The sequence below is a fragment of the Tiliqua scincoides genome, chromosome 5 (genome assembly GCF_035046505.1).
Source record: "Tiliqua scincoides isolate rTilSci1 chromosome 5, rTilSci1.hap2, whole genome shotgun sequence".
Lineage (NCBI taxonomy): Eukaryota > Metazoa > Chordata > Lepidosauria > Squamata > Scincidae > Tiliqua > Tiliqua scincoides.
The window spans coordinates 100,683,575-100,826,506 of record NC_089825.1 but is presented as its reverse complement, the minus strand read 5'-3'; the positions used below and the strand labels follow the sequence as shown (position 1 = coordinate 100,826,506).

The window sequence follows — 142,932 nt, the reverse complement described above, 5'->3', positions numbered from 1 at the left end:
GGCCTCACTGCTGCCCAGGAAGTAGAAGAAGTGCAGCTGAGTCATGCACCCAATGAAGGAAATGACATTCTGCTCTGTGAGGAAGCCACTGAGCATTTTTGGTACTATAACTGTAGAGAGGCAAATGTCCAGACAAGAGAGGTTGCCTAGGAAAAAGTACATGGGGGTCTGGAGCCGTGGCTCTGCTATGACTATTGTCAAAATGGTCCCATTTCCCAACAAACAGGCCATGTAGAGCAGCAGGAAAGGCGTGAAGAGAATGTGCTGCAGTTTACGATCATTGGTCAGACCCAGAAGGATGAACTCTTTAACCTCTGTTCCGTTCTCCATTTTGCTATGCAAAGAGAAAACAAAATCAATGCATGGCTGTTGTTTCCATAATTAAAACAAAATTGTTTTTAAAGTAATGAATTATGTTGAGGAATATGACGTCCGTTCCTACAAGATCTTATGCACTCTAGTGTGAATTCATGAGAAAGGAAAGCATCATATCTGAATCATGCTTCCTTATGATATTAATCCCTGTTCTTTGTTCCATTGAAATAACAAGAATAATAACAATGATATTCAAAGAGTTGCAGCCCAATCCTATGCATGTCTACTCAGAGTAAGTCCCATTGCGTTCAATGACTCCCAAGAAAGTATGGATAGGATTGCAGAGTTACATGACAGTCATTTTACATGTCACTGAGGTATCCTGTGCTTTGTTCTTCTCAGAAGAGTAAAAGAGGGCTAGTAGGAAACAGCTTTGAGAGTGAAGCCCTTTGTGATAGTGATGGATTAGGACAAAGAAAACAGCTATCAAAAGAAAGAAACAAATCCCTGTTTTATTCAAAAGTGATCAGTAAAGTAATTGATGGAATTTTTGTGTCTGGAAATATCAGAGATGAATTAGCAGATACTACCTTATCCTGGTGATCTGTTAAACTGCAAGAGACTACAGGATTAATGTACAGGGTTACATTACAACATGGAAAGATGAGAATGTATTTTCAGAATTGGTGGTTCATTCACATGTTCTCCTCTCCAGGAATGCATGCACAGGCTGTTTCTTAAATAAATCAGTTCTTTCCCTCTCTAGTGCTCCAGCTTTCCCAAACCTCTCTGTACTCAGACACAATTGCCAGCTTGCCAAGTTTCTCTCAGAGCTTCTGACATGCTGCCGTCTACTCCAGTGGTTCTCAAACTTTTAGCACTGGGACCCACTTTTTAGAATGAGAATCTGTCAGGACCCACCGGAAGTGAGGTCATGACCAGAAATGACATCATCAAGCAGGAAGAATTTTGACAATCCTAGGATGCAATCTTACCTACACTTAACCAAGAGTAAGCCCCATCGACCATCATCGTTAGAAGCATATGCATAGTAGCCTGTTAAAAGTATAGATCTGTAAAATTTCCCCAAATGCAGTCACATACCATGGTAGCATCAGGTCTAACATATTAAAATAAAATATTGAAATAGATGGGGACCCACCAGAAATTGTTTTGCAACCCACCTAGTGAGACCCAACCCACAGTTTGAGAAACACTGATCTACTGTACTCCCAGACTAGCCTTTCAATTTCCGTCTCCTTGATCTGACCTCTCTCTCTCTCTCTCTCTCTCTCTCTCTCTCTTTCTTTCTTTCTCTCCCCCCATACCTCACCCCTATTTAGTCACTGTATCTTTCACACATGCAGTATATGTATTTTGCACTCACCTTGAGAATCATATGCTGGTGTTCCACAGTAGGGTGCTGAAAAGGAACTGACTAATGCACAGAGATGCCTTTCCAGGAATCCAGGCTCTTTCCCTTAAACCCTTAGAATAACTCCCCCCAGGAAGAGAATGGAATTCACACAGTAATGGAGCAGAAAGTGCCATGCATGTTTAGTCACTCAGTTTCACTGGGGGGGGGGGGTATTTTATCCCTTTGAGGGATATTAATTTTTTAATAGCCAAAGATCTGCAAACCTCAAGAATACAGTGGATACAGAAAATGATCACATAATGATAGGCAAGTTAGCCATGAGTTCACTATTAGAGGAAATAATTCTGCCTATTTATGGCTCAAATTCACACTTTCTGCAATGCAGGCAGGCAAGAGAGGGCATTTCACTGGATATAGGGGCAATACGACTGGCAGAAGACAAGCTGAACTTCATGGAGCAAGCAAATAATCTTAAGAACATAAGAACAGCCCCACTGGATCAGGCCATAGGCCCATCTAGTCTAACTTGCTGTATCTCACAGCGGCCCACCAAATGCCCCAGGGAGCATACCAGATAACAAGAGACCTCATCCCGGTGCTCTCCCTTGCATCTGGCATTCTGACATTCTGATTCGAATTCTGATCAATTAGAAAAGTATTTGCCCCTTCAGTTCATACTTAGGTAGAATGTGTTCTTCATTTCGTTGAGATCTCACTTGTTAGGCAAAACCCATGGGGCCCGTCTTCCACAACTCACACAATGTACAAGAGACAGGTGTAGCTTCTCTGTCTAAGTTGACAACACTCATCTGTAATTTCTACTTTTAAAATATACAGCAACTCATTAAGGTGTTTTTTTTTTTCTTTTGCCATGGGACACATGTAGCCTATAAGGTCACACACACACACACACACACACACACAGAGAGAGAGAGAGAGAGAGGGAGAGAGGGAGAGAGAATAATTGGTTGTGATGAGAGGAAATATTGATTAGGTTTCTGGGGAGAACACAATTATTACATCTTTGAAAATGAAAACAAAAACTGCCCTGCTCCTGAGCCTTTAGCAACATATGTAAATTAAGCCTGTGAGCTTTCCTCCCTTGGTATGAGTGCTGTGTATTTCTGTGTGTGTGTTTTGTTTCAGTCCAGCTGGAGGTCTCCTTGGAGTAAGGGGACATTTATCTCCTTGCCTGGGTAAAGCTTCAGCTTCTGCAATGGGGATACTCATATCATCACTGGCAAAATTGCAGGTGCAAGTCTAAGAAGACCCATGTCGGGCTTTCAAGCCCAGGAGGGGGAATAGGATTAGATGTGCACTGGCATCGCCAATCCCACCCTCTCCTGGGCCCGATCTGCTCATTCTTCATCCTCCCTGCCCCGTTACTCTCCGCCCTCCCCCTCCCCTTGCACTGCCCGGCAGGAACGTACCTGCCCTGTCAGGCACTGGCCCTGGATTCAGTTCCAGCAGAATGACACAGGCCTTCCCATTGGCACTGCTTACTCTCTGGCTGCCACAAACATGCTTTACGGCTGGTGCATCTCATCTACATCTTATTGTCCACCACACCCCCTCTTCCTTTTCTAAAGTGGGAAAAGTAGAAATTGGCACAACATTTGGTATGCTGCCTCAGAGACCACAGAATCTTGAACCAACCCTGCCTAGACTCTACATTATAGAACACTATTATCTGTCCCATTCATATTTTCTCATTTCCAGGAAGTCATAGGGAACAACCAGGATAAGAAACATGGTGTCAGGGCAGAGGAGAGTTACCCTTTTCCCTCTGCATGGAAGTCTCAAATAAAATAATGTCCTAGCTGCTACAGGCCCCCAGTTGTCACTGCCAATGACAGGTTCCCCCCTGGGACAAAGGGCAGTTTTATAGGGGCATGATTTTTGTTGGGACTGTGGTCCCAGGACAAGGATGAAATCCCACTTCCCCCGCACCATTGCTCCAGTTCTGATCACCCTCTATGGCTGCTATTTGCACATGGAAATATTAAAAGTAGAAAAGTAAGGTCAAACTGCTAGTTTAACACAACTCAGTTTAGTTCTAATTACTACCAACTCAGAGGCAAACTGGCAATTTATGTGTGGAAGGTATGGCAAACCCTATTTCTTTTCTCTACCCCCCCCCCCAAAACGGGCTCAGTCTTGGTTGGGACCAGTAACAGTTACCTTTGCCGGGTTCAACTTGCTATAATCCCCTCATACAGAAGTTATCTACCAGACAAGCCAGGCAAAACTTTTCAGATTAGTGTAGTGGTTCCCAAACTATGTGCTGAGGCACCCTTGGGTGTCATGATGAAATCAAAGGGCACCGCTGGATATCCCCAGGGGTCTTATCTTACTAGCTCTCCTGGGTGCCACCACCTTGAATCATATGAAATCTCATGAAATTCAAGATGGCGGCACCCAGGACAACCTGGTGATGGTGCCGCTATGATAGGGCACTGCTGGGCACTGTGACTACAGTTAACTTTGAGAACTGCTGAATTAGTGGGTTCCCAAGTATTTCTATGCATTCCCAATGAATCCATGCTATATAACTATACAAGTTGCAGACCATCCTCACCTCTACTTGTTGAACACTAAATTTCAACAAGTAGGCACATTCAAACATAATGTGCCTCATGCAGTAGCTTCTTGGGCATCTCTCCCCTAACCAATGAACGTTCTCCCAGTTCCCTGCAATAGCACAGTTTCTTTGGGGAGAAAGCTGTTAGCTGGAGGGAGAAGAAGAGAAGGAATTAAGTGCTGTGGATGCACTTGGTGCTGAGATAAGCATTGGGAGGGAGTCCCCCCAAAATATGACAGTATGGAGAGGTCTTGGGCCTGTGTGCCATGAGGCGGCTTCTCTCATCCATATCTCAGGGCCCAGAAGAACCTGATGTTGGTTCAGGGATCATTAATTGGTTGCAATAATTGGTTGCTTTCTCAAACTACAAAAGCACTCCATAGGCACATACATTTTATCCCATCATGAGCAATCAAACCAATGGGTTATGTGCGCTTGTTTTCCCCAATGGCAGCCAGCAACATTTCATAAACTGAGCAGACGTGGCCAAGATTTCTGGCATGCAAAGTCATTCGAGGTTTGCCCAAGAATAATGGCATCCTCCTTGAGTCTCATGTAAATGAATCAAGATTACACCTCTCAAAGGGCTCTTTTCTTCACTGGTGTTCCAGTCTCAGCTTACTGGACAAATGGACTCATCACGGTACAAGCTCTCAGAACATTTAATCTAAACAGATGCCTGGCTATTTGGATTTGCCCTATTCTCTTTTCCCATTATGAAAGTTTATCTGTGATTTCCTTCTGAGGTAAGTGAGATCTAATAAGCCTAAGTGAACACATGACAGCAGTGCAAATTTTTTGATGATAAAATGTAGGCTTTCCTCCTTTTGTCTGATTTTAGACTCCACACAAGGGTTGCTAACAGGGCTCTGTACACCTTCCTGTCAGGGCTCTTAACAAAGGCCTGCAGCAGAGTGATAGAACCATTGTGTCCTGGACAACTATCAAATGTATCCCAGTATTGGACATTTGCTCCCACTTTTTTTTTTTTTTTTTTTTTTTTTGCATCCTGGATATTTATTTTTACATTGAATTTTTAAAAATGCAAAGGTTAGGGTTAGGGCTGGGCACTGGCGTCGCTAGGAGGGCGCGGGGGGGTGCGGGCTGCACCAGGTGACATGCCAGGGTGGTGATGCGCTAAAACTGTGGCATTAGGAGCTACCCCATCATGCCATACGCTGTTAGATGTGCAATGGCCAGTGGAATGCAATGAAAAAAACGGAATTGAAATCGCTCCTTTCATTGAAAGTTATGGCCAAAAAAGCGGAAGGAAAAAATGCATGGAGCCCTATGGAAAGTGAAAGTGAACCTTATTGTGTGTCTACTCGCAAGTAGGCACACTTGCCATAGTCTGTCGGAAAGATCAGGCAGAGAGGACTCCAAGGACGTCAGAATGGTCCTGATCCAATGAATGCAGCCCCCAAAACACCTGAGAAGGAAGTTCCTCCCTCTCTCCTGCAGTCTATTGAGCTCTATGGAAAGCAAACTCAACCAGGCTGAGAGGACTCCAAGAACACCAGTATGGTCCTGATCCAATGAATGCAGCCCCCAAAACACCTGAGAAGGAAGTGCCTCCCTCTCTCCTGCAGTCTATTGAGCTCTATGGAAAGCAAACTTAGCCAGGCTGAGAGGACTCCAAGAACACCAGAATGGTCCTGATCCAATGAATGCAGCCCCCAAAAACACGGAGCAGGGGGTCCCCCTTCCCAGCTGCGAGTCTATTAGCCCTATGGAAAGCGAAGCAGCCTCACATCACGTTTACTCGCGAGTAGGCAGACATACCTTGGCTGGTGGTCAGGCCAGGCAAAGGGGAATGTGAGGACACCAGAATGGTCCCGACCCGATGGAACTAGAGCAACATATGCCTCCCTGCCCCCCTCTAAAAAGGACAAAAAGGAGGCTTCAACTGGTAAAGGGAAAGTTTTCTGTTTTGCACTTGTGAAGCCAGGAGGGTTTACCTTGATATGCCTGAAAGAGAAGAACTTTAAACTGGGTACTGGCAGGGTGGAAAATCTCACTGATTCTTTTTGGGGGGGTTGTTATTGCAGGCAGACTACAGAGTAAGCTCCATTGACCACTATGGGACTTACTTCAGAGTAGATATGCATAGGATTGGGTTCACAGGCTGCAATCCTACCCACACTTTCCTGAGAGTAAGCCCCATTGACCACTATGGGGCTTACTTCAGAGTAGACATGCATAGGATTGGGTTCACAGGCTGCAATCCTACCCACACTTTCCTGAGAGTAAGCCTCATTTACCGCAATAAGACTTACTTCAGAGTAGATTCACTTGGTGGAACAGGACTGACTCCCCCTTATTTAATTATCTTATTTTAATTATTTATAATTATTCATTTTAATTTGCTTGATGATGTCACTTCTGGCCATGACATCACTTCCAATGGGTCTTGGACAGATCGTCATTCTAAAAAGTGGGTCCCAGTGCTAAAAGTGTATGAGACTCTACAAGTTTTCAAAATCACTAAAATCAGAATTTGGAGGAATACCATCATGTTATATATCAATCAATGTATAATTTCATGCAGAATGCAATGAAACAAAACACATTGAAATATCTGTGTTATAACAAAAGGTATAGGCAAAAAACCAGTGGGGGCGGGGCGATGGTACATCACCACAACCACCTGGGGCATTACCCCACCCACTACATGGGGTGACACGCAGGGCTCCCGCACTGGGTGCTGCGAATCCTAGTGACGCCACTGAGGCTGGGATAAGAGGTTTAGGATATATAACATTGGGTTTATTGCCCAGTTAAAGGGGGGATGTAAATGATCGGGACACACACACACACACTAAAATGTGAATGTCCAGAGATGCCAATGACCGGGATGCACTTGACCATTACACAATCATCCAGGGCACAAATCCCCTAGTATCCTGCAGCAGGGAATGTCAAGTTAAAATACGTTAGCAAACCCTGCCTCCTGTTATGACTTTCTGCTATCTTTTACAGTGATGAGGAACCAAACAGAGGTAACTGAGTTCATCTTGATGGGCTTGAGCAATATCTGGGAGCTTCGGAGTGTACTCTTCGCTATCTTCCTGGTCTTGTACCTGATAAGCTTAGCGGGTAATGGAGCCATTGTGGCTGTAGCTGTCGCCGAACCACAGCTTCACACCCCCATGTACTTTTTCCTCGGGAACCTTTCCTGCCTTGACATTTTCTATTCTACAGTAACTGTTCCAAAGATGCTGGCTGGCTTTCTTTCAGACCTGCAAACCATTTCCTTCAGTGCTTGCATGACCCAGCTCCACTTTTTCCATTTCTTGGGCAGCAGTGAGGTCCTTCTCCTTGGTGTCATGGCATATGACCGGTACGTTGCCATATGCAACCCCTTGCGCTATACCATCATCATGAGAAAGCAGATCTGTGTTCTGCTGGCAGCAGCCACATGGGCCACTGGCTTTTTTCATGCCCTAATGCATGCAGTGGCAATGGCCCGTCTACCCTTCTGTGGACCCAACCACGTTGAGCACTTTTTCTGTGACATCAAACCGCTGCTGAAACTAGCCTGTGGCAACACCCACCTCAACCTCATGCTCCTAAATACGGTCACCAGCTGCATTGCTATGGGTCCCTTTATCATCACACTCCTCTCCTACTTCTACATTATCACTTTCCTATTCTTCAAAATGAAGTCACAAAGTAGTCGGCAGAAAGCCTTCTCCACCTGTGTATCCCACCTGCTGGTGGTGGCTTTGCTTTATGTGCCAGTGTTGTTCAATTACATGCTTCCTTCTGTGGGTAATGCCTCTCAGAGAGATATGATGGTCACTCTCATATACAGTGCGGTCACACCAGTTTTGAATCCCCTTATCTATACACTGAGAAACCAGGAGGTGAAAAATGCCTTGCAAAACAGCAAAAATGTCTTGCAAAAGAGCCTGGGGAGAAAGATTTTCACTGGGCACTAATGATCAAAGTCTGGTATGGTATCAAAGACTGGCATCCATGGCATGGCATTAGAATGGGTAGACCCCAGAAAGGTGATTTTCAACCTTTTTCATCTCATAGCACATTGACAAGGTACTAAAATTGTCAAGGCACACAATCAGGTTTTTGACAATTGACAAGGCACACTGCACTGTCGGTGGGGAGCTCACATCCTCCAATGGCACCCCTGCAGAGCATTTGCAACACTCCAATATCTCCCACCACAGTGGTTGAAAATCAGTGCATTAGAAGATCTGAAATTCTGGGTGCAGTGCTCCCTGGGGCATTTGGTGGTCCGCTGTGAGATACAGGAAGCTGGACTAGATGAGCCTATGGCCTGATCCAGTGGGGCTGTTCTTATGTTGGGCCAGCACAAGTCCCTTGCACCAGCCAAGGAGGGACGCAAACATGCACTTTGGGCACATGTGCACTTTCTCAAAAGTTGGCTTGTCAGGCGCAGGGATGCGCACTAGCCCACGGAGGTTGAATCCAGCCTCCTCACCGACTCAGGCAGGGAGGGTTGCTTCTGTGGAAGCAAGAGTCTGGAGAGGGTGGGGAGGAGGCAGAGAGGAGGCAGGACAGAGATGTTACAGGGTGGGGGAGGGCGGGCAGCTGGTGGACCTGGGGGCAGGAGGGTGAGGAGCGGGAGGCAGGACTGGGACCCAACAGTTATGCCAGATCCCAACCCTGTTCTCCAAGCAGTGCGGAGCAGCTGCAAGTCGCTCCGTTCTCCTTGGACTTATGCCATCTCCTGAGGTGACGCAAGTCCAAGTAGACCCATTGGGGTTGTGGTGGCTTACCTGACGGTAAGGGGAAAAGCTTCCCCTTGCCTCCGGCTAAGCCACTTTGGGCCCTTATCTTGCGCTGGATACAATGCAGGCATCCTGGCCTGCCTGTTCCAGCTCAAGGTAGGATTGCGCTGTCTGTGATATCATCAAATATGTTCTTTTTCTTGAGATGTATAAACCCAGCAGTTCTAGAAATTTGATGATGTTCACAATTATTGTAGGTTGCTTCATAATTCCTAGTTAAGTATTGTCTGAATCAGGAATGGCACCTGGAATCATCCAAGTGGGCATTGGCTGAGAGCCAGTGCCCAACAGATGGCTTTCTTGTCCAGGTTGTCAATGAAACCTGAGCGCTAGTTGCAATGGTCATGCACCATCAGAGATATCACTAAGGATTGCCATGGCTAAGGAGTGCCATGGGAAGTCCAGGGCAGTAGCCATGGGAAGTTCAGGGTCTCCATCAACTTGGTGGAGGCACTGGCCTGAATCCAATCACCACTTTTAGTTTCAATTATGTTTTACACAAAAATCAGAGATCATTGTGGTCAACATATTGCTAAACTAATACTACCCAAGAGCTGCAAACTATTTTTGAGAATTCCTCCAAAATGTTTTAGTTCATTGGTTATTTGAAGATATTCTACCAAAACATATTTCATGGACGTTAAAATTAATTTACACATGCTGTTTTCCCCATGGTGAACTCACGCTGAAAAGGGAGGTGAACCATTTGGATACTTAGGGCTCACTGGAGTATGTTTTAATGTCCAGTAAAGTAGTGGTCCATTTATAATCCAAAATCTTTGTCTAATTTTTTGGCATCTGGGCAATACTGTCACCCAAGGGGAATCGTTGGGTATCTTTGCCCTGTCCCTACAGGCTGAGACAAGGCAGGAGAATTTTACCTTCTCATTGGTGGAGGTGCCACAAGGAGGTGCATTATCATCATCACCATCATATGGTATTTCTATACTGCCTTTCTCACCAACTCTCACAATGAGTGAGAGTCTTACAGACCCAAAGTGGTTCACACAGGCAGGCTGTTACCAAAATCCATTTTTGTAAATGGAGTTTTCACAATTAATGTTCTATGAGAAACTTCTAGAACTCTTCACTTCCAGATGTTTTCCTTCCAGTGTGGTCATCATCCTCTTTCTGACACATGCCAGTCGACCTTCCAGCAGGAGCAGCCACAAAGCAGCCAGATGTTATTCGTTCTTGGCAGTTGACCTCCATACTCCTCAACCTCTCAGCAGCTTATCACAGTTGACTCCTTGCCCTCTCACAGCCCTGTGATCAACAGCCACAACAACTCCTTATCAGCTGTGACAGTCTCCCATCCAAATCACAGCTAGGTTTACTCCCACTTAGCTACTTTCAGGCAAAGCACAGGTTTAACCTCCAGACCAGACCTCTTGCCCAATGCAACAGGTGCATATGCAGCTGTTTGGGCTGCTCCTCTCACTCAGCATCTCAATGTGTGTTGGGCTGGAGGTGTGGTCCCATTCACCTGGCTGGGACCACAATCTGAAATGAGGCAGTTGTTTTTTGGGGATTGAGTAGGACGTTTTTGCTCCTTACTGAACTGACCTCAGGGTTGACATTTTTTTAAAAAATTGTTTATTTCTGACTTTTTCATATGCTTGACTACTGCGGATGGTTGAGTGGGCATGGTGCTGTAGATTAAGTTTGGTCACAACTGGCAGGTTCAGTATGAAAGAGGGATTTAAAAGCAGAAAAGCTGCTGAGCACCCTGAGGTCAATTGATTGGTCAAAAGGCATTGAAATGCCCATCTCCAGAGGTTGTTGGGATTGGGAATGTGACTCTACAGAGCAATGGATCAGTTGCGGACCTACCATTAGGTCTGATGGGACAAATGCCCGAGGCATGAGCCACTAGGACCCCATGGAAGCCTCTCTGAGGCTCCTGACAGGGTCGGAAACTGCTTCCAATTTCCTGGAAGCATGACTTATAGCGTCGGGGAACTTCAGAGAGGCTTTCCCAATGTGGGCTTAGGTCGCGCAAGGCTCCCTGAGCCTCAGGTGAGCAGGAGGGTGGATTTTTGTGCAGGGTGGGGTTGGCAACAGCTCACAGGGGGCGCCATCATGGACATTTGCCCCAGGCCCAGGGCTGGGAAGGTCTGCCGCTGCAATGGATGCAGAGACAACCTCAAAAACCGACTCGCTTCAGGAGCTGGCAGTGCGTGTTTAGTTTGTGCCTTATGGGGTTGGCAGTGATAATCTAACAGCCCAATCCTATTCTAGACTGGACAGTCACATGCAGCTATTTAGGACAGCAGAAGAGGCTTCTGCTGTTGTATAATGGCTACCAACGGAGTGCAAGCACTTTGGCAGTGGCCATTTTGGGAGTGCTGCCCCAAGAGATGGGAGTGCTCCCGGGATGTTGCTGGACATGCCTGGACCTCTGAAGCAGATAAGGCAGTGGCGGCGGCAGGAAGAGGTTGAAACAGGGTGAGAAGGGGGAGGAATGGGGATGGGGAGACTGTGGGAGGGGCAAATCTGGTGGCGATGGAGCATTCCATATCCTATTCTCCCTTTCGGCAGCCTTCCCATCCCACTTCTCTCTCTCAGACTGGCACCAGCTACAGAGCTCATGCAGGTCTGAGGAGACCCATTGTAGAGTGGGAGGCTTAGAAAGGGATAAGGGGATTTAAATCTCCTTCCCCCCCCCCCCGCCAAGCCTCTTTTAAGTCTCTTTTATGTCTCTTTTATTCAGTGGAAGAGTTCTATGCACTTTAAGCATACACTGGAAATCCTATGCAAATTTGATCAGAGGCCTTGAGTTCCATGGGACTTACTCCCAGGTAAGTACATTCAGGATTGGGGCTAGACTCACTGAAATCAATCAGCCTGCAATTCTATACACATTTCCTTGGAAGTAAGTCCTACTAAACCCAGGGTCACTTACTTCTGAGGAGACATGCCTAAGATTATGCTAAGTGCATAACATTGACTGGATCATGTCGCCTGGGAATGTCGCTCTTTGATGAGACAGCAGGCAGTGAGCAATTCACATATTCAAAAATCCTGAAAGCGCACAGGGAAAGGCTTTGCTTATTGTGGACGTCAGTACAATCTCAGCGTGAAATGGAATTAAAAAGGGTCTCTGCCTCATTTCATAATTCTTATTGCCTTTCTCTTCCTAATGTACTTCTGCACCCTCACGCAAACTATCACTAGTATCTCCTAAGTTAGGTCACATCATTTTGCTGCTGCATTTGGTGATAATTTTCTTTCTTTTTCCCCCTTTTCTGAGTGTTTTTTTAAAGTAGTTTTAACACTTTGCTAAGGGGAAGTTCATGCTTATGCTGCAGCTCCTACAGGGACATATTAAAAGATGCTACTAATTGTCAAGCAGAGAAAACCGCTCTGATGCATGAATACACAAGGGCCTTAATCATCTAACCTGACTGTTCTGAGCCCCTGGGTGTGGGCACTCTGTATCCTTTCTGCCTCGCTGACAATCGATACTCCCTTCAGTTCTTGCTTCAGAGATAAGCATCTGCTCAATATGTATTTTGAGAAGGTGATCAAAGCCTGTAATTTAATTATGCTTGAAAAATCACCATTGTCCTTTTATGAGCTACTTGTGTTTATCCCTCTTGAGATCTGAGAGTGGTTTGGTCATTCCTCTGCTTTCCCCCATTCTGTTTGCACATTGAAATCAAACCACTGAGAACAGGGATTCTTTGGAGAATAAGCTAGTAGTTTGAGGAGGAATTTTCCATAAAGATCAAGCCATAGTAGTTTGCACTAATTATATTTCCACAGGTACATCTGCATTCTGTAGGCACATACTTTATCATGCTGAAATAACTAGGCTAGCCAGGAAGGTGGGTTTGAGTAGGCACAAACTAACCCTGTACCATCATTTAGATATAAATATGGACATTTTAAAAGCAGGTGAGCACCTGTTCAAATCAAATGTTATAACAAACATTTCTGATGTGGTTCACGTTCTTATTTTTTTCATTTGCACGAAAATCTATCACAGCACATGGCCATTTAGAGAGGAACACAAGCATCAAGCCTTTCAGTGTCAGTAAGTGTGAGGTCATGCACATTGGGGCAAAAAATCAAAACTTTACATATAGGCTGATGGGTTCTGAGCTGTCTGTGACAGATCAGGAGAGAGATCTTGGGATGGTGGTGGACAGGTCGATGAAAGTGTCGACCCAATGTGCGGCGGCAGTGAAGAAGGCCAATTCTATGCTTGGGATCATTAGGAAAGGTATTGAGAACAAAACGGCTAATATTATAATGCCGTTGTACAAATCGATGGTAAGGCCACACCTGGAGTATTGTGTCCAGTTCTGGTCGCCGCATCTCAAAAAAGACATAGTGGAAATGGAAAAGGTGCAAAAGAGAGCGACTAGGATGATTACGGGGCTGGGGCACCTTCCTTACGAGGAAAGGCTACGGCATTTGGGCCTCTTCAGCCTAGAAAAGAGATGCCTGAGGGGGGACATGATTGAGACATACAAAATTATGCAGGGGATGGACAGAGTGGATAGAGAGATGCTCTTTATACTCTCACATAACACCAGAACCAGGGGACATCCACTAAAATTGAGTGTTGGGCAGGTTAGAACAGACAAAACAAAATATTTCTTTACTCAGTGTGTGGTTGGTCTGTGGAACTCCTTGCCACAGGATGTGGTGACAGCATCTGGCCTAGACGCCTTTAAAAGGGGATTGGACAAGTTTTTGGAGGAAAAATCCATTACGGGGTACAAGCCATGATGTGTATGCGCAACCTCCTGATTTTAGAAATGGGTTATGTCAGAAGGCCAGATGCAAGGGAGGGCACCAGGATGAGGTCTGGTGTGCTCCCTGGGGCATTTGGTGGGCCACTGTGAGATACAGGAAGCTGGACTAGATGGGCCTATGGCCTGATCCAGTGGGGCTGTTCTTATGTTCTTATGGCAATTGGTTGCTGGAGTCTTTGCTTCCCTGTAACTTATTTCCTGACTTTATTTCTTGCCTCCAATGCAGCTGTGTCCCTGGGCCCACTGGCACTGGGGATGGGAGTGATGTGATGAAGCCGCACTTCAAACCCCCCCCCCCCGCATCAGCTCATTGTGATGTCACCTCTAGAATGGTTTTGTTTTGGAGTCAAATGGAGGCAAGGGAGGGCAGGCGGGCCCCCTCCACATTGTACTCGCTGCTCCTAACACTTGGGTAGCAAGTACAGTGCACCTCCCTACACCTGCGGAGACCAAAACAAACTGCCAAACTGCTGCAGGGGAGGGTGGACTGCCCTCCTGCTTCATTCACACTACACCAATGCTCCAATGCTTGCAGGGAGGAGGGTGTCTTTGCTTGCAGGGAGGAGGGTGTCTTTGACTGGAGCAGAGCTCCAGTCACCTCTAATGTCTTTCTGAAGCCTCTGTAGGTGTCAGAAAGCCACCCAGACCCATTTAAGGGTGACTTCCATTTTCACTGAAAACTGGAAGGCCTCTGAACTTCATCCGAAGACCACAGAGGTTGTGGGCTGATGTGTGCAGCCTCTGCAGGCTTCAGAAAGCCTCCAAAGGTGACCAGAGCACAGCTCCAGTTGCCTTCAGAGGCTGCAGGTGAGCTCTTCCCTGTGGGTTTGGAACCTGCAGATGATGAAATCCTCGGGTTCTGAATCCGCTGATAACACGGGACACCTATATTTCTGAGTAAACATGTATAAAATTGTGCTGTCAATTCAGTATGGAAAACAAAGTATTCCTGCCCATCCACCTGCCAAACAAAACAGTATAGGATTAGTTGTTCACTTCTTGTGCCAAGTAGATATCTCTCATTCCCTGTCTGATGATTGATCATAGTTGTTTTGACTACACCATCCTATAGTTACATTTACTCCATACTGTTCTTGCTGCATTGGGTATTTTGTTAGTTAGCTTCGGTCTGGGTAGTTAAATTTAGAAAAAATTTGGTGAGCCCTAGAGGTATGTTTATCGGTCAAAGAGGTCCCAAGATGATACCCAGGGAGTGCTCAGCATAGAGATGTGGAATGGAATCCTACTAAATGAATGGGGCTATTGCACAGTCAGTCTCAAAGGATGAACAGTTTGTAGGGTGGGTGACAAGTTAAGATTTCACATGGATGATTGCTACTCAGAGCCAGGGTCAGGTTACTCAAAAGAAAGGGAAATAAACTGGTTTATACTTGCTCTTTGTCATAGACAGAAGTCCACACTGAAAGGGAAGGGTGGAGTCCTAGAAGAGTTAGGGCCTACTGCAGACCTTGTTTTATACTAAGAAAGCTGTGGTTCATTTGATTCTCCAAAAGTCTTGTCGTATGACTTGGAGTATGGGGCATTTTTTTCCAAGGATATAAACTCTTCTGTTTAACATTCAGAGTGTCTCACATGTGCCATAAGGCCTGTTTGCTGCTACACAAAAGTCGGTTGCACTGGCAGGACAAGCCCCTGGCTGCTGGTGGAGGTGAGTTTCACACTGAGCAGTGTAGTGGCTGAAAGGCGGTGGTGGGAGAGCATTTTGGAGTCAGGGAGGGGACATTCTTAGGCAGGGGAGGGCAGAACAGAATGTGGAACAGGCCCAGGTGGGGGTGGCAGGAATTGGGGAGGCCTTCTTCGCCATATCCTAACTCCAGTCCTGAGTTTGCCCACATTACATGGGGCCACTCAGACTTCCTCCAGCTTAATAGCTGGTGGAGATCCAAATAGCCCCATAGGGTAGGCTGGGGCAAAATCCTCTTACCCTGAGGAGACCTACAGCTGCCTCCTATCCTGTGCTCAGTATCGCACAGGCCATGTTGCCTGGCTGCACCAGCGCAGGTTAGGAGGTGCCTATCTGTCGCGTTTAGAGGCGGTTAGGCAGTTTGGGGCATTTAGGGGTAGTTAGGGCAATATATATGAGTTGACCCATTCACCACAAAATTGAGGATGTACTCATGTACATCCTGATCGCCTCAAGAACTGCACCCTTCAAATTCTATGAATTTGTGATTGTCAGAAATCAGAAATTCTATGAACTTGTGATTATCAGAAAGCAGAAGCTGCTGTAGTATGGAGATGGAGACACCTCTAATCTTGTGATGAGTGGGCTGGCTTGGACCCATTGTACTTCTCTAGTGACATCACTGGAGATATAGTAAACTGGGGAAATGTCTATCAAAAATAATAAGGGAAAGGGATGTCTTTTCCTTTCAGACCCCTGCTGGGTTCCTCTTCTGTTGATGATTCAGAGCAAGCACAAGCAAGGGCCAGGATGAAAGAACCAGGTTCTGTGGTCAAAACTAATGAGGTCTGCAGATTTCACCATTCTGCTGCTCTTCATCCAGATTGATCTAGCTCAGGGGTATCCAAAATATTTGGCAGGAGGGCCACATTGCCTCTCTGACACTGTCAGGGGCCGGGGAAGAAAATTATTAATTGACAGTTAAAATTTGAATAAATTTACATAAGTTTACATAAATGAATTTATTAAAGATGAACTTATATGAATGAATGGAGGTCTTACAATAGCTCCAGGCCTATAAAAGGCCTTGCATAAAGCAAGGCTGGCCTTTCCTTTGCTGCTGCTACTGCATCACGGACGTGAAACAGCAAGCAGTGGAGGCAGCCCTCATCTCACAACTCACACAAGAGGCCAAACAGTCGTCCTCACACTGAGAGCAGTTGCGTTGGGCCAGTGTGGGCTCCAACAAATCTCTGGAGGGCCAGAGGCTCATTGGAGAATGGGGGCTCCCTGAGGGCTGCATTGAGAGGCCTCGAGGGCCACAAGTGGCCCCAGGGCCGGGGTTTGGGCACCCCTGATCTAGTTGACCATCATGGTTGGCATCAGGATATGCTTGGTGAAGAGCCTGGTTTAAAGCCCTTGCACATACATAAGCATGCCCCCTGGAGCATCGTATCCAGGTTCATTTCCTCCCAAAGTCAAGACCCCAGCTTATCAGTAGGACAGCAGCAGTGCTGACAGTTCCTTCCCCCCCCCCCTTGGCTTGCTGTCCAGTGGTAGTTTGACTGCTGGGGAGCATAACTAGACTCAGTTATACTGACCACTGGGGCAGAGGAGGAAGGGGAAGTACCTTATCAGGGTCTTTTTCTTCCTCCCTTCCCCAGCATTCAATATGATCAGGCTTGGCAATGTTCCCTGGAGGTGAGTCAGGTCCAGAACAACATTAGCTAATGATGGGAAAAGTCCCCATGAGGCTGCAGTATCCCTGGAAGGTTATGGAACCTGGCATATTCCCAAACAGGCCCACCTTCTGAAGTTTCCTCTGGTCACTCCTTTCCACAATGTGAGAAAGAACCACAGACTGTGGCAAGAAGATCTCTGACAGCTTTCACCATCACTCAGACAACTGCTATGGAGGCAGACCATTTAGCTTAAGTATAGTTGTGTGTCACTTAATGAGGGGGATATGTTCCCCAATCCCATTGTTATGCAATTAGGTTGTTAAACTAAACATCCCACCCAATCTATTGCCTTTGATGTGTAAACAGATACTCCCTGCTAGAAACTAGCTGGCTGAACACTGCATAGGCTACTGGAGATGGGACTGCCTCTTCTTTGCATTAAGTGCCTCTCTGTTGTGTAAACAGATACTCTGCTGCAGGCTATGGAAGACTTGATTGCCTCATTAAGAACCTCTTTGTTGTGCTTTGCCCACTGTCATATATGCGGTCTGTTGTTAAGCGGCGCACACCTATACTGTGGAAATCAGACTGCATCCCTGAATCTAGAATAGGAGCAGGATTTTAAAGTTCAGTTACTGAAAATGGATGTTTCAGTGGAGAAGGTGAGGTAGGACTTGAATTTGTGGTGAATGTAAAAAAGTACTACTGTACTGAACAGGCAAGGATAGAAAGCTATGCCCAGAATCCAAATGCCACTCTCTCAGTTTCATAAGTACATAAGAACTCAGTCCAGTCATATCTCTCTCTCTCTCTCTCTCTCTCTCTCTCTCTCTCTCTCTCTCTCTGGGAAATATGTAGGAAATGTGTCCCACATTTCACTCTTCCCTCTATCCAGAGAGGTTCCAGCTTCAATCTTTACCTGATTTAAGATCTGGAGTATTTGTGGAATGGGAAGTAAATACAACACATATAGATACATTTTTATGTTTTAATTCTACACTGCCTGTACAAAGTAAAGGAGAAATAATAAGAAAGAGATACAATTTTTAAAAAAGTAAATTAATAAGTAAGGGCCTAATCCTATCCAACTTTCCAGCACGGGTGCAGCTGCAATGTAGCCCCAGGGTAAGGGAACAAATGTTCCCATACCTTGAGGAGGCCTCTGTGACTGCCTCCCCAACACAGGAAGCAGTGCATACCCCATTGGCACAACAGCACCAGCACTGGAAAATTGGATAGGATTTGGCCCTAAGTGAAAAAGAGCAGCACACCTTACTCACTTATTCTGACTTTTCTACCATGGCTGACAGTGTGAAAAGGATGGGAGATGGAAAGGGTGCTAATTAGGAGAATGAGATACGGGCCTGGAGGACTAGGCTTCTCCTGTCCAATATCTTGGTCACAAGGAAGCATGACGGACCAAGAGAAGTTGTCAGTTCATCGCATTCGTTCCATAGGCAAGCCACTATTAGCACTATTATAATATCTGCACTATGGGGTGATCATACTGTCCTACTATATATCTACAATAATAGTATGCACAATTACCTGGAATGAGCATTGGGAGAATTTATGTGGAACACGTCATAGAAACACTGTATAGCAGGATAATGATGATGAAAATTGCTTAATTCAGCCAAATTCGGAGTCATGAATTGGCACCTTTAATTTGCAAATAAATTCAGGCCACATTTCCCATCAGAACAATATAAATTTTTAGGTTCAGTAGCTTGCATCCCAAAAAAGCACCAATGAAGCAATGAGACGTTAGTCATGACTAACTTTGGCCCCATTCATTTCAATAGAACTTAACCAGGATTCACTTTCTTTAAACACAACCCATTGTCAGAATAAACAGTACATTACATTACTGAGGTCTATTGGCATCAGCAGGAGTACATGTAATCTAAATTACAATGACATTCAATATGGACCAGATGCCTCATCCCCTCACTTTGAAAACCCAGTCTCCAAGACTATCCAACTGGACATTTCTTGCTCACTTTTCTTCTCAGTGCTTCTTTCACTTCTTTATTTCTCAGGCAATAGATGAGAGGATTGAGAGCTGGCGTGATGACAGCATAGAAGATGGACACTATTTTGTTGAGATTAAAGGGATGGATCTTTCTAGGTCGAGCATACATGAAGACAGTTGTTGAGAAGAAGATGATGACCACAGTGAGGTGCGAAGCACAGGTTGAGAAAGCTTTTTTCTTTCCTTGGGTTGTGGGGATCCGAAAAATTGAAGTGATGATGAACAGGTAGGAAAGAATGGTGACAAAGAGTGGGATCAGGAGGATGACTAAGGCCAGGATGAAATCTACCAGCTCAGCCACAGACATGTCAGTGCAGGAGAGGTTCAGTACAGGGGAGATGTCACAGAAAAAGTGATTTATGACCCCAGGGCCACAGAAGCTAAGCCTAGAGATAAAGATGACCTTGACTAAGGAAATAGAGAAGCCACATGCCCAAGGAAGCACAGCTAGCTGGAAGCACAATCTGTGAGTCATGATGACTGGATAGCGAAGTGGGTTGCAGATGGCCACATAGCGGTCGTAGGCCATGACCGCTAGGAGGACGCACTCAGTGCACATAAGGGAGATGAAGAAGTAGAGCTGTGCCATACAGCTCTGGAAGGAGATAATTTTGCTCAGAGACCAGAAGTCTACCAGCAGTCTTGGGAGTGTGACACTGATATACCAGATTTCCAAGAAAGACAAATTGCTCAAAAAGAAGTACATGGGCTTGTGAAGGTTTCGGTTGCCTTTTACAACGGAAATAATGGTGAGGTTCTCCAGGACTGTTAGGAGGTAGGTGAGGGAAAAGAGTACAAAAAGGAAAAGTTGAATTTCTAGGCCAGCAGGAAACCCCAGGAGAATGAATTCTGAGATCGTAGTTTGGTTCTGCATCTCCAAAATAGATCCTCAGTCTTTATCCACATATGAAACAGATTTCATCTGTTTCATATGAATGAAAATGAATGAAATGTTTCATATGAATGGAAATCTGCTGAAATCCACAAAACTGGACCCAAAACCTGAGGGATACAAGTTAGTAAAGTTAAATTTCCTACTTTAAAAATATAGGAACAGAGATAGAAGGCACAATCCAGGCAAAGTCAGACATTTTAAAGTCCCATTTGTTACACTCAGTGTATTGCTGCTCTTCCATTGAAACTGATTGGTCCTTAAAAAATGCTTAACTTTTGTCTAAAAACAGAGAAAGAATGAAACACATTGGCATGTATTAACTTAGCACAGTAGTCTATATTTTATAAACAAGCACACATACAAAACACAGGTACAAATACCTATCAACAACAACATACAATCAATTATCAGCAAGGTGGTAATAGTTTTGGGGTGTTGTTTTTTTTTTACAAAAATGAGAAGTGCAGAAGGCGGTGTTATGTGTTTTTATTTCATTATCACCAAAAAGTCACACCTCTAATGATCAGGGGGAAAAAATGACAGATGTGCAGTGAATACCGTAATCCCAAATGATTGGCTAGATAGGCAGATATGATAGACAGGCCATTATAACAATTTGTGTGCATTCAGCAATAGTGTTGGTGGATGCAGCAAGTCCAACACACTCTCAACTCACTTTTAACTGATACCAGAATCAAAGAAGACGAAAAATACCTTTTGCTTCAGTGTAGTCACATTTCTAGCCTCAAATTCAAAGCCAAGTCTTTTATTATCATGCCATCTAATGACACTGCCTGTGGTGCAACTGTTAGCTTGCTTTTCATGTTCATCACTGATGGCACTTGGGTAGGTGTCTCTTCTTTTAGCAAAGTCCCTTGGCCTCCTGAGAAGAAACCCAGGAGTGCATGCATTACGGTAGAATTAATGAGGAACTCGGCAGTCTTCCTAATTCCAAATGATTCTGGCGGAGGTTAAAAACATAGCAAAAACCAAGCAATGCCCTAAGTGACATGGTCGTTGTGTTTGCTTTCTGTGGGGCTAGTTTATTCAGTTTAACTTGGGTAAGATTGAAAGATGTAATGGCAAACATGTTCCATTCTATAGGCACATTTCAGTGCAATGAACTTGCCCGTCACAGGGTGTATGGTGCTATTTTTAGTGTGGTCAACTCCACATAACAAAATTTTTGGCCACGACTGCAGAGGCCAGGGTTGTAGTGCCAAGATGCATCATGGGAAACGCAGGTAGCAGTGGCAAAGAAAGAGGTCTCATTTTCTGAACATTGTGTAAGTGGTTTGATGATTTGGATTCTGAGGGTGCAATCCTAACCCCTTATGTCAGTGCTTTCCAGCACTGACATAAGGGCAATACAGCTCTGAGGTAAGGAAACAAACATTCCTTTACTTTGAGGAGGCCTCCGTGAGTGACACCCAACTACAGGATGCAGCACTTGTCCCATTGGCACTGCTATGCCAGTGCTGGAAAGCACTGACATAAGGGGTTAGGATTGCGCCCTGAGACTTGAAATCTACATTTCTCACAGACAAAAGTATGTACTGGAACATATGGCAGGATCAGTGTGACTGTGGGCCCAATCCTATCCAATTTTCCAGTGCTGGTGCAACCGTGCCAATGGGGCGTGCACTGTATCCTGTGGTGGGGAGGCAGTCACAGGAGCCTCCTTAAAGCATGGGAACATTTGTTCCCTTACCTTGGAGCTGCATTGTGCGTTGTGGTTGCACTGGTGCTGGAAAGTTGGATCGGATTGGGCCCTCAGCCAGCAAATCCTGCCCCGGCTGCTGCAATTTCAAAGTTCCATTCCCCACTTTTCCTACACAGGCACACGCTGTCCATGGGAAGATCTTCCCCAGGATTGTAATTGCTGAATCACCAGTATCCACCATCATGTTGATCATCTTTCCTCATTGACAGCATTTGCTGGGCATACGCAAACATTATCTATGGGGAGAAGAGGGGCAGACCTGTGGGAATGTGGTAGAATTCCATTGAAATGCCTCCACTGAAATGTCCATATAGAAAAATGATCCCCTGATGGGGTTGCTTGTATTATTCTGTTGCAGCAAAAACAGCAGAGCATCTTGTAGCCCCATAAAGATGAACAAGTTTATCTGAGCATAAGCCAGGGCCAACCAGCCAATATGGTTAGTTGAAACATTTGTATGGAGTAATGGGTTGGTGAAGCACCAAAATCTTCTTCTGTGTTAACACTGCTCAACCGTATTCTTGTACCCAGCCTTGTTCCTTGTTTGGCAAGGCAAAGAAACTGCCCACCCCACCCACAGTTCTCATATTCCCTTTAAGGGGTCTGCTCAACTGCATAGATTGCTTAGGCTGCTGCACAAAGGCTTGCCACCACTTTCAGATGCACAGCGGTGATGCCACATGTCATTTCTGGACTTCTAGGAACTCTGAGCTCCAAGGTGATCAGAGCTCAGCTATCCAAGGCTTCGAGCTGTGCAACCACGCAGCTGCACAGTTTAAAGGGATCAGTGTCCACCGTTACAGCCAGAGCCTCCTTACTATGCTGGCTGAGCTCTGTGCAACCTCTGAACCTAGCTAAGCAGCGGAGCAGTGGCCACCTGCTGCTAGGAGGTTCTTATTGTGGGACCTCATCTGAATCCTTGTCCCTTTTTTCCCATGATTCAGGGAAGCGACTGAATTTCCAGCCAAAATGAACAGACTTTGATTCTCCAGCCCATGAGTGTCATTTGATTTTCAAAGCAAGTGGGCTGCTGGGTGGATGGTAATGTTGCTGTCTCTCTTTTTACCATATCACTTTCCTTCTTCTCTGCTGCTTCCTTCTTCTCCCCACACCCTTCCCTCTAGCATGGCCCTCCACACCCTCCCACCTTTCTCTCTTCTCTTCCCTGGCTTCCAGTGTTGTCTTCTTTCTTCTTCCCCTTTCACCTAGTGCTGTCTTCAGTTTTGTCCCCACTTCCCCTCTTGTCAGCCCATTTGCCTCCAACATGGCCCTCTGTCTACATTCACGCCAGCATTGCCCTCTCCCCACCCCTACCACTCTTGGTTTCCTTTCTTTCCCCTGATCTCTGCATTTTAAAGAACCTCTGTTTTTCAAGTCTGAACTGGAGCCCAGACAGACTATGCAATCCCAACCTCTCCTAGCTCCAGTGCAGCAATCAGTGCTCCAGTCTAGGATGTCACAAATGTGCTGTAAAGCACATTCTTGACACTTGGATAGTAAGTTGTGTGAGCAAAAAGGCTGTACTGTCCTGCTGGCACTGGATCCAGGCTGCACACCAAACAGAGCAGGTAAGCAGGTAAGCTCTCGAAGGGGCAGGGGAGGGAAGAGAGGGGGCCTAAGAGGGTGGGGCAGGATGGAGAGGGAAGTGGATCAGGCAGGAATGGTGGCTCATGGAAACCCATCTGCACTCCTTGACATGGGGCTGCCTGGACTTGCACCAGTGATTTTGCTAGTGCAGAGCTGAGTAGCCCCATTGTGCAGGCTGGAGCCTTACCTTACAAATGCCCCCTTACCTCGAGGAGACCTCCAGCTTGCTCTTAACCAGCGTAGGATATGGTGTGGGCTGCATGGCCCCTGCACTGGTTAGGATTGGGCTATCAGAACATGATCTAAACCAGGGGTGTCCAAAGTTTTTGGCAGGAGGGCCACATCATCTCTCTGACACTGTTCTGGGGGCCGGAGAAAAAAAATAAATTTACATTTAAAATTTGAATAAATTTACATAAGTTTACATAAATGAATATATTAAAGATGGACTTATATGAATGAATGAAGGTCTTGCAATAGCTCAGGGCCTATAAAAGGCCTTGCACAAAGCAAGGCTGGCCTTTCCTTCGCTGCTGCTACTACATCACAGACGTGAAACAGTAAGCAGTGGAGGGAGCCCTCATCTCACAGCTCTCACAAGAGGTGAAACAGTTGCACTGGGCCAGTGCGGGCTCTAGCAGGTCTCCGGAGGTCCAGAGGCTCATTGGAGAATGGGGGCTCCCTGAGGGCTGCATTGGGAGTCCTCGAGGGCCACAAGTGGCCCCAGGGCTGGGGTTTGGGCACCCCTGGTCTAAACCTATATTTTTTTGGAAACTATCTTGTGGTCACTGTTAGCCTAATTAGAACCTAAATTCTCCTCAATTAATTCTGCACCAGACAAATCCGGACCCAAGATAGCAGATTTGCACATACAGTAGCAGACATTTGTGTGTGTGGGAGCAGAATTTGCAAAAACTATTATTATATTGTTTCCTTGGTGATGTAGCTGTTTGCAGTTCTTTCATTTGACCATAGTTTGGGTATTGGAACACAAGGATGCCTGAAGTCCTTTAGATCAGTGGTTTTCACAACTTTTAGACCAGGACCCACTTTGCAGAATGACAATCTGTCCAGGACCCACCGGAAGTGATGTCATCAACCTGGAAGTTCTGTCATGGCTGGACGTGACATCATCAAGCAGGAAGTGACATCACTTTTCTCACCTAGTAGTTCATAAACTGCAAATGACAAGAAAAAATAGTCCAGCTCAGAAGCTTGTTTCAATTCTCATCACACACTCCCATTGTTACCAAGCATCCCACCTGTTCACTGTATTGAAGGGAGAGTATCTCATGGTTTTTTATTAGCTTGGGTTGGGTTATTTCTTAGCCATTTTCCAATAGCAAAGTACAAGGAGAAAAAAACCATTTAAATCTTGACACATATGTAAACCTATTTAAACCTCCCCCATTTCAGGGATCTGCTGAGGTTTAAGTGCCTGGAGGGGGGTGGGAAGGGCAGAGCTGGGCTGGATGCAAGTGGGGGAGAGGGGGCTGGATCACAGGGCAGAGCTTGAGCTGGAAGGAGGAGGTGAAAGAGAAAGCAAAACAAACAAACCTGCCCCCCATTTGCAGGGAGAGGCAGCAGCCCACTTAAAGACAATCCAGCAGGGCTCCCTTAGACACTCAGCAGCCACACTCACTCCTGTGCGCCTGTGCAAGCCGCCCTTTTGCTCCTGGGAGGAGCTTTGACTACACACAGGCAAGCTGAGGCAAAGGCAGTTCCAGCTTCCAAGGTGGCGCCGGCTGCCTAATTTGCCAGTTTCCAAGATGGCCGTCTGCATCTTTCGGTGACCCACCTGACCTCAGTTCATGACCCACCAAGTGGGTCCCAACCCACAGTTTAAGAAACCCTGCTTTAGATGCACATTTCAAAATGGGTTGCGGGCTTGAGTCTTGACATAGCCGCCTGAGAGAATTTGCTGGTTGAGCTGCTCAGTTTCATCCACAAAAAGAGGCAAGACTTTATGATGGTCCCCTTAATTGTCTAGACAGCGAATAAAACTAAAGCAACAAATCCAAAACTAAATGTCAAGACCAAAAACCATAGCGACAAAAGCCATTAGACAGTCAACAAAATCAAAACAATAAAACATATCTCCTATCCTTGGAGCGAAGTGAAAAATAGTAAAAAAAAATCTCTGAAGCTCATGAAAATGTGGTGTCAACCAATGTGAACCTTGGATCTTGAGTATAAGGCGGTTTGGAATGTGACTCTTAGCAAATGGAACTAAATGAAGTCCTTCATGCTATTATTCCCCATGAAGGTGAATATTGAATAAATGAGAATGGGGCTGATTCCCTGATGGATTTATGAAGAATGCCTATGAGAACTGATACTTTCTAGAGACAGAGGTTGCTCCCATATAGAAACTGAAACACAGCTTATGAAGACGCTAGATAAATTTATTTTTTCAGAGAAGTGATTCAACATGTTACTGAGATACATGAGGGCTCATCGTCTTCATGACTCTGGTAAGTATTCTTACAATTCAGATAAAATGATATGCCCCTGATAGTCATGATGGAACACAGTCATGGAGATGTATGTAGCCTTTGTATATATGTAAACTTTGTAGACAAATCCATTCAAGTTTTAAGATATTTTTGCAGAGTTAATTAGAACTGCTGGAGACCTACAGTCCATGAAGCTAAATTGCAACTAGCTCTTCTCAGTTAGTTCATTTGAAAAAAAAAGTCACATAGATATTTAAATTAATGATCAATATGGTACTGAGATTTGGGATTGGATGTGGGTGGAATGGATTCACACCCTTTCCAAGCATACATCTAAATGAGTGATCCTGGGCAAGTGATTATGATACAATCATAAATTTGAGGGCAGAACGAAAATGAGGCCATCATGTCCAGTACCCTGCAATGTTCCACACCAAGATCAGGCAACACAATCCTGATCTGAGTGTGCTATAAGAGGAGGAAGATTTACCACATAGTGCCAGAGAGCACGAGACAGCATCGATCAAGTGAGGCCGCAGTCCTAACCAACTTTCCAGAACTGACATAAGGGCAATGCAACTCCGAGGTAAGGGAACAAACATTGCCTTACCTTGAGGAGGCCTCCATGACTGCCCCCCAACTGCAGGATGCAGCACATGCCCCACTGCCACAGCTATGCCAGTGCTGGAAAGTTGGTTAGGATTGCCCCCTTAGTCTCTTTCAATTCCATTAGTGCAAGTGAGGAGTCTTTGCAGAGCTGCCCACTTTAAACCCTGAGGAATAAATGGTTGTGAAAGCTTTCAAATTGAGATAAAGTCATTATCCATTAGGTGGTAGTGGTTGGCAACCTTCAGTCTTGAAAGACTATGGTATAAGCCTACAGCATCTGGTATTCCCAGGCAGTCTCCCATCCAAATAATAACCAGGCCTGACCCTGCTTAGCTTCCAAGATCAGATAAGACTGGGCATTTAGATACTGTAGTTTTTCAAAACAGAACTCATAATCACCACTCAGATGGCTCATCCTCCTTGCAATGGGGCTTCATCAGAGATTGTCACACAAGGTGCTGGGCTAGGATCACCAATCATTCAGGATTGGCCTGGAGTCTCCAGAAATTTTTAATCATGGTTGGCTGTGTAAGAAACCATGTGCACAACCTCCTTTTGTATACTCACAATATATGTTCAGAAGCCCAATTCAATGCAAGTATGCGCCTATTTGAATTGGGGCAAATATTATAACCCAGGACTACTGGATCTTCCTGAAGATATTTGAGATAAAATGGTATCCCGCAGTCCATTAAAGGACTTGAATCAGTTAAAAACAACACCCACCTACTCATTGAATCATAGACTATGCCAGGCCTCCACAACTTGTAATCCACCAAACTGAATGTAGCATGCTAGCTGTTTATCACAGCCACCTAGACAAATCTCTTATTTTTTGAACCTTATCTGTAAACAAATACAGAGAGTGGTCAATTCACAATTGCTTGGTGGTGTTCAGCTTGGTGAGTTCCTGAGTCTCCTGTTTGGTTTAATCTTGGTTTCCATGTATTTTCAACACTAGTCCATAATAATATTTTCATTATTTCTCTCTAGGCAAATCGCTTGATAAATCAAACCACCATCACAGAATTCATCCTTCTGGGCTTTGGAGAGCACCCAGAAGTGCAGCCTCTCCTCTTCTTGCTGTTGCTATTCATCTACATCATAGCCATGACTGGGAACTTGGTCATTGTGGTCTTGGTGGTGAATGACAGGCGTCTTCACACACCCATGTATTTCTTCCTGGGGAACTTGTCCTGTCTGGAGATTTGCTACACCTCCGTTATCCTGCCGAGAATGCTGGCCAGTTTCCTCACAGGGAATAGAGCCATATCATTCTCTGGTTGTTTCGTTCAATTATATTTATTTGGTTTCCTGGTGACTGCAGAAACTTGTCTTTTATCAGTCATGTCTTACGATAGATATTTAGCTATTTGCCACCCATTGCAATATCAACTCCGTATGAACAGTAAGATCTGTGTTTCTTTAGCAGCCGGGTCTTGGGTAAGTGGTTGTTTCTCGGTCTCTGTGGTGGTGATATGGATGGCACAGTTGACCTACTGTGGCTTCAGTGGAATTGATCATTTCTTCTGCGATTTCATCCCACTGAGTAAACTGGCCTGCAGTGACACTTCACTGATGATGCAGGTGGCCTTGATGCTATGTTCGGTATTCACTTTTCCTCTATTTATGTTGAACATAACATCATACATTTGCATCATATCAGCCATTTTGAGAATTCCCACCACCTGTGGGAGGCACAAGGCCTTTTCCACATGCTCCTCCCACCTTATTGTAATCACCCTGTTCTATGGCACTTTAATGATTGTGTACCTCCTCCCAGAGGTTTCCATACTGAGGAACTTGGCCAAATTGTTCTCTGTTTTCTACACCATCCTGACTCCAGTGGTCAATCCTCTCATATACAGCTTGAGGAACAAAGAAGTGAAGAAAGCTCTGAAAACACTGATCCAGAAATTCAAGTCTCCTTAAGAATTTCAAAAAAGTGTATACAAGTTATATCGCCTTATCCACTGAAGCTCCGTTCCAGTGGATTTAAAAAAACAAAATCAGTGGATAACAAATCAGTGGAAAATGTATGTATGTATGTATGTATGTATGTATGTATGTATTGATTGATTGATTGATTGATTGATTGATTGATTGATTGATTGATTGATTTTTTATACTGTTTTTCTGATACCGAAAGCGGTAAATTAAGCTTTAAAAATAGTTTTAAAGACCCACTTTCAGATTTATTGCTCCTCTATTGTCACCCCAGAATGCACTGGTATATACACTAGATGATGTGAATAATGGAATCAAATGTAATGAAACTATAATTATTTAACTGCATGATAGGAAATTGGATTTTGCTGCTTTTCCCCCTTGTTACAAGGCATTTAAAGGTGGACCTCAGTATCACTCATGAGTCAAATCAGAAATCAGTGGTTACTGAGGTCCCACCTGTAGTTGCTCCACAAGTTTGACAAATGTAAACAAAGAAACTGAGAAAGGTGATTGACATTGTGCATGTGTATGTCTTACTACTAACAAGAAAGGTACTTTGATGTTTAAATAGTACAGAACTAGTTGTTACTAGTTACTAATTTATATAGTTAATGAATACTCATATTTGTGTTCCAACCTCTAACAACTAAGGCATGTTTTATGATGGCATGAGCAACTGATATGATGGTTGCATCAAGCTGTAAACAAGGCCGGTTTAACAATAAGGCTGATTGAAGTGGCTATTTCAAGTGGTGGGTTGTGGGGGAGCACTGAACAGTTTGCCTGCCAACCCCTCTGCCTTGTCTCCCATGGGGCTGCTTCAGTTGGCTCTGATCCGCTTCCCAATCACTGGGAGTGAGTAGGGAGGACATTGGAGCAGCAACAACTCACCTCTTCCTCCAGTGACACTGGGGGAAAAAAGAAAAAGAAAACCTTACTCTCTAGCCAACACAGAATCAGGACCTCTGAGTGCTGGCATTGGGTTGGCTGGCATAATACCTCATTGCTCCCTCCCCTTAGATTTTCCTACAAACCAGATGTCACTACATTTTTAATGTAGTGTTTAATGTATACCCATGCATCAGGTATACAAATTTTGCCATGCTTGCAAAATTGTTGAACATTTTGCAAGCACGTTGTACAGCTGGGCCCTTTTTTATCTGCAGGTTTGGAACCCACAGATTTTACTCACCATGGGTTCCGAACTGCTAGTTCGGAACCCAGATGGCCCCATCTGACCTTCTGGACATGACTAGAAGTGACTTCCAGTTGTGTCCAGGAGGCTTTCTGAGGGAGGCTGCATGTGGTTTTTCCAAAATCCATTGGTGCCTTTCCCACACTTTGGGGAGCTTTCGGAGGCCTGGAGAGGTGCCTCTGATCATGTCTGGAGGTCAAGTGATTATACATGAGCTTTGGCATCTGTGGGGTTTCCAGAAACAGAATTCCCATGGATGCTGAGGGCCATCTCTTCTCCTGTATGCGTGTCAAGCTGAGGAAAGTCTCACCAGGACCTGGGGTGGTGAGTGTCCAGTTTTCCATCTCTCCCCACTCCAACTTGTTTTCTTACTTTTGCCAAGGAGGACTCCATTCCTGTGATAAATTCCCTACTCTCTGTTGTTCAAAGACAGACTGTTCTAACAAGCTTTATGTAGTAGTAGTTTGCTTATAGCTACTGTTTTGATGAAGTGTTAAGATGGTTATGTTGAATGTAGTATACTGTTGTTTGTTAGAAGCTGAAGGATACAGTTAAAATAAATTAATCACTCATTTAAAAGTCTCTGTGGCTCCAAGCACATCTACTTTGCAGCTGGAATCAGATCAACACAGGGCTAAGTAAATATGAAAAAAATGTTCTGGCACTTTCACTTAAACATTGGGCAGCCCAGTGCAGGTTAGGAGAGTGTTGAGGTCATTTTGGGGTAAGGAGATTTTTTCCCCTTTTCTCAAACCCGAGACTGCCCTATCAAGCTACTCTGATCTCTGGCAGCTGTTTAGCTGACGCAAACCTGAGCAGCCGATGTAAGGCAGCCTGGCCCATGAGTATGGGTTAGGATTTGGTGCAAGCTGCTGCCACCAATCCCATCCAGGCCCTATCCTCCCCTGTTCCACCCTTCCCACACTCCTGGAACCCCCTCCTGCCACCCACTCCCACCCTGTGCCAGCTGGTACAAACTTTCGTCATCCAGCTGGCTCAGCTGCCCTGATGAGCTGGCGTGGGGCTCTGCACCAGCCCAGCCAACTCCTGAGCCAGCACAAACATGCCTTATGGCACACTTGGAAGCTGGCGCAGGGAGGGCTGCACCAACTCAAACCAATATTTGGATTGTGCCCTTACACGGAAATAAGCCCCTATTTTTCTAAAAGTGTGCATTGTCATGCAAATTAATATTAATCTCTGGCTGCAATCCTAGCCACACTTTCCTGAGAGTAAGCCCTGTTGAACAAAATAGGACTTACTTCTGAGTAGACCTGGTTAGGATTGTGCCCTCTGGGTGTGAACTTCTGTAAATGTCAGCACATTTCAGGTTAAACTTCCAAAGGAAGGGCAAGCAAATATTAAAATTGCACATCAGTCTTACTGTGCAACGAACACTTTGACAAAACTTTATTTAACACTTAATGCAGGAAAAAGGAAAATCCATCCAGACATCATAACACCTTGAAAAAAAATACAAATTCTGCCCTTCCTTATATAAAAGGTATATTTAGGAGAAGAACATAACCGATCCCATAAACATCATTCAGGATGAAAAGCACTTGTATTACTCACTGGTGTTAGGCGCATGTATTGATATTGGCGACTGTCATTAAAGTGTGTATGAACATGTTGTATTGAGCATGTAGTTTAGCTGTGAATGTGTGTGGGCTATTTTTAGCCTAAGTAGAAACCATGGGGAAGATCAGAATTGGGTACTTGGTGCATGGGGAGGAGTATTTAATCCTTGTCCCTTATGCCGTGATCCTGAGAAATGCAATCCTGAATTTGCTCTTTGCTTCAGAAGGGAAACTCCCATTGGTGCCAGTGGCACATTTCCACCTGACTCATCAGGATCACATGCCAAACAGAAAGGGTTAAATACCCCTTCCCTAAGCACTATGGTCCTGATCCTGATTGTCTGTCTCCTTCCCCCCCCCCCCATCTGAGATGTTTTCTTACAGGGTGAAACTAAACATTTCACATAACATGGTCCTGAGTGAGAGAACTTATCTCCATTGCAAAATTATTTCATGCTTACATCACTTAAATTGCCATGGCAAACTCCTGCTAATTGAGCAAATAGGTACTCTCCTTTTAAAATAGTTTCCTCTTATATTTAGCAGGGAGAGAGCAACAGTCCCTCTTCACCCCAGCATGGTGTCTTTTCTAGTGGCTGTTGCTTGTGTTAGTCCTGTGTTGTTGTTGTTTTTAGATTGGGAGCCCTTTGGGGATAGGGAACCGTTTATTGATTTCTTTTACTATGTAAACCACTTTGTGAACTACTCTTGTTGAAAAGTGGCATATAAGTATTTCTAATGATGATAATAATGACTTCTTCCAGTGAATCCTGGGAACTGCAGCTTGGTGAGGGTGATGAAAATTCTTTGTCAGAGTCCACTTGAGTTTGCCCCTCTCCAGAAATATACACACTATTCAGGGTTCCTTGGCATAAGGGGATGGCTGTTAAACCAGTTTAAGTCTTGTAGTGTAGATATCCCAGAAAGTGGCAGAGAGAGATATTTTGGCACATCGGAACCGAGGAGTCCATTTGCTTTTGCCCATACACTTCCTCTTCTACCAACAAACCATGATCAGGGTGCCAATATTTTTCATAGACACTCGGTTGATGCTCAACTGCTTCTTCAGAGCGTCCTTCACTTCTTTGTTCCTCAGGCTATAAATCATTGGGTTGAGCAGTGGCGTGACCACCGCATAAAAGACAGATGCCACTGTGTCCAGGTCAGAAGGAGAAGGAGAGATGGGCCGAACATATATGAAGATGACTGTGGCATAGTAAATCACTACCACAGTGAGGTGTGAGCCGCAAGTCGAGAAGGCCTTCTGCCTCCCACTTGCTGAGGGGATGCGGAGGATGGTGGAGATGATGAAGGTGTAGGAGATCATGGTGAGCAGGCAGGTGCTGAGGATCACAAGGGAGGCCAGCACTGTGACCAGGGTTGAGCTGAGAAAGGCATTGTCACATGAGCGCCTCAGCAGGGGCCCGGCGTCACAAAAGAAATGGTGGATCTCCTTAGGGCCACAGAATGAGAGCTGGGAGATGAGGAGAATGGGAACCAAAGGGGCCAGGAATCCACCCACCCAGGCTGCTGCCACCAGCCAGGTGGTTAGTTGCAGAGTCATGAGAGATGGATAGTGCAATGGGCGGCAGATGGCCAAGTAACGGTCGTAGGCCATGGTGGCCAGAAGGAAACACTCAGTGGAGCCCAAGGCAAAGAAAAGGTAGAGTTGAGTTATGCAACCGGTCACAGAGATGGTACTCCCACCAGCCAGGAAGCTCTCCAGCATCTTGGGCACAGTGGAGGTGGTGTACCAGATCTCCATGAAGGAGAAATTGCCAAGGAAGTAGTACATGGGGCGTTGCAGCTTGCGGTTTTCTTTGATGACAAAGATGATGACTACATTGGCAGTGACGGTGAGAACATACATGAAGAAGAACAGGATGAAGGACAGCAAACGGACCTGGGCAGAAGCAGGGAACCCCAGGATGATGAAGGCCTTTACCACACTCCTGTTGGTGGACTCCATGTCAGCATCCTCTGTTGGCAATGAAGGTGTGGAGGAAGGGGAGAAAGGAAAGAAACTGTAATTAGCACTGGTGGCACATTTGAGATATTGCAGTGGTTCGGATTTGTTAATGAGGGATGTGAGGTTTGGACATTGTCAATATTCCCATATGAATATTTATAAACCCAGAAGAAGGTAATGAAAGTCCACATTCATTGGTTATGTCCCTCCTTGTAGCACCTACATTAATGCATGCTGCCAAATCTCATTCAGAAGAATGTCAGCATTTGCTAGTGTATTCCTCAGACCTTATTTGCCCAAGTAGCAGAATAAAGTGGAAAATCCAGAGGTGGTAACTTGAACTATACATTGGCAACCCATCCTATCCTGCCCACAGCGGTGCAGAAACAGCCCCTGCTGTATCCCACACGGGCAGAGAGGCTGATGAAGGTCTCTTTGGGTAAGGGAACATCAGTTCCTTTAGGGGTGTCAAACATAAGGCCTGGGGGGCCGGATGCGGCCCTCGGGCTCTCAGCGGCTGAACAGTACTGAGGTGTTACTGCTGAAAAGGCAGCCCACGTGAAAATTGGGCTCTCCCATAACTTGAATTATGATCAAGATTTATATATACCCTGCTAATTGGGTAATTACATATACCCTGCTAATTATATATATACCCTGCCTAATTATATATACCCTGCTAATTGGGTAAGAGGCACTTTTTCAAGTGGGTGCTCCTTTTTTTAGCAGGGGGAGAGTAACTGGCCCACCTCACCCCAGCACTGTCTGTTCTAGTGGCTGTCTGCTGGTATTCATTTGCATCTTTTTAGATTGTGAGCCCTTTTGGGACAGGGAGCCATTCGTTGTTTGATTTTTCTCTGTAAACCGCTTTGTGAACTTTTAGTTGAAAAGCGGTATATTAATACTGTTGATAATATTTTCTCTTCTGTCATTTGCAGCTAATGAGCTCCTAAGTGAGAAAAAGTTCTTATTTTTTTGTTATGACCTGTTTACTGACATCACTTCCTGCCTAGCGACATCACTTCCAGCCCTCAGCAGGCATCATGAATGCTCTTCGGCCCTCCGTATGAAATGAGTTTGACACCCCTGATTTACCCCATGTTGGGCCTATGGGTAGATGGAATAGGGAGGAGAAGAACATGGTGGAAACCAGGGTGAGGAGGGGTGTGTTGAGGCAAAGATGGGGAATTCCCCTTCTTGCCCTTGATCCGCCTTCCTGGGTCCACTTGAACTTGTGCCAGCAAAATTGCTGCTACAAATCTGGATCAGCCTGTTTGGGCAGTGGAGGCTTACCCCTGGGCAAGAGAACAAGTGTTCCCTTATGCAGAGAAGACCTCAAGGAGCCCAATCCAATATAATACATCCCCCCCCCCCCACACACACACACACTGATGCAGCAGCACCACTACAGCATGCATTGTATCCTGGGTTAGATAGGATTGAGCTATTTAAATTGCATTGACTTCAATGGTGCTTAGACAGGATTCACTTTCATTGGGTGCTGCCCAGAAAAAGGGAATAGACATGATTAAGGGCCTGATCATATCCAACTTTCCAGCACTGATGCAACCACATTGCAACCCTGGGGAAAGGGAACAAATCTCCCCTTACCTTGAGGAGTGGGTTACCTCAGAATACCAGATGCAAGGGATGGCACTGGGATGTGGGTCTCTTGTTGTCTTGTGTGCTCCCTGAGGTATTTGGTGGGCTGCTGTGAGATATAGGAAGCTGAACTAGATGGGCCTATGGCCTGATCCAGCGGGGCTGTTCTTATGGTCTTAGAGTTCCGCGACTGCCCCTCCATCGCTGGAGGTAGCACATGCCCTGTTGGTATGGCTGCATCAGTGCTGGAAAGTTGGATAGGATTGGGCCCTAACACACACTCACGCCCCCCCCCCAAGCAGGAACAGGTGAGAGGGCTGATGAAAGCTGTTTCATACTTTACATGGCTAGCACACTGATGCACAATGTTACACCTGTGGATTGACATTGCTAAAATATGCTGGGATATGCACATTTCTAGATATTTGGAGGGGGCAACAAACTTTCCAGTATGTGTCCTTAATGTTTAGGATCCAGAACACTGATGAAGGAAACTCTGTTGTAACACAATTGCTGCTCTGAGATCATATTATGAGCACACAGTTTTCCCATACTCTTAGTTGAACTGCACCAGAAATGAAGGAAGGGTTCACTTGGGAAAACAGATGATTGTCCTTCTCAAGCTTTGTCCAGCACTTAGCTTATTCTGTCTACCATATGCCTTGCCAGGGAATAGCACAGGACAAAATGCAGGATGAACAACTCATCATTTTTAATCTGCATGTGTGTGATGGTGGTGGTAGTGAGCGGGTGTGGGTAAAGGCACATTTTCAACCCAACCACCATTCAGTTTCTCTTGCTTTGGGCTCATGGACTGACATCTTAGGGTAACCCAAAATGAGAAACTACAACCAAGGGGAACTTGACTGGAGATCAATCATCCACAGAACTATTGTAGAGACATGCATCCAGAAAAAGAACATGACAGAAAACTAGGACCTTCTTCGTAGCTATATCCAGTGAATATTATTTTATCGTTTCCACATAGACACATTCAGATGGCTGCTTTTAAAAGAAGTGCCATGTCCACAAACCATGATTTCAGAAAGACCACTTGGTTTTTCTCTGTCTCTCTCTCTCTCTCACACACACACACAGAGGAGTTAGTCACCCAGTCAATGCTTACTAAGACACGTTCTATGACACACACATAAAAACAAGAAATGCCTTCAAAAATTAAACTGAAGGGCCATTAACAAGGCAATCCTATGGATTTCTACTTAGCAGTAAGCCCCACTGAATTCATTGGGACTTAAGTATTATAGCCCTGGTTCAGCATTCTGCTTCCAGCAGTGGTCAACAAAATACACTCCCCTGGGGGGGATTTTGAAGATCTAATCAGGGTTTTAATTATTATGTCAGGAGAGCATTCCGAAGCATCCAACGTTTGCAAAGTAAATGAACATAAGAAGGGTTGTACTGGATCAGACCAAAGTTCCATCCTGTCTTAGAATTCCATTCCCCACAGTGCTCCGCAGCTGCCTTTCGGAAGCCCAAAAGCAGGAGATGAAGCAATATTCCTCTCTCACTCTCTCCTCTGCACCTGGTATTCAGAAACATACTGCCTCAATCTGGATGTAGGATACAACCTTCACGACTAGTAGCCATTGTCAGAGCTGTCTTTTACAGCATTAATACAAGCTAAATTTGTATTAGAGCAAGGAAAGAATGCAAGTCTTTGATTTTCATAAAGCTCTTTTTCAAGCAGAAAGATAAACTCAAAAACTGCTTTTTTCAGTTAGAACCAATGGATAGTGTTGAACATAAGAACATAAGAAGAGCCCTGCTGGATCAGGCCAAAGGCCCATCTAATCCTGTTTCCTGAATCTCACACTGGGTCACCAGAGGCCTCAAGGAGCACACAAGACATCAAGAGACCAACATCCTCATGCCACTCCCTTACTCCTGGCATTCTGAATGGCCTACTTCAAAACCAGGAGGTTGCACATATCCAACATGGCTTGTAACCTGTGATGGACTTTTATACTAGAAATGTGTCCAATCATTTTTTAAAGGGATCTAGGCAGATGCCATCATCACATCCTGTGGCAAGGAGTTCCATAGACGAATTGCACACTGGATAAAGAAATATTTCCTTTTGTCTGATCTAACCCTACACTAAATTTTATTGGATGTCCCCTGGTTCTGATGTTGTGTGAGAGAGAAAAGAATGTCTGTTTGAGAGGGAAAAGAACATCCCATATTATTGTTGGACTTATCCACACAGTACTGTGTCTCTATACGAACATAATGAGTAGCTTGAGAAGTTTATCCTTCTGATCCTGAATTAATACATCATTTAAATGAGTATATTAGGATGCAATCCTATAAGACTTTCCTGGGAACAGGTCCCAATGCATTCAGTGAGACTTTGGATTAAACATGTGTAAGTTTGAACTGTTAAGGATCTAGCATGTTTGAATAGGACAAGGATGGGAACATCTTTCACTTACAGCCAGAAACATCCACCAACGTCAACTAGTTCCATTCTACTGGACAGCATGCAAGCTCATGAATTGTAGCCATGAATATTCAGGGTTTTAATACTGAACCATCTCAGAAGTACAATTTCACTTTTACCTCCAGTTATGTATATGGGCTTACAAAGTTATTTTGAAGGATGCTGGAGAAAAGGAAAATAAACCCATTGCAGAACAACTGCATAAAGGCTGTTCAGAATTCAAAATGTATCCATTCATTTAAAATTCTTCACCATCACCAGCCTTCAAAACCTGCTGGTATCACATGGAGAGCTTGATGTGCTGGCTGATGCACAGGCTGGCACATGGAGTTGCCTCTATGCTTCCCATGCTTTCGCCAAATCCTGGTTTACATAAGTGAACTGGACTTTAGCAGGGGTAATTTAATTTGGTAATAAGGGAGGGCAAATATTTGGAAGGAAGGAATTGCTCACACAGCTGGGCTTCATTTCTTACTTTGAACAACATTAGACAACCCAATAAGTATTCAAAGCTGCCTTTGAATCACATACCCCAAAATGAATATTTGGGGACTGAGACAATATTTTGAGCATAAAAAGATCCCAACTTGATCAGATGAAAAGTCCATCTCATCCCAGCCATTGTCGCCAGTAGCAGCATGTCAGATGCTCCTGGGAAAATGAGAAGCAGGTATGGTGGCAACTGTCTTCCCCTACAGTTTGACCCCATTGCCTGTTATGCAGTCAGAGATAGCCTCTGAAGAGGGAGGTTCCATTATATGTCTACCCCCTCCCTTTTTTCAACCACCTAAACTAGTGCACATCACCACATTCTGTGACAGATAATTTTACACATTAACCATGTATTCAGTGAAGAACATCTCTGACTCAATATATATTCTGTTTGGATCATATGCTTCAGCCTTTCATTGTAAAGAAAAGTGTTCTAACTCCTTGATCATTTTGGTTTGGTTTCCCGTTTGTGTGCACTCTCTAGCTCTTCACATTCACTTGTCTATATAAGCAATGAATTCAAAACAATAAAACCAAAATTGCATGCAAACTTGACTTATTAATACAGTTTGTAAATGCTGTGTGTGTGTGAGAGAGAGAGAGAGGGAGGGAGGGAGGGAGAGAATCTATCAGTGGCCTCTCAATAGAGGGTGAACATCCATAGGACATACAAAAATTGCTGGCTATCCAGGTAGTAACAGTCCCATCTAAATTAATAGGAAAAATGAAATCCTATGAAAAGGGTGACCTGTTATAGAAGATTATCAAGTTAAACATCAATGTCAAACTACTTCATAAATGAATACCATTTTCAGTGAATTCCAAAGTCTGTCAGTCAGTTTGCCAGTCTGTCTGGTTCTCCCATATGGTAGCATCTTCTACTGTCCTCATACTTCCTGTCTTGTGTTGGTTTCTTTCCAACCTAAAGGAAGACTTATTTGTATTGCCTAAGACATAGAAAGCAGCAAATGTTTTCTGATGCTGGTATTTCAAATGATGCTTCACAGACACAGGAGACCTAATTCGCATCTCTAAGCAGATAACCGCAGGGATATGTTCACTAACAATCAATTATTGACATATTTTGTATGTTTTTTTTTTACCTATAGGACATAATTCCAGTTTTGTTTACATAGTTGTACAAAAATTACTCCCTGGATTACACCCAGGGATAGCAGTGCGAGATCAGGCACTGCCTAATGGCACAGAGCTATCTAAAGGCCCACCTGGTCAGACCAAGTCTTGAATCTTCAGTACTGGTGAAAGGGTAGTGCCCAGTGTGCCATCAGGAAAAAAAAAGCAGTATGTGCCATGGAGATTCCAGTGCAGAATTTTGCTCCAGCACCCCCAGCAACCGCGTTTAATCCAGTCATGACTGAGCAAGTCCTGTTGAAAGTCCTGTTGAAATTAACAGCATGTTAATTTCAACAGGTTCAGTTAATTTCAACAAGTCCTTTTGAAATTAGCAGAGGAAGATAGTTCCAATGCCTTTGTCCCATTGATTTCAATGGTGCTTTGTCGGGATTCACTTTCCTTGGACACACCCATGAAACTAAAGGAAAGGGAAGGAAGGATGATCAAGATCATAGCTAAAAGAGGTATGTAGGGGCCTGCCTGACTCTGGAAAATGTCGGGTCACTTGTTTAAGTATTCATTTTTCTTTTAAGACAGCAGTCTCCAAACTCAAGACCACTATGCACCAGAAAAGCCCTCCCTGTTTCGAGCAGCGCTTGCCGCACTGCCACTTATCTTTCAAATTCCCATTGAGTTTTGAGTTTTTCCAGGCGCAGGGATGCCTGTGTAAAGTGCTAACTCCCCCTGGCCTTCAGAGCCAGTCATGGCTGCAAAGCCTTTGCTTTCACAGCTGTGACTGACTCTGAAGAAAGGGGGCGGGCACGCTTTACACAGGCTGAAACCTCCCACTCTGCCCCCCACCCACTCAATATAGTGTTTGCCTTTTCAGCATGGCTGCCCTAGCGAGGGGACAAAGGAAAGGATTGGGTTGCTCAGTGCCTATCCCCATTATTTTGACAACTGCATAACATTGAAAGCGTTTTGGAGAAAAATTGAAAAAAGTGTGAGTGAACACTAGAAATCAGGTTACTACTACTACTACTACTACTACTACTACTACTACTACTATTACTATTATTATTAATTGAACTTGTAATCCACCTTTCTCCTCAAAGGGCTCCCAAGGCGGATAACAACAATCACTGGCATACTTGGGGGGGACAAGCGGGGTGATGATGACGTCACCACAATTACTTCCAGGTCACTTGCACGGGGGGGGGGGCAGAGAAGGAGGGCGAAATGCCGTGTGGGGGGCAGAATTCTGGGGGTTGCCCCAGGCATGGGGACCCCCAGGAACGCCACTGACAACAATTAAAAGCCATAGAATACATAAAAATATAAAATTATAAAATACAATTTAAAAATAAGTAATAAAACAGCAAGGCCAGCAGCAATAAAATGAGCAGTATAAAAGCAGTTATTAAAAAAGTTATTAAAAAGCAGCCATCATGTTCTCTATCAATCAAACGCTTTATGAAATAGGGAAGTCTTCAGGCCTGTGTTCAGGCCTGTGTTCAGGAAGGTGAACAAAGAAGGAGCTGTTCAAACCTCAAAGGGATCAGATTGAGATCAGATGTGTTTCTGGGTGGGGTAGGGAGTGGGGAGGGAGGTGGAATGGGGTTGGGATCAGTGACAGTTGCATGTGGTACTATTCAGATTCCTACAAAACTTTGTCCTCTTCCCCGAGGGAAAGCTTCATTCCAACTATGGGGATTCTCAAGTCTGACCTGGCTATTTTGCTGGCATATATTTGAGCAACTCTGTGCCATGCCTTCTGGCCTGACCTGGAGTTCAGAATCCCGCAGAGCAGTCCCACCATCCCCGCCCTGGTTCCTCCCCATCCCACTCACCCCCACCCTTGTTCCTCCCTCTCCCACAACCCAGAGGCTGCACCATCACTTGGCAGCTGCACTTACCCCCAGTCTCAGTATGTCCTTCTGCCAGTGTTGGCCCAGTGCTTCTGGCACAGGCCCAGTGCCAGTGCTCCCTACTCACCAAGTGCTATAAATGGCAACTTTATGGCACCCTGCACAGGCGCTAGGGCTCAGCGCCAACAGTGGGCCTCTTTAGGATTGGGCCCTCAAACCCCTTGTGGTGATGCAGTGGTGCCAGTCTGGGCTACAGTACACCACACAGGGGTTTTCAGTTGGTAGCTGTGCATATCAAATCTTAACCCCTTCTGCCCACCCCTCCCCATCTCCTCCCCATTCTGCTCTCCCCTCCACCTTGATAAACTCCTTCACACCCTTCTCCCATTCCAGTTGGGAAAACTTCCTGGTTGAAACTTTGAGAAATGACCGTTAGCGCCTTCAGCGCTAATGGTGGTTACCCCCACCTGGTGCAGACAGGCTGGGGCTTTGTCCCCCATTGGCCCGTCTGCTCTTGGGGGCAGGTCATATAGGCTGGAGTCAGGTGGCTGCCTGACCCAGCCTCAGTCCGGGAGCACTGCACAGTGCTGGTCTATATTCACCAATGATGAATATAAAGCCTAGACACCTTTAAAAGGGGATTGGACAAGTTTCTGGAGGAAAAATCCATTATGGGGTACAAGCCATGATGTGTATGCGCAACCTCCTGATTTTAGAAATGGGTTATGTCAGAATGCCAGATGCAAGGGAGGGCACCAGGATGAGGTCTCTTGTTATCTGGTGTGCAACCTGGGGCATTTGGTGGGCCGCTGTGAGATACAGGAAGCTGGACTAGATGGGCCTATGGCCTGATCCAGTGGGGCTGTTCTTATGTTCTTAATGATCTAAATCAGTATAAGCCAACCTCATATATTCAAGTCTGCAATCATATGCCCATTTACACTACAGTAAGTCCTATTAAATCCAATAGGACTTATTTCTGCAAAAGTATGCATATAATTCAATTGCAAATCATTAGCAGGTCAATCCTATCCCTTGTTTACATTGGTGAAACTCAGGTTCCACTGTTGTAAATGGCAAAGCACTGCCATAAATGGTCTGTTGCCGTCAAGCACAAAGGAGCCAGCAGTGGAAATGGCTGTTGGCTCCCCATGCAAGTCAATTACCCACCCATCCTGTACCAGAGCAGGTAAGGTGACAGCTTGGGGGAACCATGGGCAGTTTAAGACAGGGAGTGGGATGAATTGGGGGTTGATTTGAGGGCAGGAGAGGAAGAGGCAGGAGAGAGCAGTCATGTACTTAGGGCGCAATCCTACCCTGCGATGTGTTGCAAGGCCAATGGGCCACCCAAATAAGCAACTCAGTACACAGGGTGTAGGTTCACAGGCTTTATTGAATTGTATACAATTGGTCCACGGGACTCTGGTTGCAAAGCATGGACTCCGATTGACCATTGTGTTTTAACTTTTATATATTTTTTATAGTCCTTTGTTTGAACATCCAGACTTTTCATTCGCTGAAAGTCTGACATCATAAATGGGGTACAATTTTAATAGGGCACAGATAACATCATTTACATACAAGATGGGCAATAGGTGGGCAACAAGTAAGCAAAACCATTGATTGGCTCTCATTTACATACAGGTGGGGTTTCATTCCGAAATTTTGCCAAAATTACAAAATTTCTAACAATTTTCAAAACCAGTAGGGTTCACTGTTTACATACTTATCAATTTATTATGGACTTTTAGAAAAAACAAGTTTTCATACCATCTTTATTAGAGAACATACAAACACTTAAATATGAGTGTATAGGCCCTAATTTGGTAGAACTCTTAACCTATGTCTTTAAACTCTTTTAATTACATTATTTTGCTGAACTACCAATCTGCATCTTCTCTTCTGGGTTTAGCATATTTTCTAAGGGTCCTTTACTAACCTGTGTGAACTAATCTTTTAAACTTCTTTTAACACTCTTCTATATATTTTGTGACTTATTTTAGAGCTAAAATAAGGTTTTGTGACTTTCTACATTCTAATATTGTACTCTGCACATTCTCTTGGCAACTTATTGCTCTATTAACTTTTCATGAACCTACTACTTTACATCATACTAACTCCCTTCATAACACTAAACTGCTCTCTGTACCTGCTTATTAAACTCTTTCTTCTGTTCTTATCAAACACTATGGGGCTTTCTGCTAACTTCTGTTAAGCAAAGTCCTTTTGGACTTGCCTCTTCTCTGTTTTTAATCCTGTATGTGACCTGTCACCTTTGGACATCTTTAAGGGATGTACTCTTTTGAGAGATATATAGTTTTGTATTTTAATACAAAACGAATTAAACTTTATTGTAGAAAGGGTTCCTTTTAAGAAATCCTTTTCTTATTCACCTTTAACTTAATTTCAGCTCCCTCTGTCAGTTGCAGCCCAGACAGAGCCTTTTTTGGATATTTCGCCTTATCTGATTTTCTAACTGGTTTCTGCAGGTGTTTGCACGTTTGTCCTGCCAACAAATAACTCTGTCCTTGTAATATTGCAAAGCAGCATCTCTTGGTACTACTTTCTGCTGCTAAGACAAGAGTGTTATCTTTTGAAAAGTAACTTTATACCACATTCCAAAGTTTCCCTGTGAGACAGACTCATAATTAGAGCTGGAATGGCTTTTCACCTTTCTATGTATTTTATGCTTTGATTCACTTTTTAATGAAATCAGGCAATTAAATTTTACTCTAATAGCTACTATGCTTTAATATATGTTGATTACACTTTTAAAAATAAAGACTAAATATTTATATTGGTTTTCTTTCTTTTGAAACTTTGAAGAATAAACTAGTGTCTTCTCACACTTGGCATGGAAACTTGTACACTTGCCAATTTTGCCTGTCTCGCTCAGAAATGTATCATTTTGTGAGACTGGCCTCTCAGACTATCTCTTGTGATGTTTTCTGTGCTTTTAATAACCAGGCAGTTGGCAATTTGGTTTTTCCCTGCTATTTAAGCATTTTTAATTTTAGACATCAGACATCTACTGGACTATCCAAGTCCAGGTTCAAAGGTCACCTAGTGTCAGCTGGAACAGGCAAGCCAAGAGGCTTGCGCCGTATCCTGTACAGAATAGAGGCCCAAGGCGGCTCAGCCAGAGGCAAGGGGAAACTTTTCCTTTTACCTCTCGGTAAGGCGCCTTTGCCCCTATGGGTTTCCTGGGACTTGTGCCACCTCAGGAGGTGGCACAAGTCCGAGGAGAGCAGAGCAACTTCAAGCCGCTCCAAACTCCCCAGGAACTGGGGTTGGGATCCAGCATTAATGCTGAATCCCAGCCCCACATCCCGCTTCCCACCCATCTGGCCCTGGGGCCACCCATCTTCTCCCTGCCCAGGAATGCCTCCTCCCCGCCTCCTCCCTGCCCAGCCCAGAGACTTGCAAAGGCCCAGCTGGGCCGATGCAAGCCTCACCAAGGAAACCAGCACGGAGGCTTGTGTCAGCCTCCACAGGCTGGAGAACCTCTGAGCACTGGCCCATCTTCCTCCAGAGGAGGCACAAACTCTGCTCTGCCCATGGGCGCCTCTGGATTGCAGCCTTAGACAGATCCTTTCACCTTTTTGCAGCCCAGACCTGCCCCTTCGTCTCCTTGGACCTGCATCACTTCGTAATATGTCCAAGGAGGTCCTTTGGATTACGTCCATATGTGACACACGTCTGAGGAGATCCATTGGCAATTGGGCAGCCTAGCTGGAGATAAGTACACAACATTTTTACTTACCTCTAACAGTCTGATTGCTCCCTCTCCCCATCAAAGCATACAGTGTGTGCCTTTTTGGGTGAGGCTGCATTGGTGCTGGTGGGCACACATAGGATTTCTAGAAATACTTACATGTCATGTGCTTTGCACTGAAGCAGAGAGCCAGTATGCCTCTTGCAGTGCTATATTTAGGCTACAGTCCTACACATGCGAAAGGCCCAATCCTATCTAACTTTCCAGCACTGAGGCAGCTGTACCAGTGGGACATGCACTGTATCACGCGGGAGGGGGGGCAGTCACAGAGGCCTCCTCAACGTAAGGTAACATTTGTTCCCTAACCTCTGGGCTGCATTGCGACTGCATAGGTGCTGGAAAGTTGGAGAGGACTGAACCCTAACATGGGAGAAAGCATTTCTTAGAACATAGTGGGACTTTCTTCTGAGTAACCATGCACAGTATTTGCTGTTACAGTCTAGAAAAAGGCCCTTGTGCTGCTTCGGAGGGCATCCTTAAATTCCTGATTCCTTAGGCAGTAGATGACTGGATTAAGAAGTGGTGTTACAACTATGTAAATAACAGACACCAGCTTGTTAGAGTTAAAGGAGACAAGGGACTTTGGCCGGGCATAGATATAAAGGGAGGCAGCATAGAAAATAGTTACTACCATCAGGTGTGAGGCACAGGTGGAAAAGGCCTTCTGCTTTCCTTTGGCTGAAGGGATGCGAAGGACCGTGGAGATGATGCAGATATAAGAGGCAATGGTCACACTGAGTGGAATAACAAGAATGAGTAAGGCAAGAAGGAAGTCAATGAGCTCAGTCATTGACATATCAGTGCAGGCCAAGTTGAGAAGTGGGGAGACATCGCAGAAGACATGGTTGATTGAGTTAGGCCCACAATAGCTCAGGCGTGCGATGAGAAAGATCTTTGCAGTGGCTATGAGAAAGCCACTCATCCAGGAGCCCATTGCTAAGCGGATACAGAGTTCTTGGCTCATAATGACTGGATAGCGTAAGGGGTTGCAGATGGCAACATAGCGATCGTAGGCCATCACAGCTAGAAGGACACACTCAGTGCATGCCAGGGCTAGGAAGAAGTACAGCTGGGTCATGCAACCTATGAAAGAGATCTCTCTCTCCTCTGCTGCAAAGCCAGCCAGCATCTTGGGGACAGTGGTAGAGACGTACCATATCTCCAGGAAAGAAAGATTACCCAGAAAGAGGTACATTGGCTTATGAAGTTTGCTGTTCAGTCGGATCAGTAGAATGACGACCACATTCTCCGTTACTGTCAATACATATAAAATCAGGAAGATTGTAAATAGTGACATCTGCATTGCAAGCCCTCCAGGAAAGCCTACTAGGATAAACACTTGTGTCCTGTTCTTCTCGTGCATTTGAAATAGCATTTTGTTGCTGCAAAGCTGTAAGGTATTTTCAAAGTATAGTTGCATGTGTATGCTTCATAGGTAAATCATATTCCACATTCCTTGATGGTGCAACATTTTGATTGCAGAAGTTGACAAAACCCTGACAAAGGCTGGGGAAGAATGATCATATCTGAATGAATTTCTGGAGCCCACAAGAGATGAGGGAGACATGAGAACATGAGTGGTACTAAAACAAAGTCCCACTGCTTGTTGAGACCATCTCACCAAGCAGTCTCCCTGAACTCCCTGTATCAGACAGCCCCTGCAAAATACACTGCACCCATTCACCGATGGGAAGATTGGGAGGAAGTTCCTGATTTCATTACCAGTACGGCCCAGTTTAAACTTCATCAAGCCAATGTTGGACTTCCTAGTTTAAATTAGGAATTACAAAAGCAATCGAGTTTTAACTGTAGCAGCAAACAATTTGTCAAGGACAAACTTATAATTTTCACAAATAAATAACACCATAGCAAACCCCACTGCAGTAGAACTGAGGTCCTGATGTTTCCACATTTTGTGATTGAAAGGAACCCTGGTTTTAAAAATTGATAAGTTTCGTTATAAATGGCTGCAACTTTGTCTCAAATTGGTAGAAAGAAGTGTAGCAAAGGTAAAACTTTATCTTTAAATTTCTAATTTCTACTGATTCAGGGAGCAGTTCACATTCTGGTCCTATCTGTGACGGATGCAGCTGTTGCATCCAAACTGTGCAGTTTATATGGAATTTTTTTTCATTTAGTCCTACACAGGATACAATAGCGTCTTACATGTGCTTACTCAGAAGCAAACTCAGAAGCAATTCCAAATGTTTGCAGTTGGATTCACTCCCCAGTTGGATCCTATGTACTGGGATTGGATCCCACTCCCAGTACAATACTATGCATGTATACTCTGACCTCACAGTGCAATCCTATAAACACTTTCCTGGGAGTAAGAACCAAATCCTATCCAACTTTCCAATTCTGGTGTAGCCATGCCAATGGGGTGTGCCCTGTATCCTATGGTGAGAGGGTAGTTATGGAGGCCTCCAAGGTAAAGGAGCATCTGTTCCACTGTCTCACCAGAGAGGAGCATCAGTACCCCTAATTTTCTGCAATTTACACCTCACTGTTAAAATTAAAATAATTGCCAACTATCTCCCCACCCCCCCACACGCACATTTTATTTTATCTATGTATTAACAACTATTAAACCAGTGGTTCCCTAAAATTTTAACACCAGACCCACTTTTAAAAATGATACTCTATCTGTGACCCATCTAGCTTTATTAAAGTAAGAACAGTTTCAGGTCTCTGCTTTCATCCATTATAACTATGGGGGGGGGGCATCTGGAGCATTTGTTGAACTCAGTGTTCATTAGATCAGGACTATTCTGCTGCATTCCAGTTCTGGGGACTGAGACAATATTTTGAGCATAAAAAGATCCCAACTTGATCAGATGAAAGGTCCATCTCATTCCAGCCATTGTTGCCAGTAGCAGCATGTCAGATGCTCCTGGGAAAATGAGAAGCAGGCATGGTGGCAATTGTCTTCCCCTACAGTTTGACCCCATTGCCCGTTATGCAGTCAGAGATAGCCTCTGAAGAGGGAGGTTCCATTTAGGTATCACAGCTGATTGGATTAGGAAACCTATCATCTATAAATGTGTCTACCCCCTCCCCTTTTTCAACCACCTAAACTAGTGCACATCACCACATTCCGTGACAGATAATTTTACACATTAGCCATGTATTCAGTGAAGAACATCTCTGACTCAATATATATTCTGTTTGGATCATATGCTTCAGCCTTTCATTGTAAAGAAAAGTGTTCTAACTCCTTGATCATTTTGGTTTGGTTTCCCATTTGTGTGCACTCTCTAGCTCTTCACATTCACTTGTCTATATAAGCAATGAATTCAAAACAATAAAACAGAAATTGCATGCAAACTTGACTTATTAATACAGTTTGTAAATGTTGTGTGTGTGTGTGTGTGTGTGTGTGTGTGTGTGTGAGAGAGAGAGAGAGAGAGAGAGGGAGGGAGGGAGGGAGAGAATCTATCAGTGGCCTCTCAATAGAGGGCAAACATCCATAGGACATACAAAAATTGCTGGCTATCCAGGAATTATCAGTCCCATCTAAATTAATAGGAGAATTGAAATCCTATGAAAAGGGTGACCTGTTATAGATAATTATCAAGTTAAACATCAATGTCAAACTACTTCATAAATGAATACCATTTTCAGTGAATTCCAAAGTCTGTCAGTCAGTTTGCCAGTCTGTCTGGTTTTCCCATACGGTAGCATCTTCTACTGTCCTCATACTTCCTGTCTTGTGTTGGTTTCTTTCCAGCCTAAAGGAAGACTTATTTGTATTGCCTAAGACATAGAAAGCAGCAAATGTTTTTTGATGCTGGTATTTCAAATGATGCTTCACAGACACAGGAGACCTAATTCGCATCTCTAAGCAGATAACCGCAGGGATATGTTCACTAACAATCAATTATTAACATATTTTGTACGTTTTTGTTTTTTTTTACCTATAGGACATAATTCCAGTTTTGTTTACATAGTTGTACAAAAATTACTCCCTGGATTACACCCAGGGATAGCAGTGCGAGATCAGGCACTGCCTAACGGCATAGAGCTATCTAAAGGCCCACCTGGTCAGACCAAGTCTTGAATCTTCAGTACTGGTGAAAGGGTAGTGCCCAGTGTGCTATCAGGGGAAAAAAGCAGTATGTGCCATGGAGATTCCAGTGCAGAATTTTGTTCCAGCACCCCCAGCAACCGTGTTGAATCCAGTCATGACTGAGCAAGTCCTGTTGAAAGTCCTGTTGAAATTAACAGCATGTTAATTTCAACTGGTCCAGTTAATTTCAACAAGTCCTGTTGAAATTAGCAGAGCAAGATAGTTCCAATGCCTTTGTCCCATTGATTTCAATGGTGCTTTGTTGGGATTCACTTTCCTTGGACACACCCATGAAACTAAAGGAAAGGGAAGGAAGGATGATCAAGATCATAGCTAAAAGAGGTATGTAGTGGCCTGCCTGCCTCTGGAAGACATCGGGTCACTTGTTTAAGTATTCATTTTTCTTTTAAGACAGCAGTCTCCAAACTCAAGACCACTATTCACCAGAAAAGCCCTCCCCATTTTGAGCAGCGCTTACCGCTCTGCTGCACTGCCACTTATCTTTCTACCCGATCTGCACAGAGAGATTCTTGGGGCAGTTGGGTCTGTTGCCCATCACCCCAGCAGGCATTGAGTCCGGATTTCTGGGCAGATGTGAGAGCCCAGATTGTCTCTCTGTACAGGTCGGGTGCCAGGAGCAGCAGCAGCCCAGTGGAATGGAAGGCACTGCTCACAACAGGGAGAGCTTTCTCCAGACATCAGACCTATTCTGTAGTTTGGAAAGCCCAGCTTTAAGATATAAAGGACATTGCTAGTCCTTTTATTTCTGAAAATAGAAAGCTCCAATCCTAACCATTGGCTTCTGCCTTTCCATTGGACCATTTCAGTGATGTGGAGAGGGGGGATTTGCTGCATGGGTAACAGTCTATCCTCCATATCTACTTTACCCAGGCTTCGCACACTGGAGAGGACACTCTGTTCCAGAACACTATTCAGAACACGATACCATAGTCTTCCGAGACTGAAGGATGCCAAGAATCCCAACCAAATCCTATCCATCAATGCACACACACCAAGAAGGCATGTGCTGCATCCTATGGTGGAAGGGCAATGATTTTATTGAATTAAAGGTTGCAAAAACGTTGACACAAATTTATTGATTGAATATGTGTGTGTAAGAGCTAACTCTCACAGTTTGGGCTGGTTTTGATGATCTCATACAAGCTACCCCCCCCATGAGATTTGGGGGGGCAATTGAGCACAGCCCTGCTCCCCCTCCTGGCATGCAATTCCTGTTGCACTAGAAGTGATTGCCAAAATATGGCCCAAAAGCACACTCTGGCGATGTGCAGAGTAGAATGCAGTCAGAGTGCCACCAGGAAGGCCGAAGCCTTCCCATCCACATTAATGGAGCAACAACCACCTGATGAAGAACGTAAGGTGGCAGCAGTTGCGGACATCCCATAATGTCTGATGGGGCAGGTGCCCCGGCTGTGAGCCTATAGGACCCTGCAGATGCTGTTGCAAGGTATTAAAAAGCAAGACTCAGTACTCAAGGGTAATGGTTTGCAGGCTTTATTTCATTGCCAGCAATGGGCATCTCATGGGACTAATGTACAAAGCATTGAGAGCGAGTATCAGTGTTAACCAGACTCTTTATAACATTCTGGGTTCTTTGTTTGAAGATTTGAACTTCCCATTGGCTGAAGTTTGACATCATAGATGAGGCTAATTCTTAATAGGCTGTAGATAGCCTTAGAGACACTTGATAGGTGAGCTTCAAGTTACAGGTTTCCAAATAAGGTAAAATTAAACAATTAAACACAATGAATTACAAAGTTTCAAGAACCAGCAGGGGATGCTATAACATTACTGTCCATCTTGGCAGAACTTCAAACCCATTTCTTGGCATACTTTCCCTTCAGACTCTTGGGATGGCCTTGCTTGAGCCACCTGTCTTATCTCTCCTGCATTCCTTCTCCTGTTTTAGCAAAACACTGTGGTGCCCTCTGCCAACCTCTGCGAGGCAAAGTCCTTCAAACTTCCCTTAACAGTTTCCCTAAAATTCTATGTCTTAATTCTATTTGTGACCAGTTACTTTGAGTACATTGGTATTGAGGGATCTATAGTAGTGTATATCCTTGCTAAAAAGTGACCTCTTCCTTCTTTCAGCCTAGCACCTGCTAAAGTTTAATCTCTTTGAGCTAAGGCTTCAGCCAGCTTCTTGTGATTTTTCATATATTTTAACATAAAACAAGCCAAGCTTCCACTGCATCACATTTTCTGTTTAACAAATCCTTTTCCCGTTTACCTTCAAACAAATTACTCAGATTTCCTTACATTACATGCACTAGGCAAACTGCTTGAAACAACCCTGCACCAACCCCCTCTAAACATTTATTTCTCCATTTCAGTTGCAATTCAAACAAAGACTGATTCTCAAGTATGCTCTTGCTTATCTAATTAAAATGTGTACTGTCTTCTAAAATTGTCTCTTGCAGGTGTCTCTGGTTAGCTAGCTAGATGCTATATTAGTTTGCCAAGAAGCCTTGCCAACTGATAAACCTGCAGCTAAAACTTACTTCTAATGACTACAATTGTTGCATATATGTGTTTTCTCAGCATTGTGATGTCCTTGGTGAGTCGTGTACTTCTGCCAATGATGAAGCCTATCTATCTTGGCCTTAGATACGACTCCCTTTTCCAAATTACAAAGTGTATAGCACAGCCTTTGAAGCCCAAGGTCTCAGCTTCTAGCAAAACAGCTTCTTAATAATTCTTTCAAGCAGCTTTTCTGTGAGACTAACTATGATTTTTCTAAATAAAAACAGCCTTGCTATTCTGTATGCCTTTATGCTTTAGCAGTGTGGCTTTTAAGCTTTTGTCCCAATGGCATATTACCCTGGTTATTCTATCACCTTCCATCAGTGCCTCTCTGAGGGTCCCAACAGGGTTAGAAGCTGTGTCGGGGAAATCTCAAGGAGTTTTCCCTACGTAAGCTCCAGTTGTGTGGGTCTCCATGACCCGCCTTAGGTGAGTGGGGGGGGCAGATTTGCATGCTGGGAGGGCAGTGGCAGCCCAGGGGGCACCATCACAGACGTTGGCCCTGGGACGTGGGGCTGGGGAAGTCTGCCACTGGGTGGCAGGGTGGTATGGAGGGAGCAGTGGAGGGCAGAAAGGGGGCAGAAAGGCTGTTGGAGGGCATTAACCTGGCAGCAAATGTGGTCAGATCCTATTCCCTCCTTCAGCAGCTTCCCCGCCTCCTTTCTCTCCCATTGGTGTCCCTGAGGGGAGACAAGACAGTAAGTTTTTTCCAGGCACAGGGATGCCTATGTAAAGTGCTCCCTCCCCCTGGCCTTCAGAGCCAGTCATGGCTGCAAAAGCCTTTGCTTTCACAGCTGTGACTGACTCTGAAGAAAGGGGGAGGGTGCGCTTTACACAGGCTGAAACCTCCCACTCTGCCCCCCACCCACTCAATATAGTGTTTGCCTTTTCAGCATGGCTGCCCTAGCGAGGGGAAAAAGGAAAGGATTGGGTTGCTCAGTGCCTACCCCCAGAATTTTGACAACTCTATAACATTGAAAATGTTTTGGGGAAAAATTGAAAAAAGTGTGAGTGAACACTAGAAATCAGACTACTACTACTACTACTACTACTACTACTACTACTACTACTACTACTACTAATTGGACTTGTAATCCGCCTTTCTCCCCAAAGGGCTCCCAAGGCGGCTAACAACAATCACTGGCATACCTTGGGGGGACAAGCAGGGCAAATGCCCCGGGTGCTGACCCTCTGGGGCACCTCAGAGCCTCACGCCACCATTCCCTCCTCCTTTATAAGTGGATAGGAGGCAGGTGCCCTAGAGAGGCACTTATGCTCCAGGGCACCCATCTCATCTCCCACTACAAAGGAGGAGGGGAGGGGGGCGGTCCAGTCAGCACTGAGAAGCTGCCTAGGAGGCAGTGTCCGGCTGCCTCCCAGGAGTGCTCCTGGGTGCCCCTGCTCTGCCTCTGAGGGTGTCCCTCGGGGCGGAGCAGAAATGGTGCACGCCCCCTCCAACTTCGGAGGGGACACACGCCGCTTCCTGGCTGGGTTGCCCTGCTCCACTGCTGAGGGCATCCCTCAGGGGCAGAGCGGAAGCAGCGTGCACCCCCTCCGACTTCTCTGAGCTTACAAGCTGCCGAACTCTCCCCCTCCAAGCTTACAAGCTGCGCGGAAGTCTCCACTGACAGCAATTAGAGCCCAGGAATGCCACTGACAGCAATTAAAAGACATAGAATACATAAAAATATAAAATTATAAAATACAATTAAAAAATAAGTAATAAAACAGAAAGGCCAGGAGCAATAAAATGAGCAGTATAAAAGCAGTTATTAAAAAAGTTATTAAAAAGCAGCCATCATGTTCTCTATCAATCAAACGCTTTATGAAATTAGAAAGTCTTCAGGCCTCGCCGGAAAGTGAACAAAGAAGGAGCTGTTCAAACCTCAAAGGGATCAGATTGAGATCAGGTGCGTTTCTGGGTGGGGTAGGGAGTGGGGAGGGAGGTGGAATGGGGTTGGGATCAGTGACAGTTGCATGTGGTACTATTCAGATTCCTACAAAACTTTGTCACCTTCCAACAGGGAAAGCCTCATGTCCAGCACTGGGAATCATCAAGTCTGACCTGGCTATTTTGCTGGCATATATTTGAGCAACTCTGTGCCATGCCTTCTGGCCTGAACTGGAGTTCAGAATCCCGCAGAGCAGTCCCACCCTCCCCGCCCCAGTTCCTCCCCATCCCACTCACTCCCACCCTTGTTCCTCCCTCTCCCACAACCCAGAGGCTGCACCATCACTTCGCAGCTGCACTTACCCCCAGTCTCAGTATGCCCTTCTGCCAGCACTGGCCCAGAGCCTGACTGGCACAGGCCCAGCGCCAGCACTCCCTACTCACCAAGTGCCATAAACGTGCTTTATGGCACCCACCACCGGTCATAGGGCTCAGTGCCACTGAAGGACCTCTCTAGGATTGGGCCCTAGAACCCCTTGTGGTGATGCAGTGGCACCAGTCTGGGCTACACTACATCACACAGAGGTTTTCAGGTGCTGGAGGTCTCCACTCCCAGCAGCCACCATGAGTCAACTCAGACCTGAGCCAGCTATATCACTGGTGCAAGTCTGAGTCGATCCCTGCAGGAAGATCAGGCCTGAGAGGGGGAGCGGCGCACATCAAAACTTAACCCCCTTCTGCCCACCCCTTCCCATCTCCTCCCCATTCTGCCCTCCCCCTGCCTTGTCAAACTCCCTTCCACCCTCCTCCCATTCCAGCTGGAAAAACTTCCTTGTTGAAACTTTGAGAACCATTGTCAGTAGCACTGCACAGTGCTGGTCCAAATGCATCAGTGATCTAAATCAGTATATGGCAACCTCATATATGCAATCATATGCCCATTTACACTACAATGAATCCTATTAAATCCAATAGGACTTATTTCTGCATATATATGCATATAATTCAATTGCAAATCATTAACAGGCCAATCCTATCCCCTGTTTACATTGGTAAAACTCATGTTCCACTGTAGTAAGTGGTGCAGCACAGTCATAAACGGTATAAAGTCCTCAAGCATGAAGAAGCCAGCAATGGAAATGGCTGTTGGCTCCCCATGCATAACAATGCCCCAACTGGGCTGGCCCTGAGCAGGTAAGGTGACAACTTGGGAGAACCATGGGCAGTTTAAGACAGGGAGTGGGCTGAAGTGGGGGTTGATTTGAGGGCAGGAGAGGAAGAGAGGGGAGTCATGCACTTGGACAGAGCCAATTCCATTTTCGTGACCCAGTCCTGCCCCTTCCGTTCCTTAGATCTACATCAGTTTGTAATATGTCCAAGGACATCCATTGGCATATGTCCATATGTGACACACGTCTGAAAAGATCCATTGGTGATTGGGCAGCTTACCTGGAGGTAAGTACACAGCATTTTTACATACCTCTGGCAGTCTGATGGCACTCTCCTCCTACCACAGCATAGAGTGTGTGCCATTTTTGGTGAGGCTGTGTTGGTGCTGGTGGGCACACATAGGATTTCTAGAAATACAGACATGTCATATGCTTTGCATTGAAGCAGAGAGCCAGTATGCCTCTTGCAGTGCTATATTTAGGCTACAAACCTATACATACTAAGGGCCAAATCCCCTAGGGGCTGGGGAGAATTGGACCCTAACATGGGAGTAAGCATTTCCTAGAACATAGTGGGACTTTCTTCTGAGTAACCATACATAGTATTTGCTGTTACAGTCTAGCAAAAGGCCCTTGTGCTGCTTCGGAGGGCATCCTTAAATTCCTGATTCCTCAGGCAGTAGATGACTGGATTAAGAAGTGGTGTTACAACTATGTAAATAACAGACACCAGCTTGTTTGAGTTAAATGAGGCAAGAGCTTTTGGCCGGGCATAGATATAAAGGGAGGCAGCATAGAAAATAGTTACTACCATCAGGTGTGAGGCACAGGTGGAAAAGGCCTTCTGCTTTCCTTTGGTTGAAGGGATGCGAAGGACCGTGGAGATGATGCAGATATAAGAGGCAATGGTCACACTGAGTGGAATAACAAGAATGAGTAAGGCAAGAAGGAAGTCAATGAGCTCAGTCATTGACATATCAGTGCAGGCCAAGTTGAGAAGTGGGGAGACATCGCAGAAGACGTGGTTGATTGAGTTAGGCTCACAATAGCTCAGGCGTGAGATGAAGAAGATCTTTGCTGAGGCTATGAGAAAGCCACTCATCCAGGAGCCCATTGCTAAGCGGATACAGAGGTCTTGGCTCATAATGACTGGATAGCGTAAGGGGTTGCAGATGGCAACATAGCGATCATAGGCCATCACAGCTAGAAGGACACACTCAGTGCATGCCAGGGCTAGGAAGAAGTACAGCTGGGCCATGCAACCTTTGAAAGAAATCTCTCTCTCCTTTGTTGCAAAGCCAGCCAGCATCTTAGGGATAGTGGCAGTGATGTACCAGATCTCCAGGAAAGAAAGGTTACCCAGAAAGAGGTACATTGGCTTATGAAGTTTGCTGTTCAGTCGGATTAGAAGAATGATGACCACATTCTCTGTTACTGTCAATAAATATAAAATCAAGAAGATTGTAAATAGTGACATCTGCATTGCAAGCCCTCCAGGAAAGCCTACTAGGATAAACACTTGTGTCCTGTTCTCGTGCATTTGAAATAGCATTCTGTCGCTGCAAAGCTGTAAGGTGTTTTCAAAGTATAGTTGCATGTGCATGCTTCATAGATAAATCAAATTCCACATTCCTTGAAGGTGCAACGTTTTGATTGCAGAAGTTCACAAAACCCTGACAAAGGCTAGGGAAGAATAATCATATCTGAATGAATTTCTGGAGCCCACAAGAGATGAGGGAGACATGAGAACATGAGTGGTACTAAAACAGAGTCCCACTGCTTGGTGAGACCATCTCACCAAACAGTCCCCCTGAACTCCCTGTACCAGTCAGCCCCTGCAAAATACACCCCACCCATTCACCGATGGGAAGATTGAGAGGAAGTTCCTGATTTCATTACCAGTACGGCCCAGTTTAAACTTCATCAAGCCAATGTTTGACTTCCTAGTTTAAATTAGGAATTACAAAAGCAATCAAGTCTTAACTGTAGCAGCAAACAATTTGTCAAGGACAAACTTGTAATTTTCACAAATGAATAACGCCATAGCAAACCCCAATGCAGTAGAATTGAGGTCCTGATGTTCCTACGTTTTGTGATTGAAAGGAAAAGAAAGGTTTTAAAAATGGATAAGTTTAGTAATAACTGGCTGCAAATTTGTCTCAAATTGTTGGAAAGAAGTGTAGCAAAGGTAAAACTTTATCTTTAGATTTTTAATTTCTACTGATTCAGGGAACAGTTCACATCCTGGTCCTATCTGTAATGCATGCAGCTGTTGCATCCAAACTGTGCAGTTTGTATGGAATTTTTTTCATTTAGTCCTACACAGGAAACAATAGTGTCTTAAATGTGCTTACTCAGAAGCAAACTCAGAAGCAATTCCAAATGTTTGCAGTTGGATTCACTCCCCAGTCTGATCCTATGTACTGGGATTGGATCCCACTCCCAGTACAATACTATGCATGTATGACCTCACAGGGCAATCCTATACACACTTTCCTGGGAGTAAGAACCAAGTCCTAGCCAACTTTCCAATTCTGGTGCAGCCATGCCAATGGGGTGTGCCCTGTATCCTATGGTGAGAGGGTAGTTATGGAGGCCACCACAAGGTAAAGGAACATCTGTTCCACTGTCTCAGAACTGCATTGCCTCTGCACTGATGCTGGAAATTTGGATAGGATTGGGCCCATAATCACATTGAACACAATGGGTCATACTTTGGAGTAGATACCCATAGGACAGGGTGACCAGATACAATGGAAGACAGAGTGCCTGTACCTTTAAACATGGTAAAGAAGAGGCAGTTTTGGCAGGTGCAGCTTTTAAAACCCTTCCATGTTATGCTGCAAAATCCCCCCTTCTTTACCATGGTTAAAGGTGCAGGCACTCTGTCCTCCATTGTATCTGGTCACCCTGCCCATAGGGTTGTTCTGTAAGTTCTATTGAGTTCAACAGAAATTATTCTTAGGTGAGTGTGCATACAATTTAAGCCTGAGAGCAATTTTTCCCCTTGTGACCTTATTCAATCCATCAAATTCAGGCTCCCCCACCCATTACAGTTTAATATAGAACAAGTTAAATATCTCACAAAGTGTATTCAGCACACAAAAATTCATAAGGTGAATATATATTAACCTGTTTAAATTGTGGGTATTTTTGAGACAGGGAACCATTTATTTGCATTTCCATGCTTTGTGAATTTTGTTTTTGATAGATAGATAGATAGATAGATAGATAGATAGATAGATAGATAGATAGATAGATAGATAGATAGATAGATAGATAGATAGATAACAAAAAATGCAAAGGTATTAAACAATATTTCCAATAGAAATTTCAGATAATATATATACACCTATGCTGCAAATCACAAAAGAGAGGAGCAACAGTACCCCTCATTTTCTGAAATTTTCAACCTCACTGTTAAAATTAAAATAATTGCCAATTATCCTCTCCCCCCCCCCCATTTTATTTTATCTATGTGTTAACATCTATTAAACCAGTGGTTCCCTAAAATTTAACACCAGAACCACTTTTAAAAATGAGACTCTATCTGTGACCCATCTAGCTTTATGAAAGTAAGAACAGTTTCAGGTCTCTGCTTTCATCCATTATAACTATGGGGGACGACGACGACGACAACTGGAGCATTTGTAGAACTCAATGTTCATTAGATCAGGACCATTCTGGTGCATTCCCCTCAGCCTGCCCTTTGAAGTGAACCAAGGCACATTCACTCACTTATGAGTAAATGACCATGTGCCTCTCTGTTTCAGTTTACATAGAGCTCAATACATTTTCCTTGTTAGCTTGCAGTTTGTCGTTTTCATGACCCACCAAATATCAGATCGTGACCCACTGGTGGGTCCCAATCTGCAGTTTGGGAAACACTGTATTAAACTATCAAAATTGAAAAGAACCTCATGCACACAGCAGCAAAATAGGAAGGGAGGGAAGGCTGTGCCTGGTGATCAGTCCCTGGTTTTTTTGTTGTTGTTTTTTTTAATAAAGGAAAACCAATATTTTAATAAAGAATTATAAAGTGGCAGTATCCTAAGAAAATGAGCTAGGAACTGCCACTGAAATCAATGAGATAGGTTAGCAATAAACAACTTAACTTCCAGAAATAATAGTTGCATTACTAAGGCTACAATTCTAACCACACTTTCCTGTGAGTAAGCTCTATTGAACAAAATAGGACTGACTTCTGAGTAGACCAGTTAGGATTGTGACCTAACTTTCATTAGATCCCATCCAATAAATATAATTGCCAACCAAAGCCCAAGCATAATGGATCAAAGCTCACTGTAGCCCATTTCATGCATACTTTGATTTGGAATTTTTCAACATTGCATGAGGCAGGGCAAAGTCTGAACTGAACTGAGAAAAAGAAGAATAGATACATTAGTCTACATTGCCCATATTTGTCACCCATGTTGACATAGATTACTTACAGAGCAGCATGACCACAAACTAATTTGCTTACCCTTCTGGAAAGCTATGTTGTGAAAACGTTGTGAAAGCTACATTGTGAAACGGGCAGCCAGTGACACAGATTACTTACTGAGCAGCATGACCACAAACTAATTTGCTTGCACTTCTAAGTTCTGAAAAGGGCAGCCAGTGAGTGAGTCAAATGAAGCACAGAACAAGGAACAGCTAGGTGACGCCAGAGATGCTGAAGAGCAAAGACAAGTCAGATGAGTCCCTTTCACAGTGCTGGACTGTTGTGCACAGAGGAAAGTGCACAGAGGAAAATGTGGAGATTCTTATATGCTGAGCAATTGGAAGTACCTTTGCCTGCCTGACTTTCCTAGTCAATCATACAGTGATAAGGGAATGTAAACATTCTTTGGCTCCATCTTCCTTCCTCCTTCCCTCAGGTCACCCCAGTTGGCACAGATCCAACTGCTCACTTTTAGAGCACACGTTGAGCATAATTCAGCTGACATGCTCTATTAGGTAGTCCTAAATTCTTGCGATTAAGCATTATGTATGATGCAATCTTATCAGGGCTGGCCAGCAGGGGAACGCACAGTCCGCTAACAGCTACTGCTGAAAAAGTGCTGTAAAGTGCTTTAAGGCAACATACTGTGTGCTAACGTCAACAGTGACTGCCAAATAGCAGCATTTTCAGGGGCCGCAGCACCTGGGATGGTGACTTTGTGACATCACATGACATTGTAATGCCACTTCTGGGTCCTCCTGAAGGAGGAGGGGGCTTCTTGATCCACTTCTCCCCCTTAGAATGTCCAAAAATCACTGTGGCCACCACTCAGTCGCTGTGAGTGTGCATGTGCTCCACCACTGTCCTAACTCAGGAAGTGGCTGGAGCACATGCTTGTGTACCCCTTTCCGGCCTGGCACCTGGGGCAGGCTGACCTCCTGCCCCACTGCTTGCTGTTCCACTACTGCCAAATACTGACTGTTGTTGCGTGTCACCAGTCAGATACTGTCATACTGCAATATCATTGAATGCTGCACACAGGTTATGAATATCAAGCATTCACAGAACACTCTAAGTACATCAGTCATAGTACATAGAACAGCATTCATAGAATACTCTGAGTACCCAATCAGAGGGTACATGAAGGGTACAGAGAGACAAATGAAGCACAGAACAAGGGACATCTAGGTGATGCCAGAGATGCTGAAGAGCAAAGACAAGCCAGATGAGTCCCGTTCATAGTGCTGGACTGTTGTGCGCAGAGGAAAGTTGGATTCCGTGTGGAGATTCTTATATGCTGAGCAATTGGAGGTACCGTTGCCTGTGTGACTTTCCAAGTCAATCAAACAGTGATAAGGGAATGTAAACATTCTGTGGCTCCATCCTCCTTCCTTCTTCCCTCAGGTCACCCCAGTTGGCACAGATCCAACTGCTCGCTTTTAGAGCACACTTTGAGCATAATTCAGCTGACATGCTCTTTTAGGTAGTCCTAAATTCTTGCAATTGAGTATTATGTAAGATGCAATCTTATCAGGGCTGGCTGGGAGGAGAACAGTCTGCTACCAGCTACTGCTGAAAAAGTGCTGTATAGTGCTTTAAGGCAATATACTGTGTGCTGACTATAACACTGACTGCCAACTAGCAGCATTTCCAAGGGCCGTAGCACCTGGAATGGTGATGTTGTGACAGCACATGTCATTGTAATGCTACTTCTGGGTCCTCCTGAAGGAGGAGGGGGCTTCTTGATCCCCTTCTCCCCCTTTGAATGTCCAAAAATCACTGTGGCCACCACTCAATCACTGTGAGTGTGCATGTGCTCCACCACTGTCCTAACTCAGTGTACCCCTTTCCGGCCTGGCACCTTGGGCAGGCTGACCTCCTGCCCCACTGCTTGCTGTGCCATCGCTACCAAGTACTGACTGTTGTATGTCACCAGTCAGATACTGTCATACTGCAAAATCATTGAAAGCTGCACGCAGGTTATGAATATCAAGCATTCACAGAACACTCTAAGTCAGTGTTTCTCAAACTGTGGGTCGGGACCCACTAGGTGGGTCGCGAGCCAATTTCAGGTGGGTCCCCATTCATTTCAATATTTTATTTTTAATATATTAGACTTGATGCTACCATGTTATGTGACTGCATTTGGGGAAATGTTACAGTCCTGTACTTTTAACAAGCTATTATGTATATTCCTTTAACATGATAGTCAATGGGACTTACTCCTGGGTAAGTGTGGGTAGGATTGCAGCCTAGGATTGTTAGAAATGTTTCTGCTTGATGATGTCACTGCCAGTCATGACATCACTTCCGGTGGGTCCTGACAAATTCTTATTCTAAAAAGTGGGTCCCAGTGTTAAATGTGTGAGAACCACTGCTCTAAGTGCATCAGTCATAGGACATAGAACAGCATTCATAGAATACTCTGAGTACCTAATCAGAGGGTAGTTACCCTCCAAATTCTCCAAAAAGGAATGGGGGGAGTTTATCATCTCTATTTTGGGCAAAAGTGTTTTCCACCCATTCTCCTGAGATCTGGAGGTGTGACACTATTGTTGAATGTTCTGCACCACCCTCCCCACCCCAGTTCCTCCCCATCCCACTCACCCCCACCCTTGTTCTGCCCGCTCCCGCAACCCAGAGGCTGCACCATCACTTGGCAGCTTCCCTTACCCCCAGCCTCAGTATGTCCTTCTGGCAGCGCTGCCCCAGTGCCTGCCTGGCACAGGCTCAGTGCCAGTGCTTCCTACTCACCAAGTGCTGTAAATGGCAAGTTTATGGCACCCAGCACAGGTGCTAGGGCTCAGTGCCAACAATGGGCCTCTTTAGGATTGGGCCCTAAAACCCCTTGTGGTGATGATACAAGGTAATTAAAGCAATTTATGCTACGCAATTAGAACAAATGATTTGTTTAAAACCTAATAGAGCAAGTGCTTGGCAGCTTGGAACCTTAAAATTCCACATCACTGTCTCTGCCTGAAGCAGGCCTGAAACGGCAGGCAGGCAGCTTTGCTGAAAATAGCAAGGTCTCAAGGAAGCTCTTGGCAGCATACCAAGGTATCCAGCAGAACAATACACACATTGTAAATAGGGAGGATGCTGGAACTTCCCATCTTGAAGCTCCCTGCATGTATGCCAAACTGAACAGAAGAGCAGTTTTAAAATCATAATTCTTTTAGGCTTCTTTAAACCAAAGAACAGTGTTATATACCTATGTTGAACACTGGGAGAGCTGTTTGGAAAGTAAAGTTTGGAAACCAAAGTTTCATAGAAATGTCAAAGAGATTACAATGTTTGCTTGCTTGCCAATAATTCTTCAATGCCTTAATAGTTATTGTCTCTAAAATGTAATCAACATATATATATATAAGGATGTAGTAGCATTAGAAGTGAGTTTTAACTGTTTGAAAGTTTAATAAAAGCATAGAAATACACAGAATAGTAAAAAGCTATTAGATTCTATTATTAGAAATGCTTAAGCCTCAAGTCTGAAAATGTAACTCATTGCAACCTTGGCAGAGGCAGATGTTTTGGCAAAAGCATTCGCTAAGCCTATATCTCTGTAAGACCTTGAGAACTCCAAGTCTTGCAGAATTTGAACAAGGGAGTTGCATCTCAGATAGACTTTTTGGCAGCAGCATACGGACAAAGCAAGAGGGAAAGCGCACGGACTTGCAACATTTTGGTGAGAGGCTTATCTGTTGGCAGGTGGAAATAGGATTTTCTAACAAACAAGGAGACAAACAGCTAGACAGAAGCAGATAACAAAAGCATCCAAAAGAGAGCCTTTTTCTGGTCTGCCACTGACAGAAGGAGCTGTAATTTGGTTAAAAAGTAAATGAGAAAAGGTTTCTTAAAAGAATTCCTTTTTTACAATAAGAGTTTAGTTTACTTTGTATTAAAGTATACCACTATACATCCCTTGAAAGGTACTCAAAGGTAACAGGTCACAAATAGAATCACAACATGGAATAGAGGCAAGTCCAGAGGACTTAGCTTAACAAAGGTTGGCAGAAAGCCCCACGGTGTCTGGTAAGAACAAAGAAGGAATGTAGAGAGAGAAACAGGTGGCTCTTACCAAGGCCATCTAAGTAAAGGATGCCAAGAAATAAGTACAAAGGACATGCCAAAAGGCCAGTTCTGAATAAAAATGAGGTTACAGTGCACTCTACTGGTACTTGAAAACAAAGTTTTCTATATGTTTAAATGTATAGTATTGCCTTATTTAAAACCTGTAACTTGAAGCTCACCAATCAAATGTCTGTAAGGCTATCTCTGGCCAATCCAGAGTAAGCCCCATCTATGATGTCAAACTCCAGCCAATGAAAAGTGTAAAACTCCTCAAAAAAAGGACCCAAAATGAAATATAAGGGTCAGGTTCAGATTGGAAAAAATTGCTCTCACTGCTTTGGACTGGAGCCCCTGAGATTCCTGTTGCCGGCAATGAAATAAAGCTTGCAGACGATCGCCACTCTTGCATACTGAGTCTTGCTTTTGAACCTTGCAACACCTTGCAACAGTGACATTTGTTCCCTTACCTCTGTACATAGGTGCTGAAAGGTTGGAGAGGATTGAAACCTAACATGGGAGAAAGCATTTCTTAGAACATAGTGGGACTTTCTTCTGAGTAACCATGCATAGTATTTGCTGTTACAGTCTAGAAAAAGGCCCTTGTGCTGCTTCGGAGGGCATCCTTAAATTCCTGATTCCTCAGGCAGTAGATGACTGGATTAAGAAGTGGTGTTACAACTATGTAAGTAACAGACACCAGCTTGTTAGAGTTAAAGGAGGCAAGGGCCTTTGGCCGGGCATAGATGTAAAGGGTGGCAGCATAGAAAATAGTTACTACCATCAGGTGTGAGGCACAGGTGGAAAAGGCCTTCTGCTTTCCTTTGGCTGAAGGGATGCGAAGGACCGTGGAGATGATGCAGATATAAGAGGCAATGGTCACACTGAGTGGACCAACAAGAATAAATAAGGCAAGAAGGAAGTCAGTGAGCTCAGTCAATGACATGTCAGTGCAGGCCAAGTTGAGAAGTGGGGAAACATCACAGAAGAAGTGGTTGATTGAGTTAGGCCCACAATAGCTCAGGTGTGAGATGAAGAAGACCTTTGCCATGGCTATGAGAAAGCCACTCATCCAGGAGCCCATTGCTAAGCGGATACAGAGTTCTTGGCTCATAATGACTGGATAGCGTAAGGGGTTGCAGATGGCAATGTAGCGATCGTAGGCCATCACAGCTAGAAGGACACACTCGGTGCATGCCAGGGCTAGGAAGAAGTACAGCTGGGCCATGCAACCTATGAAAGAGATCTCTCTCTCCTCTGCTGCAAAGCCAGCCAGCATCTTGGGGACAGTGGCAGAGACGTACCAGATCTCCAGGAAAGAAAGGTTACCCAGAAAGAGGTACATTGGCTTATGAAGTTTGCTGTTCAGTCGGATCAGTAGAATGACGACCACATTCTCCGTTACTGTCAATAAATATAAAATCAAGAAGATTGTAAATAGTGACATCTGCATTGCAAGCCCTCCAGGAAAGCCTATTAGGATAAACACTTGTGTCCTGTTCTTCTCATGCATTTGAAATAGCATTCTGTCGCTGCAAAGCTGTAAGATGTTTTCAAAGTATAGTTGCATATACATTCTTCAGAGATAAATCATATTCCACATTCCTTGATGGTGCAACGTTTTGATTGCAGAAGTTCACAAAACCCTGGGAAAGGCTGGGGAAGAATGATAATATCTGAATGAATTTCTAGAACCCACAAGAGATGAGGGAGACATTTGAATATGAGTGGTACTAAAACAAAATCCCACTGCTTGTTGAGACCATCTCACCAAGCAGTCCACATGAACTTTCTGTATCAGACAGCCCCTGCAAAATACACCCATGGGAAGATTGGGAGGAAGTTCCTCATTTCATTACCAGTACAGCCCAGTTTAAACTTCATCAAGCCAATGTTGGGCTTCCTAGTTTAAATTAGGAATTACAAAAGCAATCAAGTTTAACTGTGGCAGCAAACAATTTGTCAAGGACAACCTTATAATTTTCACAAATGAATAATGCCATAGCAAACCCCACTGCAGTAGAACTGAGGTCCTGATGTTTCTACATTTTGTGATTGAAAGGAACCCTGGTTTTAAAAATTGTCTCAAATTGTTGGAAAGAAGTGTAGCGAAGGTAAATCTTTAAATTTCTAATTTCTAGTGATTTAGGGAACAGTTCACATCCTGGTCCTATCTGTGATGGATGCAGCTGTTGCATCCAAACTGTGCAGTTTGTATGGATTTTTTTTTCTGTTTAGTCCTACACAGGATACAATAGTGTCTTACATGTGCTTACTCAGAAGCAAACTTAGAAGCAATTCCAAATATATGCAGTTAGATCCCAGTCTGATTCTATGTACTGGGATGGGATTTTACTCCCAGTACAATACTATGCATGTATACTCTGACCTCACAGTGCAATCCTATACACACTTTCCTGGGAGTAAGAACCAAGTCCAATCCAACTTTCCAATTCTGGTGCAGCCATGCCAATGGGGTGTGCCCTGTATCCTATGGTGAGAGGGTAGTTATGGAGGCCACCACAAGGTAAAGGAACATCTGTTCCACTGTCTCAGAGCTGCATTGCCTCTGCACTGGTGCTGGAAATTTGGATAGGATTGGGCCCATAATCACATTGAACACAATGGGTCATACTTTGGAGTAGATCCCCATAGGACAGGGTGACCAGATACAATGGAAGACAGAGTGCCTGTACCTTTAAACATGGTAAAGAAGAGGCAGTTTTGGCAGGTGCAGCTTTTAAAACCCTTCCATGTTATGCTGCAAAATTCCCCCTTCTTTACCATGGTTAAAGGTGCAGGCACTCTGTCCTCCATTGTATCTGGTCACCCTGCCCATAGGGTTTTTCTGTAAGTCCTATTGAGTTCAACAGAAATTATTCTTAGGTGAGTGTGCATACAATTGAAGCCTGAGAGCTATTTTCCCCCTTGTGACCTTATTCAATCCATCAAATTCAGGCTCCCCCACCCATTACATTTTAATATAGAACACAAAAGTTTGTAAGGTTAATATATAATAATCCTTTAAATTGTGGGTACTTTTGAGACATGGAACCATTTATTTGCATTTCCATGTAAATTGCTTTGTGAATTTTGTTTATATATATAAGAGAGAGAGAGAGAATAAAAAAGGTATTAAACAATATTTCCAATAGAAAATTCAGAGGATATGTATACCTAGTCTGCAAATCACAAAAGAGAGGAGCAACAGTACCCCTCATTTTCTGCAATTTTCAACCTCACTGTTAAAATTAAAATAATTGCCAATTATCTCCCCCCTCCCACATTTTATTTTATTTATGTATTAACAACAATTAAACCAGTGGTTCCCAAACGTTTTAGCACCGAACCCACTTTTTAAAATGATACTCTATCAGAACTCACCTAGCTTGATGAGCCTAAAAAAAGTTTCAGGTCTCTTTCTTAATCCTTTATTACTATGGTGGTTGAAGGGGTGCCATCTGGAGCATTTGTTGAGCTCAATGTTCAGGGGTTCAGGACCATTCTGATGGTGGTGCATTCCCCTCAGCCTGCCCTTTGAAGTGGACCCCGGCACATTCACCCACCCATGAATAAATGGCCATGTGCTTATATTTTTCCATTTACATAGAGCTCAATACATTTTCATTGTTAGCTAGCAGCTTCTCATTTTCTCGACCCACCAAAAATCAGATTGCAACCCACTGGTGGGTCCCAAGCTGCATTTAGTAAACACTGTATTCGACGGACAAAATTGAAAAAACCTCATGCAGAGCAGCAAAATAGGAAGGGGAATGCTGTGGCTGGTGGCTGTTTTTTTCTTTTCTTTTCTTAATAAAGTAAAACTAATATTAATAATGAATTAATAAAGTGGTAGTATCCAAAGAAAATTAGCTAGGAACTGCCACTGAAATCAATGAGACAAGTAAGCAATAATCAACTTAGGGCCCAATCCTATCCAGATTTCCAGCGCTGGTGCTGCTGTGCCAATGGGGTGCACACTGTTTCCTGTGTTGGGGAGGCAATAACAGAGGCCTCCTCAAGGTATGGGAACATTTGTTACCTTACCTTGGGGCTTCATTTTGGCTGCAAAGTTGGATAGGATTGTGCCCTTAACTTTCACAAATAATAGTTGCATTACTAAGGCTGCAATTCTAACCACACTTTCCTGTGAGTAAGCCCCATTGAACAAAATAGGACTGACATCTGAGCAGACCCGGTTAGGATTGTGACCTAACTTTCATTAGATCCCATCCAATAAATATAATTGCCAACCAAAGCCCAAGCATAATGGATCAAAGCTCACTGTAGCCCATTTCATGCATACTTTGATTTGGAATTTTTCAACATTGCATGAGGCAGGGCAAAGTCTGAACTGAACTGAGAAAAAGAAGAATAGATACATTAGTCTAAATTGCCCATATTTGTCACCCATGTTGACACAGATTACTTACAGAGCATCAAGACCACAAACTAATTTGCTTGCACTTCTTGAACGATAAGTTCTGAAAAGGGCAGCCAGCGAGTGAGTCAAATGAAGCACAGAACAAGGGACACCTAGGTGATGGCAGAGATGCTGAAGAGCAGAGACAAATCAGATGAGTCCCGTTCACAGTGCTGGACTGTTGTGTGCAGAGGAAAGTTGGATTCCCTGTGGAGATTCTTATATGCTGAGCAAATGGAGGTAACTTTGCTGCATGACTTTCCAGGACAATCATACAGTGATAAGACAATTTAAATATTCTTTGGCTCCATCTTCCTGTCTTCTTCCCTCAGGTCGCTGCAGTTGGCACAGGTTCATGAGCTCACTTTTAGAGCACACATTGAGCATAATTCAGCTGACATGCTCTTTTAGGTAATCCTAAATTGTTGCGATTACATCTTACATAACACTCAATCTTATCAGGGCTGGCCGGCAGGGGAACACACAGTCCGCTACCAGCTACTGCCGAAAAAGTGCTGTAAAGTGCTTTAAGGCAACATACGGTGTGCTGACTACAGCAGTGACTGCCAAATAGCAGCATTTCCAGGGGCCGTAGCATCTGGGATGGTGATGTTTTGACATCACATGACATTGTAATGCCATTTCCGGGTCCTCTTGAAGGAGAAGGGACTTCTTGATCCCCTTCTCCCCCTTCGGATGTCCAAAAATCACTGTGGCCACTACTCAATCACTTGAGTGTGCATGTGCTCCACCACTGTCCTAACTCAGTGTACCCCTTTCTGGTCCGACACCTGGATAAGGCTTACCTCCTGTCCCACTGCTTGCTGTGCCACTACTGCCAAATACTGACTGTTGTTGCATGTCTGTTCTGCCAAATCCCAAACCAAGCTCTGCCTGGAGAATTTTGCCCACTTTAAGCAAATTAGCTCCCCTTCTTTCCCCCAACAAATGACCCTGGTTCTGTCCTGCAGTCCTGCTGGACCCCACCTCCAGGGTAGCTTGCCTGTTCAACCTGCAGAGGTCCTCTCTCCAGCCAGCAGCCTCCCACCACTACAGCAGACCCTTGGTCCTCAGCAGGTCTTGGGCACAGCAGCCACACTTCAAACTCCAGTGTCTCCAGCAGTCCCTTAGTCAAAAAGTCAGTCAGAGTATCCAGGGCAGAGTCCAAAGTCAATAAGCCAAGTCACAGTCCAAGGTCAGATTCCAAAGTCAGGCAGTCAAATCAGTCAGAGTATCCAAATCAAAGTCCAAAGTCAATAAGCCAAGTCACAGTCCAAGGTCGGTCGGTCGGTCGGTCGGTCGGTCGGTCAGTCAGTCAGTCGATCGATCGATCGATCGATCAGTCAGTCATGTCTTGTCTTGTCTTGTCTCCTCCTATAACCCACAAACCCTTCCTGCCTCAGGTGCAACTTATATCCCTGAGGGCCCTATTGCCTTCAAGTGGCTGCAGCTGTACAGCACACTCTGCTGGATGCCCAGGCCTTACCCTTAAAGGGGCCACTGCTGACACCACATCTACCTCCTCACCAGATCTTCCGCGATTCCAATACAGTGTCACCAGTCAGATACTGTCATACTGCAATATCATTGAATGCTGCATGCAGGTTATGAATATCAAGCATTCACAGAACATTCTAAGTACATCAGTCATAGTACGTACATAGAACACCATTCATAGAATACTCTGAGTACCCAATCTGACGGTAGTTGCCCTCCAAATTCACCAAAAAGGAATGGGGGGAGTGTATCATCTCTATTTTGGGCAAAAGTGTTTTCCATCCATTCTCCTGAGAACTGGAGGTGCAACACTGAATATTGACTGTTCTGCACCTATAACATTTGCTCCGCCACTGAACTACAGCCCCTTCCCTGATGTTTTTTGTCCACGTACTCCAATAAGATACAAAACACAATGATCTGGGGGGGTCTCAACTTTATTGAACAACATGTTCTGGAATGGGTCTTGCCTACTATAACTCTCGTCTCCCCTTTCAGTGAGGGCTTCTGCCATGTGGGAGAAAACTAAGAGGTGCTATTCTTCTCTTATCCCTTTTCAGTTGATCCTATTGTGACTCCATGCTGTGGTTTGCCCCCTAGCAATCCAAATAATGAGAACTAGCCCCTTTAAGATCTTTAAGAGCCCCTTGAAGAGTAGCCCCTCCCCTCAAGCTCTTCAGCCTTTGAGGTTGACTCAGCACCCATTGCTCCCAACCCTCCCCTCATGAGATTTGGAGGAGGATTGAGCCCAGCCCTGCTCCAGCTCCCAGCATGCAATTCCTGTTGCACAGGCAGCGATTGCCAAAAAAATGACCCGAAAGCACAGTCTGGCGGCCTGCAGAGTAGAGTGCTGCCAGAGTGCCAGCAGGATGGCCAAAGCCTTCCCATCCACTTTAGTGGAGCAACAATCACCTACTGAAGAAGGTAAGGTGGCAGCAGTTGCGGACATCCCATTATATCTGACAGGGCAAGTGCCCCGGGTGCAAGGCAAGGACCCTGTGGAAGCCTCTTTGAGGTTCCCAATGAGGTCAGAAACTGTGTTGGGGAAGCCTCGGGGAATTTCCCCAATGCAGGCTCCAGTCATGCAATGCTCCATGAGCCTCAGGTGAGTAGGGGAGCAGATCTGCACATGGAGGGGGGGTGGGAGTGGTGGCAAAAGCCTGATGGGTGGCATCCTGGACTTTTGCCTCAGGGTGTGGGGCTGGGGAGGTCCACCACTGGGTGGCAGGGAGGTGAGAAGGGAGCAGTGGAGGGCAGAAAGGGGGCAGGGAGGCTGCTGGAGGGCATTGATCTGGCAGCAAATATGGTCAGATCCTATTCCCTCCTTCAGCAGCTTCCCCACCTCCTTTGTCTCCTGTCCCCTTCCTGAGGAGGGGGGCAGCACACTAATAACAACAACAACAACAACAACAACAACAACTCTTCGCTCACAACAGGAGAGGGAACGGAACGCTTTCCACATGCGCTGCCTCTGACGCATCCTTGGCATCACCTGGCAGGACAAAGTTCCAAACAACACAGTCCTGGAACAAGCTGGAATCCCTAGCATGTATGCACTGCTGAAACAGAGATGCCTGCATTGCTCGGTCATGTCGTGAGAAAGGATGATGGCTGGATCCCAAAGGATCTCCTCTATGGAGAACTCGTACAAGGAAAGCGCCCTACAGGTAGACCACAGCTGCGATACAAGGACATCTGCAAGAGGGATCTGAAGGCCTTAGGAGTGGACCTCAACAAGTGGGAAACCCTGGCCTCTGAGCGGCCCGCTTGGAGGCAGGCTGTGCAGCATGGCCTTTCCCAGTTTGAAGAGACACTTGGCCAACAGACTGAGGCAAAGAAGGAAGGCCCATAGCCAGGGAGACAGACCAGGGACAGACTGCACTTGCTCCCAGTGTGGAAGGGACTGTCACTCCTGAATTGGCCTTTTCAGCCACACTAGACGCTGTTCCAGAACCACCATTCAGAGTGCGATACCATAGTCTTTCGAGACTAAAGGTTGCCAACTACTACTAATAATAGTAATAAATAACTGGGTATTTATATACCGCCTTTCTGGTCATTGGATTACTCCTCTGACTTTATTCAAGGCGGTTTACATAGGCAGGCTGTTTCTAAATCCCCGAGGGGATTTTTACAATCACAGAAAAGTTCTGTCTTTCAAGAACCAACTTTTCAGATGGATCTTTGTGGTCTGGTGTCACTTCTGGCCTCCACTTGCCTCCCTCGCAGGCTGACAAGCAGCTCCTTCATCTCTCACATGGAGGGCAGCCAAGACACTTCTTCGCTCACACCAAAGAGCAGGTGGAATAACTCAGCTCGGCTTGTCAGCTGCTTCAGGGTCTCACCATTCACAGAGCTGCTGGTGGCCTCAAACTGGCGACCTTCATGCAAATGGAGGCTCTACCCTCTAGACCAGACCTCCTGCCCTAAGTTTTTCCAGGCGCAGGGATCCCTATGTAAAGCGCTCCCTTCCCTTGCCTTCAGAGCCACACTTGGCTGCAGAAGCCTTTGCTTTCATGGCTGTGACTGAAGCAAGGGACAGGGAGTGCTTCACACAGGCTGAAACCTCCCACTCTGCCCCCCCACCCACTCAATATAGTGTATGCCTTTTCAGCATGGCTGCCCTAGCAAGGGGTCAAAGGAAAGGATTGGGTTGCTCAGTGCCTACCCCCAGAATTTTGACAACTGGGAGAGTGTGCCTGGAGAGGGAGCAGCATGTGCTTGTGAACATTTCCAGTCACAGCTTGGATGGTACCAGACGCTACCATGAGATCTATGATGTTTACCTTTATGCCTCAGTGTTTTCTTTTGTAAAGGTCACAGTACAGTTACTTAGAACAGTAGCACAATGGTTCTTTTCTGTGTGTGTGCGTGGATCTAAATACCAGTGTATCAATAGGAGCTATCAAATAAAGCCACCCTATCAATTTTTTAAAAAATATAAATAATTTCTTGTTATTTAATTTATAAATTAAATATATTAAAGTTTGTATGTACTTTTTAATATTGATCTTTAAAACTCTAGAACATTGAAAAAGTTTGGGGGAAAATTGAAAAAAAAAATTGAAAATTGTGAGTGAACACTAGAAATCAGATTGAGATCAGTTGTGTTTACATAAGAACATAAGAACATAAGAACAGCCCTGCTGGATCAGGCCATAGGCCCATCTAGTCCAGCTTCCTGTATCTCACAGCGGACCACCAAATGCCCCAGGGAGCACACCAGATAACAAGAGACCTCATCCTGGTGCCCTCCCCTGCATCTGGCATTCTGACATAACCCATTTCTAAAATCAGGAGGTTGTGCATACACATCATGGCTTGTACCCCATAATGGATTTTTCCTCCAAAAACTTGTCCAATCCCCTTTTAAAGGCATCTAGGCTAGATGCCAGCACCACATCCTGTGGCAAGGAGTTCCACAGACCGACCACGCGCTGAGTAAAGAAATATATTCTTTTGTCTGTCCTAACCCATCCAACACTCAATTTTAGTGGATGTCCCCTGGTTCTGGTATTATGTGAGAGTGTAAAGAGCATCTCCCTATCCACTCTGTCCATCCCCTGCATAATTTTGTATGTCTCAGTCATGTTCCCCCTCAGGCGTCTCTTTTCTAGGCTGAAGAGGCCCAAACGCCGTAGCCTTTCCTCATAAGGAAGGTGCCCCAGCCCCGTAATCATCTTAGTCGCTCTCTTTTGCACCTTTTCCATTTCCACTATGTCTTTTTTGAGATGTGGCGACCAGAACTGGACACAATACTCCAGGTGTGGCCTTACCATAGATTTGTACAACGGCATTATAATACTAGCCATTTTGTTCTCAATACCCTTCCTAATGATCCCAAGCATAGAATTGGCCTTCTTCACTGCCGCCGCACATTGGGTCGATACTTTCATCGACCTGTCCACCACCACCCCAAGATCTCTCTCCTGATCTGTCACAGACAGCTCAGAACCCATCAGCCTATATCTAAAGTTTTGATTTTTTGCCCCAATGTGCATGACTTTACACTTACTGACATTGAAGCGCATCTGCCATTTTGCTGCCCATTCTGCCAGTCTGGAGAGATCCTTCTGGAGCTCCTCACAATCACTTCTGGTCTTCACCACTCGGAAAAGTTTGGTGTCGTCTGCAAACTTAGCCACTTCACTGCTCAACCCTGTCTCCAGGTCATTTATGAAGAGGTTGAAAAGCACCGGTCCCAGGACAGATCCTTGGAACACACCGCTTTTTACCTCTCTCCATTGTGAAAATTGCCCATTGACACCCACTCTCTGCTTCCTGGCCTCCAACCAGTTCTCAATCCACGAGAGGACCTGTCCTCTAATTCCCTGACTGTGGAGTTTTTTCAGTAGCCTTTGGTGAGGGACCGTGTCAAACGCCTTCTGAAAGTCCAGATATATAATGTCCACGGGTTCTCCCACATCCACATGCCTGTTGAACTTTTCAAAGAATTCTATAAGGTTCGTGAGGCAAGACTTACCCTTACAGAAGCCATGCTGACTCTCCCTCAGCAAGGCCTGTTCGTCTATGTGTTTTGAGATCCTATCTTTGATGAGGCATTCCACCATCTTACCCGGTATGGATGTTAGGCTGACCGGCCTATAGTTTCCCGGGTCCCCCCTCTTTCCCTTTTTAAAAATAGGCGTGACATTTGCTATCCTCCAATCTTCTGGCACCATGGCCATTTCTGGGTGGAGTAGGTAGTGGGGAGGGAGGTGGAATGGGGTTGGGATCAGTGACAGTTGCATGTGGTACTAATCAGATTCCTACAAAACATTGTCCTCTTCCCCCTAGGGAAAGCTTCATGTCCAACTATGGGGATTCTTAAGTCTGACCTGGCTATTTTGCTGCCATAGATATGAGCAATTCTGTGCCATGCCTTCCGGCCTGACCTGGAGTTCAGAATCCTGCAGAGCAGTTCCACCCACCTCACCCCAGTTCCTCCCCATCCCACTCACCCCCACCCTTGTTCCACCCTCTCCCACAACCCAGAGGCTGCACCACCACTCGGCGGTTACACTCACCCCCAGCCGCAGCATGTCCTGACTGGCACAGGCCCAGCGCCAGCACTCTCTACTCACCAAGTGCTATAAACGGCAAGTTTATGGCACACTGAACAGGCACTAGGTCTCAGCGCCAACAATGGGCCTCTTTAGGATTGGGCCCTAAAACCCCTTGTGGTGATGCAGTGGCACCAGTCTGGGCTACACTACATCACACAGAGGTTTTCAGGTGCTGGAGGTCTCCACTCCCAGCAGACACCATGAGTCAACTCAGACCTGAGCCAGCTATATCACTGGTGCAAGTCTGAGTCGATCCCTGCAGGAAGATCAGGCCTGAGAGGGGGAGCAGCGCGCATCAAAACTTAACCCCCTTCTGCCCACCCCTTCCCATCTCCTCCCCATTCTGCCCTCCCCCTGCCTTGTCAAACTCCCTTCCACCCTCCTCCCATTCCAGCTGGAAAAACGTCCTTGTTGAAACTTTGAGAACCATTGTCATTAGCACTGCACAGTGCTGGTCCAAATGCATCAATGATCTAAATCAGTATATGGCAACCTCAAATATGCAATCATATGCCCATTTACACTAGAGTTAGTCCTATTATATCCAATAGGACTTATTTCTGCATAAATATGCATATAATTCAATTGCAAATCATTAACAGGCCAATACTATCCCCTCTTTACATTGGTAAAACTCATGTTCCACTGTAGTAAGTGGTGCAGCACTGTCATCAGTGTTATGAAGTTGTCAAGCATGAAGAAGCCAGCAATGGAAGTGGCTGTTGGCTCCCCATGCATAACAATGCCCCAGCCGAGCTGTACCTGAGCAGGTAAGGTGACAACTTGGGAGAACCATGGGCAGTTTAAGACAGGGAGTGGGCTGAAGTGGAGGTTGATTTGAGGGCAGGAGAGGAAGAGAGGGCAGTCATGCACTTAGACAGAGCCTATTCCCTTTCCTTAGATCTACATCACTTTGTAATATGTCCAAGGACATCCATTGGCTTATGTCCATATGTGACACACGTCTGAAAAGATCCATTGGTGATTGGGCAGCTTACCTGGAGGTAAGTACACAGCATTTTTACAAACCTCTGGCAGTCTGATTGCACTCTCCCCCTACCACAGCATAGAGTGTGTGCCATTTTTGGTGAGGCTGTGTTGGTGCTGGTGGGCACACATAGGATTTCTAGAAATACAGACATGTCATGTGCTTTGCATTGAAGCAAAGAGCCAGTATGCCTCTTGCAGTGCTATATTTAGGCTACAGTCCTAGACATACTAAGGGCCAAATCCCATAGGGGCCGGGGAGAATTGGACCCTAACATGGGAGTAAGCATTTCCTAGAACATAGTGGGACTTTCTTCTGAGTAACCATACATAGTATTTGCTGTTACAGTCTAGCAAAAGGCCCTTGTGCTGCTTCGGAGGGCATCCTTAAATTCCTGATTCCTTAGGCAGTAGATGACTGGATTAAGAAGTGGTGTTACAATTATGTAAATAACAGACACCAGCTTGTTAGAGTTAAAGGAGGCAAGCGCCCTTGGCCGGGCATAGATATAAAGGGAGGCAGCATAGAAAATAGTTACTACCATCAGGTGTGAGGCACAGGTGGAAAAGGCCTTCTGCTTTCCTTTGGCTGAAGGGATGCGAAGGACCGTGGAGATGATGCAGGTATAAGAGGCAACGGTCACACTGAGCGGACCAACAAGAATAAGTAAGGCAAGAAAGAAGTCAGAGAGCTCAGTCAATGACATGTCAGTGCAGGCCAAGTTGAGAAGTGGGGAAACATCACAGAAGAAGTGGTTGATTGAGTTAGGCCCACAATAGCTCAGGCGTGCGATGAAGAAGACCTTTGCCAAGGCTATGAGAAAGCCACTCATCCAGGAGCCCATTGCTAATCGGATACAGAGGTCTTGGCTCATAATGACTGGATAGCGTAAGGGGTTGCAGATGGCAACGTAGCGATCATAGGCCATCACAGCTAGAAGGACACACTCGGTGCATGCCAGGGCTAGGAAGAAGTACAGCTGGGCCATGCAACCTGTGAAAGAAATCTCTCTCTCCTCTGCTGCAAAGCCAGCCAGCATCTTGGGGACAGTGGCAGAGACATACCATATCTCCAGGAAAGAAAGGTTACCCAGAAAGAGGTACATTGGCTTATGAAGTTTGCTGTTCAGTCGGATCAGAAGAATGATGACCACATTCTCCGTTACTGTCAATAAATATGAAATCAGGAAGATTGTAAATAGTGACATCTGCATTGCAAGCCCTCCAGGAAAGCCTACTAGGATAAACGCTTGTGTCCTGTTCTTCTCGTGCATTTGAAATAGCATTCTGTCGCTGCAAAGCTGTAACATGTTTTCAAAGTATAGTTGCATGTGTATGCTTCATAGGTAAATCATATTCCACATTCCTTGATGGTGCAACATTTTGATTGCAGAAGTTGACAAAACCCTGACAAAGGCTGGGGAAGAATGATAATATCTGAATGAATTTCTAGAACCCATAAGAGATGAGGGAGACATGTGAATATGAGTGGTACTAAAACAAAATCCCACTGCTTGTTGAGATCATCTCACCAAGCGGTCTCCCTGAACTCTCTGTATCAGACAGCCCCTGCAAAATACACCCTACCCATTCACCGATGGGAAGATTGGGAGGAAGTGCCTGATTTCATTACCAGTACGGCCCAGTTTAAACTTCAAGCCTATGTTGGACTTCCTAGTTTAAATTAGGAATTACAAAAATAATTGAGTTTTAACTGCAGCAGCAAACAATATAAGGGCAACCTTTTAATTTTTACAAATGAATAATGCCATACTGAGATTCTGATGTTCCTAAACTTTGTGATTGAAAGGAACCCTGGTTTTAAAAATTGATAAGTTTGGTAATAACCGGCTGCAAATTTGTCTCAACTTGGTGGAAAGAAGTGTAACAAAGGTGAAACAATCTTTAGATTTCTAATTTCTACTGATTCAGGAAACAGTTCTCATCCTGGTTCTATCTGTGATGGATGCAGCCATTGCATCCAAACTGTGCAGTCTGTATGGAATTTCTTCATAGTCCTACACAGGATACAATAGTGTCTTACATGTGCTTACTCAGAAGCAAACTCAGAAGCAATTCCAAATGTATGCAGTTGGATCCCAGTCTGACTCTATGTACTGGGATGGGATTTCACTCCCAGTACAATACTATGCATGTATACTCTGACCTCACAGTGCAATCCTATACACACTTTCCTAGGAGTAAGTACCAAATCCTATCTAACTTACCAATTCTGGTGCAGCCATGCCAATGGGGTGTGCACTGCATTCTATGGTGAGAGGGCAGTTATGGAGGCCTCCACAAGGTAAAGGAACATCTGTTCCACTATCTCAGAGCTGCACTGCGGCTGCACCGGTGCTGGAAATTTGGATAGGATTGGGCCCATAGTAACATTGAACACAATGGGTCATACTTTGGAGTAGATCCCCATAGGACAGGGTGACCAGATACAATGGAAGACAGAGTGCCTGTACTTTTAACCATGGTAAAGAAGAGGGAATTTTGCAGCTTAACATGGAAGGGTTTTAAAAGCTGGACCCTGCTAAAATTCCCTCTTCTATACCATGGTTAAGGGTACAGGCACTCTGTCCTCCATTGTATCTGGAAACCCTGCCCATAGGATTGTTCTGGCCTATTGAATTCAACAGGAATTATTCTCAGTTATGTGTGTACAATTGCAACCTGAGGGCGCTTTTCACCCCTTGTGACCTTATTCAATCCATCAAATGCAGGCTCCCCCCCCCCAATTGCAGTAATATAGAACAAGTTATACATCTCACAAAGAACAAAATTGGGACAGAGTTAGGGCACAATCCTAACTGGCAATTATGTCTGTATAGGTGGCCCTGGAGGGTTGCAAATGTGCCGTAAAGCACATTTGCACCTCCTTAGCAGGGAGCTGCATCGGCACATTCAGATACGCTGACATGCGGACAGAGGCAGAAGCCTCCGCCGCGGCTCCCATGCTGCCGCTTGTGTCGATGCGCGCAAACTTTATCCCCGCTCCTTAGAGCGGAAGTGGGTTTAATTTCGATACAAGCCCACTGTCACACTGCGCTGGCTCTGTATTGGTTTAAATTAGCAGCCATGGATGCGTTTCGACTTCCCAAGCTGTGTTTCCAAGAACAACTTCTTAATCCCGCCCGGCTGTCCTGGGTAACTTTAGTCAAACAGATTCTTGAGAAATATGAAATAGTCATGGACACCTTGCCTTCTTATTTATCTAAAAACGCTAAGGCTATGGTGAAAGATCAGATCCGTCTTTTTCACATGAGACGTGACTTGTGTGATATTTCTATTTCTCCTTACTCATCCTGGATTTCATTGTACAAGTCCTCATTCGTATTAGAAAACTACCTATCTTACCTTACAGTGCCAGCTTTGCGCAAGGCTTTTACTGCCTTGCGCTTTCAGTGCATGTAGACTTTGGTCCTTGAAGGTAGATATAAAAAAACTCCCTATCATCTCAGGACCTGCATTTGTAATTCTGGCGAAATAGAGGACATTTCTCATTATTTATTAAAATGTCCTTTATACGCGCTAGCCAGATCAAAATATTTATCTAATATTATCTCTCAGTTTCAAGAGAGATCTATTTTAGCTTTGATCTGTTGGCTTCTTGCAGACTCTGACCCTGATGTCACCTACAAAGTTGCTATCTTTGCTTTTGTGGCAAAGAAAATCCGAGATAATTTTGGGTTGGCTTGAACTTAAACTTTCCTATCCCCTTTATTAGCTGGTAAGATCTTGATTGTGGCTGAAGTTTTTGCTTTACTTTATGTGTCTGGAAGGCTGTAATGTCTCTGTCTGTTTATTTGTATTTATTGTAGCATGGTGCTTTTTACATTGTAATGACCTATGATTATACAATAAGTTTCTAAATTTCAAAAATTTCATCTCACAAAGTGTATTAAGTACACAAAAATTCCTAAAGTGATTTGCATTTCCATGCACATTGCTTTGTGAATTTTGTTTTTTTGAAAAGTTGTATATACATTTTGATAATAAAAAGGCAAAGGTATTAAACAATATTTCCAATAGAAAATTCAGATACTATATATACCTATGCTGCAAATCACAAAAGAGACAGTACCCCCTCATTTTCTGAAATTTTCAACCTCACTGTTAAAATTAAAATAATTGCCAATTATCCTCCCCCCCCCCCCATTTTATTTTATCTATGTGTTAACATCTATTAAACCAGTGGTTCCCTAAAATTTTAACACCAGAACCACTTTTAAAAATGATACTCTATGACCCATCTAGCTTTAAGAAAGTAAGAACAGTTTCAGGTCTCTGTTTTCATCCATTATAACTATGGGGGGGACGGGACAACTGGAGCATTTGTAGAACTCAATGTTCATTAGATCAGGACCATTCTGGTGCGTTCCCCTCAGCCTGCCCTTTGAAGTGAACCAAGGCACATTCACTCACTTATGAGTAAATGACCATGTGCCTCTCTGTTTCAGTTTACATAGAGCTCCATACATTTTCCTTGTCAGCTAGCAGCTTGTCATTTTCATGACCCACCAAATATCAGATCATGACCCACTGGTGGGTCCCAATCTGCAGTTTGGGAAACACTGTATTAAACTAACAAAATTGAAAAGAACCTCATGCGCACAGCAGCAAAATAGGAAGGGAGGGAAGGCTGTGCCTGGTGACTGAATCAGTCCCTGGTTTTTTTGTTTTTCTTTTTAATAAAGGAAAACCAATATTTTAATAAAGAATTATAAAGTGGTAGCATCCTAAGAAAATGAGCTGGGAACTGCCACTGAAATCAATGAGACAAGTTAGCAATAAACAACTTAACTTCCACAAATAATAGTTGCATTACTAAGGCTGCAATTCTAACCACACTTTCCTGTGAGTAAGCCCCATTGAACAAAATAGAACTGACATCTGAGCAGACCCGGTTAGGATTGTGACCTAACTTTCATTAGATCCCATCCAATAAATATAATTGCCAACCAAAGCCCAGGCATAATGGATCAAAGCTCACTGTAGCCCATTTCATGCATACCTTGATGTGAAATTTTTCAACATTGCATGAGGCAGGGCAAAGTCTGAATTGAACTGAGAAAAAGAAGAATAGATACATTAGTCTACATTGCCCATATTTGTCACCCATGTTGACACAGATTACTTACAGAGCAGCATGACCACAAACTAATTTGCTTACCCTTCTCGAAAGCTATGTTGTGAAAACGTTGTGAAAGCTACATTGTGAAATGGGCAGCCAGTGAGTGGGTCAAATGAAGCACAGAACAGCTAGGTGATGCCAGAGATGGTGAAGAGCAAAGACAAGTCAGATGAGTCCCTTTCACAGTGCTGGACTGTTGTGCGCAGAGGAAAGTTGGATTCCGTGTGGAGATTCTTATATGCTGAGCAATTGGAGGTACCTTTGCCTGTGTGACTTTCCAAGTCAATCATACAGTGATAAGGGAATGTAAACATTCTGTGGCTCCATCTTCCTTCCTTCTTCCCACAGGTCAACCCAGTTGGCACAGATCCATCAGCTCACTTTTAGAGCACACTTTGAGCATAATTCAGCTGACATGCTCTTTTAGGTAGTCCTAAATTCTTTATTGAGCATTATGTAAGATGCAATCTTATCAGGGCTGGCCGGCAGGGGAGCATACAGTCCGCTACCAGCTACTGCTGAAAACGTGTTGTAAAGTGCTTTAAGGCAACATACGGTGTGCTGACTACAACAGTGACTGCCAACTAGCAGCATTTCCAGGGGCCCTAGCACCTGGGATGGTGATGTTGTGACATCACATGACATTGTAATGTCACCAGTCAGATACTGTCATACTACAATATCATTGAATGCTGCACACAGGTTATGAATATCAAGCATAACTTGATATTATTACCCTCTGATTGGGTACTCAGAGTATTCTATGAATGCTGTTCTATGTACTATGACTGATGTACTTAGAGTGTTCTGTGAATATTTGATATTCATCACCTGTGTGCAGCATTCAATGATATTGCAGTATGACAGTATCTGACTGGTGACATGCAACAACAGTCAGTATTTGGCAGCAGTGGGGCAGGAGGTCAGCCTGCCCGAGGTGCCAGGCCGGAAAGGGGTACACTAAGTACATCAGTCATAGTACATAGAACAGCATTCATAGAATACTCTGAGTACCCAATCAGAGGGTAGTTGCCCTCCAAATTTGCCAAAAAGGAACAGGGGGAGTGTATCATCTCTATTCTGGGCAAAAGTGTTTCCCACCCATTCTCCCTAAGAACCGGAGGTGCAACACGGAATACTGAAAGTTCTGCACCTACAACGTTTGCTCCGCCACTGATCTACAGCCCCTTTCCTGATGTTTTTTGTCCACATACTCCAATAAGATACTTTTGGGGGGGGGGGTCTCTATTGAACAACATGTTCTGGAATGGGTCTTACCTACTGTAACTCTCATCTCCCCTTTCAGTGAGGGCTCCTGTCTTGTGGGAGAAAACTAAGAGGTGCTATTCTTCTCTTATCCCTTTTCAGGTGATCCTACTGTGACTCCATGCTGTGGCTTGCCCCCTAGCAATCCAGATAATGAGGACTAGCCCCTTAAAGATCTTTAAGAGCCCCTTGAAGAGCAGCCCCTCCCCTCGTTTTTCAGCCTTTGAGGTTGAGTCAGCACCCATTGCTCATTGGAGCCCTATCCCACCTCCCTAAGCAATTGCTCCTTTAAGAGCAATCAGTCCTTCCTGGACTTCCTTCCTGGACTGATCCTTTAAGCAATTCTTTGGCAAGGGTACTCACCATTTTTTCCCCTGTTCTTAAGCTCCCTTCCTAGGTGAACTTGCCTCATGGTGGAGGGGCTAAGCTAGCATATTTCCATCTACCCAACATTCCAAACCCACACAGGCCCTTCTGCAGTTTCCGTAGAAATAAATCTGTACCCCTAAACACCTTTGAATTATGTCGAGATACTTGACTACTATGGTTGTTCCTGCTGGCTGTACTTGAAGAATAATTCATACTTACATTGTGAACCCATATTATCAATTAACCCAATATGTGTTATTCTTCCACTTACGGGCTGTCTTTTGTATTTATAGTGTGATCAGGGGCTATGTGGAAGTCTGGGAAATACATTCAAGATGAATTCCTGTATCAGAATTCAGTGTGTATCCCAGAGAACTGGCACTAAAAATGAGGCTGCAGACCTGAGTGATCTGTTTTGGGACCGAATCCTGGTTCAAAGTAATTCTTGCAAATACAGTAATATCTACGATATTACCACCTCCTATTGCACTATATCACACTGCATTGATTTACAGAGCAGTGCACTCTGGTCAATCTAAGCCAGTTTCCTGTCTTGAAACAAACTGACGTTGCAGTATTACTGTTATAGAGCTGTAAACCTTTCTCCCAAATCTGGGGCATGTTATCCTTGATGGAAGCATCAGTGGCTCACCAGACATGTTAAGTGACATTATCTTTCTAACAAGGAAGCTGTGGTTGTGTGGCTCCTTCCTCTGTTGCTTGGAACATGTGGGGGGGGGGCACCCTGTAGTACTATCTTATTTCTGCCTGGCCCAAAGGTGTACACATTTGATCCCTGTTGTGTATATACAATATTGGACAGAAATGAGTTAAAATCTCTTCCAGATAAATATGTAACCCTTAAGATGTTCACATACAGCCAATCAACCACACTGAGTCTAACTATCAAAGATTATGACGAATGTGCAGTTTATGAATTTACACTTTGATGCCCTTTATTGAAAGAAGGATAATAGGACAAACTTCTGTCTAAACTAACATTTCAAACACATATTATTCTTGAGCAGAAAGAATAATCCCTCACTGGAGATACTCAAGCAGAGGCTCAACATTCAGATCTTTTGATAAATTTGCAGAGATTTGGAAACCATTTTTTGGATATATATGCATAATCTTTATCTGACTGCCAATATTGTAAACGGGTTGAATCGCCTTATTTGCAAGAACTGGCAAAAATTGCACTAAAGCAAATTCATTTAAAAAAATAATGTCCTTTTGCTCAGTGATTTAAAAACAGCCTTGCTGGCCTTTTGTAATGCACACAGAGGCAATCAGTCTCTCTCCAAGTTCTTAGAAAAACTTCACTCCAGGGCAGCAACCACTCCTTTCCTCTGGAGTTCAGTGCAGGGAAAGAATGGAGGAGGTGATAATGACTTGCACTCTTTCACATGATCGGGGAAAGGGAGGGGTCACTTGCCTGGGAGTGAAGCTGTTTTCAGTGCCTGGAGAGAGAATGATTGATGGATTACCTACTAGCTGCCCTTTCCCCATTAACAAGGCTATTGTTAAACATATTTTTTTCCTTTGATTTAAAGGGCAATTCTCATTGCGTTGAGATAAAACCGAAGGGGAAAAATCCATGGATAATTAGGTTATACCTGAAATATATGTTTATGTGTGTTAAAAGCAAAAATATTCTTTTTTTTTTAAAGCAGAGGTTCCACAAGCACCTGCTGGACATGCTATATGGATTACAGGTCAAGGGGTTGGACTAGATGACCATTTAGGTACCTTCCAACTCTATGATTCTATGAAAGGACAATGACACCATATGCATGGCTGTACTCTACAAGCAACAGGGCAACTAAACATTAAAAAGTTATATGAGAGGTTCATTACCAATTATTGTGCATATCTTGGTTAATGAGAGGTAAGTCATGGGTTATGTACATGGATCCATTGTCTCAAAGTGCTTTATTTTCACAACAATATTGACCGCAATATTGCACAAATGTAGGTTACTTCAATCCCATTGGTATTCACAGGATCTTATCAGCTCAACCGTGTTTAGAATTGCAAACAGTGTCCAAAAATAAAGATGCCAGTCCCATTGAATTCAATGGGACTTACTTCTAAGTATATATGTTCAAGATTCTACTGAATTATTTACAAGTTTACCCAACAAAAAGCTGTGCCTCAGCAGACAAAGATTTCCTATGGATTTGCCTGTTTAGAGCCTCTTTAACCTCCTTGTTCCTTAGACTGTAGATTAAGGGATTCAACATTGGAATGACAATGGTATAGAAAATCGAAACTACTTTCCCTTGGTTGGGCGAGCTCATGGCCCCAGGTTGAGCATACATAAAGAAAACTGTCCCAAAGAACAAACTGACAGCCATGAGATGTGAGGTACAGGTTGAAAAGGCCTTGTGTCTCCCTTGGACAGACGGTATGCGTAAGATGGTGGCAACAATATAACCGTAAGAGATTAACACAACTGTGGCTGTGATCACACTGATTATTCCACAGACTACTAGCAACACAATTTCATTCACAAAGGTATTTGAGCAGGCGACCTTCATGACAACTGGGACATCACAAAAGAAGTGATTTATTACAGTAGGACCACAAAATGACAAACTGAACGTGAAACCTGTCTGGGTGCAGCAGTTGAAAAAACCGAAGAAATAAGAGATGGACAGGAGACCAAAGCACCGCTTTTTAGACATAATGATATGGTAGAGCAGTGGATTGCAGATTGCTGTGAATCTATCATAGGCCATCACAGCCAGAAAGAAAGCCTCTGTGGTCCCAAAAAGACAAAAGAAGAACATCTGGGTTGCACAGCCATTGTAGGAAATGACCTGGTTGCCAGTTGCAAAGCTTATCATTGCTTTGGGGGTGATGACTGAAGAGTAGCAAATGTCCAAGAAAGATAAATTCTTCAGGAAGAAGTACATGGGGGTGTGAAGATGAGAGTCAGCAGTGATGATGAGGATCATACCAAAATTTCCCACCAGGGTGATGATGTAGATCGCCAAGAACAGAACTAAGAGAATTACCTGTAATTCTGGTTGGTCCATAAATCCCCCCAATGTGAATTCAGTGACCACAGTGTCGTTATCCATGGCTCCTTTTGAGAAAATCAAGAAAAGGAGTATTCTACCAAGTTTCTTGTGCTTGAAAGCATTATACATTAATGCTTTTATAAACCATCCTCAAAACCACATAAACCAAAGGCAAAGGAGTTAATCATTAGTTAATCCTCTAATGCAGTGGTTCTCACACATTTAGCACCGGGACCCATTTTTTAAAATGAGAATCTGTCAGGACCCACCAGAAGTGATGTCATGACCAGATGTGACATCATCAAGCAGGAAAATTTTTCACAATCCTAGGCTACAATCCTACCCACACTTACTCAGGAGTAAGTCCCATTTACTACTATTGTTAAAAGCATATACGAAGTAGCTTGTTAAAAGTTCAGGTCTGAAACATTTCCCCAAATGCAGTCATATCCCATAGTAGTATCAAGTCTGATATATCAAAAATAAAATATTGAAATGAATGGGGACCCACTTGAAATTGATTCGCGACCCAACTACTGGGTCCCGACCCACAGTTTGAGAAACACTGTTCTAGTGCTTTATTAGAAACATAGGTCTTTGTGAAATTATGTTACCAGGAATAGATTTTATCTGAAAAAGACGTGGGGAAAAAGCCATTCTATTATAAATATCTGAAATTGTGGTATACAGTTGTGGGTGGCCATTATGGTCCATTAGGGGAAAAAAAAAACAAACCACAATCCAACATAAGATAACAGTCAATTTAGGATGAACAAACAAAAGCAACACACAACAGTCATCTTTCAAGTCTGAAAGGAGATGGCAAGCAAAAGGGCAGAGGAGGGGGAATGTGTTGTAAGGGGCCACAACAGAGTGTAGTTTGAAGAAGAAAAAAAAAAAACACAAATGGGGAGGGGAAAGGGGAGTAGAGGAGGATGGATTGAGCCAAGGAAGGGGACAGGTACAGTGGCCCAACTAATCCAAACCCCCTTCCTGGACTGATCTGCCTTCAGAGGTCAACACGGACTTGCTCCAGCTATAGAACTGGCACAGGTCGAAGTCAACACGCTGTAGCTGCTGGGGTTACCCTAGGGCAGCCATTTTCAACCACTGTGCCGTGGCGCACTGGTGTGTCGCAAATGGTCCCCAGGTGTGCCACGGGAATTTGGGAAAGGGTCATTTATTAATAGGGCCATTGGGAGATGTGAGCCCATCTTTGAGAGCACAGTGTGCCTTGTAAATTGTCAAAAAACCGATAGTGTGCCCTGACCATTTTAGTGGCTTGCCAGTGTGCTGTGAGATATGAAAGGTTGAAAATCACTGCCCTCGGGCAAGGGAATGAACAGTTCACTGAAGGATATAGCAGAATAGCACATTAATGCTGCTCCAGCACTGTGTGGGAGTTAGTTAGGGTTGGGCTGATTGTCTCCTCATCTTAGTCTTAACTGAAAACTCACATCCAATCTCCCCACTAGCTTCAGAACCATTAACTGCCTATACTGTCAAGTCCCAAATACTCCTTATCCCAACATTCCCCTTTCCAAAAAACCTCTCCACCCGCCTCTTACCTGAACATTCTATCCTACATGAACTTTTCTTCTTTGAATCCAGGTATGGAGAGATGGTTCTGGGATGAAGAGGAATGGCTGCTCTGCCTCTGCTAAACAGAAGAGAACCATCATTAAAACGGTGCCCCAGCCCAGTGAACAGGAGGGATGTCACGAGCCCAAGCTTGTTTGCAGTCACTGCCTTCCTGTAAGATGACATTGAACGAAGGAGATCAATATTTTCTACTGACTTATTTTATGAAGGTTTGCTCTTTATAACAAAAATGATGGGTATTACCCTTTGCTATACTATGCTGGTTTTTTGCTAGCATCTCACCAATCCTATATAAATGAGAAACATTATTTTCCTCAACTCAGAACAAATCAGCTTACCAAGAACTGAAACTACATCTGTCACTTCCATAGGAGGAAGGTTATGTATCATTTCTACTTCCTACTTCCTCTGTTTGAGAAGACTAATCAGAAACAGTTTGTTCTCAAACCAAAGTGGAGATCTTCGTGTTCTTCTGTTGCTCCTGACAAAATTCTCCTGCGTTTGTTCTTGAAATAAGGCAAGCATTTTTTTTTTTTTTTCTGTATCCAATCTATTTGTAAACAATCCCATGAATTCCTGGGGAACAACTGCACAATATCACTCGGCCTCTTGGGTATGAGAGCTTCATATTGCAATGACTGCTCATGGGACTCACTTCCTGGTGTATTTTGCTTTGCAAGAATGAAATATCAGAACTTCACAGTTCATTTCATTTTTAGAGGCTCTTCATATTTTAAAATGAGGGTTCTGTTGTGACCCCTGCAGTCCAAGGGGTCTTGCAAGTCCCATTACTTACCGTGGTGCAAAAATGCAGTTCACAGCCCAGTCCTATTGTTGGGCAGTGCCAGCTCTGTGGTTGTGTTGTAAAAGTGCTACAAAGCATTTTTCAATATTGCATGAGTAAGCAGCACTGGTGGGAAGGCCTGTGTGATTCCATGGGTGCTGCATCCTACCCAACATCCTGTTTAGTGCTGGGAGGCAGAGAGGTGAAATGAGGTTGGTAGGAGGGCAGTACCAGGGTCTAGGAGAGGGCGCAAAGGGGGTAATTTGTATCCAGGCCCAGGGTCAGAAAGGGGGCCCAGGAGCCAAAGGAGGGGGCCCAGAAATTTCCTGGGATCTGACATTTTCCTATCTCACCAAGATTCACTGCCCACGTGGGATGCTGGGGACATTACCATGGCACATGGCAGTGACTACTGTCACAAGCCATACACACCAAACCCAGGAATGCATCCATGATGCTCCTTAACACAGTGTCAAATCTGGGAGGAAACTGGCCTGACACAGTAGCTCTTTGACTTGTGGATCTCATAACCATGAAGGAATGTATAGAAGCTCAGGGATCCAGCTGTAGGGCTACAGCTGCTGCAGAAGTTCATTTTGGTCCATTCTAATGTGAGTCTAAATATGATGATGCTAATTTTCTGCAATTGATTTTCTATATTTCAAAGATTTTAGAGAGACTTGGGAGTGAGTTTGTTTTCCATATTACTTTATTTAGCTGCCAGTGCTGCATGGTTGGGTAGACCTGGGCTCTACACCAAGAAGCCTAGTAGACTTGGGTTACAAAGACTATTGTAGCTGTCAGCACCCTCCCCCTGCCCTATTTTACCCCCTATCCTACCTGCACCCATTGCCCCCCTCCCCCTTTGAGAAGGGGCCCAAAAGAAACTTTGTACCCCTCAATAAAATTCCTCTCATAGACCCTGAGCAGTACAAAGGTGGGGAAGGGTGTTTTGGGTTGGGGGAGGAAGTGTGGGCTACACAGTGTTAAGGGCTACATGGGGTAAGGGAACAAATGTTCTCACCTGCTCAAATTCAGTGCTGGATACAGTGTGGCCCCAGTGGCCATGCTGAGCCAGAGTTGGATATGATTGGACTGTAATTTGTTGTGGACTTGGTACCACTTATTCTGTGATATATATGTGTAAATGAGAGATGTTTGGGATACTTATAGGTTGAAAATAATATGTGGAATAGGGCTAGAATTTATAAGCACAGTTGTGTATCACCTCAAGATAATCTGTTTCATACATCATAGTGTTGCTTTCAATATTATTCAGAAGGAACCATGCTTTTACACACACACACACACACAATATTATTTAAAAAAGGTAAAGTGAAGCGAAAACCTATGAAATTATCTTTATAATTGCAGCTGCACTTTCAATATCAAGATGGAATTTGAGTGGAACAACTTATGAATGAGTCCATGTTGGTCACTTCTAGAAATGTTCTTAAACAGTGCTTCGCCAGATGAGGTATCCTGACAATTGGAAGTGTGGCATTTTCTGTCTCTGTAGTTTTTCCTTTGTTTTCCACAAGTATGCTATAATTTTTATTACAAATTTTTGGCGGATTCAAATTATGTAACAACATTACAGGTGAATGCACCAGCCTTTAAAGTAAGGTCAAGGGGGATTCAATATGTTGAGGAATCCAACAGGGTAGTTAACTAATATGTGTTTATCACTGTATTGACTGAACTGTCAATTGACAGCTCACTTGGACAGTTTTACTACCTTCTACCTAAAACTCAATCTGTCCCACAGTGTAGTTGATCCATAAGCAACAGCTATGCCAAATTTAAACTACCTTAGCAGGAAAGACAAGATCGGCTGATAACACAGGTCTGCAAAAAAAAAAAAAATTTGGACAGCTGTTTTGGTTTTGTTGACTGATTCTTATGTTTTTTGGTGCGCTGAATCCAAAAATGATAGCAGTTTTGTGCTGGGACGTCAGGTTTTCGAACAAACGGGTGGTCATCGTTTTAAAAAATCTCTTAACGCAAATATTTTATTTACATGAAAAATATTAACTCATTTGCACAGGTGACAACAAAATTAACACCACACTCAAGTAGATTGCTTGTGAAATCGTCTTTTTTTAAACTCTAAACTTCTTTTTGAGCTTTTCCTCTTGTAGGTGGCTTCCGGAAGATCCCTATACAACATCCAGCAGTAGTCAGCCATCATCATTACATTCCATTTCCCTTGATACCTTCTTTCCATTTCTTTTATATCTTGATGGAAACGTTTTCCCTGCTCTTCACTCACTGCTCCCAAATTTTCAGGAAAATAGTCAAGGTGTGAGTTGAGAAAATGGACTTTTAAGCTCATGGAGCAACCAAGCTTGTGGAATGCTTTCAACATTGTTTCCACCATTTCCTTGTAATTTGGGTCCTTTTGGTTTCCCAAAAAGTTGTTTATGACCACAGTAAAGGCAACCCACGCTTCTTTTTGAGTTGGAGTCATTGAACTGAAGAAGTCTTTGTTGGATATGAGTTTTCTAATATCCGGGCCAACAAAAAACCCCTCTTTCAGTTTTGCCTCAGTTAAACCTGGAAACTTGGATCCCAAGTACTTGAAGCATTTTGGATCCCAAGTACTTGAAGCATTTGCTATCTTTGGGAAGTGCCTTAACAAATTGCTTCATTAATCCTAATTTTATATGGAGTGGTGGTAATAAAACCTTCTCAGGGGGTACCAATGTATCTCTGAGAACATTCTTTTCACCAACAACTAGACTTCTTGGTGGCCAATTTTTTTGCTTCCAGTGATTTTGTCGGTCTCTACTGTCCCATAAACATAGAAAACAAAGGTATTTGGTGTACCCAGCCTGTTGTCCCAGCAGCATACACAATACTTTTAAATCCCTACATACCAACCAGTTTTGGTTTTGATAACCCACTTTCTTGAGTACCAACTCCAAGTTCTCATAAGTCTCCTTCAAGTACACCGAATGAGCAACAGGAATGGACGCATAACGGCCACCATTGTGAAGTAAAACTGCTTTTAAGCTTCTTTTGGAAGAGTCACTGAAAAGCCTCCATTCAGAAGAATCATACTGAATGTGGAACTGAGCCATCAACCCCTCTAAATCAGAGCAAAACACCAAATTGCACTCATGAAAAAAGTAAGACAGAAAGTCTTTTTCCCGAAGTCTGTACCATGCAAAAGATGTACCTTCCATCAACAAATTTTTGCTTTTAAGTATAGAACATGTATTTTCATGTTTTTGGGAGCACTGGCAGTGAAAATAAATTTGTTTTTCCATGTTCAGTTTTTTTCCCCCAAGTATGATGAATTTGAAATTTAGCGATTTCCAGCTACCTGTTTGACCAAGGCACATTTCGATTGTGAAAAAACCTGACATCCCAGGAAAAAACGGTGGTCATTTTCGAATTCAGCGCACCAAAAAACATAAGAATCAGATAAAATTATGAAAACAGCTTTTTGGTTGCAGACCTGTGTAATCAGTAAGTCAGGACTTTCAGTTTTGCGCGCACACACACACAGAATTTAGAAAACAAAATGACATTGTAGAAACAGCAGTGAAATGAAATATGACTGTAAGCAGATATATATTTTTATGCACAAGCTCTCTCTCTCTCTCTCTCTCTCTCTCTCTCTCTCTCTCTCTCTCTCTCTCTCTCTCTCTCTCTGGGACACACACACACACAAAGAGACAATCAGCCACACTGAATCGAACTATCAATGATTATGAAGATTGTGCAGTTTATGAATTTACACTTTTATTCACTTTACTGAAAGAAGGATAATAGGAGAAACTTCTGCCTATGCTAACACATTTCAAACACATATTATTCTTGAGCAGAAAGAATAATCCTTCATTGGAGATCTTCAAGCAGCGGCTTGTCAAGCACCTGTTGGAGATGCTTTAGGAGGATTTCCTGCTAGAGGCATGAGATTGGACTAGATGACCGTTTAGGTCCCTTCCAACTCTACGAATCTATGAATGGACAATGGCACCATATGCGTGGTTGTACCCTGCAAGCAACAGGGCACCTAAACATTAAAAATTTGTATGAGAGTTTGTGGCAGGTTCATTACCAATTATTATGCATATCTTGGTTAATGAGAGGTAAGTCATGGTTTATGTACATAGATCAATTTTGTAATGTCAAGGTGCTTTATTTTCACAGCATTATTGGCTGCCGTATTGCACAAATGTAGGCTACGTCAATCCCATTGGTATTCATAGGATCTTATCAGCTCAACTGTGTTTAGAATTGCAACCGCTATCCAAGAATAAGGATGCCTGTCCCGCTGAATTCAGTGGAACTTACTTATATACGCACAAGATTGCACTGTGATAATTATTACCCAAAAAAATGCTGTGCCTCAGCAGACAAAGGTTTCCTCCTGATTTGCCTGTTTAGAGCCTCTTTGACCTCCTTGTTCCTTAGACTGTAGATTAAGGGGTTCAACATTGGAATGACAATGGTATAGAAAATCGATACTACTTTCCCTTGGTTGGGCGAGCTCATGGCCCCAGGTTGAGCATACATAAAGAAAACTGTCCCAAAGAACAAACTGACAACCATGAGATGAGAGGTACAGGTTGAAAAGGCTTTGTGTCTCCCTTGGACAGATGGTATGCGTAAGATGGTGGCAACAATATAACAATAAGAAATTAGCACAACTGTGGCTGTGAACACACTGATAATTCCACAGAATACTAGCAACACAATTTCATTCGCAAAGGTGTTTGAACAGGAGGCCTTCATGACAACTGGGACATCACAAAAGAAGTGATTTATTACAGTAGGACCACAAAATGACAAACTGAACGTGAAACCTGTCTGGGTGCAGCAGTTGAAAAAACCGAAGAAATAAGAGATGGACAGGAGACCAAAGCACCGCTTTTTAGACATAATGATATGGTAGAGCAGTGGATTGCAGATTGCTGTGAATCTATCATAGGCCATCACTCCCACTAAGACACCCTCTGTGGTCCCAAAAAGACAAAAGAAGAACATCTGGGTTGCACAGCCATTGTAGGAAATGACCTGGTTGCCAGTTGCAAAGCTTATCATTGCTTTGGGGGTGATAACGGAAGAGTAGCAAATGTCCAAGAAAGATAAATTCTTCAGGAAGAAGTACATAGGGGTGTGAAGATGAGAGTCAGCAGTGATGATGAGGATCATACCAAAATTTCCCACCAGGGTGATGATGTAGATCACCAAGAACAGAACTAAGAGAATTACCTGTAATTCTGGCTGGTCCATAAATCCCCCCAATGTGAATTCAGTGACCACAGTGTCATTCTCCATGGTTCCTATTGAAGAAATCAAGAAAAAGGAGTCTTGTATCAAGATTCTTGCGCATGAAATCATTTTACATGAATGCTTATATAAAACCATCCTCAAAACAACATATGCCAAAATCAGTTAACCTTTGTCTTCTAATGTTTCATCAGAAACATAGTTCTTTATGAAATTATGTTACCAGGAATAGGTTTTATCTGAAAGAGAAGTGGGGGAAAGGCAATTATAGTATAAACATGTGAAACTGTGGTATAGAGTTGTTGATGGCCATTATGGTCCATTAGGAAAACATAAACCAAACCACAATTCAACATAAAATAATAGTTAATTTTGGACCAATATTAAAAAACAAACAGTGATCTTTCATGTCCTTCAGGAAGATGGTAAGTAAAAGATCGGGGGAGGGGGAATGAGTTGTAGGGGCCACAAGAGAGTGCAGTTTGAAAAACAAATCTAAATATGGAATTTACAGGCCAGTTCTATTGGGCAGATATTGTTGAGGGTCTCCCAATCTGCCACCATAAAAACCATTGAGATCTCTGAAATTTTGTGCTGCTGTAGTGCACCTTGAAGCCACTGGTGCAATTGACCAGAGACTCCATGCATTCACTAGAAGCCCCACCAGGTCCATGTCCCAGAGGGCTCAAAATCTACACACACACCAGCAAACTGCAATGGATGATGTGCTGGTGTCCCAGCCTCACTATGAATCCTTGATTTTATGATAGCTTCACAAGTGTCAATCATAGGTTAACCATTTAACAGATGACTTTTTTTTTTGAAGGAAGGAAAAGCATAGAATCAGTTAAATATTCTAAAAATGGGGTCTTAGCTGCTTTCTGGGCAAATATCTTTATAACAGGAGTCATTTGACCCAATCCTATTTGCCATTTTACCTGCAGAATATGTGTTCAGCCTATGTAAACAAGTTTATGGCTGTCACAAAAGCGACAGCACCGCTGTGTGCATCCTGGCCACAGCAAGTGGCAAGAGGCTGGGCCAACACTGCTGCCGGACACTTGCTGAAGCTGGTAAAGCAGTCCGAGGTCAACGTGGACTTGCTCTAGCTAAAGAACTGCCACAGGTTGGAGTTGACCTGTCACAGCTGCTGGGGTTACCTTAGGGCAAGGCAATAAACAGTTCCCTGCAGGATATAGCAGAAGCCACATTGGTGCTGCTCCACCACTGTGCAGGAGTTAGTAAGGATTGGGTTGATTATCGCCTCATCCCCGTCTTAATTGAAAACTCACATCCAATTTCCACCCTAGCTTCACAGCCATTAACTGCCTATACTGCCAAATCTCAGATACTCCTTATCCCAACATCCCACTTTCCAACAAACCTCCCCACCCACTTCTTACCTGAATATTCTATCCTACATGAAATTTTCTTCTTCAAATCCAGGTAAAGAGGGATGGTTCATTACTCTGGGGTGAACAGGTATGGCTGCTCTTCCTTTGCTAAGGAGAAGAGAACCATCATTGAAAAGGTGCCCCAGCCCAGTGAACGGGGGGATGTCACAAGCCCAATCTTGTTTGCAGTCACTGCCTTCTGTCAAAGATTGAAAGATGATGTTGTACTGAGGAGGTCAATATTTCTCTACTGACTTACTTGATGGTCCACCCTTTATAGCAAAAGTGACAGGTATAAACCTTTGCATATACTATGCTGATTCTATAATAGCATCCCACCAATCCAATTTAAACAACAAACATTTTCCTCAGCTCAGAAGAAAGCAGCTTACCAAGAATCAAAACTACATCTGTAGCTTCCAAAGGAGAAATGCTATTTCATTTTGTCTTTCTTTCTAGTGTATACTTTGTCTGAGAAGACTCTGATCTGAAACATTTGGTTCTAAAACCAAATTGGAGATCTTCAAGTTCTTCTGATGCTACTGACAAAATTCTCCTGCACTTGTACTTGAAATAAGGCAGAGTTTTTTTGTTTTTTTTTTCTGTATCCAATCTATTTGTAAACACTCCTGGGGGACAATAGCACAATCACACTCAGCCGCTTGAGTACCAGAGTTTCATGATGCAATGACTGCTTGTGGGACTCACTTCCTGGTGTATTTTGCTTTGCAAGAATGAAATTCATTTCATTTTTAGAGGAGCTTCATATTTTAAAATGAACATACATAAAGTGTTCTGTTGCAAACATTATAGTCCAGAAAAAGTTAGCTGCAAGTAAGACCCATTACTTTCATTGGAACAGAACTGCAGTTAACAGCCCAATTCTATTGTTGGGCAGTGCCAGCTCTGTTGCCATGTTGTGAGAATTACCATATGTAAAATACCATAAAGTGCTTTTTGACACTGCATGACTAAGCAGCACTGGTGGGAAGGCCTGTGCGATCCCATGGGTGCTGCATCCCATCTGGCAGCCAGGTTTGTGTCAGGAGGAAGAGAGGTGGGACGAGGGTAGTGGGAGGGCAATGCAAAGGTGGGGAGTGGGTGTTTTGGGGTGAGGGAGGGTGGTGAGGCTACCCAGCAGTGAAGACTACATAGGGTATGGGAACAAATGTTCCCCCTGCTCAAATCCAATGCAGGATACAGTGTGGTCCCAGTGGCCATGCTGCACCAGAGTTGGATATGATTGGACTGCAAGTTGTTCTGGACTTGGGACCAAGTGCTCTGTAATATATATGTGTAAATGAGATAAGTTTGGGTATTTATAGGTTGAAAATAATATGTGGAATAGGGCTAGAATTCATGAGCACCATTGTGTATCATCTCAATGTAATCTGCATCATACAACATAGTGTTACTTTGGATATTATTCAGAAGGACCAATGTTTTTACACACAAATGCACACACACACTTAATAGCTTTCTTTAATTTATGTGTTTGAACAGCTGAGACTACTTGTGCTACTTATTTAAAAAAGTAAAGTGTAGCAAAAACCTATGAAATTATTGTTAAAGTTACAGCTGTGCTTTCAATATCAAGATGGAATTTGAGTGGAACAAGTTATGAATGAGTCCATGCTGGTCACTTCTAGAAATGTTCTAAAACAGCGCTTTGCTAGATGAGGTATCCTAACCATTTGAAGTATAAGAATTATAGTCTGTGTAATTTTTTTCTTTCTTTTGCATAAGTATGTAACAATTTTTATTACAAAGTTTTGGTGGATTCAAATTATTATGTAACAACATTGCAGGTTCACCAGCCTTTAAAGTAAGGTCAAGGGGGATTCAATATGTTGAGGAATTCAACAGGGCAGTTAAGTGCCTAATCTGTGTTTATCACTGTATTGACTGAATGTCACATGGACTGTTTTGCCACCTTCTACATATGCCTCACAACGTAGTTCTTCTGAGTGATCCATAAGCAACAGCCATGCCAAATTTAAACTATCTTAGATCTTAGACAAGCTCTATTGATAATCGGTAAGTCAGGGCCTTCAGTTTTACACGCACAGAAATACAGAGAGAGAGAGAGGGGGGGGGAGGGAGGGAGGGAGAGAGAGGGGGGAAAGAGAGAGAATTTAAACTTTAGATAAGTATCTCATGTCAGAAACTGGATCTGGAGTTATTGATTGCCTGGATGGCAGACAAATTCTACCAATGATAATCTCTCATACAGTTGACAGGAATGACACAGTTGGAGGGAAAACAAAATGACATAGTGGAAACAGCAGTGAAATGAAATATCATGACTACAAACAGATATTTGTGGTTTCCCATCAACAAGGCTAGGGAATGTGAGTTGTATTAGCTGCAGATGGCAGGGGTGGGGAGCAACAGGGCAGCAGACCAGTGGCAGACCTCCCATTCATTCTATGGGGCAAATGTCCTGGGTGCAGAGCTTCACGTGCCTGTAGGACCTTGACAGGGTTGGAAACTTCCAATTTTCTGAAAGCACAATTTAAAGCATTGGAGAACCTCAGAGAGGCTTCTCCAATGTGTCCTGGAGTCACGCCAGGCTCTGTGAGCTCCAGGTAAGTGGTGGATGCGGATTGGCACATAGGGGGGTGGCAACAGGGGAGGTGCCATCATGGACCTTTGTTCCAGGGCATGGGGCTGAGGGGGGGGGTCCACCACCACAGCAGACTTGGGCCTCCCTTCATTCTTTGCCACTACCTCTGTCTCCTTCTAGCTAGCCTGTCAAGGATGTGAGCCACATTGACCTGCTTTCCACCTGGAAACAGTGAACACAGAATGGATTCTCCTCATCCTTACTGGTCCCTCCATGTGATTTCTTCAAACTCTGAAGTGTGGGACTTCTGGTTTTATCTACAGAGAATGCATGCTGAAGGCATCCATTCACACAGGACATTTAACTAAAACCAGAAATCCTACATTTTTACATTTGAAGAATCAACTCAAGGAGGATTTTTATTTTAAATAGTGAAGGTGGCAGTAGTGGGCCCAAGACAACACCAAGCAGCATTCAGAGTAATATCACTTCTGAAAACCGACAGACAGACAGACAGACAGACAGACAGACAGACAGACAGACAGATGTTTGGGGGCTTTTTTACACCCCATTTTTACTACATTTTTACACCCAAATCTCCTTTTCTCCCTAAACTGTTTTGCAAGCAACATTGCTTAAGAGTTCAATACTTTTGACCCACAATTCTTTGCATTGAAAGTAGCCACATATGCTAAAAGAAAGATACCCAGCCTTTTGAGTTGTCTTCTCAATGCATCTTTAACCTCCTTGTTCCTCAGACTGTAGATTAAGGGGTTCAACATTGGAATGACAATAGTGTAGAAGACTGATACCACTTTACCCTGGTTAGGAGAAGAGATGGCCCCAGGTTGACCATACATAAAGAAAATTGTCCCAAAGTACAAACTTACAGCCATGATATGGGATGTGCAGGTTGAAAAAGCTTTATGTTTTCCCTCTACAGAGGGTATGCCCAGGATTGTAGTTATAATGTAGCTGTAAGAGATTATGACAATTGTGAATGTTATGACTATGATTAACCCACAAATCATGAGGAGTACAAGTTCATTTACAAAAGTGTCTGAGCAGGAGGCCTTCATGATGGCTGGAACATCACAGAAGAACTGGTTGATCTCTGCTGGCTCACAATAGGACAAGCTAAACGTGAAGCCAGTCTGTGTGCAGCAATTGATGAAGCCAAAAAAATAAGAGGCAGTCACCAGATTATCACAGGTCTTCTTGGACATGGTTACGTGGTAAAGCAACGGACTGCAGATGGCAATGAATCGATCGTATGCCATCGCAGCCAGGACAAAACAGTCTGCAGTCCCAAAAAGAGCATAAAGGAACACTTGTGTGGCACACCCATTATAGGAAATGGCCTTATTCCCAGTTGCAAAGGTCTGCATTGCTTTGGGAGTGATGACTGAAGAATAGCAGAAATCTATGAAGGATAAATTCTTCAGGAAGAAGTACATAGGGGTGTGGAGTTGAGAGTCAGCAGTGATGAGGGAGATCATGCCAACATTGCCCACCAAAGTGATGACATATAGCAATAGAAAGAGAAAAGACAGAGCTAGCTGCAGTTCTCGTGGCCCTTGAAAAGATGAACTGTGTAGCTATAGTTTGATTTTCCATATTGCTTAATAGATGGGGGTGGGAAGCATTGAAGACGTGTGTCTGTTTTCTCCATTCTTGTTGGTCTAAAAGCATAGTAAATTATGTTCTCTAAAGAGTTTGTGATGATGCCCCTGGGTGGGCTGAGTATCCTACTAGATTCCTTCTGAGAAAATGGTTATCAGGGTTCAAACCATTTCAATCCTGAAAGAAAAAAAGAAAAGGAGGAAGAAAGTGCATGTAAGCCAAATCCTTATGCAAGATGATCTTATGGACTCCTTAAATATCAGGCAGTGAATGATGTCCTGGTTGTACAAGACCAAATACAATCCTGAAACCCACTGGGCTCGTTCTCATGTACTATGATTGCATATGGTATCCTTTATTTCTAGCATAGATCTCTCAGGATGGCAAATTTCATATACTGTACAATAACAGATCTAGGCTCTCATTAAATGTCTATTGAAAGTTAGGGTCGGCCAATCCCACATCTCTGATGAGCGGACATATAAATGATGCATATGTGCCTGTGTGTTTGTTGCATTCATGTTTGATGTGTTTAGGGTTACATCTAAAGAAAATGAATTGACTAAGAACAATTCAAGTCACAGTCAAGATAGCTGTGTATAATGCTTCGATATTAGAGTAATGTAATGTAATGCTACAAAGAAAACCGTTGCAGAAAACACAGACTGTTCTGGCACGCCACACCAGCAATATTTAGGCAATTGTGCAGGACCAACCTTTGGTCCTATGTTGTAAATAATAATACTTAGCATTTCTGAGCATGCAAACCACTTCACATGCCTTGCTGTCCTTAAAATAAGCTGATGTTACAGGAATTCAGAGGCCAGGAGGTCTTGGGCCAGCCCTGCTTCATCTATCTCTTACTCCCCCAAAAAAATCTTTTGCAGGCATGACTAGGCACTCTTAATCCTTACTTTCTTTTCCCTTTCTCTCTCTCCTCTTCTGTGCAGCTTGACCTCCGTCTGCTTTAGCAGGTAAGTTTAATCTCTCTTTACCTCCAATCTTTTCCTGATCTCCTGGCAGGACACTGGACAGGACACTGGACACTGAACCAGTGTCATAGCTAGAGCACTAAGTTTTGCAGGGAGCCTCACTGCAGTATACAAGAGTATACTTTGGAGCTGTTCCGGGTGGTGGGAGCAAAATGGAGGTGAACACCACCGTTCTGAACAATGTTCCATCCCTCTCTCTGTTTTCTCTCCTTCCTCTCTCCTGTTTTCTCTCCTTTCTCTCCCCACATTCAACAAAAGTGTTCTATCTCTTTTTGCTTTCTAGATTTCTTCCCTCTGGTTCTCAATAGGCCATCAGATTCACCCAGCAGGGCTCTTCTTATAAAAAAAGATGTGGATCATTCTTAAGCATGCATTATGTTTTCTTTTGTGTTTTTCAGGTGTTGATTCCTTGGGGATCTTTGTTTCTTTGGCTTCCAAGCGGATCACCATCAATGCTACCACTATTTTCATTTCTCATTGCATTCATCCTTTAGAGCAGTGGATTCCAAATTGTGGACCAGGACCCACTGCTGGATCGTGACCTGATTTTGGGTGGGCCTCGAAAGGTTACAGAAAGAGCAGATAACTAATTGCCTCAATCTCTGAAGCTATTCAGATACTGTAGTTGCTAATTACCTTGCAAAGAGCTCAGCTCCTGTAATTTGCAAATATGTGTAAATATAGGGAGATAAATGTTTGAGAATCTTTTTTTCTGGTCATTATTACTTAAAAATATATATCATTTCTTTCTAGGTCTCCTTTTTTAAAAGTCTGGTAAACCTAGGTGGGTCCTGATAGAGTGACATTTAAAGAAGTGGATCCTGGGGCTAAAAAGTTTGAGAACCACTGCTTTAGAGCTAACTAAAGCACCATAATATGAATCCCAAATCCAACTCCCTCCACTGCTTTCATTGTTCGGAGATCACTCAGTTCTGTTCTACCTGATTCCCTAAAATTCTCTAACTTTTACAGAGTTGTCCATGGCAAATTGTTCAACTTACCACAAGATACAGATGGGGAGGAAGAGGTTATGTGTTCTTTGATGGACTGTACAAGTGCTTTATAATACAAGATGTCTTATGTCCCTTTGAGATTATTATTCCCTATGGTGCTCAAAAGCTCACAGCCTGCCATCATGATGCATTTCATAAACATACTAATTTTATCTTATGTTTTAATTAAATGAGTTATACCCTGCCTTTCCACCATTCTAAAAGCTAATGGTCCTCTCTTTTAAGAATAATCACATTCCTATCTATGTTTATTTAAAGAAAATAGAGCATGTCCCTTTGGATAGTGTTGTCCTCAAATAGCTTCTATTTCTTCTTATACAAATGATTTTTTCCCCATTACCTATTATATTAATGACTGTGTCTCTAGGCAAGATCTCAAATTGAGAGTTAGCTAAAAGATATATATTTTACCTAAATGTTGGGCAATGCAATCCTTTTGCATATTTACTGTATTCACTGGGGCTTACTCTCAGGTAAACGTATATAGGTTTTTAAAAAAAATTCCATTAAGTACATATGGACATAAAAAGTGCTTTATACTGACTCAGACCATTGGTTCATCGAGTCCAGTTTTGTCCAGTCTGACCAATAGTTGCTCTCCTGGGTTTCAGGCAGGGATCTCTCCTGATTGGGGTGGCACTTGGGACATTCTGCATGAAAAGCAGGTGCTCTGTCATAAAGCTCTGGACCCTACCCAAAGTGCATTAACTAATTACCATGTACTTCATAGCAATTTACTTTTCTCAAAGCAGTTTATGATTTGCAAATAAAAATGTCGTTCTAATTAAAATTGAACCTATGGGGTTAATCGAGTCCCCAGACAGGTCTCTCTCTTCCTGGTCCACGCATAGAAGTCTTTGCTATCAATCTCCCAATCTCCCGCATTGGCTGCTCTCCAGTATGCACTGTGTTGTGCACATAAGGGCAGCTATGTGTGTGTAATTGCACATGCCCAAGTTGACAGGATCGGTCCCATGGGCAGCCCAATCCTATGGTTCCTGGCATCAAAAAGGCAACCACCAAATCCTGTGAGCTCTGGGACACTGCTGGAGGTCTCATCAGGGGGATGGAGCATTTGCTTTCCAACACCAGGTAGTCAGCAACCAGCGGCAATGGGTCTCCTCAGCTCTGTGCCTGCATTTGAGTGGATGCAGAGCTGAGAAGTCCCATGTCAGGCTGCCAGGGCCAGGAAGGAGGATAGGATGCAGCAGCAGAGCTTGCCACCATCTCTGCCCCCCTCCTGGGCTGGTTCCTCCCCCTGCCCCGCCCTTTCCTACCCCAGAACTCACCCCGAAAGCCCTTACTGCCACCTGGAGCTCTACCTTGCACTGGGCAGCTTCAATCTGGTACTGGGCCCAGTGACGACTGGCACTGGCTGAGTGCCAGTGCTCCCTCCTCACAGGGTGTTGTATGGCATGGTTATGACACCCAGCGCTGGCACTGGAGCTCAGTGCCAGCATTGGAGGCCCACTGGATTGTGTCCTAAAACAGTAATAAGGTAATAAATAGTAGGTCATTACTTAAACAGTTGCTTGTTCTTTAGTTTTTTTTACTTGCAAGTTTTTTTTTTTACTTTTTACTTGTTTTTTTACTTCTGTCAAATGGACAGAATTTTTTCCAGCTTGGTTAGTTTTTCTGCTTTTGCCTTCACCCCCTCTACTAGGCAAGAGAGTTGAAAACCAGTTTTCCCATGCCAGTCCAGTGGAAGACCACTGCTACTGAATGCTACCAGAGACTGGGACTAAGCAGCAGTTGTGAAAACTGACTCACTCCATTTGCTCAAGCCAGCCATTTACTCCACTGCCAATGGTCCTGTGATCAAATCTGCCTAACCAGTCAGTTTTTCCCCAGAGTACAACCCCTTGACCGATCTGACTAGAAGTTTGTTAACCCCATTCACCTTGTACAATCCCTTCACCCCATGGACTAGAAGTTTGACTGCCAGAACTTGAGAACTCTGTTTTCTAGGATGTCCACTATTGGGAATCTGTAAGCAATAATGAGGAGAGAGTACCACAAAAACCACCAATGCAACAAACCTGTTTCAAATCCTGTCATATGACACTGCTGTCAGCGACAGGTTCCAGATCACAGTCTTCTTGGATTATCCAAAGGAAGGCAAAGCTGACATGGGGAGAGATGCTCTCTAAAGTAAAAATAGGGAATCACAACACTAAACACTAAAATCCAACAATAGGGTGAGGCAGTGTCTTCATTGGCGAAGATAATTCAAATGGGGAATCTCATGTTTCAATGGGACATCCCATTGCTCACATTTGGGACAAGGACATCTCATGTTTTAGTTCAGAAACATCAGTTGTACATTTTTTTTCCCCTTGGGCAAGCCTGTTGTAAGGAAAGCCTTTGGGCACAATCCTAACCCCTTATGTCAGTGCTTTCCAGCAGTGACATAAGGGCAATGCAGCTCTGAGGTAAGGGAACAAACATTCCCTGATTTTGAGGAGGTCTCCGTGAGTGACACCCAACTGCAGGATGCAGCACACATCCCATTGGCACCTCTATGCCAGTGCTGGAAAGCACTGACATAAGGGGTTAGGACTGCACCCTTTGTGAAATTTCCAGTCAAACAATGACTGTTTTCTTCATCCTGCCCTTCCGACACATGGAACTGGTTTTCAAACATATTGTGGTTACAGCATTGTTGTTGTAGAATAGTAAACCTCCCCCCTAATCTAGGGTACAATATCCTTGGTTAGAAGAATCCAGTAGCTCTGTAAGCATTTTCCAACATGAAAGCTACTGTGGTGTTCCTCCTTCTTATGTTGCTTGGGCTATATGAGAGGGCTCCCCCTTTCTGCAGTGATTCCTCACACCAGTGATGTCCACTTTCCATGTGGGGTATTGCTGATTTTTAAGGACACAGCATAGGATGCTTCATGTACCCTGAGGCTTCTATTCTTCTTGAATGAATTGACTCTCTCACTGGGGAAGGATTTTGCTCACAGACAGTCTAAGAATAGATCCTACTTTTCTTCACAGCCATATTTCACTTGTACAGAATGTCGCCAGTGTCCAAACACAAAACTGCAATCCTGTACACTCCTATTTGAGAGAAAGTTCCATTGAATTCAATGAGGCTTAATTCTGAGTAGGTATGCAAAGGATTAAGCTGTTTGGACATTACAATCCTATGCACGTCTACTCAGAAGTAAATCCCATTGCGTTCAATGGGGTTTTCTCCCAGGATAGTGTGCATAGGATTGCAGCATGAATTATTAATTAAACCCCCCAATTTGGGCCCAATGGGCAAAGGCTTTCTTTCTCATTTGCCTGTTAAGAGCCTCTTTCACCTCCTTGTTCCTTAGACTGTAGATTAAGGGGTTCAACATTGGAATGACAATGGTATAGAAAATCGATACTACTTTCCCTTGGTTGGGCGAGCTCATGGCCCCAGGTTGAGCATACATAAAGAAAACTGTCCCAAAGAACAAACTGACAGCCATGAGATGAGAGGAACAGGTTGAAAAGGCCTTATGTCTCCCCTTGACAGATGGTATGCATAAGATGGTGGCAACAATATAACCATATGAGACTAATACTACCATGGCTGTGACCACAATGATAGATCCACATACAACGAGGAGCACAATTTCATTCACAAACGTGTTTGAGCAGGAGGCCTTCATGACAGCTGGGACATCACAAAAGAAGTGGTTGATTACAGTAGGACCACAAAATGACAAACTGAACGTGAAGCCAGTCTGTGTGGAGCAGTTGACACAGCCAAAGAAGTAAGAGATAGACAAGAGCCCAAAGCACCGCTTTTTGGACATAATGGTATGGTAGAGCAGTGGATTGCAGATTGCTGTGAATCTATCATAGGCCATCACAGCCAGAAAGAAAGCCTCCGTGGTCCCAAAAAGAGAAAAAAAGAACATTTGGGTTGCACAGTCATTGTAGGATATGACCCGGTTGCCAGTTGCAAAGCTTAGCATTGCTTTGGGGGTGATAACTGAAGAGTAGCAAATATCCAAGAAAGATAAATTCTTCAGGAAAAAGTACATAGGCGTGTGGAGTTGAGAGTCAGCAGTGATGACAAAGATCATACCAATATTTCCTACCAGGGTGATGACGTAGATCACCAAGAACATTACTACAAGGATTACCTGCAGTTCTGGCTGGTCCATAAATCCCCCCAATGTGAATTCAATGACCACAGTGTCATTCTCCATGGCTCAGCAGTGGAAAGTCAAGAAATAGAGTGTTCTGTCAAGATTTATGTGCTTGAAAGGTTTTGAGATGAATACTTATGTACACCATCTCCAAAGCAATAGGTACCAAAGGCAGGGGAGATAAACATTAGTAACTTCTCATTACATCAGAAAAAAAAAGTTGTTCACAAACTTCTATTGCCAAGAATATTTTGTACCTGAAAGAAATGTGGAAAAAATGTCTGTTAAATTATACTTATTTGAAATTACTGCATTGTATTGTAGGTGGTTGTGTTGGTCCATTAGAAAATAAAATACCACAATCCAAGGTAAGATATTTGTTAATTCAGGACAAACACACAAAATAACAAGCAGAGAGCCTCTAAGTCCTGTGGCAGATGGTAATCAGAAGGACAAACAGGGAAGAGGACATGCAGAAAAGTCTTGAGAAACACTTTCAGTGCACACATAGGGCTGCCTGGAAAAAGAAAGCCAAAAAATTGCTGAATTCTGCATTTCTAGAAACATAAAGTCTGGAATGTAACTCGGTCCATGTTTACAGCTAACTTGAAAATTCCACATTCTTTCCAAGGTAGAGATGGGGGGGGGGAGAGGTGATATATGTGAAACTCTGTCAGATCTAACCCTTTACTCGCTTAGCTTTTCCCATTAAAAAAGTTTCATTGTGGCTCCCCTCCATAACATACTGGTAATAAAAATATTTATTTACTGCCTTCCAACGAAAAAATTCACCAAACTGTTTACCTCTTAGAAGAAATGAAAGGTGTGCCCATGTCCCAGAGGGCTCAAAATCTACAAAAAGAGCCACTGGAAATAATGCTATGCTCTCACAGCCTCACTGTTGATCCTTGACCAGGGTGGGTATTGATGGAAGCATGAATTCTAAGTAAGCCAATTTATTTATAAGCGAAGGAACAGCATCAGGGTATCAAGACTGGTTTGTTAAGGATCATAGGATAGTTACTGCTATTCTGAGCAATAGTCTACACATTAGGAGATTCTTATCTTAAGTGAAAACTCACATTCAATTTCCACCCAACTATCACAAGGCCCATCACCTCTCTACATTAAGTCCAAAATATTCTTTACCCCAATACTCCACTTTCCAACAAACTTCCTCCTGCCTCTTATCTGACCAACATAGCCCAGGTGTTCTCAACCAGTGTGCTGCACCACACTGATCTACAGGTGTGCTGCTGGACTCTGGGAAGAGTCATTTATTAGTAGGGCCATTGGGGGATGTGAGTCCCCCACCAGCAGCATGGTGTGCTTTGTCAATTGTCTAAAAACAAAACAAAACAAAACTTGATGGTAGCCTTGACAATTTTAGCACCTTATCAGTGTGCCATGAGATGGAAAATGTTGAAAATTGCTGATCTAGCCTGAAAGAAGTGTCCTTCTTCCTATTCAAGCATGGTTCAATATCCTCCAGAAGATGGTTCATTCATTACTTTGGAATGATGAATAAGAATGGCAGCTTTTCCTTTGCTAAACAGAAGACAATCAAGACTCAAAAGGTGCCTCTTAGTCATGTGAACAGCGGGAATCACAAGCCCAGTTTTGTTTACAGTCACTGCCTTCCTTCAAAATCTGAAAGATGACACTGTATTAAGGAACCCAGTATTATTCTGTTGACTTAGTAGCGGAAGATCTTATCATTATAACAAAAGTCACCCATTAACCATTGCATATGCTGTGCCAGCTCTTTCATATCATCTGAGCAATTGCAAATGGCATTATTTTCCCCAACTCAAACTAAAGCAGCTTACCAAGAACTTAGACTCCATTCATCTCTTCTATAGGAGAAATTCTATATTTCATTTCTTCTTTTTTTCTAGTGTATGCTTCTTAATTGTTTGAGGAAGACTCTGATTGGGAAAGTCACCCATTAACCATTGCATATGCTGTGCCAGCTCTTTCTGAGGTCTTTCTGGCACATCTGAGCAATTGTAAATGGCATTTCTTCTTTTTTTCTAGTGTATGCTTCTTAATTGTTTGAGGAAGACTCTGATCGGGAACAACTGGTTCGAAAACCAATTTGGACAGCTTCACGTTCTTCTGTTGCCCCAGGCAAAAGTCTATACTTATTCAAGGTTGAAATGAGATGATCAGAGCAAAAGCCTTTTCTGTGTTCAAACTATTTGTAAATGGTCCCATGAAATCCTGGGAGACAACAGCACAGTCAAACACAGTCTCTTGAGTATCTGAGCTCCACTGTGCAATAACTGCTTGTGAGAGTGATTTCCTGGTGTATTTTGCTTTGCAAGAATGAAATATCAGAACCTTATGGTTCATTTCATTTTTCTTCCTATTCCTATTCTAAAATGAGCAAATGTAGGGCCCAATCCTATGCTCTACCGGTGCCGTGTGACACAGCAGTGCCGAAAAGGCCACTGCTGTATCCTGTGGGGGTAGAGAAGCAGCAGAACGTTTCCTCAGGGTAAAGGAACATTGGTTCTCATGCCCTGTGTAGAGCCCCAGAGGCCCAAATGGGTCTACTCAGAGCTATGCCAGCTATTTAACTGGCACAGAACCGAGGAGACCCATGTTGTGTTCTGAGACACAGGCGGGGGGAATGGATTCAGAGGCAGCCTCTACTGTCATCCCCACCCCCCCAATCCAAAACTGTCCTCAAGCCTGTCTTTCCCCCACACAGCTCCACCCCCTCCCTGCCCTCCCCCCGCCCTCCCCCTGCCCCAGTACACCTTCCCACCTCTCAGCAGGATACTTATTGCCAGGTGTTCCAGTGGCCCAGCATCTCTGGCGTCTCTGCTGGCACCTCTGTCCTCTAGGCTGCCACAGGGTGACCAGATCAAATGGAGGACAGAATGGCTATACCTTGAACCACTGGACAGAAGAGGGGCTTTTAGCAGGCGCAGCTCAATATGGAAGGGTTTAAATAACTGCACTGCCAAATTTCCCTCTTCTACACAGTGGTTAAAGGTAGAGGCACTCCGTCCTCCATTCGATCTGGTCACCCTGGGCTGCCACAACATGACAACCCCTCCCGGCTGCCACAATATGCTCCGCTGCCAGGGCAGCGCACAGGCCACTGGCACAGCCTCAGCATACAGTTGGGCTGCCCATGTTTCCTGGACTCCAGGCCAGTCCAGAGAAGGCTATTTGCAAGTAAGTCCCATTGCTTACAGTGGACCAGAAATGCCACTAAGGGTGCAATCCTAACCTGTGCTGGAACAGGCAAGCCAGGAGGCTTGCGCTGCATCCAATGTGGGTTACTGGCCAGCAGCAGCTCAGCCAGATGCAAGCGGAAGCTCTTCCCCCTTACCCCTGGGTAAGGGCTTCTGGCCCCAATGGGTCTCCTCGGACCTGCGCCACCTCTGGAGCTAGCCACCTCTGGAGCTTGAAGCCGCTCCATTCTCCCTCAGGACAAGGGTTGGGATCCTGCATAACTGCCAGGTCCCAGCCCTGTCCCCGGCTCCCCGCACACCTGCCCCTGAGGCCGCCCATCGCCTGCCCTCCCCCCACCCAGAAATGCCCCCTCCTGCCTCCTCCCTGCCCCCCCATGCCTACCTCCGCTGCTTGTGTCAGCGTGGGTGCGCTGGCACAAACGGTGGGGAAGAAACCACCATGGAGGCTTCTGCCGGGCTCTGTGCAACAGTGCATCTGGATGCACTGACACAGCTTCCTCCCACAGAGGCGCAAATGTGCTTTACAACACATTTGCGATCCTCCGGGGGCTCCTATACTGACATAAGTGCTGGTTAGGATTGCACCCTAACTTGTTCTGGACTCAGGCCCAATTGTCCTGGAATGTATGTGTGCAGATGAGATATATTTTAGGTATTTCTAGGTTCAGAGCAATATGTGGAATATGGCTAGAATTCATGAGCACCATCACATATCGTCATTATATAATCTGTAATATTGCTCCGAAAATCAGTGAGTATGTGAACAAGTCCCCATGTCAAAAAGTGGATCTGAAGTTGTTGGTTGTCTGGATAGCAGAGGGACAGATTTTCAACAGTGTCATCTCTCCCTTAGTTGACAAGGGTCACAGAGCTGGAGAGAAAAGAAAATGGCATCGGGGAAGCAGAAGAGAAATGAAATGTCATGACTCTAAATGTAAATTAAACGGGAAGTCCCACACTTCTGCAACTGAGGAAATCACTCAGGCAGGGTTTTAATTCTTTTTATTGGTGCTGAAGCTGCAGTGGTATACTCAAGGCAGCATTGGGTGCCATTCAGGGTAGTGCCATCCCTGAGTGCACATTCACACATATACATACACAGATTTAAACAAAACTCTTAAAGAGTTTACAATGGTGCAGTATATGTGGACACACGCTACATTCACACAGGTGTTTAGGAGTTTACAAGGATGCAGTAAATGCACCCAAATCTCCTTTATACTGTTTAATATTATTAATATTTAATATTAGTATTAATAAATATTGTTAATAATAATATACCCTAAACCAGCATTTCACAAACTGTACTCCAGGTGGGTCATGACCCGATTCCTGGTGCGTTCTGCAGAGTCTCCAATGAAAACATGGGTGATGGAAAGATCAGATAACTGATTACCTCCAACCCTGTAGCTATTAAAAAATCAGACAGCTGCTAACTACCCTACAAAGAGCAGAGCACCTGCCGTTTGCAAGCTTAGCTAATATAGGGAGATCAAAGTTTGAGCACCATTATTCTGGTGTGTTTTTTCCCCAAGTTCATCAATGACAGGTAGTGGGGGAAGGTGAAGGTAGAGAGGGCAGGTCACATAACTAGGCCTCTCAAGCCTTGAGGCTATTCATTAGGGCTGCCTCATTACAAGAAATGGATCAAGATTTTTTAAACAAACAAATAAAAAAGTCTCGTAAGGCTGAGTGGGTCCCAATAGAGTTGTCATGTCCTGATGCTAAAAGGTTTGGGAACCACTGCCCTAAACTGTTTTGCAAGCAACAGTTTCCTTAACAGTCCAATGCTTTAGGTCAGGGGTCTCCAAACTTTTCGGCCAGAGGGCCCCATCAAATATCTGGCACGGTATTGAGGGCCGGAAAAAAAAAATTAATATAAAATTTAAATAAATACATTAGAGATGGACCTTAGATGAATGAATAAATGAATGGGCTCAAATGTCCAGGATTTCTCCAAGCACGAACACAGCCCAATAAAGAAAGCACACACTTAAATGGATCCCCTTTCTCCCACCCCACAAGCACAACCCTGGTTGTGTTTGGTCAACTGGGTCGGAGGCTCTAAGGGGATCAGAGGCTGGCTAAGGGGATAGAGGCTCTCCGCGGGCCGTATCTGGCCCCCAGGTCGGGGTTTGGAGACCCCTGCTTTAGGTCAACATTTCCTTGCATTGAACATAATCTTATACACTTAATGAAAGAAACCCATCCTTTTCAGTTGTCTCCTCAAGGCATCTTTGACCTCCTTGTTCCTTAGGCTGTAGATTAATGGGTTCAACATTGGGATGACAATGGTATAGAAGACTGATAACACTTTACCCTGGTTACGAGAAGAGGTGGCCCCAGGTTGACCATACATAAAGAAAGCAGTCCCAAAGAACACACTTACAGCCATGATATGGGATGTGCAGGTTGAGAAAACTTTGTGTCTTCCCTCCGCAGAGGGTACGCGCAGGACTGCGGTCACAATGTAGCTGTAGGAGATTAGGACAGCTGTGAATGTTATGACTATGATAAATCCACACATCACTATGAGTACCATTTGATTTACAAAGGTGTCTGAGCAGGAGGCCTGCATGACAGCTGGGACATCACAAAAGAAGTGGTTGATTACAGTAGGGCCACAAAATGTCAAATTGAATGTCAAGCCAGTCTGGGTGCAGCAATTGAGAAAACCAAAGAAATAAGAGATGGACAAGAGCCCAAAGCACTGCTTTTTGGACATAATGGTGTGGTAGAGCAGGGGATTGCAGATTGCTGTGAATCTATCATAGGCCATCACAGCCAGAAGGAAAGCCTCTGTGGTCCCAAAATGAGAAAAGAAGAACATCTGGGTTGCACAGCCATTGTAGGAAATGACCTGGTTGCCAGTTGCAAAGCTTATCATTGCTCTGGGGGAGATGACTGAAGAGTAGCAAATATCCAAGAAAGATAAGTTCTTCAGGAAGAAGTACATAGGGGTGTGAAGTTGAGAGTCAGCAGTGATGATGAGGACCATACCAATATTTCCCACCAGGGTGATGACGTAGATTGCCAAGAACAGAACTAAGAGAATTACCTGCAGCTCTGGCTGGTCCATAAATCCCCCCAACATGAATTCAATGACCACAGTTTCATTCTCCATGGCTTAGTTGTAGAAAATCAGGAAAAGATTCTTCAGCTTGAAAAATTCTAACATGACTGCTTATAGACACCATCCCCAAAGCAACACATGCCAAAGGCAGAGGAAATGACAATTAGTTATTCTTCTAGTGCTTCATTACATCAGAAGCATAGTTGTTCACATAATTATATTACCTGGAATGGTTTGCACCTGAAAGAGACATGGAAACAAAAGTCCACTAAGTTATTTGAAATTACTGCATAACATTGTAGGTGGCCATAATGGTCCATCAGAAGATAAAAGACCACAATCCAAAGAAAGATAAGGATGTTAGCATAAGCAAACATGTTTGCCCTGCCCTGCCTTGTGCACACAGGAGACGGAGACACCTTTCGGATTGGCTGGGCTGCATGTTAGAGGTGAGACAAAACTGTGTGTTGGGGTGAGGCTGCTCCCAGCCATGCCATTCGCTCCCAACGGGGGCTCCTCTTGCCTGCCCTTCCTGCAGTCTGAGATTAGTTTTTTTCTCTTTTGGGAATTGGGCAGGAATTTTTTGCTGCCCACCTCATTGGCTTCTAGTTGGCAGTTTTTTCACGCACTCCAGGCTGAGGTGGGTGGCACCTTATGGTTAGGGTTTTAATTTCATTAAGTCACTTTGGCAGGTATTGTGAGGGGTGGGTAGGTGGAAGTTACCTCTCAGGTGTCCATTCTGGGACAGCAAGTTCAGAGGAAGAGCCAGAACCTCTCCAATGGTATTTGTGCAGCACAGCAAGGTCCCTGACTGGAATTAGGAAGGGCTCCACATGGCTTGGCCTATTTTTCTTCCCTTTCCAGCTGCTTCGACCCTTCAGGGTTGGCTATGATGGAATCACTAAATCTACGACAGAGTATCATCTTCAGTCAGATGGTCCACTCAATCACACCTGGGAGAGGTAGACGGCTAGGACAGCTTCCCCCGATTTAGCTTCCCAACATTTGGATGGTAGTGTTCTTCCCTGCTGCAATTGTTAATCAAGTTCAATAAAGTGGCCCAGTTTAACTTCAAGCCTCTATCTAGTGTGTTCATTGAGGGATGGGTGCCAGGGTAATGGTTTATTTAAGACCAACACACAAAATAATAAGCTGAGAGCTGTCAAGTTCTGTGGGAGACCATAACCAAAAAGGACAAGAAGGGAAGGGGACTTGGAGAAGACTCTGAGAAATAACAGAGACTTTCAGGGCACATATAGGGCTGCTTGGACAATGAAAGCAAAAAATTGCTGAATTCTGCATTTCTAGAAACATAAAGTCTAGAATAGTGGTTCTCAAACTTTTAGCACTGGGACCCACTTTTTAGAATAATAACTGTCAGGACCCACCGGAAGTGATGTCATGACCAGAAGTGACACCGTCAAACAGAAAATTTTTTAACAATCCTAGGTTGCAATCTTACCCACACTTACCCAGGAGTGAGTCCCATTTACTATCATTATTAAAAGCATATACATAGTAGCCTGTTAAAAGTACAAATCTGTAACATTTCCCCCAAATGCAGTCACATACCATGGTAGCATCAAGTCAAATGTATTAAAAATAAAATATTGAAATGAATGGGGACCCACCTGAAATTGACTTACAACCCACCTAGTGGGTCCTGACCCACAGTTCTAGAAACACTGATCTAGAAGGTAACTGTCCAGGTTTCCAGCTAACTTGAAAATCCCAGGTGTTTTTTGTTTTGTTCCCCCCCCCCCCAAGGTAGAGATCCTGAAAAGGGTACTTTACATAAAACTCTGTCAGATCTAACCCTTCAGTCACTTAGCTTTTCTCTTTTTTAAAATTTCATTGTGGGTTTTTTCATCATGATATATGATGAACAATTAAACAATTATACAATTAAAAAAATATTAACTGCTTTTCAACAAAAAAAGTTCACAAAGCAGCTTAAATGTTGGAAAAAATGAAAGATGGTTCCATGTTCCAGAGGGCTCAAAATCTACACACACACACACACACACACACACACACACACACAAGCAAACAGCCACTGGAAATGTTATGCACAACCTTACTGTGGGTCCTTGACCAGGTTGGGTATTCAAACTAAGCATGAATTCTATGTAAGCCAAACACAAGCTAACCATTTGACATATTTTAGTTATATAGAGAGAAAAAGCATCAAGACGTCAAGATGGTTTGTTAAATATTATAATAATACTGTACTATTACTTACAGCACAAGCCAATTCAAGTCTACTTACAAGTAAAGCCCATTGAGTTCAATGGGAGTTACTCTTAGGTAAATGTGCATAGGATTGCAGACATAGGATACTTACTGTGTTCTGAGCAACACTCTACACAACAGGAGATTTTATCTTAAGTGAAAACCCATCTCCAATTTTCCTAGGGTCCACCTAGCACACCCGACTAGCACATAACCTAGCACATAGCCCAAAACACATCTCCCCCTACCTCTAACCAGAAAAATCTATCCTGAATGAAGTGCCTTCTAACTATCTCGGCTTGCTCCAGAGGAAGGTTTAATATCATTTGTAGACATTGGATCATTACATTGGAATAAATAGGAATGGCAGTTCTGCTATACAGAAGACAAACAGCCCAATCCTAACTTGCCTTGGAGCAGGCAGGCTGGCTGGCCTGCACTGCATCCAGAGCAAACTCGGAGTGAGGAGTATTCATTCCCCTTACCCTGTGTCACGTGGCAGATGCCCCTAAGATGTGGTGTAGATCCTAGCGGCCCCAGGTAAGGCTGGGACACCTGGGAGGGAGGTTAGGATCCAGCCTAAGTGCCTAAGCCTGATCATGCCCCCTGCCTCGACCCAGTCCTCCCTCTGGCCCACCTGCCGCTCACTCTCCCTTCACCCTGGGATGCCCCCAGACCACACTACCCCATCTTACCCAGACTCCTTCACCAGCCTGATTTGGCTGGCACGATCTCACCATTCCACTGGTACAGCAGGGCAGGATTCAGCTTGCCGAGGCCAGCGTACGGGCATGCGACTGCCTCCTGACTCCTGCAGTGGCACAATAGTGCCTTATGGCACTTCGGCAACAGCTTCAGGTTGGCACAATGAACTTGCACCTGCCCAAGACAGCTTGTGGATTTCACTCTAAAAGGTACCTCTTAGTCAAGTGAACAGGGAAATCACAAGCCCAATTTTGCTTACATTCACAACTTTCTTTTAAAGTTTGAAAGATGAACTTGCATTAAGGAGGTCAGTATTATTCTGTTGACTTATTATATGAAATAACCATTATAAGAAAAATCACTCATTAACTTTGGCATACATTGTACTGACTCTAAGCATCTGAGCAATTTTTCTAACTTTGCAAATTGCATTATTTCCCCCAACTCGAACTATATCAACTCACCAAGAACTCAAACTCCATCTATCTCTTCCACTGGAGAAATGCTTTATTTCATTTCTTCATCTAGTATATACTTCTCAATTGTTTTTGGAAGACTCTGGTCAAGAACTAAATTGGATATCTCCAATTTCTTCTGTTGTCCTTCTTCTACACTTATTCAAGGTTGAATTAAGATAATTATGGCAAACGCTTTTCTGTGTTCAATCTATTTGTAAATGGTCCCATGAAATCTTGGGGGACAACAGCACAGTCACTTGAGTATCAGAACTTGAAGATGCAATAACGACTTCTGGGACTAACCTTCTGGTGTATTTTGCTTTGCAAGGATGAAATATCAGAAGTTTATAGTTCATTTCATTTTAAAAGGTGCTTCTTATTTTGAAATGTGCGAACGTGTCTCCTGCTGTGAAGACTGTAGTACAGGGAAAGTTAGTTGCAAGTAAGTCCCATTGATTGCAGTGGGACAGAAATGCAACTAAGGGTGCAATCCAGAGGCTCCCTTGCCATAAGCATGTTTGAGCCCCCTCAGGAGTTGGCAAGGCCAGCATGCCTCTGCTCGCTGGCCTACGGAGGCTGACTTCAGTCTCCGTGCTGATGGAGGCAGTGAGCCTTGCATTGGCCCAAGGCTCTGGGATGGATAGGGAGGAGGCAGGAGGGAGGCGTTCTGAGGTAGGGGGGGCAGGCAGTAGGCAGCCCCAGGGGTGGACGGGTGGGGAGCGGGATGTGGGACTAACCCCCATTTTCAGGAAGTTTGGAGCGACTTCAAGTCGCTCTGCTCTCCTCAGACTTGTGCCATAAGAAGACCCATAGAAGCCAGCGTGCCTTACCTGGAGATAAAGGGAAATGTTTCCCCTTACCACTGGCTGAGCCACTTTGAGCCCCTATCCTGCACTGGATACAGAGCAAGCTTCTTGGCTTGCCTGTTCCAGCGCAGGATAGGATTGCGCCCTAACTTGTTCTGGACTAGCATCCAAGTGTTCTGTGATATATATGTTTAGATGAGATATATTTTCAGTATTATGCATTTCCAGGGCTTTTTTTGTAATAGAACGCACTGGAACGGTGTTCCTGCACCTTTTTTTATGCAGTCCCCGCAGGAAAAAATGCATAGAGCCCTATGGAAAGTGAAAGTGAGCGGTATCGCGTTTACTTGCAAGTAGGTGTACTTGCCATAGTCCGTCGGAAAGGGCAGGCTGAGAGAAATCCAAGGACACCAGAATGGCCCCAATCCAATGAAAGCAGCCTCCCAAAAACAACGGAGAAGGTCCCATCCCTCCCAGCTGCAAGCCTGAGCCAGAAAGGAAGCTATGTGGCCGTGTTTACTCACTAGTAGTTCATCGGAAAGGGCAGCTGAGAGGATTCCAAGGACGTCAGAATGGTCATGATCCAATGAATGCAGCCTCCCAAAAACACAAAAGGGAGAAGGAGGTCCCTGCCTCCCTCCCAGCTGCAGTCTATTGAGCCGTATGGAAAGCAAGCAGCCTCAGGTTGCCTTTACTTGTGAGTAGGCAGACGTGCCTTGGCTGTTGGTCAAGCCAGGCAAAGGGGAATGTGAGGACACCAGAATGGTCCCAATCCCATGGAGCTGGAGATACTCCAGAAGGCAGCCTCCCCCCCCCCACCTGCCCCCACTAAAAAGGACAAAAAAGAGGCTTCAGGTGGTAAGGGGAAAGTTTTCTATTTTGTACTTACAAAGCCAGGAGGGTCTTTATCTTGATCTGCCTGAAATAGAAGAACTTTAAACTGGGCACTGGGAAGGACTGGAAATCTCACTGATTCTTTTTTTTTTTTTTTTTGGGGGGGGGGGTTATTGCAGTATATACCACTATGTAAGCTATGTTAGAGTAAGCTCCATTGACCACTATGGGACTTACTTCAAAGTAGACATGCATAGGATTGGGCTCACAGGCTGCAATCCTACCCACACTTTCCTGAGATTAAGCCCCATTGACCACAATAGGACCACAAATTGACCACAACAATCTTCAGAGTAGATTCACTTGGAGGAACAGGACTGGCTCCCCCTTATTTAATTATTTCTTTTAATTTAATTATTTATAATTATTTATTTTAATTTGCTTGATGATGTCTCTTCTGGCCATGACATCACTTCCAGTGGGTCCTGGACAGATTGTCATTCTAAAAAGTGGGTCCTGGTGTGTAGTGGAATCTCGGTAGATCTGGAAAGGAGGTAGGCTGTGGTTTCAGCAGTGGCCCCTTTAAGGGTAAGGCCTGGGCTTCCAGGGAGTGTGCTGCACAGCTGCAGCCACTTGAAGGCCATAGGGCCCTCAGGGATATAAGGAGCAACTGAGGCAGGAAGGGGGTGTGGGCAGCAGAAGGAGGAAAGCTTGAGGCAGGGGAGACTGGATTAATAGACTAAGGAACTGATGGCTAATGGACTGACTGGTGGACTGACTGGTGAATGGACTTTGGAGACTGTTGGAACAGACTGTTGGAGACAAAAGTTTGGTGTGTGGCCGCTGTGCCCAAGACCTGTTGAGGGCAAAGGGTCTGCTGTAGTGGTGGGAGGCTGCTGGCAGGAGAAAGGACCTCTGCAGGTTGAACAGATGAGCTATCCTGGAGGTGGGGTCCAGCAGGACTGCAGGGCAGAACCAGGGTCATTTGTTGGGGGAAAGAAGGGGAGCTAATTTGCTTAAATTGGGCATAATTCTCCAGGCAGAGAATGGCCTTAGAATCAGGCCAAACATGGTGCTAAAAGTTTGAGAACTGCTGCTATAAGTTAGTAAGTTGACACAGGGGTGTGTGTGTGTGTGTGTGAGAGAGAGAGAGAGAGAGAGAGAGAGAGACTCTACAAGTTTTCAAAATAATTAAATCAGAATTTGGAGGAACAATACCATCATGTTTTATATCAATCTATGCATAATTTCATGCAGAATGCAGTGATACCAAATTGAAATATTTGTGTTCTAACAAAAGGTACAGCCAATAAACCAGTGGGGGCAGGGTGATGGTACATCACCACGCCCACCACCTGGGGCATTGCCCTGCCCACTGCATGGGGTAACGCACAGGCCTCCCGCACTGGGTGATGCGAATCCTAGTGACGCCACTGCGGTGCTGATTCCAAAAATGGCATCAGTTTTCCCCTGTCATTTCTAGTTTTGGAAATATGGTATAGTCTTGTCAGTGAATGGTTCAAGGAAATTCCTCATGAGGAAGCCTATGCTATGGCCATTTTTGGAATCAGCAACCCAAATTCATAAAAAAACCGCCATAAATTTTGATAAAATGTTTTTCTGACCCTCAGTTTTGCAAGTCTTTGATACAGATTAAAGATCGTCCTGAACTATTTTTTGCCAATGGCAAAGAGTGGTTAACTTGATAACTGTAGGCACAGTGTATTTTAGTGCATTTTACATTAGAACTGTTTCTCAAACTGTGGGTCAGGACCCACTAGACGCTGTGCCAGAACCACCATTCAGAGTGCGATACCATAGTCTTTCGAGACTGAAGGTTGCCAACTAAGGGTCAGGACCCACTAGGTGGGCCATGAGCCAATTTCAGGTAGGTTCCCATTCATTTCAATATTTTATTTTTAATATATCTGTATTCAATAGTGTTGAATGCCTTTTTGTTATCATCTCTGTACGTGTTAATCACGTGTTGTCTAGTTGTATCTTATTACTTACTTCTCCAATAAAAATGGTTTAAAAATAAATAAAATAAAAGGTTAACAAGTTTTGAGTTCCTGCACTTTTTTTTTTTACAAAAAAAAGCACTGTGCATTTCTATGTTCAAAGTAATATGTGGAATATGGTTAAAGTTCTGGTTTGATCTACATGGACTGAGAGAATAAAAGAGCACTTTCATCCATGTAGTACCTTTAAATTATACCAGAAGGTTGACACTTCCACAACTGAAGGAACCACTCAGGGAGCTTTTTTACTTTTGAATAGTGCAGAGGCTACAGTAGTAGTCCCACTTCAACACATTAAACTGTTATGAAAGCAATGTTTCTTCATATTGAAAATAGGCACACATGCTTAATGAAAGATACCCATCCTTTTCAGTTGTCTCCTCAAGGCATCTTTGACCTCCTTGTTTCTTATACTGTAGATAAATGGGTTCAACATTGGGATCACAATGGTGTAGAATACTGAAACAACTTTACCCTGGTTAGGAGAAGAGATGGCCCCAGGTTGACCATACATAAAAAAAGCAGTTCCAAAGAACAAGCTTACAGCCATGATATGGGATGTGCAGGTTGAAAAGGCTTTGTGTCTCCCCTCCACAGAGGGTATGCACAGGATTGTGGTTACAATGTAGCCGTAAGATATTAGGACAATTGTGAATGTTATGACTATGATTAACCCACACATCACAAGGAGTACAATTTCATTTACAAAAGTGTCTGAGCAGGAGGCCTTCATGACGGCTGGGACATCACAGAAGAACTGGTTGATCTCTGCTGGCTCACAATAGGACAAGCTAAATGTGAAGCCAGTCTGTGTGCAGCAGTTGATGACTCCAAAAAAATAAGAGGCAGCCACCAGATTAGCACAGGTCTTCTTGGACATGGTGACCTGGTAAAGCAATGGAGTGCAGATGGCAATGAACCGATCGTATGCCATCACAGCCAAGAAAAAGCATTCTGTGGTCCCAAAAAGAGAGAAGAAGAACATTTGTGTGGCACACCCATTATAGGAAATGGCCTTATTCCCAGTTGCAAAGGTCTGCATTGCTTTGGGAGTGATGACCGAAGAATAGCAGATATCCAAGAAGGATAAATTCTTCAGGAAGAAGTACATAGGGGTGTGGAGTTGAGAGTCAGCAGTGATGAGGGAGATCATGCCAACATTGCCCACCAAAGTGATGACATACAGTAGCAGAAAGAGAAACGACAGAGCCAGCTGCAGCTGTGGCTGACCTTGGAAACCCACCAAGACGAACTGTGGAACTACAGTGTGATTTTCCATATTGATTATAGACATAGGGGAAAAAGGCATGGATGGGATGTGTTTTCTCCAGTCTTTTCTGTGTCACAGTATAGCAAATTATATTATCGAAACAATTTATAACCTCCCTGGTGAGTGTGCGGTGTATCCTGCTCCACTCTTTTTGAAATATGGGTTTTAGGATTCAGATCAATCCAGCCCTGTAAGTGAAGAAAAAAGCATGGGTAGGTTAAATCATTATAGAGGGTAATGTAAATATTCAACAGTGAATGATGTCCGGACTATATTCCAAGAGCAAATATCGCCCTGATATCTACAGGAAGGGCTCTTAGGTTCTGGGATTTCATATGACATCCTATATTTCTACCATAGAGCTCTCAGGATGGTCAATTTCATAAATTATGATGCAGCAGACACAGTTTTTTTTTTATCCCCATCATTTGACAGGGAGGGTCAATAAATCTAGTCTCTAAGGTGTGCACTTATATGTGTATTCCTAAACATTTATTTATTGCATTCACAGGAAGCAGTGTATACCCTATCGGCACAGCAGCACTGGCACTGGAAAATTGGATAGGATTTGGCCCTAAGCTATTTCTGCTCAACATTGCATACACGCAACAGTGATCAAACATGTACATCTGTGGGCTGGGCAGAAATTAGTTCAGCATGAAACTGCCACCTCTCCATTTTAGAACTATGACAAGCTGCACACTCTTTACCATCATGCTTTTCCATTGTGCCTAACTCGGTCTCCATTACATAGAACCATAGAATCATAGAGTTGGAAGGGAACCACAAGGTCATCTAGTCCACCCCCCTGCCTGTAGCAGGAAATCATCCTAGTGCATCTTCGGCAGGTGCTTGTCACGCCTCTGCCTGAAGATTTCCAGGGAGGGAGAATCCACAACCTCCCCTGACAATCTGTTCCACTGCCAAACTGCCTTTACAATTAAGAATTTCTTCCTGATGTAAGATTGCAATAGCCTCTCTTGCAATTTGTATCCCTACTACAGTCTACCAGCTCTTGCTTAACAGGTCTTGCTTAACATCCAGCCTGAAGACGAGTTGTGGAGAACTCAACATCTTGCCCACCATTGTGACATTTTAGTTGGCCCAAATAAAAATTTTGCCCTACTTTGTCCTTTTGGGTATCCCTCTTCCAAACAGTAGATTCCTAAACATGCCCTTCACCTTCATATTCTTCGTTCTGTGAAGCAGAAGATGACAAGCTAAGGAAGGATGAAAGCAGGGGAGCTGTCGTTGCTCAGGAACTGAGCTGTAGGTCAGGGCTTTCTGATTCAAATCTGACCTCTCCCATGGACTCACTAAGTGACCATGGAAGCACCAGGGATCATGCCTCACCTTTCAGTAAAAGAAGGATGAGATGCTCTCTGCCTGCTTACATGCCTCGGAAGCACCCGTTCTTTAATGCACAGAGTATCTTCTAAATGTAACTGACCTGCGATCCAGGGATGTTATTTTCTTCCATTGAGACGAAAAAAAGATTGTCAGAGAAAAAGCAGTTCCTTCATGAGCTACCTGGGAATGTTCTAGCTATTTGCATTCGTTGTTTAACTTTTAAAGTCATACTGTTCTCAGGCTCAGCCCCTAGAGTGTTGGCATGGACTCATCTTCAGAATCGATACAGCACATTTCCCAAGTGGATAATGAGGATGAGCAGAAGAGAAGGGAGAGCAGGTGCAGGTGTGAGCAGGAGGCAGAACTGGAAAAGTCTTTCATTGGCATTGAGATAGTTTCTCATTCATTCATAGTACTAATCCAGTATATCGATTGCAAAGCACTGTCTGTTTCAACTCACATTCATTAGATGTGAAATGGGAAGGCAAGTTTATAATTTCCAGGATCACAAATGAACAAAAGCAAAAAGACAACTTTGAAGAGCTTGTATAAGGAGTGTTGTGCTACAACCCAGAGATATGATGCTCCACTATACAAACCCCATGATGGAAGAGCAAGATTTATGCAAGGCTAGTAAGCTAAAGCTTAGGGGCTCACATCGCAAGGGAACTCTAAATGCCAACGTTCTAAGTTGTTTGTAATACAGTATGTTGGAAAAATAATACATTAGGGCAGTCGTTCCCAAACTGTGGGTCAGGACCCACCAGTGGGTCACAATCTGATTTTGGTAGGTTGTGAACTGACAGTCTGATAGCTGACAAGAAATCTGTATGGAAACCAAAACAGAGCAGCATGTGCGTGGCCTACCGCAAGTAGGTAAATGTATCTCAGGTCTTATTGAAGGCAAGGTGATGGAGAATGCCAGAGTAGGCCTGACTGATGAAAGTGGAACTCAAATGTACATTCCAGAAGGTGGTCCCCTCCCCCCACCACAGCAAAAGGAATAAAAACAAAGTCTTGAAAAAAACTTTTTCCCAAGTTTTGCGAAGCTAGGTGGGTCCCAATAGAGTGTCATTTTAAAAAGTGGGTCTCAGTGCTAAAAAGTTTGGGAACCAGTGCACTAGGGGAAAAAAGACCCTAAAATGATTTTTTTGCATGCAAACACACAGCTCTAATATTTCTGTTTTCTTTGTCGTTTCTGTTACAATGATACACTTTTTGGCAATGTTATGAGATCAGCCATCTTAAGCTTGACATACTTTTAGGACCTCAGCATGGCTGCCCAGTGTGATGCCTGGCCTTTTTGTGCCTGTTATCCAGCCCTATAGTACCATTTGTAGAACACACAGTACCTAAAGCCAAGCAAAGCACAGCAGTGGTGTCAGTAGGGGGGTGCATGGGGTGTGGGCTGTACCGGGTGAAACGTACAGGGGGGTGACACCACTATTGACCAAAATTTTTACAATCTTGGTTTTTTCAAATAATACCATATAACATGATGGTATTTATTTGAAAAAAACCAAGATTCACTCAATATGTAATTTCCTACTGAATGCAGGGTTGCCCCAGCAGCGATGGGGCAATGGTGCATTACCACGCCCACCGCCCAAGCCATTGCCCCACCCACTGCATGGGAGGAGGTCCGTCATGGGGGAGACACACTGGCCTCCCATACCAGGTTATGCAAACCCTCCTGATACCACTGAGGTACAGTTTAGGGCCTCACATTAGGAGGGGTCCTTAAATATGACAGTTTCAAGTTTTACATAATGTGTTGAAAAATGTAAAGAAAAGCGGGGGGGGGGGCTCATTCCTAACCAAATCCCAGGCAGCCAATGAATCCACGCCAAAGGAGCACATGCTATATACTGCTGGGGAAGGGGGGCAGTTGCAGAGGTCTCCTCGAGTTAGGGGAATTGTTGCTTACATGTCTCCTCAAGGCAAGGAAATTTTTGTTCCTTTACCTTGAGGCATGTCTATGCTGCCTGAGTGGGTCTCCTTGAGAAGAGTCTGAGGAGAGTAAGGGGGAGAGAAGAGGAGAAAAGGGTTAGAATCCAGCACCACCAGTGCAAGCAGGGCCCACTCCCATTCCACCTCTGGCTTGCCCCTTCTGGAAACTCCACTGTACCTCCCCCTCCCTGCCTTCTTCTGCCCACCTCTGCCTCTGCAGACACGTTCAAGATTAATGACCACTGGAGGACCTACCCCACAATTTCCAAACCTTAAATTTCAGGCCACTTTGATTATTAAACAAACAAGCTAAAGCATTCCAATATTTTATTTATTGCTGTTGAGATGGACATTCTGTTAAAAATAAATGGAATACAGAGGGGAAAACGTTTGATTTTTGTTGATAGGTAGATAAATTGAGAGAGAGAGAGAGAGAGAGAGAGAGAGAGAGAGAGAGAGAGAGAGAGAGAGAGAGAGAGAGAGAGAGAGATCCCTGCTCATTCCTGACGATCTTTCTAGCCTTCTATTGTCTTGCTTATATCTGCCTATCTGTCAGTGGTCTTCACCCTTTTTTGTGTCAAGACCCCAATAACTAAATAAATAAGGTACAATACATAGGACCCACCACTGATCCTGCCCCCTTCCTGGGACCCAATTCGCCCATCCCATCATGCCCCCCACTCTGCCCCCACCTGCCCCATTTCTCCCCACTTCATGTATCTTCACAACATCCCTTATGAGGTAGCAGCCTGAGTAGGGCTAGCCATAGGAACTGTAGGGCAAGAGAGCAAGATTAGACTGTGCAGGAGTATATCAAGAACTCAGTTTTGCTAAGGCAGCGCCCTTATTAAATTTGATCCAAGATCTCTCTTGCACAGGCTTTGAAAGGTCGTCACAACCTCCCAAATGAGACTTCACAACCCCATTGGGGTCACAACCCACAGGTTGAAGAACAGTGGTCTAATTGTCAATCTGAACAAGGAGCCAATATCTCAATCACTATAAAGCACCACATACATTGATACTATAATAGTATCAATAATAAATTATTATTGATGAGGTAATGCCATGATGGTCCAAAATTTTGAAATTCATTCAGCTAAAGTGCTCTGCCTTAAGAAACCAGAGAGGTACATGCCAAATTAAATGTCACTTGTAACTGTTTTCTATAATGTGACATACAGGAAACAATAGAACTGCATCATTGCTTAACCTGAAAGTGTCTTTCTTAAGGCATCTTTTACTTCTTTATTTCTGAGACAGTATATCAGAGGGTTCAGTAGCGGAACGATGACAGTGTAAAGTATTGACACCAGTTTGTTGGAGTTGTAGGCATACATGGCTTTGGGCCGTGCATAGGTGAAAAGTGTGGTTGAGTAAAAGAGTACCACCACCATGAGATGAGAGCTGCAAGTGGAGAAGGCTTTCCTTCTGCCTTGAGCAGAAGGGATCCTCAGTACTGTGCAGATTATATAGATGTACGAGGTGACCACAATGCAGAGGGGGACCATAATCACCATGAGAGCTAGGATGAAATCTGCCAGCTCAGCCATGGACGAATCAGTGCAGGAGACATTCAAGAGGGGTGAAATGTCACAGAAGTAATGGTTGATCTTGTCGATGCTACAGTACTTCAGTCGACCAATGAAGCTGAGCTTGATCGCAGAGGTGATCAAGCCACATGCCCAGCATCCTGCCGACAGCTGGGCGCAGAAGGCATTGCTCATGATGGCAGGGTACCGCAGCGGGTTGCAAATGGCCAGGTATCGGTCGTAAGCCATGACGGCCAGGAGAATGTATTCACTGCACACAAAGGTGACAAAGAAGTACAGCTGCGTCAGGCAGCCCTGGAAGGAGATACGTTTGTCTTGCGTGAGCAAATCCGCCAGCATCTTGGGAACGATGATTGTGACGTACCATATTTCCAGGAAGGAGAGGTTGCACAGGAAGAAGTACATGGGCTTGTGGAGGTTACTGTTGAATCGGATGACGAAGATGATGACCAAGTTTTCCATGAGGGTCAACAGGTATGCCAAAAGGAACAGGGCAAACAGAAGACGCTGGAGCTTTACAGATGTGGGGAATCCAAGGAGGATGAAATAGCTGACGTTGGTCTGGTTGATTTTTTCCATCTTTCAAATGCAGGGCCCAATCTATAATCTACAAGGGCAAGAAAGAAGAGATGGCTAAGCAGAGTAATGCCAGAAAAGAGGCATGCCTCTCGCTCCTGCTTGTTGGATTGCCAGAAGCAGCTGATGGGCCACATGGGAATCATGTTACTCAACTAATGCCTTAAACTTATCCGGGGCTAGCCCTGTGGGTTCAGTGGTGCTGATGCAGTCTCTACTGCATGCTATGGGCCAGCAAGGACCAGGCAGTGGTGCAGAGGTTAGTAAAAAAATGTTACTTACTTATTCTGCTGCTCTCTGGTCCCCAGTGGGCCTACTTGGATCTACACCAGCCCTATTGCTGATGTAACTCCAAAAAGGTCCAAGAGGGCATGTTGGTCATTGTCCAGGAGCAAAGAACTTTGGCACCATTTGTGCCACCGACATCCATTCATGGCCAGTAGTGTAGCTAAAGGGAGAGCAAAAAGCTAATATTGCAGGCACCACAATGCGCTCTGTAAACAGCCTCTCCCACTTGCTGTCAGCCATTCCAGGCAGTGATGGCAATGCGCAAGTGGTCACTGAACCAAATGACGCCTCCTGTGCATTGCTGTCATTGCCCAGAATGGCTTTGATGGCATATGGGAGGGGCCACTTATATGGTGCATTGCAACACCTGCAATACTTACCATTTCTCCCCCCCCCAGCCATGTTACTGTTAATGGCCCTCCCATGAAATGCCCCCAGTCCAGCCCATCTCCACCCCAATCCTCCCCTGAGATGTACCCTCAACCTACTTATCTGCTCCAATAGGGGCTTGGAAGACATTGGCACATGCACCAACTATTCGCTCTGATTGTCCAGGCCCACTCAATGTTGCAGCTACTGCTGCACTCGTGGCCTGGGCTTGCAAGGACAGATTGTAAGAACCATCAGTGCAAGTCCTGGACAAGACTGGGAAGGAAATGGCCTTTGACCAGACCCAGCAGAATTTTTCTCATTCTTAAATAACTTCTCTTTTTAAAAGAAAAGCAAATTCAAAAGGAAACAAAACATACCAACTAGACTGCAATCTACTGTCTTTACACACCCAGCTTATGATGAATTTTTCCACAACGTGATTCATATATGTGATCTTTGTTATTTAGAAATAGTTGGCAACCTTCAGTCTCGAAAGACCATGGTATCGCGCTCTGAAAGGTGGTTCTGGAACAGCATCTAGTGTGGCTGAAAAGGCCACTTAGAAATACTTAGAAATACTTAGAAATACTCACTTTGATAATAAATAAATAATCACATAAATACTTTGATACTCACTAGCTCTTATGTTCTACTGAAACTATTTTCTTCTTGCAATATTTCAATTATATTTCTATACACAAGGAATGTCGTTTATTTTATCAAACAATGGCAAGGAGAAACCGTTAAGATAAAAAGCTTTTCTTAAAACGGAATCAAGACACTTCTATATTTATATTTTTATCTCTGGATTCATTCATTGTGCTTCAAAATGTAAAAGAAACAGAGGTTGAACAATAAAATTGCTGTCAATCATATGTCACGTTTACTGAGGATTCACGTTCACTGAGGCTACAGAGGATTTCTTGGCTTGAATACTAAATGGTATCGCTGTTACTACCAAAATAGTTCTGCAACCCTGCACCAAGTCTCTATGAAAGCTCTGGATTGAGCTGTGCCCAACATCTTCAATGGGATGGAGAGACCAATCCTGAGCTGCTCGGTGCATGGAAGCTGTCGCAACGCCAAAATGGTTGTAACGGCATTCTGAGTGCGCCGGTGGCTCTTCAGAGAAAGGGGACAGCTCCACAATGGGGCTACTCAACTCTGCAGTGGCTGTTTAGCTGGCACAGAGTAAGGGAGTCCTATGTCAAGCCACAAGGAGCTCTGCCAGTCCCACTCTGCAGGTCCTACTTCCTTCCTGCCCTGCTCTCTCCGCCATCACACCTTCTCCCAGCATTCTCTTCACCTCACTCCAACCTGGAATGCCTCCCCCGCCTCCCCCCACTCCCCCACTTACCTCTCCACTTCTCGGCGTTTTGCATGGAGTGCCTGGCAGTGGTTCACCAGCCTCCAACCAGCACTGGCCCAGCACCTGCTTGCGCTGAGCTAGCTTCAATGCTGGACTGGTGCTAATGGTCACAGGTGTGCCTTACGGCATATTTGTGACAGTGCGCGCCAGCGATGATCCGGCATGCAAAGGTTTGGGCTCTAAAGCTGCAAGTTTAACTAAACCAACTAGGTTCAGGATTGCACCCTATTTTTAATAGGCACACTCTGTCTGCATCCTGGGCATGGGATGGTTGGAAAAGAAATATACAAATCATCAGCTTCAGCCCCTAGGGTTACATCACTCAGACACTGGTTGGAGCTAGCTCCCACACACAAGTGGAAATGTGTGTAAAAATAACCTGACCAGGGAATCTGCTTCCATGTGCATATGTTGCAAGCAGAAATATATTCAGGTACAAGTATGGCTCAGAGATCCAACAGTGCAGATAGGATATTCATGCTGCCTCACACTACCTCAGACATAATGTGTTCTAGTGGAATTGGAGGACAGGTTCAGCTTCCAGTCTCTGACTGCTGAGTAATCATCACTGAGGGCTTGCATGTCTGAACTGGCTTATAATTCCCATGCGGCTGGTTGCTGAGAGATGTAGAAAATCACTGAGTGATGTTAAGCCAGGAGGTCTTCCAAATTCATTTTTAACACATTCATGAGATCATCCTGCAATCCTATACACACTGCCTGGAAGTAAGTCCCATGAGACCCAGTTGGTCTTACTTCTGAGTAGACATGCCTAGGATTGCACTGACAGTCTCAGGTGAATGCTGCTATATGTACATCACTGAAACCCATATGGACATTGGAGTTGTATATAATGTAAGCACCATTGAAATGAATGAGACAGTATCCTTGCAACCAACTCAAGTCTCACTAATTTTGATAAGAATTCTACTCAGCGTGTGGTTGGCCTGTGGAACTCCTTGCCGCAGGATGTGGTGACGGCATCTGGCCTGGATGCCTTTAAAAGGGGATTGGACAAGTTTCTGGAGGAAAAATCCATTACGGGTTACAAGCCATAATGTGTACGTGCAACCTCCTGATTTTAGAAATGGGCTATGTCAGATGCAAGGGAGGGCACCAGGATGTAGGTCTCTTGTTATCTGGTGTGCTCCCTGGGCATTTGGTGGGCCGCTGTGAGATACGGGAAGCTGGACTAGATGGGCCTATAGCCTGATCCAGTGGGGCTGTTCTTATGTTCTTATGCATGTCTATTCAGATGTAAGTCTCATTGTGGTCAATGTGAATGCAAGAAAAAGTGGGTCTAGGGTTGCAGTCCTAGGGATCCTATCTTAGGATAAAATGTATAAAATATGTCTTAAAAAGCCCCCTATACAGATGTATAGATAATTTCATTAGTACATATGCCCACACTGTCTGTTTGACCCCTCTAATCATACATAAGTATCTTGTAAGCTCCTTTCTTAAATGTTCAAAGTGTTGTGAGCAAAACTGAAGATGAAGAAATAAGGAATTTTACCTGGGATGTATCCTAGTAGAAGACTTCTTGACTGGATAGCATATGAGTTGTACCGAGTGAACAATTGCTTCCATTGTATGTCTTTCTATCTCTTTATCTTCTCATCAACACACCTTAGAACTCAGCTTGAAAATTACTAGCATTCTCTCAGGATTAAGGCCTCAAAAGATATTTCTCATCTCCATCATAGTCTAATTTTTTTTTTTTAATTCTCAAGAGATCATGCCATATATTACAGAGGGAATCTGCAAGTTTAAATTTAAGGCTGCCTACAGAGAAAAGGGAATGTTTAATGCAAGGGAAAAAAAGAAATTAAAAATTAGGTACATCGCTCTAAATAAATAAAAGTAGCTAAACAAATTAAAATTAAACTAAGAACTTTTTAAAATGCTTAGTTTTTTTAACTACTTGATATTTTTTCTGAAGTTTTCCACATCTCAAGTAAAGAGGTCAAATATTTGTTTCTCTTTCTCATTTAAATAACATAAAATAAATGAACGGCCCAATCCTAATCTAGGCCCATACCACGGAATACAGTAGCGGACCTCCCCAGTCCGTGCCCCAGGGCAAAGGTCCATGATGGCACCTCCCCACAGGATGCTGCTGCCACCCCCACAATCAAATCTGCCCCCCCTTAACTGAAGTCCACGGTGCCTCTCACAACTCCAGGACGCATCGGGGAAGCCTCCTGAGGTTTCCCCAACACTTTAAACTTTCCGGCAAACTGAAAGCACAGTTTCTGACCCCATCAGGAGCCTCAGGGAGGCTTCTGCAGGGTTCTAAAGGTGAGTGAGTCTCTGCGCCTGGGGCATTTGCCCCATCAAGAAAAAGGGGAGAAAATGGAACATATATTCTACTGATGCAGGCTACCACAAAAGTACTGTAAAATGCTTTGCAGCACTGTAGGGAGCTGGTGCTGTGGCAGAAAGTCTTCCCACATGCCCCATTGGAGGTCTGCTGGAGCAGGCAAGTCCACTGCAGGGGGTAGAAAAGAGCAGGGGGAGGACAGGGAGGAAGTGGGGGGAGGGTTGAAAGGGGAGGAGATGGGATGGGGTGGGAATCGAGCCTGGCAGGGACAGTGTTCAGAAGTGATGGTGCACACTGAATCCTGACCCCATTCCTGGACCTGATCCACTTGCACAGATCAATGTGGACTTGTGCCAGCGATATTGCTGAGCGATATAGGTCTGAGCTGGATATTGCAGCTGATGGACTTAACCCAGGGCAAGGGGACAAATTTCCCCTTAATCCAAGGAGGCCTCCAGCAGCTAGAAATCCCCCATAAGATGCAACATAACCAGAGCTGGTGCCACTGCAACACCTCATGGGGATTTAGTTAGGATTGGCAGGAAAGGAGACAGCAAGTCTCATAATCAGATCATTGGCAAATCCTTTGGAACATACTGGAACTTGCTGACCAAACCACCTATACATTCTATGATGTTCTTCAGCTGTCATCCTTGGCTACTTGCCTTGTTGATGTCCCCCATTTATAGCATTTCCTTGAAGGTTGCTCCCACCTCCAGGCACTTCCTCTAACAGGTTCATGACCTGGAACAGCTTCCATCTCATAATTTTTCCTTTTCATCCTGGCATCCCAACAAATATTCCAGGTTCTTTTCTTCACTTTGGACTTTACAGGTGTGCATTCACTGGGCATGCTCAGAATTCATACAATTTCTTAAAAGAAAAAGAAGACGATACTAGGACTGTATCCACTTGAAGAATAAATTGTGGTCCTTTTTTGGATGATGGGACCATCATTCACTTCCTTTTCCTGAATAGATTCTTAGAGGGGCCATGGTTTGTAGGTAGCCCAGTCCTTAGCCTGAACCCCAGGGTGATAATGTTGAATTGTGTTAGACATGGCCTAGTGAGACAGATATTTAAATTGTCACTCTGACATGAGAGCTTGGATGAATCACCACTTCTCAGCTCATCCAACCTACCTCATTTTGTTGTTGTGAGGATAAAAAGGGATAGTACCATGTATGCTGCTCTGAGCTTCTTGGAGGTAGGGGAAATAAATACATGGTAAATGAATAGACTACAGCATGACAGATGGACCTCTGAAGAGATCCTCTAATGGACCGTGGTGTAATGGCAAATTTTGACATGTAGGTATTTGTAATGACACACCCAACAGCCATGCCCCTCTAAGATTACACAACAACAAAATCAAGTTTTAAGTTTTTTTAGAGAGTTTTCCTCTCCTGCCACTTATTCCTACTTTGAAACTCATGATAGATCACTGAAAGATCTAGCTCATTTCATTCTAAACTCATGGAGCGAGTTGCAAGAGTATAAAACCAAGGTAGAAACACTGAATATTTGAATGAGAAGATGTCCCAGATGAGTGTAAAATGTATATTACAGCCCAACGTCTCGCAGCACACCAGAGGCACACCTATGGACCATTTGCAGCTCACCAATGTTCCACAGCACACCAGGTGAAAATTCCTCCTATAGACCAGGGATGTTCAAACCCCGGGGGCCAAATCTGGTCCTCAGGAGGATTTTATCCAGCCCAGCCTGAGGTTCCCCAGCCTCTCAAGGCTAAAAATAACTCAAAAGACGCACTTCTGGGTGCCGAATGCAATGCAATGTAATGGAAAGAAATTATTTCATTACATTGCATTGCATTTAGCATCGCTAGGGGCTGAATGAAATATATACTGATGCGGAGAGACCTTGAATATAAATATAATGTTCATTAAACTTAAAACCAAGCAGAAACAGAGACCAAAAAAAGTTTGATTTGGGTCATAGGTTGTTTGATGCTTTTTCAAACTCCATTCCCCCCTTTTACCCGTGCAAATCAATTTTTCCCTCTGCTCCCCCTCCTTCCATCCCCCCCAATTATAGTATTCAATCAAACTCTCAGCACATCGATCCTTCATGCACCCTCCATGTATTTATTATTTATTTATTTTCCGGCCCTTGACACTGTGTCAATTGCACAATGCGGTCCTCATGCCAAAAAGTATGGAGACCCCCTGGTCTAGACAATCACTTATGCCACTAAGGAAATGTTTATATTTGCCTCTTGTGGAGGTGATTGCTCGTTCTCAGCTAAGGTCAAATAAAAAAAATTAAAAAAAAAAAAGATTCAAAGGTAGCACTTGAGTGACCCTGCTGATGATGTGTCATCACTCCTGATTTAAAAAAAACACACAAAACCCCTATAGCTCAATTTCCAGAAACTACACCCTGGCAAATTGATTTACGTAATGGGACCCACCCCACACACACACACAAACACTTCATCCTGTGAAGAAGCATTTGCATTTGCAATGGGACCAACCATTCTGTAAAAAGATTTATTTTCCGAGCATCTCAGACAAATGTAGGCATTGAAATGCATTCATTTGTTTATTATAGCCTGTGTTTCAACTAAAAATCCTGCAAATGGCTTACAACATCAACCCAGTAGTTTAAAGCTTCCATACAGTCAGTCTAGAGCTAAAATATGAACATCATGAACAAATCAAAGACCCTAAAATGCCTACAGCTTTAAGGCAATGCTGCAAAGAGAGGAATTAATTGGTATGAAAAGCAAGGGCAAAAGGGGCAGATTTGGAACCACAGACACCCTATTCATTTGTTCTAATTGTGTGGATGTCAGCTGTCTGAAAGAGGAAGAGCTTAGGGAGTACATTGACTTAAAATGGGGTATCCCGGACTCCTGTGTTCTCCCCATTCTGCAAAAGTAGTGTCCATGGAATTAGAACTCTTCATGGAAGGAAAATGTGATGCAAATCATGTCCAGTCATGCTTGGTTTTTTTTTTTTTTTTTTTTTTTTTCTTGCATGAGCACAATATAATCAGGACTGGGGCCATGGCAGTGAACGAGTGACTTTAACCCTGCCTCTCCCATAGTCTTGATCCAGAGCAGGGACCCCAGAAAACACTCACATTGGATCCCATGGGAACTTTATAAAGTGTGTAAATAAAATTCTTGAAGGGATCCAGACCAGGACAATGGCAGGGAGTAAGGTTAAAACTTGGAATATTGAAGAACTCACATCAATCATGGTGAAACCCATTAAAAAATAAATATATGAGCATGCATTCAAAGATTCAAAGTTTGGAAAGGAAGGCATATCTGTGACATCAAAGTGAATGGTTTTAGGCACCCCGAACACATTCCAACACAGTTGATATCATATGTGGGTGCACTGTACATCCACATAAGCTAGCATTTTAATTATTTTTGTGGCCAACAGTTTCGTGTAAGGAAGGAACAAGAAGTACTTTTCTTAGAGCAACATGGACTTCCCTGTTCCTCAAACTGTAAATGAGAGGATTTAACAACGGTGGTAGAATGGTGTAGAAGAGTGAGAGGAGTTTATCTGTATCCAAGGAATGGCTTGACTTAGGCTTCAAATACACAGTCATCCCAGAGCCATAGAACACCAGCACCACCAGAAGATGTGAGGAGCATGTCGAGAAGGCCTTGCGCCTTCCTTCCACAGATGGAATCTTCAGGATGGTCGAGGTAATGCACACATATGAGGTAAGAATCAAAGCAAATGGTATTAGTGCAAGCAATACCACCTCCATCAGAGCAACTTGCTCGTTTATAGAGGTGTCTCCACAGATCAGATTGAGAACAGCTGGGATGTCACAGAAGAAGTGATTGATTTTGTTAGAGTCACAGAAACAGGAGGTAAACACCAGGACAGTCTGTCCAAGTTGCATTGGGATTCCAGCCAGCCACGAAGCCACTACCAGCCCAAAGCACACTTTTTTGTTCATGATGAGCACATAATGCAGGGGTTGACAAATGGCAACATAGCGGTCATATGCCATGGCAGCTAAGAGGAAGCACTCTGCTGCTCCTGTGATGAGGAAGATGCTCATTTGAAAGGCACAGGCAGTGAATGAAATGGTTTTGTCTTCTGCCAGGAGGTTGTCAAGCATGTTAGGAATGATCACAGAGGTGTAGCAGATCTCCAGGAAGGATAAGTTCCTGAGAAAGAAATACATGGGGCTATGGAGTGCTTGGTCAGCCAGTGTGATAATCATTATGAGCATGTTTCCAATCAAGGTCAAGAGATAGACCATTAGGAAGATGGAGAAGAACAAGCCCTCAAGACCTGGCAGATTGGAGAATCCCAGCAGCAGGAAGTTCTTCACGATACTCTGATTTCCTCTCATTGGTTAACCTGATGGGAAACATAGAAAAGAGTCAGCATGCTATGACAAGTCAAGATGAGAGGCATGAAGCATTTCTAAACTTAAAAAGCCATCAAATACAAATTCTGTGGAATTGGGGCCCTGTGAATTTCCATATAAAATTGGACCATTGGACCATTCCAGTTGGGGATGAGGATTAAACTAGAGGTTCAGAGCTGGGATGGAACATTGGTTTTGAGGGGAGAGAGAGCAATGATAGTGCATAGCTGTGACACCAAGCTGGGTGTTTTTCAAAGTGCAATCATTATGATCTAGGATAGCATTCCCCAAATTGTGAGCCTGGGACTTACTAGTGGGTCACAACCCAATTTTGGGTTGGTTGTGAAACTGACAAGCAGACTGGGCTATATGCATCAAGGGTTAAACAACCTGGTACTCAGGGAGGGGGGAGCACTGCTGCCCAATCAGCATTGTAGCCACAGAGGCTTAAGTGGCTGGTAAAGTGAAACTTTTTTTTAGGTGGATTCCAATGCTCAAAAGCTTGGGAACCACTGATCTAGGGAACTGACACTGGTTAGTGGAATGATGAACTCAAGTGATAAGGTTAATACTTGAACTTACATATTTGCACTTGATTTTCAGGATGCAACTGAAAACCCAATTCTATATGATCATTATGATGAATCATTATGATCTTAGGGATTGGCTTTGGTTGGTGGAATGATGAATAAAAGTGATGAGGTTAATTCTTGAACATAAATATTTAGACCTGGGCATGCACCAGTGAAGCACCCAGCCCCTGCCAGACCAGGCAAGTAAGCAGATGGGGACATCACGGGGCTTCTAGAGGAGGATCAGGATGGGGATCAGTGCCAGCCAAGGGTGTTCTGAGAATGTGCTAGAGGTGGATATTGGCAGCAGCAGGGTCACCAATATCCTATGTCCCTTTCCAATCTTGAAATGCCCCCCTTGGTCCCACAGAGAATTATGCCATCCAATATGTTGGTGCAGATCTGTATAAGTCCATTGCGGACCATGGCTAAGCAGAGGACATAAGTTTTTTTTTTTTTTTTTTTAACTTAACTCTCTTACACATCATGGGTCCCAACTGGCCCATAGCATAGAATGGAGGCAGCACTGGCACCACTGAATGCTATGGACTGGCCAAGGATAGAACTGAGCCTACAGTTGGCTAATAGTATAGAGGCAGATAAGGAATTGCTTCAGGGGCAGTAAATGCAAAAATATAGAAGGTATACTTGCTCTCATCTTCTTCATAGTTCCCTTCCTGAGTCAGCACATAAAGCTAAAATTGTGTATATACAAAATGGGGTGGGGGGGTAGGTTCTAATTTTTTTTTTTTTAAGTAAGTAGACTTACTACTGTGGCTCTCAGGTGTGGCACATTTTAGTTTTCGGGTTTAGGCTGTAATCCTATCCTCATTTACCAAGGAGTAAGCCCACTGACAAAATGGAACTTTCTTCTGAGAGGACATGCATGGGATTGGGCTGCTCATTTCCTGTTTCTAACCCCTCCCGGTTTTAGAGAAATGGCTGAAATGCTACAGACATAATCATCATAGTATTTTGGGGATATATATATATATTTTTTTTCAAGACGCATACTTGGGAGACACTGCAAATGGGTGGAGCAACTCTCAGCCTTTCAGCCTTTTACGGAATCCAGATATTTGAATATAGCAGCACAATACTGGAAAAGAGAGAAAAAAACCTGCAAAAAACTGAAATGCATAATTCATTCAAATGCTCCATCCAGAATAAGAGCTCTGTGCATGCATAAAAATTAGCTAAGGAATCCATGTAACTGTAAGGATGTGATCTTAAAAAAAATCCTATACCTATTTACTCTGAACGAAGCCTTTGTTCAGTAGAGCTTACTTCCAGGCAAGTGTGCTTGGGATTGTAGCCTTACCTTATTGGGGTAGAGACAAGCAAATGAATCACATTTCTTTACTCCGGGTGCCAAAGAAAATTATATAGCCTCCCTATCATCCTGGTTTCACCAATCTGAAAGCCTGATGTAGGGTTCTGTGGGCTCCCCAGTGCAGGAACTTCCATAAAGGAATTCGCTTTTTTCAGTGCAAAGGAAACATCTGTGTTGCGCATCTCAGATTTCATTGGTAGAGGAAAATCCCTGACTAATGTGGAATGCTCTGGAGGAGTTTTGTTCATTCCTAAGACAGATACCACCTAAGGCGTACATGCACTGACTGTCTAACGATGCGGACACTTTCACAGTCTTGTTGCAAAGTTTCTCCTACTCCCCTTTTTTTCCACCATTAGAATAAACATTTAATCACTATCAGCATAAGATATGGCAATACCAATAGCAAGCAAATAATTGCTTATTGCTTTAAATAATAGTTTTAAAAGTGAGCTCATAATTCTCAAGTGCTTCATGTACATTAACTTGGCACACTGAAATTAACTTGAAAAAGGCCTGCACTGATGGAGATAAACCAGGAGTCCAATGCATTACAGAAATCCACTTACCTCTTTTCCCTTGCTGAGTCCGCTTATGGAATTGAAGCCTTTTCTTTGCTAGTTTGGCTTCAGTAATTTTTAATTCACACTAAGGAACTGGAAACATCTCAAGCAGGTCTTTCTGCCATTTCTTTGAAGTGGCAATCCTGGTGTTTGCCAATAATATGAATGCTTGGCTTTGGTGGAATTTGGACCCCTCCATCCTGTATTGCTGGTGCTCCTTTTGTAGTCTTGGAATGAGAACTGGGGTGCTTTTCCAGCTGTATTAAAAATCTGGCTCCTGAGACTCAGAGACTATTTCTCGGGAGTCTCATTTATTTCCCTGATCTGTGAAAGATACAATCATCCAGTAGGGTATTGATGATGGATTTGCCCAATGGAGGGATGAAACTGACGTTTAAAAAAAAATCAAATCTCTAAAATTTGTTTGTTGCTTGTTTCATCGTCCTCATCATCATCATAGAAACATGTGTGATCATCAGTGGAGGCCATGTACATTACTGTTACATGACTGATTTAGCGGTGCTTCAATGCAGTTATAAATTCCTGCATCTGGGAGCAGTAGGCTCCCCACCAAAGGGCAGGGAGGCATTCCTAGGTAGGAGGAGAGCAGCAAGAAGGCAGGGGAGTGGAACTGGGAAGGAGGTGGGGTGACCTGGGGAGGGGTTGGGCCTGGGATAGGGGCGGTGACGGCAGCCTTGGCCGCCGCAGAATCCTATTCCCCATCCTTGGCCTTGGTTTCAAACAAGGCTCTCCTTGGATCTGTGCCAGTTCCAAGCTGCAGCTCTGAGTAGATCCATGGGGGCAGCCAGGGCTTGACACTGGCCCTTACTGTGAGGAGAGCTCCAGCTGCTTCGCTGGCCCCACAGAATACAGCAGTGGCCATTTGGTGCCACTGTAGCGTGGGGCAGCAGCCCAAATAGGATTGGGCTATAAAAAGCTGAGGGCAATTTCTAACAACTCAATAAAAGAAAAAACATAAAACTGTTTGATGACATATCTTTTCTCCTGTGAGTGAATTCAGGTAGCATGCCTGGGGTTCTGGGATATATGCGTATACAGGTATACAGGTAGATACACAGATTATTCCTTTCTAGATTTGTGGCTGAATGTATAGAGATGGTTGGGTGGGGGAGGCACAAAGACAATGTGCCAGTGGATGCATTTGTGCTTCACCCTTCACATGGCACTATACGCATGGAAGGAGAATGAGTTCGTGGCTGGGTAGCCAAACCCTAGACTTGGAAATGCCACTCTGAGCAGCATAAGATATGGCAACTGCCCTTAGACACCCATGCAACTACAGTCATATTGCTGGTGCCGGAGTCCCAATGGCAGAGTCACAGAATCACTAGTGGAAGTACCCTGGGCAGTGGTAAAACTGTGTACTGGCGTACCACCACTTCTGGTAGAGCACTCACTGACAGGAATGCCCAAGCAGGGAGGAGACACAGGCAAGATGTATACAGAACAGGAAGGACTTGGTTGCCTCCGAGATGATAGAAGTGCCCTAAGCATCATTGGAACTCTATGCCAACAACACAGCTAGCACGTGAACCTCCCCGCCCCCAAAAAGCATGTAGATATCAATCAGGTGGGGGGGGGGGAAGCACCAGAAAACCCCAAGTCCAGTATCTCCCATCAGGAAAGGGACTATGCTCTATAATCAGAGTATGACATTCCCAACCCAGAATTTAATTCCTTGCCAAGGAGACTATCCCTCAGGCAATAGTCTCAAACTGTGAGTTGGGACCCAGATGGTGGGTCATGACCTGATTTCTGGTGGGTCCTGCAAACCTCCAGTGAAAACATGGGTGACAGAATGATCAGATAGCCCATTTCCTCAAGCCCCGAGGCAATTCAAAAATCAGATAGCTGCAAAGTGCCCTGCAAAGAGCAGAGCTCCTACATTTTGCAAGATAGCTGCTACAATTTGCAAGGAACTGAGCTCCTGAAGCTTGCAAGTGAGCATGAATTCAGGGCGATAAATGGTTGAGTGTCTTTTTTCTGTTGTATTTTTTTTCCAAGTTCGTCAATGACAGGTAGTGGGGTGCAGTTGAATGTTGAGTCACGAAACTAAGCCCCTCAAGTCTTGAGGCTATGCATTAGGGCTACCTCATTATGAGAAATGGATCGAGTTTTTTTGGCAAACAAACAAACAAATAAAAACATTACTTGTAAATAAATAAATATATTATTTCTTTCAAAATCACTCCTTTTTAAAGTTCCTGTCAAGCTAGGGTCCCGATAGAGGGTTATTTTTAAAAAGTGGGTCCCGGTTCTAACATGTTTGAGACCCACTGTCCTATATCATCTGGACCATATGTATATCTCTCTGGCCTCTGGGTGCACACACTTAGAACACCCAGAGAGAAGGACTTTAGTGACCGGACAACAGAGAAAGTTCACTAGTTACAAAGTCATTTCTTGGTAGCATATGTTTGTGTTCATCACAGAAGAAAGTCTGTTGTCCCCCCTTTCAGACTATAGTCCCCACCATTCAGAAATGCAGAATGGAATCATATTTTCCCTATCACATGTTATGTCTGTGACTTTCTTCTGTTCAGCTCCAAGCACCTTTTTCACAACATTTGTCATTTGCTTGGATTGGTTCCAAAGAAAGGCAGCTAGCATTCCTGTATGGGCACGCTAGCAATGATTGCCATGGCTAGCCCCCCTATCAGCCGGCAGCAGGGCTTTGCTGCCAGCTGATTGGCTGGCTGGCATTAGGGGGTGGGACAACTGAGCCTGATCTAGCGCGCAGGCGCTAGACCCGGCTCAGTTCCGTTCCTGGAAGCGACCGGGCAGGACACTTCTCCAGGAACGGGAGAGGGTCTGCCCCACGATGGGGCTTGGGGCACGTGTTGCTGCGCCGGCAAGCTCCCATCACCTGCAGCAGTGGGCAGCCTCTCCAGTTTAGCTTGGGGGGTGGGTGGCCCTGCGCGCTCTGCCTCGTCACGTTCAGGGCGGCAGGCTCACGCGCCCTGCGGGCGGCGCGTAAACGGGAACAACCCACTGCATGCTCTGCAAAGGAGCATAGGGAAGGGGTGGCCCGCTGCACGCTCTGACCGAGCGGCAACATCAAGGGCTGCCCACTGCGCGCTCTGCCTGCTGCGCCGCGGGGCATAGCACTCTTGGGCACCCCGTGAGCAGTGACTGCAGGTGCCTCCCGGGGGTCCGCTGGGGGCGATAGAGGCCTGTGGTGGGCAGCCGCTCCGCGGCCCTTGCCCACCTGCCTGGGGGGGCGATTGTGTCAGGCCTCATTTCGGCGGCCATTGGGGGGCACTTTGTGGCTGGATGCCATTTTAGGGCCCTGCCTTGTGGTGCTCCGCCATTTTGAAATTTTTTTAAAAAAGCAAGCCCGGCGGCCATTTTGAAGGCTTCAAATGCCCAAGGGTCTTTCATTTTCAGAGTTGGGGGTCTTCCAGTTACAGCAGGCTCCAGTCACAGCACGGAAGGGCAAGAAACCGGGCTGCTGCGGCGGCGCTGCTGGGATTGTTCCCTTTCCGTATCATATATTGTAAAAATTAGAACACAGGGAGTGGTGGCCCCCACTCCGGATATTCCTTCTACAGGGGGGTGGACATGGGGAGGAAAGCTCAGAAGTTGGGCAGCAAGGCCGCCAAGAAGGCGGTACCAGCTTGGCCTCCCCCCTCCCCTCCCTCATCATTGGATGATGAGGAGCAAATGGCAGAGTTTAGGGCCTTCATGGCTCGCTACGATGCGAGACAAAAAAGAAAGGGCCCTTCGCAAGGCGGGGCAAGGTGATGGGGGCTCCAGATCTGGGGCAGTCCCCATACCCCACAGGTCAATTAGAAAGAGTAAAGGGGCCTCTCTCCCTCCCTGCCAGGTACGCGTTCTGGAGGATAAGCGCGTTACTGTCGGGGAGGGCGAGGCGCAGGGTGGCAACTCCCTAGATGTGGAGGAGGAGGTGGTCTGTCCTGTTAAAAGGCCTCAGCCACAGGCTTACAGTGGCTGCGGTGGGCAGGGAGGAGCGCTTTCGGCTGCTAGCCCCCAAGGCCGGGCAGGATCCGGATCCCAGGCCCACATGGCTGTGGGGACTTGGTATGATGAGGCCCAGGAAGCCATCTGGGCATCGCTGGCTCCATCTGCCTGCGCCAGTTATTAGTAAGTCCCGTGAGTTTGGTAATTTCTGTAGGTTGGCTTTGGTGCCAGAGCAGGGACCATTTGCGCCCCACACTCTTATGCAGTTCATTTTGGGACTGCATAATAGGGGGTTATCCAGTAAATCTGTGTCAATTTATCTGGCGGCCATCTCCTTCCAGTCCCAGGCCTGGGGAATTCAGGACTTCACCAAGGATTTTAGGGTGCATAAGATGGTGGCTGGTTTTGGCCGGCAATTCCCCGCAGGCGCCGACAAGCGCCTGCCTATTACGCCCATCATTTTACAGGGGCTACACATGGAGTTTAGTGCCATGTGTTCCTCAACCTACGAGTCGCTGCTGCTTCGGGCAGTGACTCTGGTAATGTTTTATGGGGCTTTTCGCCCAGGTGAGGTGTTGGTTAGGTCACGGTTTACCCCCACTGACAGAGTCCTTCAGTGGGGGGATGGTGTTTTATGGCCTGGGAGTTTATCCCTCCATTTTTTATCCCTCTGAGTGTCCAAAACTGACCAGTTAGGGCGTGGGCAGTGGATTCAGTTGAAACAGGCTCCGAGCCAGCGTCTTTGTCCAGTATCTGTCATGGAACAGTACTGCTTAATGGCTCCTGCAGGAGTGGGCCCGCTATTTCGTCACGAGGATCGTTCCCCCCTTTCACTTTACCAGTTTTGGGCCATTTTTAAAAGAGCGCTGTCTCAATTAGGCCTGAGGCCTGAATTTTTTGGGCTGCATTCGTTTAGGATTGGGGCAGCATCCACTGCGGCCAGCATTGGTTTTTCCCCCCAGGGCATCAGGAGCATCGGTAGATAGTGCTCTGGTGTCTTTAAATACTACGTTCGTTAAAGTGTCGCAAGGGCTCCATGTGTAACGCCAGTGGGCGTGTGCAGCGCCAGGTTGGCACGATGTGTGCAGTGCCACGTTGGCACGATGTGTCAGAGCCACGTAGGCTCTGTTGGCAGCGCCTAGTGGGTGTGTGCTGCACCGTGTTGGCGTGATTTGTAGGTGGGGTGTCCTGTAAATTTAGGTAGGTGGCGGACCAGGTCACTGACCGTGACTGGCCGTGGGGGTGAGCATTAGAGTGGACGGAGCATTCCTCCTTTCTCTTGGCCTGTCCAGTGAGCTTATCTCACGATGTGCTTCTTTTTCCAACAGGTTCAGCTGCAATTTTATACTGATTGTTCTGCAGCTGGATTGTTGTTTGAGTGTTTTCAGTTTGGGTTCAAGTTCCAGGCCCCGCCTCCAGTTAGGCCCATGTTCACTCACAACCTCCAGTCAGTGACTGGCATGGAGGAGGTGGTGCGGGGAAAAATAGCCAAGGATGTGGAGGCGGGTAGATTAGTTAGACCTTTTGCGGTTCCTCGGTGGAGGAATTTGCAGGTGTCCTCCCTGGGTGTGGTGCCTAAAAAAGCCCAGGGCCAATTTAGACTGGTTCACTACCTGTCCTTTCCGGAGGTTTCCTCTGTAAACGACGGGATACCGCCCCACCTGTGTTCAGTCTGATACACTTCTTTAGACGAGACGGTTGCCCGCCTCAAGAAGTGTGGCTCTGGTGCCTTGATGGCCAAGGTGGATATTCAATCTGCCTTTAGATTGCTTCCAGTGCACCCCCCAGGACCCCCTGGCACACGAGAAGACAGAGGGCCCTCTGAGCAAGCTTACTTTTTTAGGTATCGAGTTGGACTTGGTGACACAGACCAGCCAAGGGACAAATTAGATAAATTGATAGGGATGTTGACTAGTGCCCTAGGGTCCAGCAAGTTAACATTGAGGGAACTACAAAGTCTGGTGGGGCATCTTATTTTGGCCTGTAAGGTCATTGCCCCCGGCAGGGCCTTTGTGCGTTGTTTATGCGATGCTATGGCGGGGCTTCGGTGCCCGTCTCACAGACTGCGGGTATCACCTGGTATGAGGGAGGACCTGGAGCTGTGGATGGGGTTTTTGAAAGATTTCAACGGGATCTCCTTTTGGAGATTTTTACAGTCGATTGAAGCTGAGCTCCAGGTTCACTCTGATGCTGCGGGAGGCTTGGGATTTGGAGTGTTTTTTCGAGGACGCTGGTGTGCAGCCCCCTGGCCACAGGTGTGGGTCCAGGAGGGGATCACCAGGGTCTTCCCGATTGTCGTGGCTGTCCACTTGCGGGCTGGGGAGTTTGCCAACTCTTCAGTTTGCTTTTGGTGCAATAATCTGGCCGTGGTCCACATAGTTAACATGCTGACCTCCAAATCCCATCGGGTTATGAATCTGGTTAGAGTCTTTGTCAAGCAGTGCCTTGCTATCAACACTGTTTTCTCAGCCAGACATGTGCCTGGGATTAAGAATAGCATAGCCAATGCCCTCTCTCGAGTTTAGAAGGAGGGTGTCCGGTAGCTGGCCTCCGAGGCCAGTTAGTATCCCAAGCCCAAGGCCCAGAAGCCATCTTGGCATTGCTGGCTTCATCTACCCATGGCCAGCTACTTGAGTAAGATCTGACCATTTGCGCCCTACACTCTTATGCGGTCCATTTTGGACTGCATAACGGGGACATCCGGTGGATCTGTGTTCATCTATCTGGCTGCCATTTCTTTCAGTCACAGGCCCGGGGAATTCAGGATCTCACCAAGGAGTTTAGGGTGTGGAAAATAGTGACTGTTTTTGGAGGGTGATGCCCTGCAGGCTCAGGCAGGTGCCTACCTATTACACCCACCATTTTGCACGGGCTGAGCATGGAGTTTAGTGCCATATGTTTCTCAGCCTTTGAGTCCCTGCTGTTTCGGGCAGTGACTCTGATAATGTTCTATGGGGCTTTTCGCCTGGGGTTTGGTCACAGTTTGACCCCACTGACAGAGTCCTTCAGTGGGGGACTGTGTTTTTAAGGCCCAGAATGTCCATGAATTTTTGGGCTTCATGCTGCTCTGGTGCCTTTAAATACTATGTTCGTTAAGGTGCCGCAAGGGCTCCGTGTGCAATGCCAGTGGGCATGTGCAGCACCAGGTTGGCGCGATGTGTGCAGTGCCAGGTTGGCACGATGTGTCAGAGCCGCGTAGGCTCTGTTGGCAGCGCTTGGTGGGCGTGTGCCGCGCCAGTGTTGGCGAGATGTGTCAGAGCCGCGTAGGCTCTGTTGGTGGTCGTCTGCAGCGCCAGTGTCGGCGTGATGTGTAGGCGGGGTGTCCTGTAAGTTTAGGTAGGGCGGACCAGGTCACTGACCATGACCGGCCATGGGGGTGAGTATTAGAGTGGAGGAAGCATTCCTCCTTTCTCTTGGCCTGTCCAGTGAGCTTATCTCACTATGTGCTTCTTTTTCCAACAGGTCTGCGAAGGAGCTGCCCAGCCAGGGTCGTGATCTGCGGACACTCCATAGTTTTTTGGGCTCGGAAGCATGCCATGTCATCCAGTTTCGGCTCTCAGCTGGTGCTGGGTGATGTTGCGCACATTGACTGGTTGGCCAAGAGGGGTATGTGTTGGGGCCAATTTTTTCCCGGCCTTTTTGGAATACATAGGTATCAACCCCCTGCCCCAGGTAATCGTGGTACACTTGGGCGAAAATGACTTGGGTCAGAGGACGTCCATGTCCTTGAGGCTCCAGGCCCACAAGGATTTTAACTTGTTAGTCCGTCAGTTTCCAGGGATCACTATCCTGTGGTCTGACATGCTGCCTAGGCGAGTCTGGCGGTGGGTGGGTTGTGTGAAAAGAATTGACGTAGCACGCAAAAGGGTCAACGCTTACCTGCGCAGGGTCGTCACGGAGCTTGGTGGAGCGGCTATCCATCATCCTAGTATTGGTTTTGCGGAGGCTGCTCTTTACCGTGGTGATGGAGTTCACCTATCCCCTATGGGTTATGGGTGCTTTCTCTCAGATTTGCAACAGGGCTTGAAACTCTTTT

General features: G+C 44.5%; 15 protein-coding genes and 1 pseudogene across 15 annotated transcripts in view; 1 reads left to right on the top strand and 15 right to left on the bottom strand.

The window, feature by feature from the left end:
* The window catches only part of LOC136652635 (olfactory receptor 12D1-like), a 942-nt gene extending 612 nt beyond the window's left edge, over positions 1 to 330 (bottom strand). Inside the window, exon 1 of the mRNA XM_066629565.1 lies at positions 1 to 330. This exon is cut by the window's left edge and continues 612 nt beyond it. Coding sequence (XP_066485662.1) covers positions 1 to 330 — 330 coding nt within the window.
* A 6,925-nt stretch (positions 331 to 7,255) lies between these two features.
* Positions 7,256 to 8,215, top strand: LOC136652634 (olfactory receptor 12D1-like). Its single transcript, XM_066629564.1, has one exon. The coding sequence runs from the start codon at positions 7,256 to 7,258 to the stop codon at positions 8,213 to 8,215; it is 960 nt and encodes a 319-aa protein (XP_066485661.1).
* A 10,900-nt stretch (positions 8,216 to 19,115) lies between these two features.
* LOC136652633 (olfactory receptor 6B1-like) lies at positions 19,116 to 20,048 on the bottom strand. The gene has a single exon (XM_066629562.1). The coding sequence runs from the start codon at positions 20,046 to 20,048 to the stop codon at positions 19,116 to 19,118; it is 933 nt and encodes a 310-aa protein (XP_066485659.1).
* A 12,118-nt stretch (positions 20,049 to 32,166) lies between these two features.
* On the bottom strand, positions 32,167 to 33,138 carry LOC136652632 (olfactory receptor 6F1-like). The gene has a single exon (XM_066629561.1). The coding sequence runs from the start codon at positions 33,136 to 33,138 to the stop codon at positions 32,167 to 32,169; it is 972 nt and encodes a 323-aa protein (XP_066485658.1).
* Positions 33,139 to 44,849: 11,711 nt separating this feature from the next.
* LOC136652631 (olfactory receptor 6A2-like) lies at positions 44,850 to 45,773 on the bottom strand. Its single transcript, XM_066629560.1, has one exon. The coding sequence runs from the start codon at positions 45,771 to 45,773 to the stop codon at positions 44,850 to 44,852; it is 924 nt and encodes a 307-aa protein (XP_066485657.1).
* Positions 45,774 to 54,702: 8,929 nt separating this feature from the next.
* On the bottom strand, positions 54,703 to 55,623 carry LOC136652629 (olfactory receptor 6B1-like). The gene has a single exon (XM_066629559.1). The coding sequence runs from the start codon at positions 55,621 to 55,623 to the stop codon at positions 54,703 to 54,705; it is 921 nt and encodes a 306-aa protein (XP_066485656.1).
* A 7,561-nt stretch (positions 55,624 to 63,184) lies between these two features.
* On the bottom strand, positions 63,185 to 64,108 carry LOC136652628 (olfactory receptor 6A2-like). The gene has a single exon (XM_066629557.1). It carries the CDS (start codon positions 64,106 to 64,108, stop codon positions 63,185 to 63,187), a length of 924 nt encoding a protein of 307 aa, XP_066485654.1.
* Positions 64,109 to 70,915: 6,807 nt separating this feature from the next.
* LOC136651931 (olfactory receptor 6B1-like) lies at positions 70,916 to 75,842 on the bottom strand. Its single transcript, XM_066628681.1, has 2 exons — positions 74,942 to 75,842; positions 70,916 to 70,920 (listed from the first exon to the last, which is right to left on the bottom strand). Exons 1-2 carry the CDS (start codon positions 75,840 to 75,842, stop codon positions 70,916 to 70,918), a joined length of 906 nt encoding a protein of 301 aa, XP_066484778.1.
* Positions 75,843 to 83,481: 7,639 nt separating this feature from the next.
* LOC136652627 (olfactory receptor 5J3-like) lies at positions 83,482 to 84,435 on the bottom strand. The gene has a single exon (XM_066629556.1). It carries the CDS (start codon positions 84,433 to 84,435, stop codon positions 83,482 to 83,484), a length of 954 nt encoding a protein of 317 aa, XP_066485653.1.
* Positions 84,436 to 91,099: 6,664 nt separating this feature from the next.
* Positions 91,100 to 92,056, bottom strand: LOC136652626 (olfactory receptor 5J3-like). Its single transcript, XM_066629555.1, has one exon. The coding sequence runs from the start codon at positions 92,051 to 92,053 to the stop codon at positions 91,100 to 91,102; it is 954 nt and encodes a 317-aa protein (XP_066485652.1). The 5' UTR covers positions 92,054 to 92,056.
* A 4,544-nt stretch (positions 92,057 to 96,600) lies between these two features.
* LOC136652625 (olfactory receptor 5AR1-like) lies at positions 96,601 to 97,582 on the bottom strand (annotated as a pseudogene).
* A 5,247-nt stretch (positions 97,583 to 102,829) lies between these two features.
* LOC136652624 (olfactory receptor 9S13-like) lies at positions 102,830 to 103,786 on the bottom strand. The gene has a single exon (XM_066629553.1). The coding sequence runs from the start codon at positions 103,784 to 103,786 to the stop codon at positions 102,830 to 102,832; it is 957 nt and encodes a 318-aa protein (XP_066485650.1).
* Positions 103,787 to 109,126: 5,340 nt separating this feature from the next.
* Positions 109,127 to 110,059, bottom strand: LOC136652623 (olfactory receptor 9S13-like). Its single transcript, XM_066629552.1, has one exon. The coding sequence runs from the start codon at positions 110,057 to 110,059 to the stop codon at positions 109,127 to 109,129; it is 933 nt and encodes a 310-aa protein (XP_066485649.1).
* Positions 110,060 to 117,410: 7,351 nt separating this feature from the next.
* LOC136652050 (olfactory receptor 9S13-like) lies at positions 117,411 to 118,343 on the bottom strand. Its single transcript, XM_066628881.1, has one exon. It carries the CDS (start codon positions 118,341 to 118,343, stop codon positions 117,411 to 117,413), a length of 933 nt encoding a protein of 310 aa, XP_066484978.1.
* Positions 118,344 to 122,842: 4,499 nt separating this feature from the next.
* LOC136652621 (olfactory receptor 6Y1-like) lies at positions 122,843 to 123,766 on the bottom strand. Its single transcript, XM_066629551.1, has one exon. The coding sequence runs from the start codon at positions 123,764 to 123,766 to the stop codon at positions 122,843 to 122,845; it is 924 nt and encodes a 307-aa protein (XP_066485648.1).
* Positions 123,767 to 131,511: 7,745 nt separating this feature from the next.
* Positions 131,512 to 132,468, bottom strand: LOC136652620 (olfactory receptor 10A2-like). Its single transcript, XM_066629550.1, has one exon. It carries the CDS (start codon positions 132,466 to 132,468, stop codon positions 131,512 to 131,514), a length of 957 nt encoding a protein of 318 aa, XP_066485647.1.
* Positions 132,469 to 142,932: the final 10,464 nt, after the last annotated feature.

What these genes read in the sequence shown, in the direction of transcription:
- LOC136651931 (XM_066628681.1), bottom strand. Translation starts at nt 75,842, where the DNA reads ATGCACGAGAAGAACAGGACACAAGCGTTTATCCTAGTAGGCTTTCCT.
- LOC136652624 (XM_066629553.1), bottom strand. Translation starts at nt 103,786, where the DNA reads ATGGAGAATGACACTGTGGTCATTGAATTCACATTGGGGGGATTTATG.
- LOC136652621 (XM_066629551.1), bottom strand. Translation starts at nt 123,766, where the DNA reads ATGGAAAAAATCAACCAGACCAACGTCAGCTATTTCATCCTCCTTGGA.
- LOC136652633 (XM_066629562.1), bottom strand. Translation starts at nt 20,048, where the DNA reads ATGCAGAACCAAACTACGATCTCAGAATTCATTCTCCTGGGGTTTCCT.
- LOC136652627 (XM_066629556.1), bottom strand. Translation starts at nt 84,435, where the DNA reads ATGGATAACGACACTGTGGTCACTGAATTCACATTGGGGGGATTTATG.
- LOC136652626 (XM_066629555.1), bottom strand. Translation starts at nt 92,053, where the DNA reads ATGGAGAATGACACTGTGGTCACTGAATTCACATTGGGGGGATTTATG.
- LOC136652634 (XM_066629564.1), top strand. Translation starts at nt 7,256, where the DNA reads ATGAGGAACCAAACAGAGGTAACTGAGTTCATCTTGATGGGCTTGAGC.
- LOC136652620 (XM_066629550.1), bottom strand. Translation starts at nt 132,468, where the DNA reads ATGAGAGGAAATCAGAGTATCGTGAAGAACTTCCTGCTGCTGGGATTC.
- LOC136652629 (XM_066629559.1), bottom strand. Translation starts at nt 55,623, where the DNA reads ATGCACGAGAACAGGACACAAGTGTTTATCCTAGTAGGCTTTCCTGGA.
- LOC136652631 (XM_066629560.1), bottom strand. Translation starts at nt 45,773, where the DNA reads ATGCACGAGAAGAACAGGACACAAGTGTTTATCCTAGTAGGCTTTCCT.
- LOC136652632 (XM_066629561.1), bottom strand. Translation starts at nt 33,138, where the DNA reads ATGGAGTCCACCAACAGGAGTGTGGTAAAGGCCTTCATCATCCTGGGG.
- LOC136652050 (XM_066628881.1), bottom strand. Translation starts at nt 118,343, where the DNA reads ATGGAAAATCACACTGTAGTTCCACAGTTCGTCTTGGTGGGTTTCCAA.
- LOC136652623 (XM_066629552.1), bottom strand. Translation starts at nt 110,059, where the DNA reads ATGGAGAATGAAACTGTGGTCATTGAATTCATGTTGGGGGGATTTATG.
- LOC136652628 (XM_066629557.1), bottom strand. Translation starts at nt 64,108, where the DNA reads ATGCATGAGAAGAACAGGACACAAGTGTTTATCCTAATAGGCTTTCCT.